This window comes from Epinephelus lanceolatus, chromosome 17 (genome assembly GCF_041903045.1).
Source record: "Epinephelus lanceolatus isolate andai-2023 chromosome 17, ASM4190304v1, whole genome shotgun sequence".
NCBI classification, from domain to species: Eukaryota; Metazoa; Chordata; class Actinopteri; order Perciformes; family Serranidae; genus Epinephelus; species Epinephelus lanceolatus.
In genome coordinates this window covers 10288660-10432838 of record NC_135750.1, presented here as the reverse complement: position 1 = coordinate 10432838, position 144179 = coordinate 10288660, and the positions used below count along the sequence as shown (strand labels likewise).

Below are 144179 nucleotides of genomic sequence, written 5' to 3'. Positions count from 1 at the left end.
ATACTATGACATTTTTTTCATATTTTTGACGACATACTGTACTATGACGTTTTTGTAACATTTTTGACGACATACTATACTATGATGTTTGTCATGATTTTCCACGACATACTATACTATGACGTTTTTATCACATTTTTGACAACATACTATACTATGTTTTTGTGACATTTTTGACGACATACTATACTATGATGTTTGTCATGATTTTCCACGACATACTATACTATGACGTTTTTATCACATTTTTGACAACATACTATACGATGATGTTTTTCATGATTTTTTAAGACATTTTCTCATAATTGTTGTCGACATACTATATTATGATGTTTTTAATCACATTTTTGATGACATACTATGCTATGATGTTTTTATCATATTTTTGACGACATACTATACTATGATGTTTTTATCACATTTTTGATCACATATTATACTATGATGTTTTTCATGATTTTTGAAGACATACTATATTATGACATCTTCTCATAATTGTTGACGACATACTATATTATGATGTTTTTATCACATTTTTGATGACATACTGTACTATGATGTTTTGATCACATTTTTGATGACATACTGTACTATGACGTTTTTGTGACATTTTTGACGACATACTATATTGTGATGTTTTTATCACATTTTTGATGACATACTATACTATGATGTTTTTATCATATTTTTGATGACATACTGTACTATGACAATTTTATCACACATTTCACGACATACTATACTGTGACTTCTTTTTAATTTTTTGACAACATGCAATACTATGACGTTTTTATCACATTTTTGACGACATACTATACTATGACATTTTTTTCATATTTTTGACGACATACTGTACTATGACGTTTTTGTAACATTTTTGACGACATACTATACTATGATGTTTGTCATGATTTTCCACGACATACTATACTATGACGTTTTTATCACATTTTTGACAACATACTATACTATGTTTTTGTGACATTTTTGACGACATACTATACTATGATGTTTGTCATGATTTTCCACGACATACTATACTATGACGTTTTTATCACATTTTTGACAACATACTATACGATGATGTTTTTCATGATTTTTTAAGACATTTTCTCATAATTGTTGTCGACATACTATATTATGATGTTTTTAATCACATTTTTGATGACATACTATGCTATGATGTTTTTATCATATTTTTGACGACATACTATACTATGATGTTTTTATCACATTTTTGATCACATATTATACTATGATGTTTTTCATGATTTTTGAAGACATACTATATTATGACATCTTCTCATAATTGTTGACGACATACTATATTATGATGTTTTTATCACATTTTTGATGACATACTGTACTATGATGTTTTGATCACATTTTTGATGACATACTGTACTATGACGTTTTTGTGACATTTTTGACGACATACTATATTGTGATGTTTTTATCACATTTTTGATGACATACTGTACTATGATGTTTTGATCACATTTTTGATGACGACATACTATACTATGACGTTTTTATCACATTTTTGATGACATACTGTACTATGATGTTTTTATCACATTTTTGATGACATACTGTACTATGATGTTTTTATTACATTTTTGATGACATACTATACTATGACGTTTTTAATCACATTTTTGACAACATACTATAATGTTTTTCATGATTTTTGACGACATACTATACTATGACGTTTTTATCACATTTTTGATGACATACTGTACTATATTTTTATCACATTTTTGATGACATACTGTACTATGACATTTTTATCATATTTTTGACGACATACTGTACTATGATGTTTTTGTGACATTTTTGAAGACATACTATACTATGATGACTATCACACATTTGACGACATACTATACTGTGACTTTTTCATCACTTTTTTGACAACATGCAATACTATGACGTTTTTACATTTTTGATAACATACTATACTATGACGATTTTATCACTCATTTGACGACATACTAGACTATGATTTTTTTCATCAAATTTTTGACGACATACTATACTATGACGTTTTTATCACAATTTTGACATCATTCTATACTATGAGGTTTTTTATCACAAATTTGAAGAAATGGTAGCAGTTACCATGATATTACAATGTATTTAACAAACTATAAATAAGAGAGGCCAAAACATGAAAAAGTAAGAAATTTATTAAAGAACAGGTTCAGATGAAAATAAATGCGGTAAACACAAGAATGAAATTGTAAAAAAAGACCCAAAAATAATAAATTGTGTTTTTGGCTTTTGATAATACTTTCTGTCTTGAAAGATTACCCTGAGTTTTGTTGCATAGTTTTTACTTAAATGATGTTTAAAACTCTATGGAGGTAGAGTCGTCAAGAGCCAAACACTTTATGTTTGTTGTGAAGTTGTCACTTGAAAATAGGAAAGCCCCTGTCACATTCCTCTGTGATACGACGAGCCAGACAATTGCACTTCTTCTGGTCTAGACCAGAGAGCAGGTTTTGAGTTGGGATGAAGAAGTTGTAGAGTACACCTTTTTCCAGATGGGCTACAAAGTCTTTCAGGAGCAGCTGAAAACAGTGGCTCAGACTTGAGGCACTCCAGCCTGTGTCTTTAGTTCTAGAGCAGCAGGCATGTAGGAGCGTGGTCTTGGCGTGGTAGGAGCAGAACTTGTCAAATGAAGAGTCCTCTTCCTTCAGGAGACTGAGAAGGTGCTTTAGGAGCTTCAGACAGTCCTTCCTGTATGTGAAGAGAAAGGTACAGACATATCGATTCTCAATACTTTAACCTCTTTTTTCTGTGTGATGGACATGGTGTGACTTGAGTAAAAGAAATGTGTAATGTTATATTTTAACTTAAGGAATATGTTTTAAAATCTTAACCTGCAGCAGCGTGCTCCGCCTTTCTCACAGCATGTCTTCTCCGATCCGTGATTCTTCAGTATGGCCTTCTCAACATGAGAGAATGAAACCCGCCAAATATCTGCAATCAGTAGAGAACAAAATCCTCAATGGGTAGAGAAACTTGAAGCTTCCCTTTTTTTCTAGTCTTTATGCATTAAACAGTTAATGTGAAAGTCCCAAAACAGCATATACATAACATGAAGAGTTAGACAGAGTTCGACTTACCCTTGGCAAGGACCCCGTCGATTTCCGCTGTGCCTCTGCCTTCATATTTTGGGACAAGATAATACGGCATTCGCTTGTATTCCTGCTTCACTTTAGTCCCCAGCCAGCCGTCTACTTTGATGCCTTCTTTGGTGAATGGTGGCCAGCTTGATTTAACCATGATACTGAGCACAACATCCAGTGAAATGGTGATTGATTGTACTGTTGTGGTCAGGGTCACTGCAGGGCAGCCTTTCTTCTTTTTTGTCACCTCCCATTCTGAAAGAATTAACAGGAAACACAATCCAAATGTTGTACGAATTTTTTTGTATTCCCAACCCAACAATTAAAACCCAAAAGTGCTACTTTTGCTGCTCACCTTCAAATTGCTTGACACATTTCTTCACTTCGTCCCTGAACTCCTTGAGCATTTCACTGGCGGATAAAGTGCCGATTTCCCCAAACTTTTTCAGAGGGCTGTTGCCACGTTTTAATTCCACACTGTAAAAGGCTCCATCCTCTCCGAATGGACGAATGTTCACCCGGTCAACAGGAATGGGCAGCATGACATCAAATTCATCTGGATTAGAAATCTGTGTGCACAAAAACATCAGTGTAATACACCACAAAGTGTATGATTACATACTGACTGTACCAAATGTGAGTACATTTCTCCTGCACATTATATATAGATCTAGCCCTTTCAACAACAGATGATGGAACTCAGTGTGTGTTTGGGGGAACTTGGACTGAAGTGACTTACCTTCAGATTTTCATAGTAACTTCCAGTACGTAGTGGTTCTTCAACCTCTTTGAAACATTGAGTTTTCTCTTTCAAATGCACAACTATAGCATTTGTTATTCTATTGATGACTTCTGCTGCACCTGATCTGTCCTTCCTTTTAATCTTTAAATCTTCCAGAGTTGTGTAGAGGATGGAGTCCACTGAAGCTTTGTCTTTACACCTGCCTGCCTTCTTGGTGTCCTCAGGTGTGCCGGGCTGCACCTTTGTTGTCTCCACTGAGATTTTTTCTGGTGATTTGGCTTTGCCAGCACAGGTTTTTGTCTTCACAGCCTTTAGTGCCTCTGGCTTCACCTCCAACTCCTCTGAGAGTTGTTCTGGTGATTTGGCCTTCACGCCACATTTTTTTACTTTTGTGGTCTTTGGAGAATCCTTTGTAGTGTCTTTTGGTGTTGGCTTCGTTTTCGTTATCCTCTCTGCAGATTGTTCTGTTGTTTTGGCCCTGCCAGCACAGGTTTTGGCTTTAATGCCTTGCGCAGGAGCCTTTGTGGTTTCTGTAGGTGTCCTTTGCTGCCTGAGCTCCTCTGTTAAATGATTTTTGGTCTTGTCTATTTGAGCCCTTTGAAGAGACGGCTTCTCCTCAGTGTGGGTTGACTTTTTCTGTGCCTTTGGTTTCTGTTCCGCTTTGGTGCCATTCTGCTTCCCTGGACATCCAGGCAGAGATTCTTGTTTCATTTCCTCTGGTTTAGTTTTACACTTGGCACCCGTAGTGTCAGGACTCGCTGCCTTGCGTGGTCTCCCTCTACCAGTCATGTTGGTGCTATGAGAGCAATGAAACTGCTCTGTCAGGGTTACACTCAGAGAGTTTCCGGCAAGTGTGGGAGAACACGCCCCTTAACACGCCTCAGTTTGTTTGGAAGTCAGAATCCTTTATCAGTGGCTCCATCTTGTGGACACAAGTGTGTATTCTACAAATGCTATGACTTTGTCAGAACTGTCTTATGGAATGGGAAAGTTCAAGGCATCTGTGATCACTTCTTTGTGGTACACTCAGAAAGAAATTACAAAAGACCACAGCTCAACATTTTGGTTGAAACATGTTTAATGTTGCAAAGAGGCTCATGCCATCTTACAGTAAGGTGCAGTAGCTTATGCCAATTTAAGCTTTTCCAGTGCAAGTGCAAAGTTAGCAAAATGCCAATCAAAGTGCTTCAAGAATCATCAGGTGGTCTACTCAGAGTCCCCTCAGGAAGGACAAATTTGGACCTTTTGTTTCAAGTGCTTTTTAAAGCTCAAACACAACAAATCACTAAGTTTAACTAATCTACTACTCGGAAGAACATAGTTTTAACATCTTGCCATAGGCTCCTACAGAGCACCATGTAGTTGCAAACAAACACTAAAAGCAAGACAACATGTACCATGTAAAGAGACCAGTGTCTGCATTCCAGAGAGCTAGAGCTTTGATACATTTTAGTACCTCTAATTGTTCAATGTCTTAATATCAATATCACAGAAAAGTATTGCCATGAACCAAATCAACAGTGCACATTTAAAACTATCTGTTTGATATTACACTGTACGTAATGGTAATCTAACCACTGAAATGGAGTCAGGAGTGCCGCCTCAAGGATTTAAAATCTAAATGTTTTTCTTTCCTTCGAATGCTTTTGCGATGCATTGTGATGATTAACCAGTCTTTGATTATTACGTTGAAGCAGCCAATTGTAGGATGGAGTTGGATGACCGATGTCCTGCCCTGGGAGACCTTAGGGTCGGCAGAGTAGCACAACATTCATTTGTTCCTCTGGGCCTTCTGGGCGGACTTGGTAACTTTACCGGTGGTGGAGACCTTCTTCTCCACGCCCTTAATCACGCCAACAGCCACAGTCTGACGCATGTCGCGCACCGCAAAACGACCTGCAAGGTGAAGAGGAGTAGAGGTAGAGTCACAAAGACTTTGATGGGTGGAAAAAAAGTGTTGGGGAATTCAAAAAGATCTACAGTTGAACTTACCAAGTGGAGGGTACTCAGAGAAGCTCTCCACGCACATTGGCTTGCCAGGAATCATATCCACAATGGCAGCGTCTCCAGACTTGAGGGATTTGGGGTTGTCCTCCAGCTTCTTGCCAGAGCGGCGATCGATCTTCTCCTTTAGCTCCGCAAACTTGCAGGCGATGTGAGCGGTGTGACAGTCAAGCACAGGGGCATAACCAGCACTGATCTGGCCTGGGTGATTCAGGATGATCACCTACAAAGCAAAGAGACTACATGAATGATCATTGCCTTCAGGTCAAATAAGTTCACTGCAAAGACTCTGGCGTTGGCTTTTTGTGCAGCGATCGTTGCTGAGTGTGTTGTGTGGCATAAATTTTAACAAACTTGTAGTGTGATGATTCAAACTCAAAATAGATTTTATAACACATATTCCTCAAGACTATAAATAGTTCTCAGTTACGAAAGAGCGGATTTAATCATGCTCTTGTTTCATTTCTAGAAATAGATCTTTTGCAATGTCTACCTGAGCAGTGAAGTTGGCAGCTTCCTGCGGTGGATCGTTCTTGCTATCTCCTGCAACGTTGCCACGACGAATGTCCTTGACAGACACATTCTTGACATTGAAGCCCACGTTGTCGCCAGGGAGGGCCTCAGTCAGCGCCTCATGGTGCATCTCCACAGACTTCACCTCAGTCGTCACATTGACGGGGGCAAAGGTCACCACCATGCCAGGCTTCAGTATGCCTGTCTCCACGCGGCCTACAGGCACTGTTCCAATACCTGAGAGGAAGTTCAGCATAGAGAATGTCAATGAAGTGAACATTAACCTACAGACCTACAGAGTCTTTCATACAGTAATACTATCAGTGTGCTACTTGCCTCCTATCTTGTAGACATCCTGCAGGGGAAGACGTAGAGGTTTGTCTGTTGGACGGGTGGGGGGCTGGATGGCATCCAGAGCCTCTAGTAGTGTGGTCCCTGATGCATTGCCGTCTTTCCTGTTGATCTTCCACCCCTTAAACCATGTCATCTAGAGACAAGAAGAAAATGTACCATCATACATGAGATTTCAAGCTAATGATCATAGCTGACCATGCTAGACTATGTGTGAAATAAAAAAGGACATAACTATATATACACTTGAGTCAGAGGTTAAACACATAAGCCAAAAATACCCAGGGGTTCTGCTGCTTCAGCCGAATAATGACCAGTAGCTTCTTGTGACTAATGCTAGCAAACCTAAGCTAGATATTTCTGTGTAACTGACATACCGAGTCAGTTTTCTGATTATATGGCTCCTCTTTAGTGATCTGATTATCTGAGTTCGACCGACAGCAACAGGTTTCCCATCCCTGGCACCAGCCAAACAAATTAGTATTCAAATTCAAGGCTGCATACGTCCATTTAAATCTAGCAGCATTTGCATCACTATTCTATGCCTTGTACTCACATTGGGGCTGGGCTCAAGCATGTTGTCTCCATTCCAGCCTGAAATGGGCACAAAGGCAACGGTGTCGGGATTGTAGCCGATCTTCTTGATGTAGGTGCTCACTTCCTTCACAATTTCCTCGTAACGCTTCTGGCTGTAGTTGGGCTCGGTGGAGTCCATCTTGTTGATGCCCACAATGAGCTGCTTTACTCCCAGAGTGTAGGCCAGGAGGGCGTGCTCACGGGTCTGTCCATTCTTGGAAATGCCTGCCTCGAACTCTCCCACACCGGCCGCCACAATCAGCACAGCACAGTCTGCCTGAGGACGCAGAGGATATAATGTCATTAGTACTGTCGGTGCAGCTTTGACTGTTGCACTTACTAATTTAGGATTTGAAGATTACTGTATAATTGTAGTAGAATAAGGCAAGATGAGTCAAGTCCTACGTGGAAGTTAGGATAAAACATTCTTTGATATCAGTTCTGAGGAGGTATATTTAGCTGTAATCAACTTGAAATGCAACAATATGAATACTGTTCAACGGGAACCTGGTGAATGAGCTAAGTGTTGCCTATTGGATGCTCTTAATTATGACTTTTGTGGCTACTTGTTCAAAGGAACCTCCAACTATGGTACACAGCATGTGATGCACACAGACTGGCTGAGCGTCTTCGTGTTACAGACCTGGGAGGTCCCTGTGATCATGTTCTTGATGAAGTCCCTATGACCTGGGGCATCGATGATGGTCACGTAGTACTTGCTGGTTTCAAACTTCCACAGCGAGATGTCGATGGTGATGCCACGCTCCCTCTCTGCCTTCAGCTTGTCCAGCACCCAGGCGTACTTGAACGACCCCTTCCCCATCTGCGAAATAAGTAACAGGTAGTGATGTGCTTATAGTCAGTATGGCTTTTATCTTGATTGATTCAAGGAGGCCTGTATCTCCTCACCTCAGCTGCTTCTTTCTCAAACTTCTCGATGGTCCTCTTGTCGATGCCCCCGCACTTGTAGATGAGGTGGCCTGTGGTGGTGGACTTGCCAGAGTCCACATGGCCGATCACGACGATGTTGATGTGGAGTTTCTCCTTTCCCATGGTGACCGGAGCTGGCTGAAGTCACGAGGCAGTCGGCTGAAACCAGTGTTGGATTACACTTAGTACGGTGTGCAGGTGGTTCACAGGGCAGGAAACAGAAACCTTTCATGCACTAGTTATCGCAACTGATGGATGTTTAAAAGGTTTTGTGTGGGAGCAGCAAAAGTATTTTAAGGATGGGAAAAACAAATGAAAGTTTGATAATGCTAAACAGACTGTAGCATTTGGTAATGGATTGAATGGGCTTTGCAAGATCACACAGCCAGAGACTGAGCAAATGCATCGCAGCGTGAGAGATAAAAACATCAGTAGAGAGCTCGAGCCTCCCCAAGTGACTGGCGCAGCAAGAATTGGAAGTGCTGCAGGCTGTCTGTTTGGTCCTGGGTATGTGAAACTGAGGTTACAGACAATGTCGGCTCTCGACTGGTGATAGATGTTTGCTTAAACAGTGTGTCTCAGAAGATTAGGGATGGTATCAATGGCAATTGAACTGCGCCAAGTCACAAACCCCCCCTCTGCTCCTACTCTCTGTTCTTCCATCCATCCACACCCCTGCTCTCCTCTTTCACATCCAGCCTGCTCTCCTGTCCCTCGCGTCCCTCGCTTCCCTGCTCTGCACTTCACATCAAAAACAACAAGGCGCTGATGTTTCGCAGCACCGTCCTCTTTTCAGACTCAGGACAGCCTCATTCCAAACCACAATCCTCCATTTTGTCAGGTCCTATCCTCTGATAGTGTAGCAGCCATTTCTCAGACACTGCAGTGCACTGCACACAGGTTAATGCAGAGGACAGTAAACATTGTTGTTAACTCTGCAGGAGTGTTGTGGTGGTAACCTTGAAAATAAGAACTGACACATGCACTATAAAGTCTCCTAACTGAGCCTTGTGGGGATTTATTTGATCTGAGTCTGGTCTGCAGCAGGTTGAACGGTCAGTAGCTTTAATCCAAGTGTAACATGAATCTCCACATGATCTTAGCCAGACAGGTGAACTCAGGGCTAGGACAGATATTTACATGCGCCTGTTTAACTCATCCCTCATGTGTAACGTCACGACAACTGCCGCAGTGCGCTTTAATGTAAAAAAAAAAAAAAAAAGATGATAAACAGCGGATAAAACTTAAAAACCAGCATAGCTACTGATACATTTAAAGTCTGAAGGATTTAAGGGAAATGTCACCCCTCCGCCATGTTCTATCATCTGCCTGCTCACTGACGTCTGGCTGCGTATTAAGCACCATTCGCCTGCCCTCGCTCCTGCATCACAACAATATTCCCAAAACGCTGCCTGGAGACGGAGCCGCTAAACAAACAGCTCATTCATCACCGATAGCATCAAAAACAAAATCCCACTCGATGTGTATACACATCACATTATAATGTCGTGTACGGTGTCGTACCTGAGAGGTGGCCGGTGTCAGTTTGGGTGCAGGACCGGAGGAGCTGAGGAGAGACGCTGATCCGGTTATAGCGCACAGGACAGGAGGGGGGGTGTTGCGTAATTGCGCGCACCCGCCGTTGCACAGCATCACAACGAGGGACCGGGGGAAGTTACCGTAGACGAGTTTATCATAGGACACTGCTGCCGGTGACGCTTCCATTATCGGACACGGCCGCGTTTAAATATTATCTGTTCAGTTTCATCACAGTATCACAAGATGGAAACCTTAAACGTGCGCAGCCAGTGCGTGGAACTGGAGCTTTAGTTTGTCATTAATTAATGTGGCTTAAAGGGAAGGGACATTAGGTGACTCGTGGTTTTTATTTTCTAAGCTGTATCTGCAGTAGTTGGCGTTGCAGAAAAATATTTGAGTGGAATAATATTACACCACACAAGTTTTGTTTTTTGTCTGTGTGTCAGGGATGGTGTTGGCTGTGACACGGTTTAAACTCAGGTGGAGAACAAATGGAGCGAGCAGCAGCGTTTGTCACGCGCAGCAGGTGAGCTCACCTTTCCAGACGCTCCCTAGTTGGATTAAAATGATCCCCGATTCCCCTGACTTCTCTCCAGTGCGTCTGTCTGCAGGTCTGGCTGCTAATTATCACCAGAGGCAGGAGACACACAAGGCGAGGCAGAGGCAGAGAGAGAACAGTCTCCAGGTAAACATTGCAGTGGTTATGACATTATGTTTTCATGTTCTCAAGGGGCCTTAGCTTTTTAGCAACATGTGTCCAAATGTTATCAAGACTTTCTAAAATAGATTGTGAGATCATGTTTGCCCAGTAGTGGCCCACATGGGAATATTTTGTAGATATGACTCAGTACAGAGCTGCATTACTGTGCTGTTGGGTTTTGGTTTATTACCAAAAGGTCATCCTCTGTGAGACTGAACAGCTATTGCAGTTATCACAATTTGTTTCTTATTATTTATGCTCTTATCTCTGTTGTGTGCCTCACTGACCTTTCCTCAGCCCTGAACCTATTTGTTAGTGTGCAGCATGTTCAGTTACTTTATTATAGTGTAGTGTGAGTTTTGTGACGTTTTGTAAAACATCCCAGAGAGTAGTGTCACTGCTAACCAACAGAGGAGTTTATGAAGTCTCTTTATTAGGGGACACTACTTCTCAAGGACATTTAAGTGGGATTATTCCACAAGTAAGGAGTTGCACAGGCTTATGTGTGTGATTTGGAGATTGTATATTTAAAGGGAAAGTTAACCCCCCCCCCCCCCAAATTCAAAAATGCATATCTTTCCTCTTACCTGAAGTGCTATTTATCAGTCTAGATCAGGGTTAGGCAACCTGTGGCTCTGGAGCCACATGTCGCTCTTTAGCCCCTCTCCAGTTGCTCCTTGTGTCTTTAACAAAAAAATTATATGGAAATGACAGTTTTAAGTTTCATTCAACAGTGTTGTAGGTGTAAAGAAATTCTTACATTCTTCAACTGTAAAAAAGTGAAGCCTATATACCGAATAAAAAAAAAGTTTTCACATTTCAACAACTAAAATGCATGCAATACATCTACTGCCTGGCACCTCTTCCTCCAAATTCTGCCGAACCTTGATAATAGTGGCTAGTCTTGAGTCTCCCGAGCTAGGCTAGCTATGGATGCCAGATCCTAAAATGTGATAGACTTGGAATAAAAAAAATAGAATTTAGGAGTGGGTGGACAGATTTGTTTGCTTTCACTGCCAGCTCTGCAAAGTCACCGTACCAAATAATCATAAATAATGCCTTGCACAGTCGCCACCTTGTGGTAAAACATATTAATGACTGCTAATTAAGACGATAGGTACAGGCTGATTTAGACTTTATAAAATCGGCCGATTATAGTCATTAGAGAATAATTGTTCCAATCCATTATTGTGTTCAAATTGTTCATATGCTGCTTGTTCCACAAAATTTCTGATAATAAAAGTGTTTGAAAATAGTAAAATGTTCTTCCTTCAATTTATATCTTTGTAACGAGTGTTTGAACTATATTTAAGCCATCAAAAGCAGGTATTTCAGGGGCATCGGCATCGGCCCCAATATAGGCTGTGTTACCGTCATTATAAGGCTCAAATATGTTTTGTGGTGCCACACGAAATTTCTTTATGGCTCTTTTGATAGTAAAGGTTGCAGACCCCTGATCTAGATTGTTTTGGTGTGAGCTGCTGAGTGTTGGAGATATCAGCAGTAGAGATGTCTGCCTTCTCTTGAACATAATGGAACTAGATGGCACTCAGCTTGTGGTGCTCAAAGTGCCAAGAAAAGGAAAAACCCAACAGCAATGTCTCTTTCCAGAAATCATGACTTGGCCACTCAAGATAATCCACAGACCTTGTTGTGAGCAGTTTCTTTTAGGAACTATTTTCTTCCTACTGAACTACACCTGCCAACCGTATCCCTGCGCAGAAGGAGGCGTGCATCTACTGCTAGCTGAAGTAGCACCACTGAGCTAGCTAATGTTACAGCTCAGCCGAGTTTAAAGTTTACATCTTAGGTAGTTAGTAGCAGTTTATTTTGAACGTGTAAGTCGCAAATAAACAAAATAATCATACAGCTGTAGACAGACATAAAAAAACAGCTTACTAAAGGCAGCATGAAAACTAAAAACATAAGGATTTGATTTACATGTCAAATCATCTACTGCTGGCTCAGTCCTGTGCTGTAACGAGTGCAAATCTCTCGTCCATGAGTAGATGCAGTCTTCCTTTTGCTTGGTAATACGGTAGAAAGAAAATAGTACCTTCATGAAACTGCTCACAACAAGGTCTGTGGATTATCTTCAGTAACTGGGTCATGATTTCTGTAAAGAGACATTGCTGTTGATTTTTTCAGAAGCCATTTTTTGGCACTTTGAGCACCACAAGCTGAGTGACATCTAGTTCTGTTATATTGGAGAGGAGGCAGTCAACTCTAAGGCCGATATCTCCAACACAATCTAGATTGATAAATAGCTCTACAGGTAAGAGGAATGATAAGTATTTTTGATTTTGGGGTATAATAGTAAGACTGAAGAGATTTAATGAAAAGCACATTATTCCTTTAGTCAGTAGACAGTGGCTACATAATGAAATAATAACCCGACACAGTATCAGATTTGCTAATAGCTGTATATGATGCAGTATTTACAATACATGACAGTGATTAAAGACATATTTCTGGAATGTTTCCAGACTGAAAGTTTACAATGATTACCCTCCCAGTATAGTGTGTGTATATACACATTCACAAATCCCTTTACTCTCTGTGTGTAGACACTAACATTAAAAAAATGAAAGAATTAAAAAAACAGTAACGACAGGAATCCCTTCTGGGAACAAAGAGTCTACAGTCCTGAATTGTCTGACCCCATTGAAGCTAATGTAATAAGGCAGTGCGTCTTAAACTGGGATGATGATGCTACTTGTTAACACATAACAAAAACAACATTTTTCCTTGTGGCTTGATTTTGATTTATCCCCTTGTGGTTGTTATGTGTAAATGGACAAGATACATACAGTTTTATGTACGTGTGACCTGGTAGAGTGTAAACTTTATAAGTTGAAAATAGGTAAAGAATTACCATGAGCCATATTCTGAATTAACTGCGCTACCTGAAATCATTTTAAAATGGGATCTCATCCAGTTGACACTTAATCAAGAACATACCTCAATGCGGTAGATCAAACAACCTGTAAAAAGTAATCAAACGTCCTTTTCAATCCTTATAAGACATACGATACCTGAGAATTGACACAGAAAGTGCAAATCCTGTGAGTAAAACAAGGCTGTGTGTCCACCAGGAACCTCTGTAAAGTTTCCTTTCCCTTCATCAGAAAGGTGCAGAGAGCTTAACGTCGTCTTAGTGTTACAGATTGAAAATATCATGACCCGTGCTTCACACATGCATTAGTTAAGTGCTGCTACCTAAACTCAAAGAGGTGCCTGGTGGATACAACCGAAAAAGACACATTATTGTGCACATAATAACGGCACTATATGACAAGTACATACAAAAAAAAGTCCATTTGCAATCCTGTGAAAGACAAAGAGCTTTAAAATCAATCTAAGGAGGCTTCACTATAAGGCATTTTCCCCAAACAAGTGTTTGTGCGTACTGTGTAGTCTCAATGGTAAGAAAGACGTTCTTATATGTGTGTGTCTAATTTGGGTTGACATGATTTTTTTTGTTAGGAGGGGGGAAAACCATGTAAAGAAATACTTCACCTCCCAAATCACAATTTGTGTATCAAGTACTCACCCTGTGCTATGTTGAATTTGTGAAGAAACTTGGTCCTTGCATGCCTCCAGTGAACAAAGGATCCAAAAATGGAGAACAGTCTTGTTGACAACAGCAAAATTAGATCAAAGCATCCGTTTACAATCTTTCACACAACTCATGCAGTATAATCCAAGTCTCATTTATCCAGTCAGATGCTCAGTGCTGCCCCGACAGCCCTTTCTGACAGGGAACTGAACTGAAAGTGAAACTTTATCTACACTCTCTTCAAAGCCAGACTCCATTGACAAAAACAGTCATTTAAGCCTGCTGAACACAGGAGCTGCTGGTCTTTCTTTGCCTCTATCAGTTAGTTAGTCTGTGTTATTGTGAGACTTTGGTGAATCTGAACTAACACTTTAAAACACCAAAGTCACACAATGACGCAAAAAAAACTAACTTATCGCAGCAGCGACAGACCAGCAACTCCTGTGTTCAGTGAGGTAAAATGACCGTTTTTCTCAATGGAGTCTGGCTTTGAAGAGAGCAGAGATAAAGTTTCACTGTTAGTTCAGTTTCTATTTGGGAAAGGGCTGTATGTTTGAGGAGTACTGAGCAAACGACTGGATAAATGAAACTTGGATTTGACTGCATGAGTTGTGTGAATGTTGTAAATGGTAAGTTTTGCTATTGTTAAACATGGTTACTAGGATTGGGTACCATTCATATGTGAACCGATACTGGTGCTGGTACCTGGACACCAGACAGTGTCTCTCCTCTGTACTTTACTCTCTGTTTAATAACAAGAACGTATTTTTTGAGCAAGCTGCAAGGTCGACACAGTCTTGCTCTCCTCTGAGCACAAGTCAAGTCTTGTGTCTTGAAATGAAAAGAAAAAGAAACACTGAAACTATCACTGCAGATCACCGCTACAGCAATAGTTTTGGCTCTTTGGGAAGCTGAGGAGCTCAGTGTCCCACTCCTGGCTCGAGGCACTTCCGTCTTCTGTTTGAACCTGACATTCTCTCCCTGATGCGTAATTCAGTATTTGAAAGTACTGACAGGTGATCAAAAGCGTTGGGTAGTCGGAAATGAGAATGATGTCAACTCCGAGTTGACAACAGTTTTTGCATTCTAGCTGACAACGGTGGACAAGTCGTTGTCAACCAATAACTAACTAATAGCACTTTGGTACTCTGTGGTTGTTTTAAAGTGCTTTACAAATAAAGCTGGATTGGATTAGAAAAAAACATGGACGTTACCGTTCTACCATTGGGCTAGCCGTAGCCACTGTTAGCAATATCAGTTGATAACAATTCTCTATGTGGCATTTTGCACGTACAGACAGCATAGCAACATGCCCACGGATATAAATTGAACAGTACTATGGGTATGGCTGACCTAATGTAAAACAAATAAGACAGAATTGCTATAAACAGTACTTTAGCAGAGTGTTTACTCACTACGTATGTGACCGGCAGCCATCATGAATTCGTAAGTCGGGGTTGATGCGGTTGAGTTTCCGAGTTGGAAATCCGACCTCAGGGTGCGTTCGAGTTTAAACTTCCGACTGGGAACTGGGAATTTCCGACCTACGAGTACAAAATGAACGCACCATTGGTACTTTAAAGGATACTGACGAAATTCTATGACTTCAACTCATCAAGAATTTTGTCTGTTATTGGATCCTCCGTTCAGTGAAGGCATGTGGGAAAAACAAAGTCCTTTTCACACATTCAACAGGACTCTGGCAGAGTAACTCATAAACAAAAGGTGATTTGGGGGTGAGGCGTTCCTTTAAACACTTTAAACTATTTGGCACTTAGTTTAAGTTTCACATGTTGTGTTAACCCAAACTTTACACACACCAGTTAAGGAAACATCCTTCTAAAGAGGACAGACTTTAACCATGGCATTAAAACTCAAGAAGGTGTACTGTGGCGTCGCAGGGTAAAAACATTTTTAAAGTGCTCTGGAGGCAGAAATAAAAATTGAGCTTATCAAGTTAACTAACTGGCAAACCTGAGGAGCTACATTGGGATATTTTGTCTTGTAGCTTATTTCCTGTGGTGTTCATAATGTCAACACCTGTAGCTTCCTTATTAACTGGCTTCATTCCTTTTTTTCAGCTAGTGTCAGGAGTGCTTGCCTTTATAAAGACAGCCTCCTCTGACACTTCCTGGAGATGCATACTGTGGTTGTTTGCTCTGCTAAATGATTATTTTTGCCTCCTAGAAATATTCACTTCAATAAAATCTCAGTCTTCTGTTGCTGTGACTGAAGGTTTACCTGACTCTGTAGTACCTGCAGTCACAGTACAGAACGTCTGCGAGGGTATTATGGCTGTTACTCACTGTTAGCTAGTCACGCTTTGAGAATTATCAGCGCAGCTGGAAAGGTATCTGTCACTGATTACCCATTAAATTAAGCCCATGATTGAGACCTGTCCATTGGAAAAATTTAAATCATCAAACAGACACGTCCGGCACTTGTCTTCAGCCTCAGTCTCCATGAGAGTAGGACGTGTGGACGGCCCAGGTCTGCACCGTTCCTCGGCCGAACACAGTGTAGAACACAGCTCCAAACAGGTTGATGGCAGCAGCAATGTAGAAAACCATCTGCCATTCTTCTATGGTTTTCTAAAGGACAAACACAACAGTTAATAATGAGTATTCAAATTAAAATAAAGACATGTGTGTCAGTGATGATTTAGCAAACTGTCTGGTTCAGTTCAATAAAATAACTGGTGCACATCATATAGCCGTGCAGGTCAACACTTTACAGTTTGTCGCTTCCTCGTTTGTCAAAAGAAAAGCTGATTTTTTTTTTTTTTTTTTTTGGTTTGTTTTAAAAATATATTACAAAACGTTCCTCTTTATGTCTTTCCCACCAAAATGATAACAATGCATCTTAAAGGGTAACTTTGGGATTTTTCAACCCTGACCCTATTTTCCCATGATTTCTGTCTAAGTGACCAATGGAGAATTTTTGATATTGGTCCATTATTGAGTGAGACTGCTGCAGCTAGCAGCGGCAAAATAGGCTGCAATGTAACAAGACGGGACAGTTGTACACCTCTAATTTACGACCACTGACAGTGCTTGTTTTTGCCACTGACAGGCCCAGGTTATTATTTGAAGTGTCTGATAACACTGTCCATCTGTTAAAACACTCTGGTCAGAAGTGATATCTCTTGTGTCTACCTACAAAGATAGGCATTTTTCCTTAACTAGAAGCACCCCCGAAATTGCTACCGCCAGTTCCACAAGACTCCCTTAAATAATTTCAGCGTGTACAGAGTCAGCATATTTTCACATCTAAATGAGTAACGTAATGATTTATATCAGGTATACCAGAGTTGGAATGATGAACCAAGACAGTTTTCCTGACGTTTATTTTGTTTGTCGACTTTGAGTGAAGTCTGTTTGACGCATTACAGTTTGTTTAAATGTATTCTGGGGGATTTGGCGATGACGTCTTTGGGGCTGTTTCGGGTTTATCTAAAAGGATCTTACTCTTAATCAAAAGTGTCTATCTCTCGGGAACCTTACCATTATAGCTTTAGACTCTAAGAATAATAATCTGAGCCGGTTGTGACAAAAACAAACACTTTTAGTGGATGCAAAATGACGGTGCTCAATTGCCCATTAACTTTACATTGCAGCCTGTTTTGCCGCTGTTGGCTGCAGCTGTCTCGCTCAATACTGGACCAGTTTAAAACGCTGCTTCTATTAGTCACTTGGACACAAACCATGGAAAAATAGGGTCCAGGTTGAAGGTCATGTTATAGGTCATGTTAGGACAGAGTAGCCACAGGTCCTTAAAAAGTCTTAAAGGGATAGTGCACCCAAAAATGAAAATTCAGCCATTATCTACTCACCCTCATGCTGAGGAATGCTCTGGTGAAGTTTTAGAGTCCTCACATCCCTTGCAGAGATCAGTGGGGGCAGCGGCTAGCACACCTAATGGGAGACGGCGCCCCAGACAAACGTCCAAGAACACAAAATTGAAGCCACAAAATATCTCCATACTGCTCATCCAAGTGTGCTGAAGCCCCAACATAAAAAGTTGTTTCGGAAAACGTCATATGAACTCTGTTTTTGGCCTCACTGTAGCCTGTAGCTCTGACTGCTTCTCTGTGCTCCGCACTCACGTGCGCAAGACCAGCAAAAGCATGACCTTTGTTTACCTGTGTTTACATCACGTGACACGTGCACCGCAGGGAGAGACAACAGTAACCACAGAGCTAAAAGATAATTTGCACTACGGTCTTTTAGCAAAGGACAGCCCAACATGTCTGAAGACTTTGAAATTGAGGAGGAACAGCATTTCTTTGTTGAGCCGTATTTGTTTGAGCCCGAGTATACGGACGGAACTCAGGCTACTGGACGAAGCAGCCGCCGCAGCTCATGAGCCTAACCCTCAGCCAGCCGCAGAATACCGGAGTCGAGCACTGGAAACCTGGTGGTGTAGTTGTTTCAAATGCAAAGCAATGCCAACGGATGAGGAAAGTCTTTGCTGCTCAGACTGGGGATTGGCGATGCCTGCACTTGAGAATCTGGACATCAGTACTGACGAGACTGCTGCTCTTCAGAGATCACCGATCACCCTGAGCGCGCACACGTGAACGTGGAGCACAGAGAAGCAGTCAGAGCTACAGGCTACAGTGAGGCTAAAAACAGAGTTCATATGATGTTTTGCGTTGTTTTTTTTTTTATGTCGCGGCTTCAGGACACTTGGATCACTACGGATGAGCATGTTGGAGATATTTTGTGGTTTCAATTTTGTGTTCTTGGACGTTAGTCTGGGGCGCCGTCTGCCATTAGGTGTGCTAGCCGCTCCCCCCGCCGATCTCTGCAAGGGATGTGAGGACTCTAAAACTTCACCTGAGCCTCCATCGGCATATGGGTGAGTAGATAATGGCTGAATTTTCATTTTTGGGTGCACTATCCCTTTAATGTCTTAAACACACATTTCCTAATAAAAGGTTTCATGAAGTATTAAACTGTCTTAAATTCAGACTGGGAAACATAATTTTAACAGGAGGGAGACACTATTTGACGGGGTACCAGACTTCAACACCTGTATGTGCGCAGTGCCCCTATTGTTGCCCCCACACACACTTAGATTACACAGTAAATCTGCATCGTTTAACTAGGACCTTGCCAGCTATGGAAAAATGGGGAAATGCAAGTGTAAGAACAAAGAGCTTAAAAGAATAACAACAATTACTCATAGTGATTAAAGCCAGAGCCTGGAAATGTTTACACCACAAACTGTACCGCATGTTGACGGTGTTTCAAACATGGTAAAAAGAGATTTAGGCGGTGGAGGACAAAATCTATAATCTGCTCTATCAGACAGCAGCCAACACACGGAGTCATGTCTCCACATTAACACTGCAGTGCGGCAATCCTCTCTACAGAGCAATGAATACTGAAACAAGTAACAATGATCATGTACTGGCTATGATCAGGCCAGATAAACACACTCTGGGTATGACTGCTGCCTTTCATAACAGACTGGTCGCCCCCTGGTGGCCAAATGTAAGCATGCTAATCCTGTACTGACTAAACCAACTAGATGGGAAATGGAGCATCAAGCCAAGTGAGGATACCATCTGCTCAGTGAGGGACACAGGAGGTCAGGACACCTGGAGTGACCTCTGTCCATATACAAGCAGCAGAAATACTACACACTAAAACAATCTATCTGCTGCCCTGCATTGCTGTGGTTCATAAGAAGTGTTTAAAAGTGTTAAAATGAGTCTTAACCCTCTGAATAAAATAATAATCCCGCTGTGCAGACTGCGTACTAAAGTGTGACTGTAGGTGAGGTTCTTACATGTTGGGTGAGTGCGCTTGCGATGACTGGTCCCACCATGCCAGGGATGGTGGCGAAGGTGTTGGTGATTCCCAGGAGGATACCAGCATACCTGCACACATAAGTACACTGATTATTAAAAGTTCAGAGTGGGTATTAACCTGCTAAACTCACTGCAGTGTTGAGTACAGCTCTACCACAGCTCACACTTGAATAATCTATTAAAACCTGGAGGAGATTACAGGTCAGCTCTGATCTGAGTATATTCACGTGAAGACGGGTGTCTATACACTCTCTTTCCTACAAATTTTAAACTTCACATTTTGTTTTCCTGCATCACGAGCAGCAGCACGCTATCACGTTTAAAGTACGAGGTTATTTTGGTGACGAACTTACGAAGGAGCGATGTCAAGGTGGTTGATGTTGAAGCCAGACGCCGACACTCCGCCCAGAGCGGAGGAGATGGTGAGGAATGTCACAGCCAGCGTGTAGTTACAGCCTGTGTATCCTGCTGCCACCAGGAACACTGCCGGCCCGATCATACCTGCAGCAACAACACAACTACAGTCCTCAGAAGAAGCAGACGTGCTGTACTTGGAAGTCAAGAGTAGTAGTAGTCAGTTTGACACAACAAAATAATCATGACTCCATTATTTTGCTGTATTCTTTACCAACAATGGAAAAGGACTTCCTGACAGTGACGGTGGGGTAGAGGAGCGTTTCCCGCAGGTAATCAGCCAGCTGGCCACTCAGCACAGCCATCACAGCGCAGCCTATGTAGGGAAGAGCTGACAGCATGCCGTTCTGTTGTGGACAGAAAGAGACAGCAACGCAGGATGTGAATACTTTTATGAAGACATATCAATGTAAATTCCAGTTTTGTTTCCTCATTTATCTCACTTGTCCATTTCTACTTCAGATATATATATTATTACTAATAAACACTTAGTGACAAATGTTTTTTTAAATTCTGGGGCCAGTTGTACACACAAAAACCATGTGATGCCTTTTCCCACACATAAACAGATGTGCGGTGAAAATGCCAGTACCTCACGCACTGTTTAGAGCAGCATGCACATAGTTTTAGCTGAGATGGTGGCAGATAATATTGTTTTCAGGTTGTTTGTCAATCTCACTGATCAGGTTATTATTTTTACGGGCTACACAGCATTCTGTAAAATATCAATCAAAGGCACATTTTTAAAGATTTTTTTTTTTTTTTTTTACATTTAAAGTTATATTTGGGGCTTTTTTGTCTTTATTTGATAGGACGGTACTCTTTTTCTCCAAGATATTTTTTGGGGGTTTTATTTGCCTTTTTTTTTTTTTTTACAGGACAGTACTTTTTTAAAATATATTTTGGGGGTTTTTTGCCTTTATTTGACAGGACAGATATCGTGTGAAATGGGGAGAGAGAATGAGGAAGACATGCAGCAGAGGGCTGTGGGTTAGAATCAAACTCGCAGCTGCTGCTGCAAGGATACAGCCTTTGTAAAGCTGGTGGGCGCCCTCACAGGACAGTACTTAAGAGTGAAGGGGGAGAGAGAGGGGATGATGCAGCAAAGGGTCACAGGCTGGAATCAAACCATCTGCCGCTGCAGTACGGACATTGCCTTTGTACATGGGATGCCCGCTCTACCCACCGAGCTACTATGCGCCCCTAAAGGCACATATTTAATCTAGTTTTAAATTATTTCTGAGTTAATAATTTTATCAATTTTTATTTAGGCCTACATTTGAGCCATATCTCCTGTGAATGATTGTTTCAGTTGCTCCTGAATTTTGAAGCAGTTTGTGCAGTTAGTTTCAACATGAGCCTTATGAACAAATTATTGATCATCCTTCTGACGTTTAATACTTGAGTTGAGTGTTGAGTACTGATGATGATGACTGATATTTTACAATAATCATGGTTTTGCAGAAATGTAATGAATTAGTGTTAAGGACGCTATAAAAATATCCACGGCTGTGTGTAATGACAGCTGCTCTGGGACCATTGGAGAACCTTGCTGATGCAACACAGTGGAAGAAACTGCACTTTATTTACTGTATTTCTCATTGACAGGTCTAATGAGTGGTGAACAGGCACAAGTATCAATATGCAAACGACTTTTTTAGGGCATCTACATGAATTTATGGCAAACTGTGGGTGTGGAAAGGAGGCTCTTGAACATGTACCCAGCACCACAATGATTAAGATTTATAAAACAGAATCAGGTGTATAAATGGCTTCATAAATCTGGAAAGAAAGAGTGCCTATGTATATTTCCGCCTTTGTGCGTACATAGAGTTTTAGCTGGGAATCTACATTAAGGTTTTTTTGCATCTGGCTTCAGGACTTAAAGGTGCACCACATCTGTTAATATTTTCTCAATAAGAATGTCCAATAAAAAAAGTTTTAAAGATGCATGACCATGAGCACCGTGTGTTTGTGTCCCCTTATTTGATTCTTCCTATCAGTGTGTGCCAGCACCTCTGAGCATGAATAATGCCTGTGCGCGATGTTGACCTCACCTGCTGTATGCTGAATCCCAGTATGTCATTCATGTAGGTTGGCAGCAGGGTGAGGAGGGTGTAGAAGGTCCAGTTGTAGGAGAAGTGAGCCACCACGATGGCCAACAGCGGTCTGGAGGTCACTATGGCTCTCCAGGGGATGTTGCCTGCTGAGGTGGACAGCTGCGACACACAGGAAAAAGAAAATAGAGATTTTATTGTATAGTTTGAACTTAATTCCCTTACATGCCATGAAGGTGTTTTATTCTTTATGTCTCCTGCCAGGTCATCCTCCACCTCTCCTCTACTGCCTACAGTGGAGGTTTTATTTCTTGTGTTAGCTTTTCCTCCCTCTGCTGGACACAAAAATGAAAACATGAAAATGATGTTGTGCTCTTGTCTTATTTAAAACTCTACAGCTGACAAAAAAAGAAGTTGTAAAGACTCCCACAGCTCTTCTTCACACTGTCTTCAGTGTCATATAGGTGTCCACAGTCATGACTGTGTGAGTGTCACTTTCAAATGCACAGTCATGGCGAGCGTTGCGGCCAAACAGCTGAGAAGACAGATAAGAGAATTTGATGCTGCAATACACTGAGATTATGTAACTGTAGTATCTGATGACTGCACTGGACCGGAAATGCCTGCAAGCGCTCTGCAGCTACCCTCTTAACTACTGTCTTGATGTAGAGAAGAACAGTGCACTAGTCAAAATGGAAATTTGGGATCATATCTACTGAACCATTGTTTTTGAACAGCGGGAAAAAGATAATAATCACAACCCAGTTTTTTCTTTTGCTTTTCTGTCCATGCTTGGAGTGTAAATTATTTATTACACACTAACAAAATGTGGGTCCAAACAATCTATTTCCTGTTTTCTTGGCTCTTTAATGACTGTTTTAAACTGTATTTAAATGCTCTTTTTTATTGTGTTTTGTTTGAACTTTGTCTTGATGTTTTATGTAGAGCACTTTGAAGTGCCTTGTCACTGAATTGTGCTATATAAATTAACTTGCCTTGTGTTGCCGTAAAGTTAGTGCACTAAAGCATCTTTTTGGAGTTTCTGATGACTTTCTGTTTAAGAATGTTCAAGGTAGCAGACAAGTATAGATCTACCCTTACACACACGAGTTATACATGTATAAGGTGAGTAACTGATGCTAATCTCCACAGCTGAGTCATTGCAGAAGTGTAGCTCAATCATCTGGTTAACACATTTAGCTCTGTCAGCATTACTGCTGTTGTTAGCAGTATTTTAATCAGTTAACATCATGAGCTGCTAGCCTCCGGCTCAGCCACCTCCATGTTGAGAGCCATGTGCTGACAATCCTACCGCAGATTCTGAATCATAGATTCGCTCTGAGTGTCGCATACAACTTCTTTAATGTTTGAATCTACTGAGATCTGCAGACGGAGTTGATAAGCACCAGTAAATGTCCCAAATAGTTTGCACATTTGCTGATGAATGCTTATTTATTTTGTCCATGTTTTAAAGCATGAGTACATGTCAGTTTGAATCCTGCAGACTGGAGAGATGAGGGTTTTCGGTTTTCCTTATTTGAAACCAACTGATTCACACTGTACTTAAAAGGAATAGTTAACCCACAATACTCATAATCTTTCCCCAAACCTATAAACCCTATTTTTATTTTGTCATTTAGGACATACAGTGAAGTCTGGCTGGTTTCTGTCGTTACCTCGTTCTTCAGTGAGTTGGTGATGTAGAGTCTCTCCCGCTCTGATATCCGTGGGTGAGTGTTTGGACTGTCAAAGACGAGGAAGGCCCACAGGACGAACCACACCAGGCCGACAGCACCTGGCCACACAAACAAGCACTCATTATACTGTAGATCAACATTTATCCAGCATAAATCCTTCACCACAATAAAAAGGGCACTGGTCAGCAGCTGCATGGATCATGATGATGTTAGTGGAAAGAGCTGTGTTTTGTTGTCTGTTTTATTGCCTCTACTTTACTGTTATCCACTGAGAATAACAGGTGTGGTTGTCACTAACATTTAACATATGTCCAGTGATTGTAGGAGAGCAAGTCAATAACGTGGCACTACTGCAGCGGTTCCATCTGTGATACGTTTTCTTCTTCAACTTGCTGAATCATCATTTCCACGAACCAAAGAGGAACAAAGGAACAGACACTGGAAACAGCTTGTCTGACGCTTAAAAGCAGCACTGTGGTGTCTAAGTGTTTCAAGGAAAACAAATATCTGTGACTAATCAATGGAGGCGCTGCCTGAGGTCAGAGAAATGTGCTTCTATCAGCATGATCATCAGCGACTTCTTGCATCATGTGCACTTACCTGATCAGATGACATGATTCAGCTGACAGCTTCAAATGAAATCTTAAGACCTGTCTTTTCAAACTCTAATTCGTACTTTGTGAGTGTGTATTTGTAACTTATTACCTCCGCCATGGAGGTTATGTTTTCGCCAGCGTTAGTCTGTTTGTCTGTGAAAACTTCTGAATGGATTTTGATGAAATTTTCAAGAAGGGTTGATAATGGGACAAGGAACAGATGATAAAATTTTGGTGGTGATCGGTTGAAGCGAAGTGGATAAAATAATAAAATGGCGGGAAATCCGAGCTGCTTGGTGGAGGTCTGCGCTCTCCGAGTGCTCTAGTTTACTTTATCTTATTGTGTTTCATCTGCGTCTTCTCATGTTATGATGTAAAGCACTTCCTGTATGAACTGTGCTATACAAATTTAAAGTTATTATTATTATTATTATTATTATTATTATTATCTGCAGTGTAAATTCAATGAAGTATTTTTTTTAAATCACAGGGTTCCAAATGTTGCTGTGATGTGAAGTTTCCATAACTTATTCAGGACAGCACTTTCACAACCTGAAATCAAGTAAGAACTTTCCACCAGGTCAATCATAAGTAAACGTCCCTCACCCTCATAAGGCATATTTGCACAGGACTAGTGTCACCAGTGGACCTCATGTGATTTAGACATTATCCTCCATGTCTGTGGTTTATGTGGTGCATTTTAGCGGTGATGGGAAAAATTGATACAGCATAGTGTTGCGATATTTTTGTGCGGCAATATCGTATCGTCACACAGTGACTGATTATTTATTATATAAATTATTAATATTACAAATACAATTTAAACTTCAAGTAGCCTACTAAAGTAACATAATCAGTTTCTTTGTTAGTCCTCTCCATACATTTCACAGCACAAAAAAAAAAGACTGAAGCGAGACGAAGCAGACTGAAAACTCTCTGATTAGATAAAACAGATGTTGATAAAGTTTTCCTTCGGGGACATTATTTGTTGTTAAAAACAGGTCATAAATAGCAATATATGTTATCGCAATACTCAGCATATCATTTGAAATCGCAATAATATTGCATTGTGACTAAAGTATCACAACAATGTCATATCTTGGAGCCTCTGGTGATTCTCTCCCCTTGACATTATCCCCTGGATATGATGTCATGGCTCTGTGTAACATCATCATTATCATCATCATCATCATAATTTCATTAATCTCACCATCCCTCCCTCGTCTGATAGATCTGAGCTTGCTCTTTCTGTGAGGCTCCTGAAACTGCACCCAAAATGCTGTCACAACTTTCATTTATAATTTCCAACACATCCTCTATAGTTCTCGACCAGGACAGAGGCAGAAATAAGGTGCAGCGATGACAAAAAACAAAACACGACCCGGCAGATTCACACGGGACCATTACAACCACATGATTTGTGTCTGGCAAATATGGTGGGTGATGTGTACTGGAATTTTAACATGACAATTTACAGATGTAACAGATTTGCATGGAATACAAATAAAAGACGACTTCTACAATTATTAAAATTTGCTAGAGGTCCCCAGGTAACACTAGTCCTGTGTGAGGAGGGATATGTTCTCTGGGACTCACTCCCTATAGACATCAGAGACTCCTCCTAACTCTCCATCTTCAAGAAAACCCCCAAACACACCTTTTCAAAACTACCTACGACTTCTAAATTCAGTGTACTTCGCCTGCCCTTCCTGAGCTATTTACCTCCCTACGGATTTTTTTTTTTTTTTTATGTTGTTGCTCTCTGAAAAGCACCTTTGAGTATCCTGAAAAGCGCTATATAAATCCAATGTATTCTTATCTATTATCATTATTGTTCTGAAATCTATGCAAAAATGGTTATACTATGAAAACTGTGCATACAACATAATACTTACAGGCTACTGTGCTGAGTGAACAGGTGAAATGTGTTAAATGACTCAAATAAAACCGAAATATCAAAATAAAATGAGATATAATCAGGTTATAATTCGGCTGAGAGAAAGTTAACACTACCCCCACAGAGTAGCTGTTGCAGAACATCTAACTCCGCCCCTTCCCTCTGCTACTGACACCCCAGGTGTATTACCAAACACGTAGAAGACGTAGGTCCAATCCAGGTAGAAGCAGATTTCACCAGACAGAGGCAGAGAGATTACTGTCCCCAGCTGGGCTCCTGGAGGGGACGAGAAAAGACAAATAACTGTATCACACAGCTGTTTAAATGAACACAGTGTACATACTGAATGATGAATATACAGACAGAGTCAACATTAACAATCATGCGACAGAAGACACTGTGCAAGAGGAGGCTGAATCTCTTTAGGTACACATGGTTAATCTGAAACTGACACATCAGAGAAAGTTTCACACAGTGCCTAAAATAAGGAACGCAATTAGTGAATACTGTCACTGTTGGTTCATCTGTTTTTTTTTAAATGATTGATTAATTGTTCAGTAAATAAAGTGTCAGAACACTGTGAAAAATATCTTCTAATTGCTTTGTGTGGCGGTTCAAAAGCTGCAACCAGCAAATATTTGGCATTTTTGTTTGATAAATCACTTTAATCAAACTATTATCAAAATTGTCGTTGCATAATTTTCAGTAACTAACAGAGTAATTGTTCAAATATCAGCCTGGTCGCTAAGAGAAAAAGCTGGCATTCAATGTTTCTTCAAACCACGAATATTTTACATTTGCACGTTTCATATGTATATCAACATTTCTAAGTGAATATACGAGCTGACTTCGTCATCAAGAGGTGGAGCAGATGGTGAATGCCGTGTCACCTGGGTGAGACATCTGCCAAGCTGCAGACCACTGATCGAGACTGACAAACAATAAATCTGGATGTGTTTTAGGACACATTCACACTGGCGCCATTTGGTCCGCTATAAAAGAACCATGGTCCGCTTCCACAGATAGTTCGGTTTATTTCGATGTAGAAGGCAGTGCATTTTGGTAGAAGAAAAAGAAAGCCAACAGCGCAAACCGTGAGAAGCAGAGGTAAAAAAAAGAAAAAGAAACTATCACACCTTAACCACAATGTTGTTAAAACGAAGTGTTTCACCCTACCTCCTACAATATCATGTCAATGTAACATATCGGTGGTTTGCAGAAACTTACAATGTGGACATTTTTTCTGGCGATCTGGTTGCAAATAGCAGTGACAAACTTAAACGATTTAATCAAAGAAATATTCTGGTTATACACAGTTTTGTGCGAATAAAAACTTTGTCTCTGTGCTGACGTTGTGCCCCTTGTGTCTTTGTATCTTACCAATGTAGGAAATAGTGAGCAGTCGGCTCCTCTCCAATGGTGGGGCCCAGGCTGCCCACATAGTGTACATAGCAGGGAATGTCACTCCCTGAAGACAAACACAGTACAAATGAAACTCAAGAATAAACAATCATTCACTTATCTATCCATGCAAACCATCTCTGCATTAATTTGTCTGGCTGTCTCGTACTACAACTCCATTACGATCTTAGTATCGACACTTAAGTTAGTTGACTGTCGGCTGTAGTCTTTGCTGTGTGTTCATGTGCAACATCTCTGCCCGAGACATGGGCAGGTTACGCAGCGGGGGGGCCTTCATCGCTGCTAGTTCTCTGAAGTCGGTTTGTTGTGTCCGGGCCTTTAAACAACCTACCTCTCCGATCCCTTCCAGCACCCTGACGGCGATAAGGTAGCTTGCACCCAGGTCAGCAGCTGCAGGGGTGAGCAGCGTAAAAATGACAGTTCCCAGGATCCCGAGGCCCATCAGCCACTTGGGTCCATAGCGGCCGGCCAGGTAGCCCCCAGGGACCTGCGTCAGGATGTAGCCGTAGAAGAAGGAGCCCAGGATCCAGCCCTGTGTCTCAGAGTCCCAGTTGTACACACTGGCCTGTGAGGGGAGGGGTTGAGAGTTATGTAAGGGACTTAGCTCGATCAATTATAAAGCATTAAACTCCTTTTCCACCAAAATTAGTGCGTGTTGGCAGGTTTTTTTTAACACAATTAAACCCTCTAGAAATAGGCTATAGACTCTTTTCCCATTGCCAGTAGACCAGCAGCAGACGAGTATGGCTCTCTATGTGAGGTTTCTTTTTTAGTGTCTCATATTTGATGTCACTGACAGGCTGGAAAACAGGTTAGCGAACAGTAGAAAACAATATAGAGGACAGTTAAAACATTACGGTGTTCACTTCTTTTTTCATATCTCTTACTTATTCTGTCTTTCTTAAATTCAGTGCAGAATAATTTTGAACGATGTGAGTGCTGCTTGGGCGTTTTGTGGTGGTGCGTCATTGCACCTCGACAGATAAGGGGCTAATATTAGCATGTTCATCGGGGTGTTGTGTTTCCATCAAAGCTTATCAGATCTCTGCAGAGTCATTTGACCTGGGTGTGAATGACGACTGTAACCTTTTCCATTCATTTCACTGAAAAGCCAGGTGTTAGCGAGTGTTAGCGGATTTTGTTGTGCAGTGGAAAATGGGCTTTACTGAATAAAGACCGAATGCAGTGTTCCTTGTTGTTTGGCTGTACCTATGCTTACGTGTACATGTGCATGTGTTTGATGCTTTCTCTTTACATACAGTACAGGCCAAAAGTTTGGACACACCTTCTCATTCAATGCGTTTTCTTTATTTTCATGACTATTTACATTGTAGATTCTCACTGAAGGCATCAAAACTATGAATGAACACATGTGGAGTTATGTACTTAACAAAAAAAGGTAAAATAACTGAAAACATGTTTTATATTCTAGTTTCTTCAAAATAGCCACCCTATGCTCTGATTACTGCTTTGCACACTCTTGGCATTATCTCCATGAGCTTCAAGAGGTAGTCACCTGAAATGGTTTCCACTTCACAGGTGTGCCTTATCAGGGTTAATTAGTGGAATTTCTTGCTTTATCAATGGGGTTAAGATTGACAAAGGGTACAAGACTTTCTACATCGAAGACAAATGTCTGAATATCAGATGTCTGCTCTGGCCTCCTGATTCACATAATCCTGACATGTTTCTGAAGACAAATATGGAAAAACATGGCTGCAATAGTAACCAGTGTTTTCCAAAGGCCTTTTCAAGCTGGTCAACAAGAGTCTGTCTGTCTGAAACAGGTGTGATCACCTGGGCTCTTAAGGCATCAAATCATTTGAATACAGTGAGTAAAATTACACACTGAAAGCCTAAATATTTGTGAAAATGATTAACTGACTGAGTGAATTTTCAGCTGTGGTAACTGGCACGTATACTCACTGCTTATAGTTCGAGCAGGTTAAATTATTTTAAGTCTTTCTAGGCAGGAAATGTAGCTAACCAGCTGTGATGCTACTTGTGAAGAGGAACTAAACCCATTGAGGAAATGTGCTTATACGGTATTGAACCACCTCAGCATGCATGGAACAGTTCAACCAGTTTTTTATCTTTCACCTTAATCAGCTGCAGTCACGTTCTCACTCACCGTACGGTTGTGTTTGGGCCGTGCAGGGTCGGTATGACCAGGACACACTGAGCTGTGGTTGGCGCTGGATTGGTGGGTGTTGTTGACCATGTCCACCATGGCCACACTGAGGTTCACCCGCAAGGAGTAGACCACGAAGAAGCCAAAAGAGGAGAGCAGTGCCAGGCCATAGCGTGATGAACAGCAAGCTGGGGCTACAGGGTGACAGGGAGACAGATGCAATGTTAATGGGACCTTGTTGTTCAGCAGCTCCGCGTGAGTGCAGTGCCTTTTTTCTGCTTTTACTTGTTCACTCACTGAATGAGTTTAATTTCTGTTGGGCTGCAGCTACAAATCCATTCATTAAGCGATTAGTTGTCAACTTTTAAATTAATTGCCAGCTAACTTAGTAAGTGATTCATCGGTGTGAGTAATTTTTTAGGAAAAGAAAGTTAAAATTCTCTGATTCCGGCTCCTTAATGGTGAATATTTTCTGGGGTTTTTTACTCCTCTGTGACATTCATTCATTCATTCATTCATTTTCAGTAACCGCTTATCCTGTCGGGGGTCACTAGAAGCCTGGAGCCTATCGAGAGGTGAAGTGAGAGGTGAGGTACACCCTGGACAGGTCACCAGACTATCACAGGGCTGATACACAACCATTCACACTCACATTCACACCTACGGACAATTTAGAGTCACCAGTTAACCTGCATGTCTTTGGACTGTGGGAGGAAGCTGGAGTACCCATGCTGACACAGGTAAAACATGCAAACTGCACACAGAAGGGCTCCTTCACCCCGGGTTTGATCCAGGAACCCTTTTGCTGTGAGGCAACAATGCTAACCACTGCGCCATCGTGCCTAATAATCGATTAATTGTCAACTCTTAACTTAAATGGGCTCAAAATGATTCATCAGTTTGAGTAATTTTTGGGATAAGAAAGTCAAAATTCTCTGATTCCAGCTCCTTAATGATGAATATTTTCTGTTTCTTTACTCCTCTATGACAGTAAACTGAAAATCTTTGGGTTGTGGACAGCACAAGACATTTGAGGATGTCTTCTTGGGCTTTAGGGAAACACTGATAAACATTTTCCACCATTGTCTGACATTTTATAGACCAAACAACTGATAGTTTAATCAAGAAAATAACTGACAGATGAATCAACAATGAAAATAATCCTAAATTGCAGCCCTCGTCTTGTCCTATTTAGTTTCATAACTAAACCTTGACATATGATAAGTGTCTAGAGTTTGCATAAGGTGCAATAACCTGGAGTTATGACTGTCATGTTAATCATTGCTACTACATTTCATGTGGAAAACTGGAAAGCACCCAACTCTCTCAATAAAAGACAATGGCACATCAAGCTTGAGTATCTTTACTTGGCAGGGTTGCCATGTTTACACAGAAAACATAATGTCTTTAAACAAGACAAAATTGCCCTGCTGTATCCTCAGTGCAGAGTAAGTTACACAATCATACACAGTTTCTCAGAGCTCCAACTTTCATATCCAGACTTATCATCACTTTAAGCTAGCACGATTTCAGGTATGAAAACATGACATGACTCATAGCGCAGGTACACAGCAGCTCTGTCTTATGATATGAGCTCATGGCAGATGTCTCTGAACTCGTGACTCAGGTTTATTAAGATGTCAGCATGAAGACAAAGGCACAGGATGGGTGTGAAGCTATTAACAGCCTTTATATTCAGATTAACACAGGATAGCAGAAGCGTGCACCCTGCAACAAAACCTTACTGCAAATTAGTTAGCTGATAGTTGTGGTAGATGCTAACAGATTTATGATGTCAGCTGATGCACAGAAACACCTGCACACTTCACAGTAACGCACCTGAGCTAATATCAGCAATGTGAGAGAAGCTACTAGCTGACTTAATGTTTAATTTTATGTTTACATTTGGTCAGAGTGATGTATATTGTCTCTGAGAAAGGTTTTATACGCTTCAGTCGTGTTGTATGGTGTTTAACTAATGTCTCTTGGCTGAGTAAACAAAGTGCAAAAAGGCAAACTAGTTAAATAAAGGAAGCTAAAAAGTTAATTTTGCTTTCCAGTTTTTATCCCGACCAAACACAGAAAACACCGCGCGACTAGGAGACATATGTTACCCGAAATGAACCTCGCTTACAGGCAGCGTTTTTGTTAGCCACCGCTAGCTTAGTTAGCCGGATAGATTATTTGTTTCACCTTTCTGGGCTTTGTCGTCGTGTCCTCGGTGAAGCAGCGGTGTATCGTCCCCCTCCGTGTCCGACCCGTACCGCTCCATGTTTCAGTCCACGTCAAACTGTCTACTGCATCACAGACTAAGCCTGAAAACAACAACAAAAGCAGCAGGAAGCTAACTCCAGTCAGCTGAGCGCTACTCTGCACCGCACAAGCTAACCCGCGTCACGTGACGACAGGCACCGGACCGGAAGCAGGAAGTAAATTGGATTTCTTTTTCCCGCGTTTTGTCTACAGGTGAAAAAAAACAACGTATCAAAAATTGTATCAAAAATAATAAATAAAAATAAATGAAAGAAAGAAATTAAAAAAAATAATAATTCGTCAACATACTAAAATATATTAATTTGTTGCCATGGAAAACATAATATTTACATTTGTATTCATAACGTTGATATTAAAATTAAATCCATGAAACATTAGCATTATAACTTAGTGATATTATTGTAGGCTTTTAACTAACTTCTGAGTTTTACAGTAGCCTATAAAGTCGTGGCGAGACAATTAACTAGTCACTTATACCGTTACGATAAACACGTAACTGCACAAAATGCATAAAATTATGTTATGTGTAAACGTACGTGTTTTTTAAGCTTTTATTTTTGTTTTAGCTCGGTCATATTTCCGGGATCGAGCGGCGATTAACCACCTTTCGGTTGTGACTTCCGGCATGGATTGGATGTATGGCGGCGCCTTGTCGGCCATCTTGACTGCAGCAAGGTACTCTTGATGGAATTAGTAGTATTACCATGGAATTAGTAGTATTACCATATACCTTGGAAACATCTTAGAAATCATACTAATTTTTTTCCCATCAAATATATAATAAAATAACATTAAATATGTGGTATTAACTACAGTGAATATTCATCATTTTTCAAATTTGATAAAAATTGTACATTTACCTTGACATTGATCTTAGCTTCACTACCATACCTTAAAAAGTCAATTCAATTGTTTGGTCGAGCATCTCTTTAAAAATATTTTACCATTGTTAGACTTTTATTTTTTGTATGAAGTTACATAAGTCCATTCAGTAAGACCTCTGAAACTATAACACGTCCAAAATAAGCCTGCCTTCGAAAATCCCACCACACAGAGTCGTCATGTCTGGAGTGACTTTGTTTTTGTTATTAACTTCCTGCTTGAGGTGAACCGAAAAGTCATTTTTAAATAATATACCTAAACCAAATGGTAGAGATAGCTCGATCAGGTTGAGTTGAGTTTAGCAAAATTTTAATTATATAGTGACTCAAAATGCACTCTATCAAGCAATCAAGCAGAATGTTAAAGGGATAAGATAAGGTGGCTCCTGAATTTAAGATGAGATGAGATGAGATAAGACATCACAAGACAAGACAATATGAGATGAGATGAGATAACATAACATAAAATGAGATTAGATGAGATTGGATGAGATAAGATAAGATAACATGAGATAAGATAGGACAAGACAAGAAAAGATGAGATGAGATTGGATGAGATAAGACAAGACATCACAAGACAAGAAAAGGAGACAAGATAAGATAAGCCTTTATTGATTCACAGAGTGAAAATTCAACTGTTGCAGTAGCACAAGCGCATCACAAGCAAAAGTACAGATGAATAGAGAAAGTTAAAAAAGTGAGTAAGACAGAAATTACGGTAAGTGAAGTGGTGTCAGCGAGTATGTAAACAGCAAATACCAGAATAATATGTAATGTGATACTTAGTGTTTGTCTGTATTTGTAGCCTATAGAAATATAGTACAAATAAAATCAAACAGTAAGCCATGTAATATATGCGGCAAATGTAGTCATATAGTTTAATATAATATATAGTTGGCCAGAGTACAGCAATATAACATAGAATATCAAATATAATATGGTTTAGTACATACATACTTACATATGCAACTCTATGATCTTGCTATTGTGTAGTGAATTGCATTATTTGGGGGATAATATTTCATCCACCTTTAGAGGAAAAAAAATGTTGCAAGACAGGAAATAGGTCTGACCTTTCTACCATCGTGATCCTCATTGTTCCTGGTTCCTAATCATATTAGACTCAGAACAAGAACTAAGACATGCGCTTGTTTATTATCACTGTGTGACAGAGGTTTTCTTTCTGTGCTGCAACCCGTGTGGTAGGAAAACAAATGTAAGTTTTTATAGCTCTTTTTCCTTTATCTGAAGCACCCTCCAGTGAGTCAGGGCTTCCTCATGCTTACTGGTCCCATACTGAGAGGTTCATGTGTACAGGGTGTTTAGTTATTTAAGAACGACTACGTGCTGCCACAGTGTTGATTGAAAATGACGTGCATAGTTACATATCCTAGTACGTAAAAGACTTGTGCAACTTTGTGGCACAGTTACATGACTTTCAAAGAAAATTGACTTCCAGGTCGTGATGAGGAGATCGTCATTTTCTCGGAAGGCCATTTCAGTGGGTGAGTAAGACAGGTTTTGTTTTTTGTCCAGGGACAAAACGGGCAGTAGCCGACATTAGCTTGCCTTGTTCACGCTCACATGTAACCACAGAGTCAGATGATGGGAATGATGTAACCCTCAAATCACAGGTTTGTTGTTGAAGTGAGGAGCAGCTCAGCTGTTTGTCTTCGGGCTCTTATCGTCCACACCACAGACAGAGGGACAGAGGAAACAAAGACAGGCACGTGCTGTAGATATGAAGACAGACAGGAGCAGACAGACAGGCTTTCAGCACAGTGAGGTACTGACCTGGACGGAGACACAGGCTTCTATTGGCCATGGGGCATTGATGATCAGGCTAACATCTGCATACCCACGTGGACGACATCTGTTTGTCCGAGTCAAACTGTTGAGGACTTTAGGGTTAAAGAATTGCATAAAACAACTCGAGTTAAATTGCCACAAACTTTATTTAAATCTTTCCGAAAGTCTCTTGACATGCTAGTTGAGTAGAAACTCTTCATAGAGTCGCCAGGTTCAAGGCCAGCAGACATCCGGAATATTTTTATATGAACACTGGGCCAGATGACTCTGTGTGATGTGAAAGGGTTCACTTGTAGTGATAAACCCACAGGGATATAATCACTCTGAAATTTCTCTCAGGTCTTCGGAACTTGACACCATCTTTCAGCTTATTGTTTTCATTTTACGAACCACAAAAGCCTTACTATTTTGGTTTGCTCCCACTGCACACGTCCATGTTGTTTCCAGCAACAGCAGCATGTAGCTGTTTCAAGCAAAAACTTTGATAGACTCACAGTATGCTACCTGCTCAGCACCAAATGATAGACACCATTAGCAACCTGATAAAGAATAGCGAATTTAGCTGCTAAAGGGATTATTTTTTTAATTTTCAATTTTATATACTTTATTAATCCCCTAGAGAGAAATTCAGTGTTTTCACTCTGTTGTCATATACACACACACACACAAGCACAAACAGGACCTTTTGCATGTCAGAGTGAGGGGGCTGCCCATGGACACCAAGTGGTTGGGGAGTTCGGTGCCTTGCTCGAGGGCACCTCGGCAGTGCCCAGGAGGTGAAATGGCATCTCTCCAGCTACCAGTCCACACTCCATATTTTGGTCCAGGCGGGGACTTGAACCTCGGACTCTGGTTTCCAAGCCAAGTCCCTATGGACTGAACTATACTGCCACCGGAGAGCAAAACAGAGCTTAAACTCAAGTAGGACTTAAAGAGTAACTAAACCCTAAAACCATTTTTTTCAGCTGATAATTATTGTTTCTGGTTGTATAGTAGTGTTATTAACTGATCCTGCTCAAAATCTTGACAGTTTAGTGCAAACTGTTGAAAATCTACATTTTATTTTAAAAATGTGCTATGGAGTGCCCTCTACAGCTTGAAACCTGGTTACTGCATTTGAATTTACATTACATTGGAGGCGAATGACTCTTTTTTGGGGCGAATGACGTCACTAACCGTCCACGCTAAAGCACGCCCTCCTCCCTTTACTCCTCCTCCCCTTACTATAAAACCATTCTGTCTGCAGTTATCAAACTGATAGCGAGTAGGTTGGATCAGAGCAGAGAGAGTAGTAGAGCAGAGAGAATAGCTAGTAATTTGTTGAATTGTATTGTTAGCATAGTGTATTTTAGTGTAGGTTTACAGTTAGTAGTGTGTTTATAGTATTTAGGTTAGTTGGTCAAGGAGAGGCGCGGAAGCTCGGGAGTATATGTGCAGGGCGGCAAGGGAGGGAGGGGTGGATGGATGCGGTGGGCTGCTGCGCAGTTGGCCCAGGCTCCCAGAGAGGGAGAAATAGAACCAAGTAGGATAAAATAAGTCAAAGTGTGGAGAAGGGGACCGGGGAAGCCCTCTCTCCTCTCCCCACTGCGAGGGACAATCTTCACTCCGCCCCCTTCCTCAGCCGCTCGTAGCATATGCTCATAGCATATGTTGATATGCTATGAATGAAATGTACAAATGTAATATATCCATGGTTTGCAGGAACGTACAAGGCCAGCGCTTTATTGTGGCGGCTGGGCTGCATGAACACCCCAGCTACCGTGACATTACCCATTGGTTTGAGGACTCCTGTTTTGAAGTCTTACGTTTGACATTTTGGCTGTCACCATCTTGGTTTTCTCGAGTCAGAGGTGACCATACTTGGATGAGGGGGTAGAGCTGTGGAGGAACGAGGGGTGGATCTCAATCATAGACTGTAGCGATGCTTCGCCGACAGCCAGTCACTTAATTATGCATAACTTTAAGCCTTAATAACATTTAAACAGGTGAGTTATATTCAACGTTACCTCCAAACAGTAGTCATGAATATTGAAATTAGCTACAGAGACAAACGCAGTTTTTGTACCAGACTGTGAACATGTTTATATCTGCTGTAAATGTGGGGCATTTAAACATGGGGGTCTATGGGGATCGACTGGCTTCTGGAGCCAGCCTCAAGTGGCCATTAGCGGAACTGCAGTTTATGGTACTTACGCACTGGGTTTATTTTTCAGCCTTTTGTGTTTCCACTTGGTCAACACAACACCACACTGATGTTGAATGTGGAAATAGGGAACTGTTTGCTAACATGTTCACCACACTAACGTCATAAAACAATAATTGTTGTGTGCACAGCTTGTTATAATGCCCCAAAGTGCCCAAGAAACACTCACTGATGATGTTTGGTAGCGGTAGCTCTCTCTGTATGTGACTTTACACGTGTACAAACATGTCACAGCTTGAACAAGTCAAATAAATTAATCTAGTTAAAGAAACATCCATGTGTCCTAGTGACACATCCACCGACACATACTGTCACATCCATTTACTTATTTGACACTGAAACTACAAACAGGCTTTGAAACTTCATTGAAACTGGCCGACTGTGAAATCACCCACTGCAGAGGAGTGCAATCAGCTAGTTCACTCGTTCATACTGCAATAACTGTATTTTCCATTTCAAGTTTACTCTGATCATTGCTGCTGTGTAAACCATACTTATGAAGAACCAGTCGTGCCTCCAGTTAGCAACAGTATGTGGCTGTTACATGTCTGTCTTTCTCCTCCTGATCGTTCCTTTCTGTCCCTCTACTCTCTGAAGACAAGGGCCTTTTTGTTCAAAAGGGAAATCATAGGACTCACATGCTTTGGAAGAGAGAAAATGAGTGATCACAGCAGAGGATAGGGTTATTCAGAGGAGAAGAGCAAGTCAGAGGAGCGGACTGAAGTCATCTTGAGCTGGATAAGGACTTCAGAACTGGACAGCTGCGAACTAGATTGGACCGGACCTGACAGGATACCTTAATATGGATAATGAAAAAGATGAAACAGAGGATCAGACAGGAGATGTGCCAGAAGGTAAAACAAATGTCAAAAAACATGAGCTGCAACTTTTAATCAGATGGAGGAACAGTTTCTGGTTTGTACTGTAACTCAGTTAATTATGTCTCTCAGTAATCAGTGAATTGATAAGTTTATAAAATGTCAGCATCACAAATTCCAAGATCCCAAAGTGACATCTTCAACTGATTGATTGCAATGATATAAAACAGAGAAAGAGCAAAAAATATTCGACTTTCACATTTGATTGTTGCATCTGCTCTGACAGATTGATACAAACCAGTCATAAAGATTTTCCTTGAAGAAAGCTCAAGCTTTTGTTTAACGTAAGGTACCAAAGAGTTGTCTTGACTGAGAACATATCTACTGTATATCTGCAGTGATCTCATGTCCAATGTTCAGTTTTTTTCTTGAATGGCTGTGAATGATTTGAAATGCAACAGGTTTCGCCCAAGAAAGCTTCATTGGTTTAATGATGCCACCAGGCTATCCGTCATGACTGAGAACTTAAAATCCTGAGGTAGCACACAAAAATGTCATAACTGAATTTCAAAATTGTATCATGCTGTTGAAGTATATAGGCTAGTTGAAAACTATAGCCCCTTCTACACTGCCCGTTCAAGGCGGGAATATCACGCCATTATGCCACCTTGTGGTGTCGTATATAAGGCGCAATCGCAAAATGCGCGGGACAGAGTGCTCCCACCTGTAAGCTGCCATGAGAGGTACCAACAGCGCTGACACTGTAGATGTGTTAACAGGACAGCCAGCAGGACGAGACCGAGGGCAGGATGGGTGTGATGTGTATTATGTGTGTGACCCATGGTGGGAGATTTAAAAGTAGCCGTTAGCAGTTAGTGGTTAACTCAAAGAAGAAGAACAGTGGCTGTAAATGTCTGCCAACTGGGAAAACAATAAAATTCAGGAGCTCATAAGGAGCTGATATTAACAACAACACATCACCCGATGTTTAGTTTTTTTCATAAACACAACATTCACCTGCATTTTTGAAAAATTAAGAATCCCTTAATTTTTCTTTTTTATGTGGGACATTTAATCTCATCAGTTTTCTTTGGTGGATAAAAAAAGTCCCAAAAATATCTCTGACATTTCTGTACTGCAATTACTTGCTACTTATCATCCAACATAGGCCTATACGCTGATACAGATATATCTGTAATGATCTAATATCCACCAATCATATTGACCCGGCTGATTTGTCTGTCTAGCTCAGGGGTCGACAACTTTAACCATTAAGAGAGCCATTACTTGCCAAAAAGAGAAATAAAAAGCCTGTTAAGTCTAAATTAACCCATCAGCATTGCAAAGAGGTCTTAATGAGCATTCATTAATATAATGTAGGACAAGGTGGCCACTCTGCAGTGGGCTATTTGTAATTATTAAGTACTTTAGCTTTGCAGTGTTGGTGGTAAAAGTAAATGGATCTGTCCACACACTATGAATCCTCTATTTTACCCCAAGACTTTACCTTTTTTGGATTTTGAATCCAAAGCTAGCCTTGCTAAAGAGACGCCCAGGCTAACCACCGCTGCTGAAGTTCATCAAAATTTAGAGGAAAAGGCAGGCCATATGGGGGCGTCGGTGACTTAATGGGTAGAGCAGGCGCCCCATGTACAAGGCTGTTGCCGCAGCGGCCCGGGTTTGACTCCAGCCTGTGGCCCTTTGCTGCATGTCATCCCCTCTCTCTCTCCCTCTGCCACACCTGCTGTCCTGTCCATTAAAGGCATAATGCTCCAAAAAATATCTTAAAAAAAAAAAAAAAAGGCAGGCTGAGACGTATGATGCACATTTTAGTTGATGAAATGTTATAAAGTGTTTTAATTTGATATATAAGCTACACATGTTTACAGTTGTAGACTAGAATGCAGTAATCACTTTAGGCCTACAACAATGACTGAATGTTAAAAAATAAGCGTTTTTCATTTCCATATAATTTTACGTCAGAGCCACAGGGATCCAACTGGGAGGGACTAAAGAGCCACATGCGGCTCCAGAGGTGCAGACTGCCAACCCTGATCTGGCTCAATAGGAAATAATTATAGTCTGTAATTAAACTTTGAACCTTATTGTTCCAGGAGAAACACCACAACCAGTATATTTAAAGGGCTAATCAGCATTTATAAATGCAAAAGAGTGCCCGAACCCTTCACACAATAGCATTTACTGGATTCCATGTAGGCTACATGTGCCTTACCATTGTATAATGACATACTATTAGTGGTGATGTTGTTGTTTAATTGATTTAAATAAATTATAAGAACTGTGAGGAGCATTGTGTGTTTTCCTGTCTGTACTCCAATCACAGAACTACATCCTCTTGGTTTACCCATGGTAATGATATAACCACTCTTGTCTTTTAGCTTGAGGTCACTCTGGGACAGTATAATTTAACGTTGACATCTTGACACCAACTTTTTCTGAATTGTCTCAACTGAGGCCGACAGCACAAAGGGAAGCTGTCAGAGGAAATGTCCATGTTGTAGGACCGTTGGATACTGTTCAGTCCTTCTTCTGATCCATCACAGTGGAGAAATATTACGCAGTACAGATGTGATGCATTGTGCCTACAGGCCTGATCAATTATGCATGATAATACATGTAAAGTACGTATTTCAGATGACCCTGAGCAATGTTGACAGCAGCGTTGATCTCTGACATTCTCACAACAAACAGGAGCTTTGTGCTTTTATACAGACAGTTAATTGTCCCAGACTGTGCTGCAGTTAAAAGAAACAAAACATCATAAATATCAGCTCCTCGTGCAGCACTTTTCTCCAGCAGCCAGAAATCAGTGATTTCATCAGGAGGCACTTCCCAGAGCTGCTCCACTTGCAATGAATAGAAGACTTGGAGACTTATGGTTGCCACAAGTCATAGGGCGATCGACATGTAAGGGGTGAAGGGACGCTGAAACGATGCCCGTTGGATGAATTTCTCTCCTCAGGACTGGCACATGTGGCACTTTCACATGACTGCTGAAGCACTCTGAAACCTTACTGTTCTGACCTCAACGTCTGTGGCATAAAATCAGTCTCGCAGACCAGACTTATTATTCTGCTTTGATAAAAACATGACATCACTTGAGGCCGTAACTGTAATCTGTTAGGTGGTAGGACAGGTGGTATATAATACTGTACGTCAATGTTTTGGATAGATTTAAATATCTTTTGTTCATGTGTTATGTTATGATTGAAAAGGCAGTTCAGTGCAGATTAAATTGTGTCTAATTTATATGACTCATACTGTTTGTGGTTGAATTTAAGGTATATACACCTACCTACACATTTATTCCTGAGAGTTAAAAAGCACATGTACTTTGCAGTTTAAAGGCCCAGTGTATAGGATTTAGGGGGATTCATTGGCAGAAAGGGAATCTAATATTTCTAATCATGTTTTCATTGGCGTATTACCACCTGAAACTAAGAATCGTTGTGTTTTCGTTGCCTTAGAATGAACTGTTTATATCTACATACAGAGCAGGTAGGATATACAGTATAGCTGGATACAGCGTTGGAACTGGGGCCCCTGTTCATTCCTATGATAGTTGCTCAGTGGGGCATGAAGCCAAGACTTATGTGGTATGAAATTATCTGGATCTTTTGCATTGTGGGGCCCCTAGAGCAAGCACACTAGAGACTTAGGGCATCCAAACGACTAACTTCTGGTGTAGTCCTTCACTAACTTGATTCATTCATTCATTTTCCATAACTGCTTATCCTGTTAGGGGTCACGGGGGGGCTGGAGCCTATCCCAGCTGACACTGGGCGAGAGGCAGGGTACACTCTGGACAGGTCACCAGACTATCACAGGGCTGACACATAGAGATAGACAACCATTCACACTCACATTCACACCTACGGCAATTTAGAGTCTTTGGACTGTGGGAGGAAGCTGGAGTACCTGGAGCCCCACCGTGGGTTCAAACCAGGAACCCTCTTGCTGTGAGGCAACAATGCCAACCACTGCACCACCATGCCGCCCTCCTTCGCCAACTTGAATGGGGATAAAAAAGGATTTAATCGGCCAGCTCTTCTAGACTTTTAATGTTACCAAATGGCTTAAATCCCTATAGCATAACTAGTCATTTTGCGGGGGCTGTGACGCACAAAAAAGTGTATCCACTAATTTATAGATGTGTCTTTCCCAGTTTAAGTCTATGGAAAGTCTTTTCATCCATGTGCTAATTAAATTTTGGGTAGCATCGATAATTCTGGAGTCAGATAAGTCCTTATAACATCTCTGTTGTGGTTTCTGTTCTGAGTTTAAGATTTTGAATTCTGTCAAGATTTTAAGAAACAGATATTAAGATTTTCTTGTGACAACAGTAAAGTTCATTGTTCACAGTGGAAGTTTCCACCTCTGATGCCAGTCAAGCCAGCGTAATGTGAAATTACATCTTCTCCATTTTTCTGTTTAATTAACACATCATTAGCCAAGCTTTGAACAAGTCAAACTGTTGCTGTGCTGGCTGCTAACTGAGTTTTTTGTTTTTTCTTTTAGATACAGAAGAAAATGTGGCAGAGGAGACTGACCTAGAGATTGTTCAGGTAATCAAGAGCTCTACGTGTAGGTTGACGTTATAAGAACAAGCACCAATAACTGTCATTATTTTATAAGCAAACTCTGATAAACCTTGTGAAGGTGACAAACTTACGACTCCCTTTGATTAGAGGCTGGAGGCTCTTCTGTTGTCATTAAAACTTTCCCTCCAACTGTCAGGAGCAGAGGTCTAAACCTTTCTACAGTGCTGGCTGCTCTAACTAAACTAAAGGAGAGAGCACATCAGGTCAGTCCTAGCTGCTCTGCACTGACTTCCTGTTACATTTACAATTGATTTCAAGCTCCTCCTCCATGGTTACAAAACCCTATATGGGCTATTTGCCTCCAAGAACACTGCCATCAGCTGCTGTTGGTTTATTGGATTTCCAGAAACAGCCAGAAGAAGATCAGAGATGCAGCCTTTGTCAATTATGCCCAAAAGCTATGGAACACATTACCCACAGATATCAGGGAAGCCGGCTAAAAACTTATCCATTCACTTTAGCCTTTAACTAGCTCTGACTTTCCTTTCCTACAGGTCTTAAACTCTTTCTATTTACGCTTCAAGCTGCTGCAACTCTTTTAAAAAACCTGATTTATGATTTATAGTTTTACCATTCTATGATTTCATTAATCAGGTCTGTTTTATGTTCATACATAAAACTATTTTCATGAGAAGCTCTCAGTGCTTATACTGCCCTTATTGTAAAGCTCTAAATATAGTTTATTAGCCAGTAGAATAACATTTACTTTGCAATTTTTTCAGTTTTGACCATATGACGTGACCTTTGTGCACTTGACCTCTTGTAAATCAGTGTAGTAAACTTGGGCCTTTAAGCCTGGAGGTTAACTTTACTAACTGCCATAAAATGCTGCTATGAAAAAGCTACCATAACTAACAAAAGCTGCAAGAAATTAAATACTACTGTTCTCAAATGGAGTCCTGAGTGAGACCACTATGATTCTCACATTATATCCTCATGAACAATGAGGTTTATGGGGAATTCATACCGTCGTGGCTCTTTAGATCTGCAACCCCCCCAAGTGTAAGGCAGCACAGTAGCCCTGTCATATGCTGATAGCATCAAAAAGGAAGGAAAGCAGGAGGCAAACAAGACAGATGCTCTATTCAGTCTGCTGCCTGATGCCTTTCACATGACTGAGAGCGAGCAACAGAGAGATGCAAAGACGGGACGAGAGAGAGCTGCTTCCACCCGTGTTATGTTCTCATTCCCAAGAGTTGATTCAGTTATCCCTGCTGAATAAATTCAATCAGCTATTAATGAAAAAATGCAGAGAAAAAGGGAGGTGGATAAAGAGTCGACTGCTAAAAGAATATCAGTGAGAAGAGATGAGAAATGGCATTTGTTAAAAAAAGCAGGACTGTGTATGATGAAGGGATGAGCTGTTTACGGAAATGGCCTCTAATCTAAAAGAAGTCTGAGAAAACCCGAGTTAAGATGCACCAAAACCAAAATAAAAAACGAAAACCCCATAAAGATCCCACAGAGGGATCCTTACAGAGGAATTTAACACATTGATAGATTAAATGTGAGGATTTATAGCCGTAAAACAACTAAACAAATGAACAAAATCATGCAGAACTTGAAAGAGGTCACGCAAATATTTCGACAACTCAAGAAACAGCAGCAAAATCACCAAAGAACTGTATTAGATCATGATCATTGGTGCAAAGTTTCGACTTTTTCAAATTTGATCCTTTTGTTAGTTATCATGAGTTATACGCTTTATAAATATTTCAACTTTATAAACATTATGAGTTTGTTGTTCGCTCACACATATTGTTTTTTGTCCTTGTCATACATATCGAGCCGAGTCTTACTCTGAAGTCGTCAAAACCCGGAGCTTGGGCAGTGATTTGCAGCGTCAGAAACCAATGAATGATACGCGGCCAGTTGCCGTTATAGTTTAATGGCAATCGGTGTTGTCAGGGGGAAACGTGGCAGGCCAAGGACAAAAGTTAAGGCAACGAAAGTCCGACTGGGGCGGGCAGGACAGGTAGTGGATGGGTCCAACAAACCCAGGACTTTCACCTGAGAGAGCAATGTGCTTTTGTTGTTGAAGGAAAAACAAAAGTCCATTTGCGTTGTTGTACAGACAGAAGTATATTTTGAAAGAAGACAATGCATGTAACAGGCAGAACCTGACACGGCGTCCAAGAACGTCAACAACCAACACCTCCAGGGTACCTTGGACGTCATATCTGGACGTGGAAAGTCCATGACCAAATGTCAACTGCACAGAGCCGTAATCCAGTGCAATACATCAAATTTGAATCCTTTAAATTATTCTTCCTCTTTTCATTTGAAGCAATCAACACCCCAAAACAGGCCACTGACAACATTACATATTCCTCTGCTTCTTGTGACGCAGCTGCAGGGCCTGGTGACAGAGCTGCGCGAGGGGCTTCATGCTGCTTTGACGGAGCTGTGCGAGCTGCGCCAGAGGGACAACAGCCTGGAGGAGAAGCTCCAGGCACATCAGACTGATGTGGATGATAGGATAATGGGCCTCAAGAACTCGCTCAACACTTTCAAGGTGCTGGAGATGCTACACAGTGAAAACACACACATACACATAGAGTCTATTTTTGGTGAGGTGCAGAGGCCACTGTAATATAATTTAGAGCATCTGACTTGAACCGTAAACTAATTTCAGTGATTAGGCAGAGGGCAGCTCCTTCAGATGACTTACTTCAGACATACTCACAGACATGTAGCTTCCTCTGTGCAGCTCATGTTGTAACATCTGTGTGAGTTTACTGTTTTGGGTTTATTACATTATCTACGCAGACACCAACACATCACATGCATTAGTTGTATTCTGGGCGTGTGGTATATCACGGTGTAAAATACAACCCAGACACTGTCAGTCTTACCAGTTCACATGCAGCGACACTAATGCAGTTCCTTGGTATAATCTGCTTTCAGGAGGAGCTGAACGTGGTGTTGTTCCACATAAAGGATGTGTCCAGCAGACAGAGGGAGGTGCAGAAGAAGATTGAACTGCTGCAGTCAGAGAACACCAAAGATCTCATATCTGTTCCACACAGGTAGGCTGCAGATACACACACAAATGTTTCATCCAAAAAAATAGTTACCTCTAGCATGCCTGTTTATGCCAATAAAGTGCCGATGAGCTTTACTGTGTTGTATAACTTGGTAAATAAAGTTTTTAACTTATGTTACTTCTCCTGCTGCTGATTTATCCCAAAGCAGAAAGGGCTCCAAGGCAGATTTGCTGTCAGCATCAGGGGATGAACACATCTGTATGCCCAGCCAGGCAGACCTCAGTGTCATTCAGCACTTCTTTTCCAGTCTGCCCAACAGCGGGTCACCACAGCGGAGCAACACATCGACACAGAGTGAGTCTATGTGCAACTGTCAGTCATGTCTAACCACTGAGCTAGAAGGAAGTGAGGAAAATGAGATGACAGACCGATAAGAGCCAATTAGTCACATCTTTGTGTGTGTGTGTGTGTGTGTGTGTTGCAGCCTCTACCTCTGAGCAGGAGGCTCAGCAGCAGCAGAGAGGGTGTCCATCCAAATCTCCAGTGTGGGGAGAGAGGAAGAGCAGCAGAGACGACACAGAGGCAGCCAACAGCTCCACTGAAAACAGTAAGAAATAAAAACACGTGTTAATGCAACCAGTGATAATACTACTACTCACAGTTTGCTCACTAATCTACACAGACAATACTCACCCATTCATTTTGGGAAAGTGTCCTTTTCACTGTCTTGCAAATAGTTCGATCGTTCGTTCCAGGAAGTCACTACACCCAGTCAAGAAATAGTGACTGTAAAAGCACATTGTGTTATTTTCATACTTTGGTTTTATACCGATTTAACACACAAGATATGATGTGTTATTTAGTGAGTTTTAAGCCCAACTCAGACCAAAGATTCGCAACAAGACAAAACCATTTTAGAACGTTGCAGTGATATGAACTGGCTGTCTGAGCTTGAGTAAAGCCGGCTGATGGTGTCACCTGCAACTCAGCTGGTCACATTGCCGTAGGCTGGTTTTAGAACATAAAGCTCGTCACCTTGAGTCAAAGTGGCCACAGACGGTGTGTTTCCTTTCTGCTGCAGGTGCTCCGTCCCCGCTGAGCCCTCTGTTGCACCCTCACGGTGTGCCAGTGTCAGACAGTACTGCTCGCTCTATGTGCTTACAGTCCATCTGAAGCTCATTTTGTTTCTGTTTTTCGCTGTTTCATCACTAGGCTACTACAAATGCAGCTGTAGCCAGTATCACACTATCACTATCCTCATTCATATTTTAAGAAGCTACAAATTATATTCAGCCACAAAGTGAACCTGAAAAGCTGCAAATCAGAACACAAGTACAGAGAGTTGTTGCATGGAGATGATACACCGTTTCATCTAGTTGCATTGGTGTGATACGGCACGTTTTCAGAATGTTTTCGAGAATCTTAGAGGTACTAATAGGTGGATTTGGTTACATTGGGATAGAGCCAGGCTAGCTGTGTCCCTCTGTTTCTAGTCTTCATGCTAAGCTAAGCAAAGCTAACTGTCTCCTGGCTCCAGTTTGACGCTGAACACACACATGAAACTTGTGTCGATCTTTTCATCTAAGGGAATACGTATATTTTCCCAAAATGTCAAACTTCTCCTTTGATTTGAACAGATGACTGCACCAGTGGCAAAAAAATCAGATGACATAATCCCAAGCCCATATCACAAAACCACTGGATGTCAGTCTGAGAAACAAGAAGAATAAATAAACTACAGATGACTTTTATGTGACCCAATATAAATTAGATTTACACTGTGTTTGTATGTGTGTGTGTGTGTGTGTGCAGATAAGAGACAGAGAGTGGCTCTGGAGCTGCTGGAGTCAGAGAGAGTTTATGTGTCACACCTGTCTCTGTTACTGAAGGCCAATATCTCCTTTAATGGATCAGAAGCTCTCACCTCTAAGGACAAACGGTAAACCTGCGGACACACAAAGACAGCTGAGTTCAGGTTGATAAAAGGGGTCAACATATGAAAGTCTTACACGCACATCAACAACACACCTTAAAAGATAATATCAACATTTCATTTCAGCATGTACATTTAATAAGATACACACACAACCTTTGGAAACGCAGAATGACACAGATATCTCCAGCCTTATCTGATGTAGAAAAGACCTCTAAACCATGAAATTCAATAAATGTCACAGTCATTTCTATCTTTGTCTCTGACAAATATCCTCATAAACACACACAGATTAACACTCAGATTTATTCCGGGAGCAGCTACTGATCTAATTTCAGAGTTTACAGTGCGGGATGACAGGAAATAAACTAACCAAATAAAAGCAGGCTACAAACTCCAGTGAGACAGTGGTTAATGTGATCACTGCGTCAGCGTCAGCACACGTGTTCCCTATAACCAAAAGCACCAATGAAAAGGTGCAAATGCTGAACTAGTTGTTGATGATTGCATTTGTTTTAATTTGATTTACCTGCTGCCAAATGTCTGACACATAAGATGGCACAATAACTGTCAGAAAGTTTAGTTCATTACATGACAGTACAACCATGAAGGAAAACACTAGTCGGTGGTGGAGGTTTCTGTGAAGTGCTGTAAAGTTTAATTGATTTAACACACCCAAAACACACGTTAAACACCCATTAAACACACATTAAACATGCCTTAATAGAGACAGTTTCAAACACAAGTACACAAATCAGCTTCACTATAACTCACAGCATTCACAGACAAACACTTGTCTTTATCTGGACACATTTTCCCCACAAATACAACCTGCTAAAATTATTAGCACAAGCCTATGGCATTTTACACTGTATAAATTAGCCTAGCAGCTAGCAGACTTTTCCTCTTCTCATATGAAGCCAGGGACAACAGCAACATTTAACAAAGGTAACATTTCAAAATTCGACTCCATTACAACTCACAAGGTTCACTGACAAAACAACTGTCAACACTAAACACGTTTTCCAAACAAATACAACATGCTAATGTTATTAGCACAAGCCTATGGCATTTTACATTGTATAAATTAGCCTAGCGGAGATTTCCCCTGCTCATATGAAGCCAGGATGAATCACACACAAGACTTATAATGCTATTTTTGTGGAGGCTTTTTTGTCTTCACAATTTATTGTTTCTTATCTGTGAAATAAAACTAAATAAAAGCACCCAGATCTTTCAGAGCATGTTTCATTCTCATTTTAAAATCTTATGCCATGTCTGGTTTTATACAACAAAGAGAATTTTCTCTCCTCTTCGTTCTTTCTCGCTGTCTTTAGTCCATTTCCGAGCACTCTGAGGTTTCTGATCCAGCAGCACCTTGAGCTCCTCCATACTCTCCAGGAACGTGTGCTCAAGTGCCAGTGGCAAGGCATCATGGGAGACGTGTTCATGAGACTCACCAGCAAAGAGGTAAACCACAAACACAGAATCTGAACACATAAAGTACTCTGTATAAACTACCACTGGCTTCCTCAAACAATATTTGGCTCTTATTTTTTGGTTGTTAAGTATCCACACTGTTCTATTGCCACATAATATTGGAGGCATTTCACCAGAAGATGTTGGTGAAGATTCTCATGACATCATAACACACTGACGCAGAAGCTTGTTCACCTTAAGGACAAAACACTCAAACAAAGCAGAGCAATGTTGTATATGTAGTTAAGTGCAGCCAGGAATGTACAGACTTATACACTGGTGAAACAAACCAGTTACTCCACAAGCACATGGAGAGCCAGCTCCTCAGGTCAAGACGCCACTTACATCTAAAGGAGAAGGCACACTCCTTCGAGGACAGCAATGTGCACATTTTGCCCAGAGAAGGAAGATGGTTTGAAGGAGGCGTGAAAGAAGCCACCTATGTCAAATTTGAACAAACATAGTTAAACAGAGGAGGTGGCCTACGACACCACTTACTGTATCACCCACCTACAGTGCAGTCTTAGGATCCCTCCCCACACGGCTTAACACCCATTCACACCTGGACCTATCAAACCCGAATGACACATAAGATGGCGGAGTGGGCCAACGCTTCACATGTGATTTCGATGACTCTAAGGTTCACACCCACACTGAGGTGAAAGCTTGTGACTCCGCACCAGTCTATTGCCCTGTTTCCACTGAGAAGTACGGTACAGTTCGGTTCAGTACGCTTTTTTTCTGTTTCCACTGTGAAGTTTCAGTTTAAGTTTATTTAATTTATTAATCCCCCTGAGGAGAAATTCAATGTTTTCACTCTTGCTTGTCAATTACACACAGGTCTGAAAGACACACACATGCCCACCCACGAAAAGTTGTGGATGGTACCAATGGGACTGTTCCGTGCCATCCCCCATACTGTAGCTATGTTTCCATCCAAAAGTGATTCGAATCATTGAGAAATACACATTAAAATAAATACAAATCCTGTATGTTTCCATTAAATGTACGGACTTTGGTGAAAACTACGAACTCACGCGAGTTTTCCACAGAACCGTAAATAAAAGAAGTCTCGCATTCTTCTTCTTCTGCGTTTTCTGGCAGTTGGCAACCAGCTTGTAAATGCATTACCGCCTTCCCGACCCAGAGTGTGGATATCACCATGGAGAGAGGTGCGCTACGTCAGACTTAATTCGAACGTAACTGTTTCCATCCCCCGTTTTGCGAATTGTCATTTTTTCCGAATCAACCAAAACCCGGCTAAAGCGAGCGTATTTTAGTTTGTGCGAATCAGGGGATTTTAATTCGAATTTTGGCGTTTCCATCATAATTTTCCGATGCGATACTTCTAGATGCATCTAAACAGGCTGATGGAAACATGGCTAGTGAGTGCTGGACGGAGCAGTGAGTGACAACAATCCCGCCCACATAAAAGAGCGGACCAAGGGTCTAGGTACCCTTTCTGAAGGGTTACTCTTGGTTCCAAAGGTACCATACCGAAAGTCTTCGGTGGACACAGGGCTTATTCAAACTGAAGAAGCCTCTTGGGTGAGAGGTGAAACGTCTTCAAGAAACTCAAGCAAGTCCAGTTGCCTACAATGTAGCACTTAAGATATCACCAGATTATTTTTCTCCTGACAATTTTGTGGATGTAGATATATCTATACACCATGTTCTGGCTTGTAAAGTAAAAACCTCAAAAGTCTTGACACCTGTCCCACCTGCAGGCAATGAACATTTACGTTTTCTATTATAGCGAGGGGTTATTCCATTTTACCTAGAAAGCTGCTTTGTCTTGAATAAGGAACTCAGCCTGATCTGTTTGTAACCACTCAGTGTCTGCATTTGTAATAGAGTATTCCACTTGTTTGCACTTCGTCGCTCCATTTTGTCATATTTTGACCGCTGTGGACAAAATGTTTCAAGGAATCTTTTGGTATAATTCAATTAAATCCAGCACCACAACTACCACCACAAACCACAGCCTTCAAAGTGACCACAGAGCTGAATGAGCTCTTTGTTGACGCTGGCACAGTTACAACCAGAACCAAAATCTGAAAATCTCCAGAATGTAGGCAAGGGCGAGGGTTTTTGTTTTTTACACTTGAGTGGACACATATGAAACAGAAGGGAAATGTCTTAATTTCTTCAAATAAAGTCCTCTGATACTTTCATGTTTTAACAAGGGGACAAATGCCATACTCTAAAAATTGCACCCCTGTGAAATCCATGCCTATGAATGTAGGATATATCTGGTATTTCTGTGGATATTTGAATAACCATATAATAGCCCTCAAAAGATTGGGAGCCCCCAGTTTACTCGCTTGTTAATCAAAAACTTGCCATTCACAGCACACAGTGCTGTTCCAGACTTTTTAATGGGGGGGGGGGTCAAAGGTTTGGTCTTGTGACTGCCCATTCATAATGAATCTGAATCACTTTGGCAGCCGTGACGGACATGAAATGAAATGTCAAATTCCAGCAGAGCCATGTTGAGAGCTGGAAAACAGATGTAGTACAAAGACAACAGTGGTTCTTGTGATCACTGTACAAAATTACTGATGGCAAAATGATACTAGTCTCAGACGCAACCCCCTGCAGGTTTGCTATTGTCACTGAATGGTGATGCCTATGTGAGGATTTTAATATTTTAAAAGGGTGAATTAGGACTTCAGTTTGCCACTATAATGTTAGTAGTGTGAAAAACAAAATGCTCATGTGCAGATTTAAAGTATTTAAACAAACTTCAATGAGAGTTAAAAACAAGAAGTGTTTTGTAATATTAGGAAGGTGCTAATGGCAACCAGAACCCAGCTGACAGCCAAAAAATTAGATCCAACACACTGAAGCTAATGAGTCTATTCTATTAACGCCAATGTGTGGCTGATTGGCTCGGAGTAAATGGGGGGAAATTAGGTAATTGGAAGGAACACCTTCCTATTTAGAAAAAGTAAAGGCAGGGTTACAATGCATTATGGGTCCTAGCTTGCAAACTCAGAGCTTGAGGAAGGAAAGAAATAAAAAGAATGAAAGAAATCCTCCAACTACAAGCAGAACGCCAACACAAGTGGACTGAGTTCACACCAGAGAGAACGATCCATGTGGTGCAAAAGTTTATTTTTATTTGACATTTTTTTCCTTCCTTAATCCTATATTTAAGTTAATATATTTGACATTCATACAATATCAGTTATATAATATGTATTACCAACCCAGTCTCACTCTGAAGCCGTCAAAATCCGGTGTAAGGCACTGAGTTGCAGCGTCAGACACAGATGAAAAAAGCCCTCCTTTAATGTCAGCATGATACATGGCCAGTTGCCGTTGGGATTTATACTTGTGCGTCAGCTCCATGTGGAACCTACGCCGTAGCTTACACACATGGCCAACGCCAATGTGAGCATTTATACTTGTGCTTTGGTTTATACTGCTTATACTGGACAGGAGTGGTGGATGGGTCCAACAAACACGGACTTTCACCTGGGAGAGCGGTGTTCGGGTTTCGTAAGATTCTAAAGCCAAACCTTGTTCTTTTTTCCTGAACCTAACCGCGTGCTTTTGTTGTTGAATGAAAAAAAAAACGTCAATTTGCAGTGTTGTACCAACGTAGTGAGTTAATTTTGAAAGAGACTGTATGTACACTATAATTTCCTGTGAAAACAGAAGTGTATTTTGAAAGAAGACAATGTGTGTAACAGGCAGAACTTGACATGGCGTCCCGGAACGTCAACAACCAACACACCCGGGGTACCTTGCATGACGTATGTTGACATGGAAAGTCCATGACCAAACGTTGATATGTAACAAGGTCGGAGTGAGAATGTGTTGGTGGTACACAGTTCATCAAATGTCTAACGAAGTGACAAGAAGCTGCTATCCTGTTTGAAATATTTAATTTTTGCCAAAATTTACCTTCTCAGCTTAAACTTTATCGACCTTTAGCTCCACCTGCAAATATTTGTGAAGGCCACAGATCTGACACTGACGATAGCTTATCAAAGTTTAGATTTTGTAAAAATATGGCATCATACTTTCATTGCACTTTTGTAAGTTTTTAAAATGTTTTTTTACTCAAAAATATTTTCATAGGCATTTTATTTGTGTAGTGTGTTGTATGCCCTGTATGTATAATGTGAATTATAGGGAGGCCTGAAAATTATAGATTGTGCTGGTGGGGTTTCTGAAAACATCTCACCTCAACAAACAAAGAGCGTCATGAAATAAATTAGTGAATTGCTTTAAGTTAGTAAAGAAAATGCTAGAAATGCTTAAAGGCAGACAATGCAGGGATCGTCAGCACACAGTATTTCCAGGGAAAGAGAGAGAAAGAGATTGTTTTGTAAGAAAGTCCTGCATAGTGTACCTTTAATCTAAGTTTATATTAACCTTCTTTATGTTCGTCAAACTCTTTCTGACAGTGAAGGGAGGACAGGAAGTGGACATGTGTGTAGATGGTGCATGAACAAACTCAGACAGCATCTCTCTCTTCCTCCCCACAGAGTGACTTCTTGAACTTCTACGTGTCGTACCTGAAGGAGCTTCCAGACTGTCTGTCAGTCGTCACCATGCTCGCCTCCAGCTCCGTGAAATCTTCTGCCTTCCTGGAGGTAACACAAACAGAGAGATCAGGACAAGAAGTGACATGACAGGGAGGACATGTTATTGTATAGCACGAGAGAGTGTGACAGGGCAGACAGGACAGGATGTGATGATGAGTGAAAGGGATGAAAAGACAGAGAAGGACATTTATTGTGACTAACACCAGAGAACACCAGCATTCCTGTGATTCTGAGACATATGTTTAAGTAGCTGGTGACTTACTGTAGTTGCCGCTTTAGCTGGTGATCCAAAAACTAAATTTTAAGCCCTGTTTGTGTACAGTAGCTACAGATACAGAAGAAAGTCACTGACTGGTCGACCTGTGCTTCCCTTTTTGCTCCGACTGGCCGCACGTTGCTTCTATCAGAGTGAAATAATGGGTGACGAATCCAGACCCTCGCTCCACACTCTGCTCCTCCAGCCGGTTCAGAGGATCCCTGAGTACCTGCTGCTGCTACAGGTTAGATTGACACACTTTACAATGCCACACACTGTCAATTCAAACTCAGTCTTCATACAGGACATTTCATTTTTCATGTCATACATACAGCAATAATGCTTAAAGTTGCACTCTCTGGTTCCTCTTGGCCGTTTCAAAGCACGGTTGCAGAATTTTGTGCACAATCTTCTATACGCCGATGTCACGTGTGTCTTAGCTGGTCTTTGTGATCACGTATAGTTGCCCTTTTTTGCGTTTTTATGGTTCACTTCTAGTTTATATAAACATACTTTTTGGCTTGTATTTGTAGTACTGTCCCTCACACAAGATTAAAGACGAAAGGTGATAGAGCCTTTAAGGCTGTTGCACTGAAATGGTGGAATGCACTACCTCATGAGCTGAGAGTGGCTTCTTCCATGGACATTTTTAAAAAGCAGTTAAAAACACATCTGTTTAGGCATGCGTTCCATTAATTGTCCATTGTATCATCTCTGTATTTTGCTGCACTTTACTTTTTATTTGTTTTTGTGTATTTTTGCATTGTTTCTGTTATTGTATTTTTTGTATTTTATCTTGTGAAGCACTTTGTGAGTCCTCTCTGCGAGAAATGCTATATAAATAAAATTTACTTACTTACTTACTTACTTACTAGTAATCTCATTTTGTGTTTTAAATTGCTTGTTTTAGAGCTTTATTTTTTTATTCTGTATTTTGTTGTTTTGTGTGTTGCTGCCTGTCTCGGCCAGGACGCTCTTGAAAAGGAGATTTCAAGAGGTTTTCCTGGTTAAATAAATAAATTTAACTAAAAAATAAAAGAAATACTAACGGGCGCGGATTCACAACAGCTGCAACCACATATACATATGCATCCATGAGTTGCCCCTTTTTTCCCCAGTTGCCATAAACAGTTAATCAGCTGTCTTTTGGCTCATGATCAATCTTTGCACAAAATCTTGGGCAAGTCTATAAATCCATTTGGAAGCTACACACCTTTTTGTGACAGGCCACTATATCACTATAGCAAATTTCAGCCTCCTCAGGCAAAAGCTGTAGCCTCCAGTGGTTGGGTAAATTCTTGTGGACTGACCAACCATCTGACAAAGTGAGCTATAAAGCTGCTGGTTGCTGATAGAATTTGAGAAGATGCATAAAGAAAGAAACAGAGTGAAGACAGAAAAATATGTTTGATATCTCAACCCAATCGCCAGCATAAAAGTTGGCATTGTACGTTTCTGCAAACCACCGATCTGTAACATTTTACATTATGTTGTAGCAGATATGTTGAAACTTTTCATTTAGTTATGTTTAGGCACAAAAACCAGTCGGTTGCGGTCAGAAAAAGATCATGTTTTGCTTAAAATACCCACACAATCACCGCTGGAAATGCTGTGATGTGTTGCTAATGAACAACTGTGTTTGTTGTTTGTTGGTCTTGAACAGTGGTCTGCAGCTTGGCAGCCATCTTGTCAAGATCTCACACTATCCCCGCCACCTCTACAGTCAGTTTATATACATGTTATCAGAACTATGGCACGTCAGAAACAACATGATACATCTACAACATACAAATGTAACATATCCATGGTACAATGCCAACATTTTCCTCTGGTGACTGTAATGAGTCTGTAGACAGCATCTGCTCAAAGACTTGTGAACTTATATAATTTTAATATCCGTGTCTGCGTAGGGGCTTCTGAGGCAGACAGACGCAGAGCACCCGGACTACTACCTGCTGCTGGTGTGCATCCAGCAGTTCAGGTCCTTCACGGCTCAGTACCACCACCTCCTCCAGCACAACCAGGAGCTTCTGATGCACAACCGCAAGGAGGTGAAGAGGTCAGGATTACCACTCTGCAAAACGTAACGTTACATGCATGCTTCAGAGGTTTAACGAGACATATTCTCACTGTGTTCTACTGTATGCTGCAGGTCGACCATGAAACAGCTGTTAAAGACAATGGAAGGTGGGATTCAAGCGAACAACATCGGCTCACCGTACCCGTGTAACAGTGCCATGTTGTGAGTATTCTACATTCGTAACCAGCATGTCTCTTATTTGTTGCTAACCAGGTAGCACACCGTGGGTTTATCAGAGCTGTTGATTTGAATTATCTTCCCCTCACAGAGAGCATGCCAACCAGGTGAAGCGGAGCAAGCAGCGTCTCCTGGAGCAAATCCAGTCGCATCGGTTCCAGGACTGGGATCGGGAAAAGGATCATGACCCTCACTGTTATGACGCAGAGTGGCCCGCCCACGTCCCGTTCTTCAACCATGAGCTGAACCACAAACCATCAGGTCTGTGCTCACAGAAGCTTCTGATTACTGTAACAGATGACCCCCTGTGGTCTCTGTTTGATTATACATTATACTCTGGGCATTGACAGGAATGGTGTGAGTTTTAATAGGCTGATCTTGGGAGGCGTCAGTATGCATAAAATGAAGTGCCTGTCAGATTGTCGAACAGTGTCTGAAAACAATATCTGAAAAATCAAGTGCAAGACTGTCTGAAAGTGTGCATTGTTTTCCCTATTTGTAAGATTCATTGTGTTTTGACCCTCTCTATGACAGCATGTTCTTTGTTCAGCATTTCCTGACTATGAATAAGTACCTCATATAATAGTTCAAAAGATCCAAACTATCCCTTTAAATGCTTTTGTGGTTGTTGCCCCATTGGTTAACCAGTCAACCAATCTTTGGCCTTCAGGTCTTGGCAGTATCCCAGAGACTGAGGGATCTGAGAGGTCCATGTCATACCAGCATCATCTGCCCTCCAGACCTGCAGACTTCCGTCAGGTTCAACCGGGGTCTGCTCTAGCAGATGCTCTCGGAGAGTTCCTTCTCCCCCCAGACCCCCCAGGGATGGAGAGCCTCTATGAAGAGGACAGAGGCTCCATTCATGATGTCTCCATGTTCGATCGCTGCTCCAGTGCTTCTTCAGATTCCTCCATCGACATCGCCTTTGTGAAGTGCCCCAAAGCGCCATCAGCGTCTCATCACGCTATGGCAGCCAATGTGCCTACAACTCGTGATGTCTTCGGCAATGGAGGCAGCCATGGGAATGGTTACAGCAAACTGCCCAACCGAGGGTGCGTATCTCCCGATGAAGCTGTGATGATGCGCCGCAATCAGCATCGCCCCCTTCAGGCCAGCCAGCGTAAGAGCAAGGTGAGCTTGTGTGTGCTTTAAGTTCAGACAAAGATTGTCAAATAATTGTGTAAAAATTAATGTATATGTCTTGTCTTCTGTCCAGTCACTGAACGGCCTGCAGATGGACAACACAGTGAGTAGTGTGGATAGTGGTCCTCTGTCAGACCACCTCCAAAGATTGGGACTGGGCAGCCATGCAAAGCTGGAGCGTCAGGGCAGTAAGGGCAGCAAAGGGTGCTCCACCCCGTCCCATAAGGTCCACAGCCCCCTGGGGAACAGAGGGGACATCGAAAAACAGGGCGATGATCTTCATGGGCTGCTCAGCATTGTGGGTTTCAGCAAATATGTCAACGAATCAATATATTTTTACCTGAAAGCTGTTTGTACCAATCAATGACTGGTCAATGCAAGGACATTTAAAATCGAGCAACACCCTCGATCCTTTTCTTAACTGTACATATGGCAGTCACTGTCTTTAGGAGACAGAAACACTATGAATGGTACCAAGTGTCATCAAACCTAATTGTGTTCAACCCCACCAGGACTCCGGGTTCCAGTCGTGGGGCGACGAGCCAAAGTGGAGGGCGGGGACAGAGGAGAATAACCACACCCCCTTCAGCGAGAGGGGCAGGAAGCAGGACAAAGGAGGCTTCAGAAGCTCGTTCAAGAAACTCTTCAAGAAGAAGTAAGTTTTGAAACTTTTTGGAAGTTATACGGACGTATGGATGAACGACTGATGATATACAGCATTGGTAAAGATTGGGAGTCATTTTCTGGGTACATGTCCAAACAATTCGGCCAATTAGCAACCAGTAGTGGCTAAAGCATAGGGTTAGTCACTACAGTAAGACTGGAAATATGAACATGAATGGCTTGATACTGTATCTGCTTTGAGAGCAAATGAATGCTGTCAAGAATTTCTTGAAGATAGAAAAAAGATGGAAGAACATGGACACTCTGACTTGGAACAGTGAACTTTACCCCGTGCTGTTTCTTTCTAACAGGAGCACTGATGAGAAGAAGGAGAGGGGAGGCGAGAAAACACCAGACAACCAAAACAACGGAGAACACGAGACACCGGGGAAAAATCCCAAACTGACACATCTGGAGTTAAACCGTGGCACAGCTGTATGAACACCACTCTGTCACACAGATTGAGGGTACATAAAAACTGAAGAAGTACAACATGAGGTTGTCTTTTTTAGAACTGCTGTACAGGTATAAGCTATTTAGCTAAGCAACTTTTCATCTCATCATTTCCAACTATGGATGTGATTTATATTTAAAAGACAAAAGTTCTGCCCCTGGCCTTCACACTGAAGGAAAGCACTTGACATGGCTGCGCTGCTGTGGACGCCATTTATAACAAAACAGCACTTATGGTTGAAATTTGGCTGAGTACTCCCACCAAAATGACACAGGAAGATAAGGCAGCAATGTGGCCTAGATTAGGCTGCATTAGTTTGGAGTCATTTTAGAATTAAATGTGACTATGCAGTCAAAGACCAGCTGAACTTTTTGTAAATGATGTGCTTACAAACGTGACTGCTAGAGAGCGTAGTTTGACACAGTCCATGCCCATGCCGTAAATAGCTCTGCTCTACCTCCAGTTTCTTCACACTTTTCTGATAACACTCTTTTCTTTTTCTTTTTTGTCAAGGTGTTTTATTTGCACCCAACTTTCAAATCAGTGCAGACCTAATTTAGAAACTCTTTTTAAGTGTTAAAAGTATATTATTTATATTATATTGACCGTAACCGCGATATTTGAAAATTACGTTTTGATATCATGTAAATAATTCTGTTCCTTTTTGCTCTCGCTTGGTTTCCCTCCCCCAATGCCATCTGGTTGCCTTTTTTTTTATCTTTGCAATATGTTCACAAATTGCTCTTTTCGTGCAGTTTTTGACGGTGAGGCCTCGTGTTCACCAAAGTGTTTTTCCCAGCTGAAAATGCCAGGTGTTCCTCCAGAGACGCCCATCTTAGTGCATCGTTTTTTCAGCTGAGATGCTTTGGTAGTGTCTGGTTGTTAGGATACAGAATACTTGCGGAAGTAAAAATGTTGGCACACAGTAGAGTAGTGGTTCCCAACCGGTGGCTCACGGTCCAACAGAGGGTTGAGTGACTCGAGCACATGTCAAGCTTGTAAAAATCACACCTTACTTTGAAGTACTGTGAATTTCTGACACAGAGCTTTTATTTTGAAGTGCCGTTTCCTGCTGTAGAGTGAGTGAATAACTGACAGCTTCTTAACAGAGACAGCAAACTAGCTCGACAACATGTATGATGCTGAATGTGTTAAACTGTGTGGACCTTGAACTGATGATTAAGGAGAGATCTGGACCCTGTGGATGGACCAGTTGGGAACCACTGCGGTGGAGTACTTGCTCTGGAGGAAGGGAAGGCTGAAGCACGTAGGGAGAGAAGATAGACACCCCCCTCAGTCAATATGGGTTCATGGGAGGAAACACATATTAATATATATACAGTATATTAACAGATTTCTCATCCACTTTTTTTGTTGTTCAGCTCTTGTACATGTAAAATGTGGCATTTGTCCCGCCCCTCCTCCACTGTGACTGGACAGCTGGGTAAAAAGTAACAGTGACGAGCGCAGAGTTTTACCCAAAATCCAACATTTTTCAACTCTCGGCGCTCAGAAAAAAAAATAGATAAAAAAAATAGGCCTGCATATAAAAAATAAGCAGGTCTCAGAAAAAATAATTCTTCAGTGGACACGCTCGTCACGGTTTCAGACTCGTAATTTGAGTGTACCAAAATTAATTTGCCAAAAAAGTGACAGAACACACAAAAAACAAAGTTGAAGATATATTTGACCAATAGCACATTTTTTAAATACATTTTTCTATAGATTTCACGATAACATCTATTGTGAAATCTGTTGGGCGCGATAATGGTGTAGTGAGAATCTGGTTCAATACTGTTCCCTCTTTGTTTTGCAACATGGGTGCTGTTCCTAATTATTCAGCAACTATTTCACCACTTCATCAGACTCTGACACTCATCTGTACAGGCTTCACTTCAGTTCATCTTTCTACCAGTCTGCTTAATGTGCTAAACCATAATCAGAAATTATCATATTGTGCATATACTCAGGAGAACAAACATTAAGATGATGTTATTTTGTGCATTTTGTTTAAAAAACAAAATATTAAATGTCTCTGTGACAGTTATGTCTATGCAGTGAAGAGTTTTCTAAGAGATGAATGTGACAATCAGGAGACATTAAGAATGTTCAATAAAGGTGCACGTTAAAGATTCATTATGTTGCTCAGCTGGTTGTTTTTCTTTGGATCACTGGGTTATTAAAACATGACATGACGTCTCTTTTCCTATGCTGGAGCCCCTCTGAGAATCACTGGTCATATAACTAGAGTTTTAAAATGGACTTGAGTTGTTATAAATAGGTTATCATTCTAGCTATCAACAGATAGATTGTTTTAAAGTTCAAGTCTTTTATCAGCAACACTAACTGTGATTCTATTGACAAGTTTATTGAAACCTTAACTCACAAAACATTTACATATTCTTTAACAATATATTGTTACTCACATTTAACAGGCTGCAGATTCCTCAGTCCTTATTAGAACGTCTGCCTCCTGCAGGCCAGAACCTGTTAGCTCAAAGAAAAGAAACATAATCGTGTCCCACAATGCCTCAGTGAATATTAAATACACAAACAGTAAAACACTTCAGCTTATTGTTGTTCAGCTTTTGAACTAGTCCCCTCTCTTAACATCTATGAAGTGGCCACAACATTAAGCTCTTTCATTGAACATCAGACAAGGGAGCTTACAGTCTGTTCAGAGGAACAGTCACTTCTTCAGGGCACTGGTTCTCAAACCGAGGGTCCAGTTTTCCAGTTTGTCCCAGATGTAAGATAAGAGATAAGACAATCCTTTATTCTTCCCACAGCGGGGACATTTGCAACATTACAGCAGAAGGACAGAGTGCAAACAGGAAGCATCAGTAGGAAAAAAAACACAAAGCAATATAGAAGTATGCATCGGTAAAAAGAAAAACACAGGTCAGTGTATTAAGTAAACTGTACAAAACATGAGCAATGATGTGATTCACTTTCTCGAGCAGCAGCGTTCTGAATCAGCTGCAGCTATCCAATTGATTTTTTAGAGACACCTGTAAAGATATTGTTACAGTAGTGAAGTCTGCTGGAGATAAGTGCATGGACAACTTTTTACAAATCCTGCTGACACATAAGTCCTTTCATCCTTGATATGTTATTAAGGTGATAGTAGGCTGACTTTGTGGCTATCAAAATCCAGGTTTGAGTCCATGACTACACCAAGACCTCGGGCTTGACATTCACCATCTTAGATTTCCTGTTAGCATGCTAACACATGATATAAATACAAAGCACAGCTCAGTATGGTTGTTGAGTTTCACCTCCTGACCAACACAACTATCTTAAAAAAAAGAAAAAAAAAAACCCTAACAACTAAGGCCACAATGGACAGCTTAACTTAGTTTTAAGGAGTCACATGTGAGAAGGTTTTGAGCTACAGTGCTGGTCAAACAATTAGAATACTAGCAGAAGAAGAAGAAGAAGAAGAAGAAGAAGAAGGAGGAAGAGAAGAAGAAGAAGAAGGAGAAGAAGAAGAAGGAGAAGAAGAAGGAGAGGAAGAAGAAGAAGAAGAAGAAGAAGAAGGAGAAGAAGAAGGAGAAGAAGTAGTAGTAGTAGTAGTAGTAGAAGAGGATGATAATGAAAACAGAAGTAGTAGTGGAAGAATAAGAAGTTGTAGAAGAAAAAGTACAGGTAGAAGAAGTAGTAGTAGAAGAATAATTAGTTGTAGAAGAAAAAGTAGAAGGAGAAGTAGTAGAAGAAGAAGAATGAATAGAAGTAGTAGAAGAAGACGAAGAAGTAGTAGTAGAAGAATAAGTAGCCTAATGGTGGTAGTAGCAGAAGAAGAAGTGGTAGAAGAAGAAGAAGTGGTAGAAGAGCGAGAAGCAGTAGAAGAAGAAGTGTTAGTAGAAAAAAATGAACTAGTAGAAGAAGAAGTAGTGGTGGTGGTCATAGACATATATACATAGACGCCGCATTGACTGCCGCTGCCTATCAGAGCCGACGTCCTCGCCGGCCGCCATCTTGGATGGGTCTCGCTTCGCCTCCACAGTGCATTCACTTCTATTGAGGAAGGAGCTGTATGCACAAGTAAAATAGAATAACTCGCTGAATTTTTAACTGATTTTCACGCGGTTTGGTTTGTTACAAACGGCACACATGTAGTTATGATACAGGATGCTTTCGTACATTAAAAATGCGGGATTTCATGCTTTAATACTTTCTGCAGATACCAACAGCATGTTATTTAGGTCACAACACAGTTATTTTTTTCACCTCAACCCCAGAGTGGGATATATATATATATATCATAGACTGTATAAAATAATATATATATATATAATATAATATATATATATATATATATATATATATATATATATATATATATATATATATATATACAGTATTTATATACTGTATAAACACAATATACACAATACAAAACATAGTATAGCATATTATGTATAGCGCACCTTTGTGCACATATTCACTTTTCCACCAGCTGTGCTACAAATATCCATCCTTCTCATCCTTCTGTATCTTTTTTCAAATTATCTTGACCACAGTCCCATTTTCATAGTTATAATACCAATACCAAAATTAATTTCAGTGTTTATGTAAATATTGAAAATGTTTTTTTTTTACTACTTTTGAGGGATCACAGCAGTCAGTGTAATAAGAATAAGAAGAACTTTATTAATCCCCAAAGGAAATTTCAAAGAAGTCTGTAAGATCATCTATTTAACAAAGAATTATTAAGTCTGATGGCTGTGGGTATAAAAGAGAGTGAGTGTGTGTGAGAAATAAACTCAATCAACAATCAAGCTTTTTCTTTATTAAAATATATTAATAAATTTATTAATATGCTATATTATTAATATGCTATACTATGTTTTGTATTGTATATATTGTGTTTATACAGTATATACAGTATAGCCTATATATATATGTGTGTGTGTGTGTGTGTGTGTATCTATATCTATCTATCTATCTATCTATATAGTATATATATAGTACGATGGATATATATATATATATATATATATATATATATATATATATATATATATATATATATGTATATATGTATATACATATATATATATACATACAGAAGAAGAAGTGGTAGAAGAGGAAGAAGTGGTAGAAGAGGAAGAAGTAGTGGTAGTAGAAGAAGAAGTGGTAGAAGAGGAAGAAGTGGTAGAAGAGGAAGAAGTAGTGGTAGTAGAAGAAGAAGTGGTAGAAGAGGAAGAAGTAGTGGTAGGAGAAGAAGTGGTAGAAGAGGAAGAAGTGGTAGAAGAGGAAGAAGTAGTAGTAGTAGAAGAAGAAGTGGTAGAAGAGGAAGAAGTAGTGGTAGTAGAAGAAGAAGTGGTAGAAGAGGAAGAAGTAGTGGTAGTAGAAGAAGAAGTAGTGGTGGTAGAAGAAGAAGTAGTGGTGGTAGTGGTAGTAGAAGAAGAAGTGGTAGAAGAGGAAGAAGTAGTGGTAGTAGAAGAAGAAGTAGTGGTGGTAGTGGTAGTAGAAGAAGAAGTGGTAGAAGAGGAAGAAGTAGGCCCAATCCCAAACCGGCCCCTATCCCCTCGCCCTATTCACTCCCCCTCCGTTTGCGTGGTCACGCGGAGCTCCGCCATATTAAGGGCCGTCCCAAACCAATTATCGCTGAGTGTGAGTGGACTGCTCAGCCCTTAGATAGCTAGTGTGCATCAGTGCAGGCTTCTGATGAGCCCAGCAGGAAGCGCAACATCACAATGGAGGAAACAACGTACAAATGTAACAGTTCCGTCTTTCTACTTTGTAAAATATTTTAGATCAAACACACACATTTGTTTTCCTCACACTGACTTTAGAGTCTCAAACAAACTCACAGAATGTTTGGTGTCAAAAGATGAAAACCTACATGTCCATATGCTTAAATGAACTATTTAAAACTGTCTAAAAAATTCCTCATCCCATTCTCATGATTTTTAAAAAATATATAATTATGTGTTCACAGGGACAGAAGAAAAAACAAAGCAGTTAATCGATCTACGGATTAAAAATGAGTCTCTTTACTAAAAAAAGGAATGCTGCAAAGCAGGGATGGAGGTGAGATTGCCCAGATTAATTAATACAGTTAATCTGTGAATGTGTAAACTGTGTCTATAAAATATGAACAAGTTAATTACTTTGATTACACTGCACTGTATCTCTTATCTGACTTGTTAAAGTTTTTTTTTTAAATTTAACTCATTTTAATTAATATTTAAATGTTTTTTTAATAGCCCGTTGCTCTATTTTGCTTTCACAAAGCATCTGTCTGTATCCATGGTTACATCTGCTTCCTTCTTCCGGTAGAGTGGCGAGGGCGTCCCATGGTTTGGCTTCTCTTTCATACACTTCCCCTTAATCAGGAGTGCCCTCCGCAGCTGCGAGTGTAACTTGATTTGGAGTGACACTCGGTAGTGAAGTGGTAGTGGGTAGGGAGTGGTTTGGGATTGGGCCGTAGTGGTAGTAGAAGAAGAAGTGGTAGAAGAGGAAGAAGTAGTGGTAGTAGAAGAAGAAGTAGTGGTGGTAGTGGTAGTAGAAGAAGAAGTGGTAGAAGAGGAAGAAGTAGTGGTAGTAGAAGAAGAAGTAGTGGTGGTAGAGGAAGAAGAAGTGGTAGAAGAGGAAGAAGAAGTGGTAGTAGAAGAAGAAGTAGTGGTGGTAGTGGTAGTAGAAGAAGAAGTGGTAGAAGAGGAAGAAGAAGTGGTAGAAGAGGAAGAAGAAGTGGTAGTAGAAGAAGTAGTGGTGGTAGTGGTAGTAGAAGAGGAAGAAGTAGTGGTAGAAGAGGAAGAAGAAGTGGTAGTAGAAGAAGAAGTAGTGGTGGTAGTGGTAGTAGTAGAAGAAGAAGTGGTAGAAGAGGAAGAAGTAGTGGTAGTAGAAGAAGAAGTAGTGGTGGTAGTGGTAGTAGAAGAAGAAGTGGTAGAAGAGGAAGAAGAAGTAGAAGAGGAAGTGGTAGTAGAACAAGAAGTAGTGGTGGTAGTGGTAGTAGAAGAAGAAGTGGTAGAAGAGGAAGAAGTAGTGGTAGTAGAAGAAGAAGTAGTGGTGGTAGAGGAAGAAGAAGTGGTAGAAGAGGAAGAAGAAGTGGTAGTAGAAGAAGAAGTAGTGGTGGTAGTGGTAGTAGAAGAAGAAGTGGTAGAAGAGGAAGAAGAAGTGGTAGAAGAGGAAGAAGAAGTGGTAGTAGAAGAAGAAGTAGTGGTGGTAGTGGTAGTAGTAGAAGAGGAAGTGGTAGAAGAGGAAGAAGTAGTGGTAGAAGAGGAAGAAGTAGTGGTGGTAGAAGAAGAAGTAGTGGTGGTAGTGGTAGTAGTAGAAGAAGAAGTGGTAGAAGAGGAAGAAGTAGTGGTAGTAGAAGAAGAAGTAGTGGTGGTAGTGGTAGTAGAAGAAGAAGTGGTAGAAGAGGAAGAAGAAGTAGAAGAGGAAGTGGTAGTAGAAGAAGAAGTAGTGGTGGTAGTGGTAGTAGAAGAAGTAGTGGTAGGAGAAGATGATGAAGAAGAATAAGTAGTAGAGCGTAGTAGTAGTAGAAGTAGTAGTAGTAGTAGAAGATAATGAAGAATAAGTAGAAGTAGTAGTAGAGGATGTAGATTAAAATTGGAAGAAAAATAGAAGAAAAAAGGACAAGATGGAGATGAATGATCAATGAAAATAAAATAGAAAAAGAAATAGAAATTCAGCTGTCCAGCTGCTCATAAAAGACAAAAAACAACCACATTTCCCCTCATCAACAACAACACAGTGGGATTAAAATAAATTAGAGTAGAAGAAGAAGAAGAAATACTTTATTAATCCCTGAGGGAAAAATTAGATTTTGTCACTCTGTTGTCATGTACACACAGGCCTGAAATACACACACCTGCACAAACAGGACCTATACATGCATTAAATACACGTCAGAGCGAGGGAGCCGTCTTGGACAGATGCCCTGAGCAACTGGGGGGTTCGTTGCCTTGCTCAAGGGCACCTCGGCAGTACCTAGGAGGCGAACTGGCACCTCTCCAGCTACTAGCCCATACTCCATACTTAGTCTGGACAGGTACTTGAAATGGCGACCCTCCGGATATCTAACATGTTATAATAATGAAGCTGTGGACTGACTGGACCGTTTTTCAGCAGGCAGATCAGTGACATTGTAGAAAAACAAGACGCTCTTTAGAAAACAAAAATGTTACTAATAATATTACGGTAAGAGCCATTCTATTCGAGTGTCCCTGTAAACCATGACAGTGAGTATAGCAGTGAGCCAGAATGTACAATAGCAGGACATAATTCAGCCATCTTTACATTCATTAACACTTGTACCTTTTCCACCATGACGCCAAAATGTTTCTGCTCCCCGTCAGAAATAACCACCATAAGACACTCAATATTTGAGTTCCTTCTTTTTAATGTGTTAACCTGTCATCTCATAAATCTGTTACACTTCTGAAACAAAATATAGGCAATTATACAGTATGTAAAACAAACCCATTTTTATTTTACACTATATACAGTTCATAACGTGTGCATTGCATTATGAAAACAAAAGACAAAAGTGATGTAATAGCGACAGAACAGAGGAGACTTAATGAGTTTCGCTGTATATTTGGAGGAGACCTGGGGATCAAACTGCTTCAGCAAATAACCCATCGGCGTTTCGTTTAATCTGCTCAGAGCACCAGATACTGCAGATGAGAGCCAGACAGAACAGGCAATCCTAACGCCAATTTACTTCTCTAGTCTGTGGCTGTCTCATTCAGAATAATCCACACATCTGGTGTCCACATCATCTTAAAACAACCCCCATGAGTTATTCTCACACATGATTTGACCCAGGAGAAACTGAGGTCATAAAAACATAAATGGACTTGTAACATTTCAGCACAATGGAGGCCGAGTTGGCACCTGCTTTAACGGATTATACTGCAGATTAAATTGTGTCTATGACAGCAGAAACATGAGTCTTGGAAGCATCATTCAAACCTACAGAAACTTGGTTATTCTGTGAACACAACAGTTTCCCCAAAATTAAAAGTCATGAGCCCCACATCAAAAAAAAGGTATGAGATTTTAAGAATTGCTTGTATCTATGTAGACTGTTCACGATTTTAGACGTGCAGCTTCATGGTTTAAGTTTTCTTAAGTTTGAGATAAAATAAAAATCAAAGCAACTGGATATTTCAGAAAATGAAGAATACTTAAAAATAAAACAAAAGCAAAACCTTAGGTTGCTTTGAGTGGAATCTCTCATTCACTTTGTTTTCATGTGTTTTAGAAACAGTGATTCTCAACTTCTGATCATTTATATACGTCAGCTGAGAGGACGAAGTGGATTTAAGAAGAGTCTCAGAGATGTCGTGTTGAACACTAACCTCATATGCTGTTGATGGCTGTCTTTCAAATCAGACTTTTTTTTTTTCCCCCACTTAGGACATCCCACGGGGTAGACTATCTAAACTTGGCCATGAAAATGTTTAACAATCTATTTTGGCATTCAATTTAAAAATGTAAAATATACCTTCTTTGACATCAACTGAACCCTACTGTAAGGAAATATCAGATACATTTTTTTGAGCCAGTGAAGAAGAAAGGAGTCAATTAAATCAGAAGAATTGAGCCTAAATATGAGAAGTTATTATTAGGATTGATGGCTGACAACGTCAATGTGAGGCTATTAAGTATACTTGGCAGAGCTGATAGATTTTTGACACTAAATGAACAACTGACACAAAAAAATTTTTGTTAAATAACCTGATTGTGTGAATAAAACTTGGCTGCAGCAATGAAACTACGACACTTGTGTATTAATGGGTGTTGTCTAGGGCTGCCCCCTGGCAGTCGACCAAACGTTAGTCGACCAGAAAGGTCTTTAGTCGGCAAGATTTCATTGGTTGCTTAGTCGCAGAAAGAAAAAAACTCTATTAGGAGCTGCACCTTGTCACAATAACTCAAAACCTATATGACTGGACCATGTGGGAATTCATTTGAAAGGACAGACACAGGACGTGAAAAGGCACAACCTTTCGCGTTTTCCAGGCATGTATGCGGCCCCTAATTTCCAGGGCTGGTACCTGCGGTTATTCCACAGGCTAGTTAATAACATGTCGGGCAGGAAATCCAAAGTGTGGGATCATTTTGAGAAGGTGAAGGACGAACCCAAGGTGATATGTAAACTCATCTTCATTGGTCGACTACAAACATGACATATCATCTGAAACATGGAAGTAGCTACATGCCCATTAGCCACTTAGCACAATCATTACTGCTTTGCTGACAGCAAAATATATAATTTAATGATTAATTAATTAATATCAAAAACATGTGGGCGACTAGTCGACTAATGGCCCTAAATGACGACTACTGGTCGACAAGGAAAATTCTTATTCGGAGGCAGCCCTAATTTTGGCTCGACACATACGTATTAGCATGATTTGGGCTCAATTGCTAACTTGGGGATGTTGTTCACTTTGACGGTATTTCAAAACAAAAGTCCAAACTAACTGTACTACGCTCTGAATAACAGTTTAAATCCTGGTTTAAGCAAATGTCCTGCCCTAGAAATGAGTTAACCCCCTCTCTTCTATGGCTTCTATGGCATTTTCCACTCCAAACTGACAATTAAATGTGTTGTCTTCATGTCTCGTATGATTCATATTTCTAACGTGTTTTCCAGCGTAACACTCCGTGGGCATTTTATAGAAGAAAATTGAGCTCAAGTGTTTTAAAAAAGCACACAAATAATTTAAATCCTCACAGTGGATTCAAGCTCTCTACACTGAACTAGAATATGCGTGTTTTAGCTACTTCACCACAACAGAGCAATACAGCATCAGGAGCTGGAATCCAGTGAGCGGATCAGTTTAAAACCCCATGAAAACATAGTGAAGTGTGCGTAGGGATGTTGGTGTGATTCCTGTCACTGACGGACATGCTGCCATGTTGGATAAGTGACCAAAAAAGGTTGAGATTTCCACTTTTTGACACATCATTTTCTTAAACTGTCAGTCCTTCAACATGGTTACATGTCCCTTTAAAACCACCTTAGTAACATTCAGTGACACATCCATACAGAGCTGAAATGTTCTCATCCATTAGTAAATCTTCCATTTACTCCACAGCCAGCCTTAATTCTTAAAAGATTGACATTGTTGGGTTTCAGTTATGTTTGTAGCGACTGATGACGTGTTAAATCTTTAGTCATGTTTTATAACATACCACATTTTGGGGGTGTAACAATCCATCGATTTGGATCGATATATCAATTCGATGATCAATGGTCCTGTATCATCGATACAAAGTGAAAACACCGATCTATATCATCATCTTTAGGGTGCGCTTTTATTCTGAAAGTCTGCGTCACTGTTAAACAGTGGCAGGCAGATGGCGAGCAGCCAAGAGAAAAGAGATTTATTCGGGAATACATCAGCAGTGTCAACAGACAAAGCACATGCCGTACGTGAACAATGGTGTTAGGAGATAAAACACGACATAACGTTACCTGCCCGGACGGCCATCTCACTTCACTAACTTCCCGGTGACTTAAACCAATGGTGATTGAGAAAAATAATGTTACATGTAATCTGTTTGGCTATAAGTAGAGGAAAAAGTCCGCTAGCCACTAGGCTAACTTATGCAATGTTAACATGCTAAAGCTAATAATGGGTGATTAGCAACAACAATTGTTTTGTCCATGAACCTTGACAGCTATTACTGAGCTGAGATACTTATGTTAAACACTGCTGTCGTTAATCCATGTTTTATAGCTGCTGGGAGAAGTTTGAGAAGTTTTCGGAAAACGATTGAAAGCCCTGAAGGTTAACTTCAGTCAGTTTAACGTTAGCTTCACTGCACTTAAGAGGCTACAGTTATTTATATATGCGTTGTTTTTATCTTTTATGGCCAAAAGCAAAAGAGAATGGATGGCAGCTTCCTTTGTGACTGATTGTGTTAGATGGGCATTTAATATCATCTCATATCAATCACGAATCGAAATCGTATCGTGACAGACTTTGTAATATCGGCAATTATCGTATCGTTGTCCAAAGAATCGATATAATACTGCATCGTGATGACACTGGTAATTTACACCCCGACCACACTGCCCATTAAATTCAGAGGTATGTGGCCATAGTGGTAATAAATTCTTTATCATCATATTAATGGTATTTAATTTTTCATTGATGTGATGACATCACTTAATGCTGCGTGTGAGGAGCAGCTTTTAACCTTTCCAACTTGTTAATTTTGTGGCTGGTTTAGATATCAGCTGTACTCTTTAGTGAGAGAGAACAAAGAACTGAATGGAAAACTTGACACATGAACCGAAACGTTTCAGCTCTGTAAGATCTCAGGTTCAGTGATGGTGCCTCGGTTAAATCCAGATAAACTAGTGTTCATGTCCTCTGAAGCAACCTCTAGTGTCACAGCTTGTAAAGACTGGTAGTGTACTGCCACATGTAGACGCTCCTATACACCACACGGTGCACATCTACATGCATGTAGTGATCTCTTATACAGATGTCAGCCTTTAAAGAAGTCACAGCGATGAAGGCCGAAGTTAAAACACTTCTCCGAATATGACTAAAAGGATTAAATGATTGGATGTACACAGAAGCTTTCAGTGAGAGAAGCCATTTTGTTTTAGTGACTAGCAGAACAGAAGCCAGCTAAGAATGGGAAGCACTGGCTCTTTATTTGCATTTAATTTGGCCCAAATGTGATTCTGTCTTCTCTTGATAGATATTCTTCAAGCAGTATTTTAAAACAAGTTGTAGTGTTTGTTTTGTCCTCTTCGGAGTACCACAAGGAGTGGTTTCCGGACACTAATTATTTAGATAGTTCCTGGTTATTCATGGTGAAATATGTCAAACCACATTCCACAGAAGCTAATTTTAATGCTAACATTTAATACAAACCAGCTCTACTGAATAAATATAAATAATTTTTCCTTCTGTGTAAATCCAGCTTTTTTAAAATTGGTTTTTAATATCTGTTGTTGCTCTTGTCAGGCGGCCTTCTCTTGATAAACACCACTGTCACTTGTTATAGCCAAAATCTGTACATGACGCACTTGTATGTGCATATTCTATGCCTACGCACACACACATACACACATACACACACTGTGCATACACACAAGGTCATATATTATAATGACATCACATTTGTTTATCAAATACCTTTGTCTCTGTGCAAATTTTTAACACCAGTGGTTCCATAAAAATAAAAAAATAGCAAAGTAAAAAAAGCTTTCTGATTAAAACAGCGTTAACATAAAATGACGGCTGGAAAAACTTAAAATGAGCAGAATTTGTAACCTCTGTTGCCCTGACGACTGTTGCTATGGTGCGAACGAGCAGGAAGTTTTGATGGTGGCGCATGCAAAATTAAAATGACCAATCGGTGCTGCTTCCTGTGTTTCGCTCGGTTCGATCCTGAGCTCCGGATTATTCGTGTAATATCGGATTGCTAAAGCTGTTCACCTGAGGAGACCGCAGGGCTCTCTGCTTCCTCGCCCTCGTCACGTGATCAGGGAACCAGGAAGTGAATTAACCGCCCCGTCACTCCTCCGTGCCTGTCTCTCTCTCTGTTCTTCTCAGAGCAACTATACACACGCCTATCTACATGACCAGTCTTTTTAGTATTCGTCTCTGTCAAAAAAATACTACATTTATATTTACAACAATTAAATAGAGGTCAATTAAGCACTTGTGTGGTGTGGTGACGGGTACTGGAGTTCGATGCTAGCAGAAGTGGCGAAGCTTTTTAGTCGGTTTTCTTTTTTTTTTTCTTTTCTTTTTTAAAAAACAAATAAAACAGGAAAGCCATCCTGGTTGTTAAAGTTACATCATGCCACAATAAATAAAGGTGTAGTTTAAAAAAAAAAGGGAGACAGAGGGAAGGACGATGAAAGGTTTTCTGTGCAAGATGGCTCTTCTGTGAAGCTTTAGCGCGAGTAGCAGTAGTAGTAGTAGTATGTGTAGAACTAGTAGTAGAAGTAGTGTTGGCGTCAGACTTCTGTGCTGGATGCGGTTTTCCCAGTGTGCAGTATGCAGGGAAAGGTGGGATGGTGTCAGGAAGGATTCTGGGTTGAAGTCGCTCGACTAAGGTGCAGATTCCCGCGGCTATCTCAACCCAAACTGGCCTGGGACCAGCGGTTTTAACAGCGGGAACGGCTCCACAACCTGCCGCCCTACTACAACACGCTTAACTAATACACATATAACACTGCGGTGCATTTATAAACAACTGGGAATCCACATCTGCACCCATGAACGGCTCGTCTCCCAGTTACACAGGAGGTCTGGTGGGTGGGTTAGCGGTAAGGTTGGGGCTGAGTGTGTCTCCCGGTCGCTCACTCCCTTGTTTGCATTAGTGGTAGGCTGTTTAGAGAGTGTGTTTATGTGCATGTGTGTGTGTCTGTGTGTCTCAGTAGCTGTTTTCGTGGCCTGCCAGGATGTAGAGGTTGCTGTGGGCTGTGGGGTTGTCTGTAGGCCTGCTCTCCAGCACCACCACCCTGCAAGACAAACAGAGCCAAAAACACAAGCACACACACACACAGAAGGTCCAGTTTAGATTCAAGCAGGTAACAAAACATGAATCAGTCTTTATGTCACCGTTAAATCCCAGAGCCAGCCTGCTTCTGGCACAAATAAACACAACGCTGAGTAAAATAAAGTATGACGACATAGTAAAGGCCCAGGATTTATTGTAGCAATATGTTAGAGCCAGCCAGCAGCCCACACAGGATATGGTCCAAGCCTGTAAAAGCCCTGTTATTTGGAAAAAGGCAGCAGAGGGAGATGACTTGCTCCAACAGTAAACCCTTCACACAGTACACTGTATACCCTGAAGAAAACTGAGAGAAAGCTGTTAATACTGTTTTAAAGGGACCCAAAGGCTCACACATTCACACATCATAACTCAGAGGGACTCAGCTGCTCGGTAACAACACAATAAACACCAAAACCATCCAAGAATCATTCTCTGCAGGTCAAAACTATTATATTCGTGCAGGTTTTATCAGTCCATGACACACTTAAAGGTGTTCTTCACCCAAAAAAGACTGTTTGTATATCAATTACTCACCATGTGTTACGGTGAATTTGTGAGCGCATGCCTCAATGGTGAACCAAGAATCCAAAAACTGAGTTGTCGGTAACCATGTCTGACAAAACTATTAAAAGATCCTTTTACAAACTCTCACACAACTTCTGCAATAGAATCAAAGTCTCATTTATCCAGTCATATGCTCAGTACTTCCCAAACACATGCATTTTCGCAATAACCTCAAAATTTGTTTATACAGAAGTGTTTTAAATGTAAGGTTCTGGCAAAAATGCATGTGTTTGGGAAGTACTGAGCACACACGCGGGTGGCTGTGGCTCGGCAGTTACATCCCCAGTCCGAGTGTTGAAGTATCCTTGGGCAAGATACTGAACCCCAAATTGCTCCCGATGGCTGTTCCATCAGTGTGTGAGTGTGTGCAAATGGTTACGGAGTAGCAGGTGCCACCTTATATTGTAGCCTTGGCCACCAGTGTGGGAATGGGTGAATGTGACATGTGGTGTAAAGAAAAAAGCGCTAGATGAGACTTGCGTTACACTGCAGGAGTTGGTAAATGCGCCCCCGCCCCCTCTAGAATGCTCTCAGTTCTTTCTTTCAGATTCTCTGTTCATCTTGGAGGCAGGAAAGACACATTTTCTTCTCGAGTTCAACGTGACACGGGGTGAGTAATTAATATACAAATGCTCATCTTGTGGGTCAAGTATTCCTTTAAGAGCTGCTGCAACTGCTTTGTTTTAATTTTGTGATATTGCTGCTGTCCTCCTGTCAGTTAAAACCAGTGTTAGCGTGCAGCATCAGCCCAGACAAGCATGATTTTGGTGTCTATGCTGTCGTGACTCCACAGGTTATATCCCCATTAAAGTGAATTTCCTCAGACACACTCTCTCCTCCTCTCACACGGTGTTAATGCTCCTGATCAGTGACATCTGTCAACAAGCAGACCTCGAGAGTCCCGACAGAAAGAGACAGTGATTTGAGCTGGCAGTGGCCAGCGAGCAGTGGGTGTACCTGGGCCGAGTGCGACCTCTTTCCTCTGGATCTCTTCGGTCAGAACGTCTTCAGTGATGAGACATCAGAGAGGGTGTTAACAGAGACCTAAACGTGTGTGTGTGTGATGTATATAAGTGAGAAGGTGTGTGTGTGTGTTCTCACCTGTCTGATCCCAGTAGTCTGAAGATGCGTGTGCTATCAGAGATCTCCTGGGTGATCTGATGAGTGTATGAGAAAGAGAGAAAAACAGACAGAGGTCAGAGCTTGACGGGAGACACCAGTTAAAATTCAAGTATCTTTCAAATTAAATAGGGACATTATTTAAGTCATGATAAAAAATAGCTAATTTAGGCTTAAAGGGTAACCTTCAGTATTTTTCAACCTGGACCCTGTTTTCCCATGTTTTTGTTTCTAAGTGACTAATGGGAACAACTGGTCCAGTATTGAGTGAGAGCATTGCAGATGGCAGCAACCAAACAGTTTGCAATGTAATCTTTCGGGGCAATAGCGCAGTGTTAATTTATATCCAATAAAAATTGCTTGTTTGCCCCTGACAGACTCAGTTTGTCATTATAGAGGTCAAAAACACCGATGGCAAACGCTGTGTGCCCTATTTATGTCGATGTACAACCCAACATCGGCGGTGGCAATACGTGTTGGCACACCTGTTTGTTAAAGAGTAAGATCCTTTTTGTTTAACCAGAAACAGCCCCGAAATCACCATCGCCACACCCACCAGACTCCTCTAAAACAAACAGTAATTTTATCATCATAAAACACACTTCAATCAAAGTAAAAAAAACTACAACATAAAACTCACAAACACTGTTGGTTTGTCTTTTCATTGTTCCAACATTAACCAACTCTGGTGTGGTTAAAATAAACCCATAGTTCCCCTATTTAGACATGAAAACATGCTGGCTCTATACACTCTTAAATTAGTGTTTGTTTAAAAAAGTGAGTTTGGCAATAGTGATTTTGGGGCTATTTCTGGTTAAACAAAAATGATCTTAGTCTTAAACAAAAAGGTCTATCTCTGTAAGGATCCTTTCCATAACGTTTTCAGACACTAATAATAACAGTCTGAACCTGTCAGTGGCAAAAACAAGCTCTTTAGGTGGAGAGATGGACGGTGCACGAATGTTGTCAGTGGTTATGTTGCAGCCTGTTTCACTGCTGTCAGCTGCAGCGCTCTCGCTCGTTACTGGACCAGTTTCAAATATTGTTCTCCATTAGTCACTAAAGCCCTATTGGGACGGGATTAGTTTTACATAGGGACGAGGGGTAAAGTAATAATTACCAGAGATTTTAGTCCCGTCCAAATGTGCCATGTCAGTAATCATTACCGCACGATGTCAGTAAAGATTACCGCGACTTTAACCTTCTGTAAAAGGGTCCAGGACAATTACCTCAGGTAATACTAATCCCGTGCGAATAGACCAGCAGTAAATATGTGTGTTAGGGCTGTCAAAAAACAAAAATCGAAGTTATAAATATATTCAAATATATTTATTTTTTTAAAAGTTAGAACCTAAATTTGATCATTCGAATATCATTAATAATTAATTAATACTATTAATAATGCTGTATATCACGGCAAATCCCGTTCGGGCGGAGATGGCTCGCGCACGAGCCGGGCCAGAGAGGGACGCAGAGGGAAGGAGAGGCGCCGACGGAGGAGCCCGCTGCGCCAAAACCACCCACTGCGCTGTCCGCAATGTGTGACCTGTTCGGGGAGACATACAGGGAGAGTGTTGCACCTGCTGCCTCCCTGCCTACCCTTTTTGAAGAAGAGATGAAACGTTACCAGAATGAGACACCACTACGAGCCGAACAGGATCCACTCTTGTGGTGGAAAACTACGCACTGAAGTATCCAAACATTGCTCAGATAGCGAGGCAAAAGTTGGTCATACCTGGCACTTCAGTGAGGTCAGAACAGGTGTTTTCATCCGAGTGTCATGTTCATATTGCGTCAGCAATAAGCATCTTATTTTTTGTGTGTTTTTTTTTTGTAAAAATAAATAAATAATAATAATAATAATAAATTCTAATATTATTCGAACTCTACTAAATTAATTCGAAAATATTCGAACTCAATTTCATGGTGCTTTTGACAGTCCTATCATACGCTCATGATGGCAGGAGAGCACGGCGGTGCGTGAATGGATTTACCCCTCCCAATTGTGGTAGTTTTACTGATATTTCTTATCCTGTGCGAATCGGCCATTAATATTACTGACGTCCTGCGGTAAAGTGACATTACCCCACGTGCCCATGTAAAACTAATCCCGTCCGAATAGTGCTTTAGATACATTAACATCGGAAAATAGGGTCCATGTTGAAAAATGTCAAAGGTCCCCTTTAATTTCACGACTTCGCAGGTCTGACATATCTACCTATACTGTTAATCTAATATCGTGCATCACTCACCTTCTAGTAATTCAGCTGCGACAACAATGGTAATCAAAATCCTGTTATATTGTGAGATTAAATAACATCCTGCCATGATGCCTGAGAGTGAACCTCATTGTACGGTTTGGAGGTTCCATCTACTGTGCATGTTCCTCTAACACAGGCAGACACACACAGAAACACTCCACATCGATCTCACCTCATTGGTCTTGAAACTGCGTCCCTGCATGCCGTGCTTCCAGAAGGCCAGTACACTGTCTTGGAGACAAACTGCAGAGAAACAGAAACAATAAGAAGGACTGTCTCCACTAGAAGGTAAGCATGTAAAGTCAAGTATGAAATATCACTCATTCTTTCAGTGAATGAAAGATATTTTGGTCTCTACATCTATGTCGTGAGTTGTATTTTTGTGTGGCTCTTTTTTTTCTTCACCTGTGGATTCGATCTGGAAGTTGAAGGTGAGCTCAGCTGACAACTTCCTGCTGGATTTCAACCTGCCCTGGAGGTTCACGATCTTTATACACCCTGTAATGAGAGAGAAGGAGAGACGGAGTAAAAAACTGCACAGTGCAAATACACAGACGTGTAAAAACATGACTGTGTTACTTACTGTCGAGGCAGACTAAGATAGTGTCTCTCTCTAGCTGTGTGACGTGGATCACACACGTCTGTGGTGTGTCTGCAGGGAGAAATACACGGGCAGAGTTGTTTCAGCTCTCAGAGCAAATCAAGCGCTGTTAGTTAACAAACTGGAACAGAACTGGTCACACTGCACTCACCTGCTTCTGTGAACCAGGAGGAGGTAGAGTTGGGGTTGACGGTGCCGAACCGGACCACCTGGTTGAGTTCGGTGCCTTTACTGACGGCCACACAGATCAGAGGGTACGTCTGCTCCGGGACCACCAACATCTCAAAGACCTCCAACGGACACGGTAACGGGAAGTCGATGTTCTGTTGAGCAGAGGAAGAGACAGTAGGTGAGCGAGGGAAGTTGCCTTAGTATCTCTGAAGACACAGGACGACGTTATCTCCCACAGAAGGAAGTCAGCAGTATGTTCTGCTAGAGAAATAAACTGTACTGATTTAGACAGCAACATTATAAGAGTGCAACATGTATGAACGATCCAAGTTTATCTGTATCTAGTGCTATTTTTAAATACATTTAAATAAAAAAAACAGTTTATATCTAAACATCCTTCAATGTTTTAACCTCAGAAGACATTAAACCAACCTTTAAAAATGTGCTGCATGTGTATACTCTTAGTTTTGTAATAAAATGAGCTACAACAGGAGGTCAGGAAACACAAATGGGAGGTCTACAAGAGTGAAAACTGACCTTGATGAGCATGAACTTCTGCATGGACTCCACCCACTCCAACAGCATGACACTAGACTGAAAGGCTCCACACAGGTACTTGTGGCCTGTGTACGGGTTACGAACTGCACAGAAACAACAACAGCGATAAGTAACTTTAAATTTCCTATCTTGGTCCACTTTGAATCTTAAACTCATAACTACCCCTGACATCTTTGTGTCTTGTGAAAAGAAGTCCAGTTAAACAGAGTCAGCCTGGTGCTTGCGTTATTGCACAGTCATGAAAGAAGCACTACTTTGAGTCACAAAAAATAAAAATCACCCTTCACTAAAACTCACCTACGCAGCACTTTTGGCACCCTTTAGTGTCTGGAATTTTAGTGGACACCGCAAACTTCCTGTAAACAGACAGAGGAAGGAATCAGAGCCACTCAAAGCAGGCTTTTTGTGTTGAGGTTCACATCATGTGGCACAGACGATTCAAAGCCCTGTTTCCACCAAGCAGTTCAGTTCAGTATGCTTTCATTCTGTTTCCACTGTGAAATGTTGTGGATGGTACCAATGGAACCATTCTGTACCGTCCCCATGTTAGGTTCCCCTCTGTTGGGGTACCTAGCACACAGATCTGGTACTAAAAGGTGGAGCTGTGAACACTGCAGTCTGATTGGTCAGTAGAGGCTCATGTAACCACTGTTCATACCGTGGGGAGTTTTTTTAGTAACCTGTAATGTAAAGTGTTTGGTGGAAACGGGGCTAAACTGACATGTTCTGTTTTCATTACAAGATAGTCCAATTTTCTATGACTTAACACAGATCTGTAAAAAGGATTTCTTATTCCTTCTGATACACTTTTATTATTTACATGACTGATACGTTTGACTTCCTGCTCGGAGAGTTACCTGGGAATCATCTTATCAGGCAGCTTGTGTGTGGGAATGGCTACTGGTAACTTCTGTAACTGTCTGGCCTGTTCGAACAGGCCGCTCAGAGTGTGGGAGTACAGCTGAGAGGCTTTTCCTGGAGTGGAATAAAACAGACGACAATAGAATAATAAAAAAAGAACAGATGGGATGAAACCAAAAGTAAAGAATGAAAAACATACACGACCTAAACCTGCTGCAAACAACAGAAAACTATTTGTATAACTTAAAAACAATTCAGTCACGCAGACATGTCATCGCTCACCAGATATGGAAAGAAGACAATTGTTCATGACATATAGCCAGGTACACCGCCGGGGAAAGAGCTGCAGACAGATACAAGATAGAGAGAGAAGAAAGATGCAGCAAATGAGCATCATAACAAAACAAGCTTCAATAAATTGTCACAATTTTTTTGATGTAAGACATAAAAAAAAGAAGGTGAAACCATCATTAAGTATGTTAATATTATCTTAAAATGTGTGATCTCCAGTCCCACCTGTTCCATCGAGGTCTCGTGCAGCTCATTAAGGTTTAACGTGTAGATTCCCTCTTCAGCTCCGAATATCAAATACTGGTCTGAAACACAAAAACAGGCGACAGCTCACATTAGACAACACTGAAGAATCACTGACAGGTGGTTTGATTCAGAATGTAAGTGCGTCTGGTTTCCTGTTGGGTACCTCTGGTGTCGGGGTTGATCCAGGAGGTGGCACAGTGGATCTTCAGAGGACAGCCGTTGAACACCTTGGAGAAACACGCACCCATCTGCGAACGGGAGAAGATGATGTGATGCAAATGACGAACTCAGATGATAAGCTGACATTTCTGCAGTGAACACCTCATTGAGCGAAATATAGATATTCCTTCCAGGGTTGTTGAGCTTTCAGGAGGTGTGAATAGTTCTGTTTAAACACCTGACTGGTTTGCTACAGAGTAAACCAACTGGAAAATACTGTGTAATGCAACAAAGATGTGAAACAGATGATTAAATATGATGGTATGTCCTCGTGAAGTTGACTTTCCATATCAAAATGTCTGTTCCCCTGCACAGTACCACTCAAAATGTTTTCTAAAAGTGCCAAGTCAACTTCACTTATACAGCACATTTCATACGACAAGCGTAAACTCAATGTGCTTAAAATACATCATTTTTGTTTTTGTTCAAAGTCTGGCTGCTGCATTCTGAATAAACTGGAGTTAATTTGATGTATGCTTTGTCAGTCCAGCAAAAAGTGCGATACAGTTTCCAGCCTACTGGAAATAAAAGCATGAACCAGGTTTTCAGAGTCTGACTGAGACAAGAAGCATCTGACTTTGGTTATATTTCTGAGGTGATAAAAGACAGAGCTTCTGGAAGTTAAAATCAGTGTCTAAAATCAACACACCCAAGTTATGACATGCTTACATCATTTTACAGACAGGGCAGTTAACAAAGACTGAAAATCATTCCTTGAAGCCTTTGGTGCTACTGACAGAATCTCCAAAAAGAGCAAAAAGAGACAGTTACTTACATGGACTTTGGGTGTCGGGGGGAGGCCGTTACTGATTGGCTTCTGTGACAGACAGATACACAACAAAGTCAGTCAACACTGGATTATAAATGATCCTAATACCCTTTGAGTGAATCTTATATATCGGAAATAATGAAGCTATAGATACACATTAAGATACACTCCCTAGTTTTCTAACAGCACCAATGATTCCTACAGATGGTAAACATTTCTTGCAGATTTGGGGTTTGTAAACAACTTTGTCTTATGCCTAATTTATAATTCTGCAGAAAAGCTTCCGCAGAGCTACAGAGATGCATCACAGATGCCCTGGAAAATGTGTATATGTGCCAGGGGTTTGATCAGATTTGAGCCAGGAGGTGGGATTTCCAGACAGTTCTGTCCCAACACACGTGTGAAATTACATGCTACGTGCTTGTTGCTATAGTGCTATGTACGCCAGGTGTGCGTAAGGAGAACCTGCACCAGACAGCACAGAATAAATAGGTGCACAGCCACAGAACGTATCAATAAGCATTAGGAGGTGATTAAGTCCCGCCCATTGTTTCCAAAGGCACCCTGACTGACCAGGAGCTGCTAGTGCAACGAAAAGGATGTGACAAAACACAGCCAATCACATTCGGTAAAGTGCCAGAACATCATGTCTGTTATTTACAATCATTATTGAGAGCAAATCTGGTGAAACATCCAACATCTGGACACACATGAACTTCATCAAGCCACTGCTGCAGAGCCTGCTCAGCTTACCGGGACATCCTTCTTGTCTTTCCGTATGGGGACACTAGGGGGCATGGTGGACTGTCTGTCTGCTGGACTTTCCCTCTCCCCACCACCGTGTGGCGCTGTGTTCAACCCATTCCCTGCAACAATGTAAACACACCTTAATGTGTGACGGACACACTAGGAGAGAGTAAATGTGTGTGTGTGAGGCACAGAGAGAGCATGTGATTATGCAGCTGTGTGTTTAAGGCAAAAAGTGAATGGAAAAAAAAAACTGCAATCACACTGACACTTTCTCATACATGTTTTTTTTTTTTTCCCCAATGAATGCGATCTAACCTGCAGGACTGGAGACAGAGTTAAACTGAAACAGTAACAAACAGACTACTGGGAGCAGAGAGGGAGGGAAGGAGGGAGCAGACTAGCAGGAAGAATACAGAGGATCAAATATAGTCATGAGCGAAGGGAAGGTGTTAATGCACCACATACAACCTGCGAGATAATCAGCAATACTGGTCACTAATGATTCACAGGTTTGTTTCCTCTACCACTCCAATACTCTGGCAAATAAGCTACAAATCTGCAAATCCTACTCTGTTAAAAACAGTACGAGTTGGCTGATAAAATAGAAACATAATCAGACCTTTATGCAGCAGCTATTAAAAAAAACATGTCCATTCATGAGAGAACAGCACTCACACATATGCACACATAAAGGAATGTGTGCCAGCTGAAGCCTTAAAGGAGCAATCCAGCATAACTGTGTTTCTCATCTTTGTTTAATGTTAATTTTGTTTAATTTATCCAGGTTTTCTAATCTGTTTCCTAATCAAACATAACCTAACACCACAGTTAACATCTCTGGAGAGAAAGTTGGTTCTAAAATACTTTGTAAAACATCCAGAGCACAAATAAGAAGAGCTTGGACTCAAATACAGCTCTGTCAACCTCAGCCAACTTGTTATAATATGACCCACCTTCTTTTGATTAATCTAGGGAGAAAACAGGTGAACAAAACTAACAAACTTGTGTTAACTTTAGTACCAAGATTATTATGGGAATTAAAGACAGATTTTACCGAATTGTGGCTATCATGAACTGGCTTTCTCCTTCAGTGTAATGAAAATATAAACTAAAATATCTTGATGTACCTTGATCTGACGCACAGTCTGGGAATGCTGGGAATATTCCAAATACACCAATCATACTGGATATTTTTAGTAAGTACATTCCTTCAGAAGTGTCCTTACTAAGTTAAAACTAGTTTGTTTCTGCTTTGGTGTTTCAGTTCCTGTTCAGCTTCCATTTCTCATGTTCTGGTCTGTTGTTGTCAGGGACAAAAAACCTGCCTCAAAGTGAATGTAATTGTTTTAGGGCTGCCCCTGATGAAGAATTTTCCTAGTTGACCAATAGTCGTCATTCAGGGTCATTAGTCAACTAGTCAGCCACATGTTTACGATATTAATTTAATTATAAATGATATATTTTGGTGGTTTGAGTTGAAGGTGTGAGAAAGAATAGTATCAGTAACATTGTTAACACTGTGCTACATTACAGAGAAATACAAAACCGTACTAATGAACCTTCATTAATATAGGCCTATATTTTATCTACAAGTGCACGTCACACACTGAGCGAGCCGCCTGTTAATGACGCTGTGGGCTAATGGGCATGTAGCTACTTCCATGTTTCAGATGATATGTCATGTTTGTAGTCGACCAATGAAGATGAGTTTACATATCACCTTGGGTTCGTCCTTCACCTTCTCAAAATGATCCCACACTTTGGATTTCCTGCCCAACATGTTATTAACTAGCCTGTGGAATAACCGCAGGTACCAGCCCTGGAAATTAACCTGACTCCTGTCTGACTGCTGAGCGTGGACACTTCCTGTGTCTGTCCTTTCAAAGTAAATTCACACATGGTCCAGACATAAAGGTTTTGATTAATTTTGAGAAGGTGCAGCTCCTAATGGAGTTATTTTTTTCTGTGACTAAGTGACCAATCTTGCCAACTAATGACCTTTCTGGTTAACTATAGGGGGGGCAGCCCTAAATTGTTAAACTAGTGCTCTGATGTAAGTGTTTCCTTAAGTTTGATTAAGTTAGCTTAGATTTTAGACTTCACATTTATAAAGCTGCCAACAGGAACAAGAAAGACCAAATTTAATCTAATGAGTGAAATTAAAAAACAGAGAAACAAACACCAAACATCACTATCATGCTTCGTTGCCAGGACAATGTTTTCTCCTCTTCGTTCTTCCTCCTAGGAAGCGAGGGGTAGTGGTAGCAGACTAGTAGCTTTTGATTGATTGCGTTAAACAACCAATCAGGCTTCACAAAACAAAACAAAACAAAAAAAAAAAGACAAACACTTAAACTGAGCAGGAGCTGATGGACGGAAGGAGCTACAAACAAAAGATTTCAAAGCACTGTTATTAATGGACTCATGGAACAAAGAAATCAGACTACGAGGACTGACTAATGGGAGACCACACAACCAGCTGAAGGGGACAACAGGGTCTGCGGACACTACCAATCTACCAAGTGGCTGCTCTTACTCTTATCCTTTATCTCCTCTTTTTCCTGCTCCTCTTTCACCTCCTTCAGCACCTCCCAAGCCTCCTCCAGCTCCTCCTCTGTGTGAGGCGTGTGGAGCCACTCCCAGAAATGCCTAAAGCTCCCATCATCCTCTGGGGCAGAGTTTTCGACGTCCGTGCGCTTCGGGCTCTCGTTACCTAGGCTGCTGCGGCGGTGGGGTGGCAGCTTCGGAGGCGGGGGCCGCGGGGGGACGTTGGAGGCGGGCTTGGCGGGGCTCGGCGTCTCTGGGACTGGGCAGCGCTTGATGGTCCCTCCGCCTCCGCCGTCGTCCTCGCTGTGTGAATGGCTGTCGTCGTGTTTTAGTTGTTGCTGCTGCTGCGGGGGATGGGACGAGCAGATCGACTTCGGCTGAAGGGAAAAACAGAAACGGAAAAAGGGCCAACTTTTAATTTAAAACCAGGCACCTCGTGATTTCATTGACATTAAACAGACTTCACTAAAACAAATCCTCAAATGACTGTGGCTGATGGATGCATTCAGGTGTTCATACCTTGGGAGGAAGTGGAGGCGGGACCTTTGGCCTCATGATAGTGCTTGATTTACTGAAGAATAAGAGGAGAAACTTTGACATTCTGCTTCACACAACACATAAAATACACTCAAACCTGCTGTTTATTACAAACAAAGTTGCACTGAAAACAATATCGAGTCACTGGCTATGGTTAAACTTGCCATTTTAATCCATTTTTCGCTTTGACCATCAAGCACAGATTTCATAAAATCACATATTTTAGTATCTAAACTCATTCTTAAATCTTAGTTTTAGTTTCTTTACACAGTTCTTGGTCAACAGACTGGATCACACATAGACAAATAAGTACAGACAAGCTGTTAAAATCTAGTTTTAAAATTTGAAATGAAGACATGACATTTTCTGTGCACCCAGACCAGACTAGATTATTTAATGGAGTGATTAGATGTTAAAAGAAACCCTGAAATGACAAGTACAACCACAGCCCGACACCATTTGACAGACAGACACAAGGGAGCTGCTTTAACAGCCTGACCACTACATACCAACTGAGACTGAATCACTAGAGATAATTAAGAACAACTACAGATGCAGCATGTGTAAAGTCTCTGAGAACAACAGTGCTGACTTTGAAACACTAAAGGTTTACAGCCAGTGGTGCTGAAAGTGCTACATAACTCTCTGTTGGAAATACTTCAAATTTAGTTTCTATAAATTATGCTTTGTTAAAGAGAATGATAATTTTGACTACAGAGCAGCACTGTATCTGCAGAGACTTTATCCATTTTGCCTTTAAGATATATAAAGATAAATTGAGCTACGTGTTAATGACTGACAGATAAAGAACCAATCAGAGCACACAAATCAAAACAGAGAAGGCTGAGGGCCAATCACAGTGAGCACAAATACAGGAACACCAATGACAGTGAATTGCAGTGACTTAAGTGTTTACATGCACACTTTTTAGTCTCAATCAGAAAATGCTAAAGGGATCATTCAAATTATTATTATTATTATTATTATTATATTCAACATTCTCAAAAGAGTGTGCATGTAAACAAAGTCAGTGAATCAGTTGAACGGTAGTCAACAGAAATATGACTTATATTATATAATGTAAACTGTATGAGTAAAGCCTGATCAGTAGCTGACACAGTTTACACATCCATGTCTGTGACTGAGCATGTTCAGGGTAGAATGCAAACACTGTGTTGGCATGTTGGAAAATATGGCATGGTGGTGATTGGTGGGTGGTGGGTGGCAAATGGCAAAGAGCCTCCTTCAGGAGAGCGTGTAAGGGAGCTGAAGAAAACACCCATGGGTGCAGAAACTGGGGAAGATGGCAAAGACGCATCTCAAAACAAAGCAGGTGAGTTGTAACACGGTTGACTGATCCTAGAAACTCGTTCCACGACTGTTTTCCTGGAGACAGACTAAAGCCCTGATCACACAGGACGTGTTTTAGCAGCGTTTTGCTCGTGTTTTTTTGAGCTGCGACACATTTGGAGTTTTTGCCGGAGTGCTCTGAACGCCTCGAGTTGAAAAAACTTCATCTTTGCAACCTGCAAAACGCTTTCTGCGTGATCAGGGCCTGATACTGGAAATTTCAAAGTGTAGGTTTAAACCTCCAGTGGTTCATTTAGTGATGTCAGAAGTGATTTGAGCCTTAAAACATGAGCTTATTCAAGATGCTTCCAGCCAGGAAATGCTGCTCTGATTCCACTTTACACTGCTATTGATCGCAGCCCATTTAGGAATTCGGGTCCTTTCTATTTTTGTATTCATTGTACTCTGTGTGTGTGTTTGTGCTAAGTACTGAGGCCTTTCTGACTGCAGTGGAAAATATATGTCTTGAAGGAACGCTCTAGTCCGCTGCAGACATTTGGCTCTTACACAATGAGGGATGAGGCCGGACGCCAGATATACAGTTTTATAGAGGCAGGAGAGAACAGCGTGAATGCACACGCACACGTTTGCGTACACACACACAGCAAGGAGGCACACAGATGGCGATGCAAGTGGAGAACAAAACAAGATAACAGACAGAAAGACAAGGCCACGAGGACCAGTCATCTGAGCACTGAAACTAAACCAAGACCTCATATTTGAAGCATCGAATAACAGCTAAGGTTTCGGTGCAAATTTGAGATACGATGTTCCAGAATTTCACATATAGCTCAGTTAACATGTAGCTACAATATCCTTTTTGATGCTGTGGTGTTTAGCCCTACACAAAGCAGAAGTTTTCCGCTGTCCCTGCATATCTACGAAGGTAAAACGTTGAAATAACGGAAAGATGAACACCAAACTTTCTCTGTTATCTGCCGTCAGGTGAGTTTGGGGGTTAGGGTTACTGTTAGTAGCTAGTACACTTCACAAAGACAGCAACAATGGCAAAGAAAACAGGCTGTAAACACACACAAACACAGGTGGCATATGTGGCGTGATGGCGGGGTGTGCTGCATAGAAATACGTTGATGAAACTGTGGCAAAGACAGGAAGCCTTCTGCCTTGTCTTACTCCTCTTCCTCATCCTTTCCTCTAGGAAAAGACAGAGGAATGGGGAAAGACCAAGACAGGGAGGGAGAGGCTTCCGGGCTTCTAAGACTGGGAGAGAACTTACTGAGTGTGAGTTTCATCATCATCTGCACCATCATCATCCTCATCATCATCATCCCCTAAGTGTGCCACATGGCCCCTGGGAGAGGAGGTGAAGATAAGGAGGGGAGGAGGTAAGAAAGGAGAAGGGACGGGTGGGAGAAGGGGAGGAAGAGAGTAGAAATAGAAAGTTGAGGCAGGGAGGGTAAAGGAGGGAGGGAGATTAAGGGAGCAAGCAAAGGAGGTAGGAGATGACAACAGGAGGAGGAAGAGGCAAGACAGGATAGAGGAAGGAGGGAGAGGGGAGGGAGATCTGAGTGAAGCTTGGTCCACAAACTACCTCTAACCCTTGAACCCTGGGCAGATCTGAAAGGACTGAACAGATCCAAACACAAAAGAAGACTCCCAATCTGCTGACAAATCATTAGATCACTACATGTCCAATCATTCCTACCTGAACAACATGGCAACAACATGCTGCTGACACTCACCTGTACTGTTCAAATCTATACAGTCCTTACAGATCTACACAACGTCCTACACAGTAGACTTTAACTCTAGGGGTTCTCTCAGTTAATTCACAGGAACCTAAACACAATTTATATCCTGTAAATTCTCAAATATTTATTTAGCTCATTATTTCAAACTGGTTCACATCAGAGACATGAGCCCTGTTTCCACCGAGCAGAACAGTACAATAGAGTTCAGTTCAGTACACTTTTTTTTCCGTTTCCACAGTTAAAAGTTGTGGATGGTACCAATGGAACTGTTCCGTACCGTCCCCATGTTTGGTCCCACCTCTGTTGGGGTACCTAGCACACAGATCTGGTACTAAAAGGTGGAGCTGTGAACACTGCAGTCTGATTGGTCAGTAGAGGACGGTCACTCTGCTCTGGGCTGAGTTGTGGCTGGTTTTGAGGCTCATGTAACCACTGTTCCAATCCTCATTCAGACAAAAAAAAAAACGTTGTGGAGCGTCGTTCCTGTGGGCTCCAGCAACACTAAACCCCTGAGCTTGCCTGAGAAGGACTAAATGTACAAAGCTGCTATTTTTAATATCCCATGGAGAGAGACTCTCACTGCAGCCCGTTTTATTTTGTTCTGAAAACGTCTGCATGCAGCCTCGTTCTGTGGACGATAAACAAGCTGCAGACTGATAAAGGAGGAAATACAGTGAGTGCTGGACGGAGCAGTGGGTGACAACAACCCCGCCCACATTTAAGGGTACTGTTTGTGGTGGAAACTCTAGGGTACCATGTCTGAAGGGTTACTGTTGGTTCCAAAGGTATCATACTGAAAGTGTTTGGTGGAAACAGGGATATACTGATTTTCTGTTTGAGAATATTTTAACATGGGTTAGTGAGACATCTCCCTGTTTTAGATTTGAGTTTGAAATTAAACCAAATCGAAATACTGATAGTGCCACTGCGTCTACTTTGCCATTTATTTCAACACTTCCTGTCGATGTTTAAAATTAAAAGTCTTGGCCTTCTGAGCCACTGGAAGGTTTTTAATTTGAAACATCTGCACAGGAAGTGTTGTGTTTCACAGAAAGTAGCTTTAACTTGATCTAAAGAATGGCAAAGTAGAAGTCAATGAAGGAAAAAAGTAATGCCTGCACACTTACTCCACGCCACAAAAGTGTAATGGAGACATTTTGATCCTACTCGGATCTTTGTAAGGTCCAAACTTTTTGACCTCTGACCATTTTTTCTGTTGTCTTGATTAAAACCTTTGTGGCATAGAGTGTGTAGGCGCTATCTGTGGATAGCCTCGCACCTACAAGATGTGTATATGATTATTCTCCCTCAACAAAGTGGAAGTAATTGAAATCAATTAGCAAATAAAAACAGCATTACTGTAAAAAGAGAATCTTGACAATGAGATCCATGACACAACAGGTCATTTTGCTCCTTCTGGAAGATTTTTACCTGGGGACTTAATTAAAGACTAGCCTTTTATTTGTTTGTGCTATTTTTGGAGACCATGCCAGTATTAGAATACTGGTTTTATTTGAGAATTTACAGTAATAACAAGGGCTGTTTATGTTGGAATACATTTATGCCATCCAGCTAGAACCAACTCCAAGCCACATACATAACACTAACCCTTTTCATGTATTTAGATACAGGAAGTAGATTTAAAAATCTGCTGTGATAAAACCAGAAACTAGAGAAATCCTTGGTCAAACTGACTCTTCTATTCACTAAAATAAACCATAAACTGCATTTTACCCAGGTCTGTTAACTAGTGACAGGAGCTGTAATGAAGCTATAACCTCAAAGACTGAAACAAGATCACTGTTGTCAACTCTACGACTACCTCTGTCCACTAAAGGAGACAAAACTGTGAGCAACTCAAACTAAAGATACTACATTTTAAGTGTGTGGCCAAACAGTCTTTCAGAACTCTGTTAATTCAACATATCTAGGTTATATATAAAACATTAATTCAGCAGACCTTTTCACAACATGAGGATTTGCAGCGCATTGGTCGCATCAGATTGTCTCATAGAAAATAGCAAAGCACTGTGATTATAATTATCTTTAGGGCAAGAGAAAACAGACTGGACTCCAGAGACTGGCCATTAACATTGCTAGACACCCACTGCAGCTTTGACTGCACTGTATATACTGTACGTGCGCATGTGTGTGTGTGTGTGAGCGCACACATGAGAGTGTGAGTGCGTGTGTGTGTGTGTGTGTGTGTGTGAGTGAGCCATGCTCTGCAGGAAGCCCCTATGAAGCACAGCCGTCTCCTGATGACATCAAAGCGTGAAGCAAGCCGCAGAGGGAAAATAAAACCCAGAGGAATCCAAAATGCTCAGAGCAGTGACAGCCTGGAGTCATTAACAACAGCGTTAGTTGCGTGTGATTGGCCCGATTAGTCCTGCCATTAACAATGATTGGCTGATGGGTGGGCGTGGTTAGAAAAACGGCAAATCAAGAGGTCCTGAGTGGATCAGGATATGAGAGGGGTCTGACTTACCTCTGCTGTAGTTCCTCCTCCACAGATTTGAGAAGACTCCTGTTTGTCAGACGAGCGAAGAGAAAAGTACAAATGAGAGAATATGATGGAGATAAATGAGAGAACGAAATCTACATGCTTGAGGAACACTTTACCCTGATCTGAACCTGAGCTTTCTGCTTACAAAGCACACTTGAAAGCACACAAACACACACAGCTTACAGAACATCCTCCAGCTGCAATTATGAATAAATCATCAAACCTACAGCCGACAGAAAACCTGCCCTATCTCACATCCTGGCTCTCCCTGTTAGTCAACCTCCCCTAAAGGCTGTGGACTAACTGCAACTGCAGATGAAAGAAGAAGAGGTAGCAGAGATAAAGAGACGGAGGTGCAAGAACAGAAAGAGATAAACATCACCAAAAAAAAGGAAAGCAAATGACTCACTTGTTTCCTCCCAGCAGACTTGGTGAATCGTGTCCATACTCCAGCTGCAAGTCCTACAAGACAAACAACTGACATTAATACTGTGACATAACACTTCAGAACTGCTTCATTTAAAATGTGCTACTGTATTTGATTTCTCAAGTGCCACAATAAACCACACTGACTGAAATAGTGACTACAACTGAAGCCCTGTTCAGGAGTTAAAGTATTGCAGGGCTACTAGACTGCTAGATATAATAATTTAAGTTTAATAGATACACAGATGTACACAGTGAGCATATGGCTAACTAAGTGCATAGATTTGACTCTTGCTGAGTTCACATTGTGGCCTAAAAAAATCTATATATTATTAACAAGATGTGAGCCACGGCAGCAATTCTCATTTGTCTTCATTGTTCTGATAAAGAAGATGTTTGACGGATTTGCAGATACAATTAAAAAAAAACCTGAAATGGAATTTCAGTTGCAAGGTGGGTAACAGATTAATTTAGCCAAAACAAAATTAGAGGGAAGCAACCAATGAACTCTTTCTTTGTCGTTATTAGAAAGAGCAACAAGGATAGCAGGTTGACACACATAGAGACCTGCAGTCACCCTGCTGTTTTTGTTTTTTAATTTTTACATATCTGCTCAGTTTGTATGACACAAAAATTGGTTCTTAACCCGCTTTTCCTCGACCTTTTTGTCCTGTGGTAAAAGGAGGAAACGTCTCATGACCTGTCATCACAAGTCATGGCATCTACAGTATGTGGACTCATTTTTGGGCACCAAAAGTATCCAGTATGTCACAAGAAAAAAAAAAAAAATCAAAAATTCAGAAAAAGCTTGAGAAAGAAAACATTACAAAATTCCAGCTGGAATTTCAGCTATAGCTAGCACATTTTATAGCTAGCTAATAAAGATAGCCTAAAATCTAATTGGGAAATGACAAGGGCTTTTTTAATGTAACCTGTAACTCCACAAATTAATGTAACCTAGTTTGTTGATGTGCTCATTATTTCTTGAAAGAAGCACTCCATTAAATAATTCGCCAGCCATGCTAACGGTCACATCTTGGAGGTGTGTTAGAGCAGATGAACACTCATGTGTTTTGGTTTTGGAGAGCCACTTAAAAAAAAGACATTACCTTACAAACTCTTAATAAATAAATAAATACTGACAGGTAAATTCACAATGGATTGCAGCCGCTGAGAGCACCATGAATTGCACATCACCTGGAAACCACTATCTGCCCCATCTCAAAATCTGATTCACAAAAAAATACTGCACTAATGATATTACAGCACAAACATGCCCACAGAGTGCAATTTGCCCTTCCTGCACCTGTGGCGGAACATGCATGTTGCCTTTGCGCCAAGAACTCAGGAGGTCAAATAATCGCAGAGAGAAAGACAACTGAAATTTTCAGACTGCAAGCTACAAGTGCTGAACGCTGGCTGCCATGATCACTGGAAAGTCTGGGTGTGACACCCCTTATAAATGCGCTCCAGTTATCACCAACTCTCTGAAGATACAAATAATTCCACTGTCACTGCCTGTGGCTATTAGCGCTGACCTTTGTGAAGTGGAACTGCAATGAAGCTAATTTGCATAGAAAGGTGCCAATTTTGCGCCAAATATATGTATGTACCTGATTTAAATATGTGCAAATAGCAAAGGAGCACTCTGTTTTTGCTTGGCAGCGCAGTTAGGAGTGCATTTCACCCTTTGCACGTGCTTTGTCTTATTTGTGAAGGTTTAGCGAATGCAAAAGCCGCACAATCCTTTTGTCAATTCGCCCGTGAGTATCTGTCTTTGGCAAATGGAGATATCCAGAGCCTGACAGCCCTGCAATACTGAGTTACTGTCGCTACCATGCTTGGATAATTGCCGTTCACTGGACCCCTAATAGATTTCGGGACCCCATAGGGAGGATTCCGACCACTGGAGTCATTGGAAACCACTGTTAAAGTGGCTCCCAGTTTATTGCTTGAAGATTCTATGCAATGAATCTTCACTGTGAAGTCAGGTATGTCGATGTGTCTTCTACACGCATTGAAGATTCACTCTTCATATAGTTTTATGTTCCTGCACCTTTTAAACCAGGTACACTGGCTGAGTTTCGCGCCATTCTCCGACTGAAACGACTGAAACCTTGGATTCACATCTCTTCTATGAAGCCACAATGTGAATGCAGCATTGTGTCACAACATTTCTAAAGATAATGACATAATACAACAAGCATGCAGAGGGAAACACACATACTGCAGACTAACAGACAGACATCATACAGACGCACACACACATGAAAGAGGCCTCACTGCTCTGGTCAACTACAGGACGCAAGAGGTTAGAGAACACTTAAGCAGTAGTACAGAAGAGAGACACACATTCTGCAGAGAGAAACGAATATTAGGTACAATACAGCATTAAACATTAAAGGTCATGTGTGTATGTTTATGGATTTTAGTGTAAAAGGGATTATCTTTTGTGAGCAGGAATGCCTGTGTCCAAACCCAAGTGGCCTTGAGCAGGGCGCTGCATCACTACCACCCTTCAGAGGTGCAGCACTGTAACATAGTCTGACCTTCGTCTGTTTGTGTGTGCGTTCTATCGGACACAAATTTTGATTTGACTGACTGCAATGTTTGAGTGTGTGTGTGTGTGTGTATTGTACACATGTCTGAAAACAACGAAAAGAACAACAACATCACAGAGGACCCTTATCACCATGACAACCACAACACCAGTTAGTGAGGCAAAAGCCAAGGCTGGAACAAGAAGAACAAAATGAGCAGTAACAGATGGACGGACCAGAATAGATGGAACAAAACTGTGAAAGTGAACAAAAATACATGTTGGACATGGAGCAGCCAAAACAGCCAGCACTCTGGAAAATAAATAAATAAATAAATAAATAAATAAATAAAAGAGACAGCGAGGGCCCAGAAAGCAAGAAAGCCAAAAGGAAGGACAAGGACTTGTCCTTCAGGAACGGATTAAAAATCAAAGCGAAATATGGAGAGAGTTAAGAGGGTGGTATAAAAAAAATAAGGCAAAAGGTTAAAGAAATGAAGACAGATTAGATATATAAAAAAGGCCAATGTGCTGTAGGTTGACAGAGGGAGAGGCCGAAAGAGAGAGAGAGACAGATAGAAGGAGTACTACCAGATTAGATCTCGCGGTATAGTAGAGCTCCTCAACACAGTCCAGATAGGGCTCAGATTCACACTGGTCAGCAAGACAGAGCGAGAGAGACCTCAGTTAATACATTAACCTGGACTGATGGAGGGAACGGGGAGGGGCGGAGACACGGATGCAAGAGAGAGGATGATGGATGAAAAATGGATTAAGGCCAAAATGGGCTCTGAAGTCCGTGGGTCAGCAAGACAGAGAAGGAGGGAGATAATGTAATATTAATCTGAGGAGAAGAAGGGGATGAATCGGGGTATAACTTGAGGGAGGGAGGGAGGGAGTAAACTGGTGGAGATGGGTGTTAATAATCAGCAAAACTGAGGAGGAGAGACATTAATGGAGGTTGGTGCTAGAGTGGATGGTCCGGAGGGATGGGGGACAGATGCTCATCTGTTTGCCCTGCTGTGATTGGTTGTTACGTCATCAATTGTCCATGATAGGGCAAGGCAGCGCAGAAGTTGCTGCCATCATCGTGGATAGTTTAATTTGTCAAAAAACATATTTTAGCGGGCTGAAAAGCAGTCACAGTGGCTGAGAGGAGATCCAGGGCCTGCAGAGCATGCTGGAGGCTCCACATCCAGGGGTGTGTGGACACTGGAGGACAGCCGACAGCAGGCATTGGGCCACAGGCACGAACCCCACAGACCTCTCGCCCTCCCTCTGGTTCTCCAATATGCTCTCCGGGCTCTGGCGCTCCTCTCATCTGCCATGACTGCCTCTCCAGCCTCGGTAAAGCCTCCAGCATGTTCCACGAGCCCTGGTTTGACTCTCAGCCGCCTGAATTTATCGTACCGCCCCTCAGCAGCCTCCAGCCAGCCCCACTGACCCAGGCTGTGCTCTGCTCCTCCGCCAGAGAACCAGAAGGCGGGATGGAGGTCAGCAGGGTTTGTGCACATGGCTATCAGCCCTCTGTCGGCCTCCCTCCAGCGTCCACATGCCCCTGGATGTGGAGCTGTGGTCATTTTTTTCCGGGCATTTCATGCAGCTGCTACTCGTAACACACCCCTCCCCCATTCCTCAGGACCATCCACTGTAGCATCAACCATAAATTAAGACATTAATATATCATACAAACATGCTACATGAAGCTTAAAAAATACAAAATAAATACTGATAGCTTTTTGTTGCCTCCTTCAGTGAACAAATGAAACAATTAGTAGCCTCCGTCTTATTCCAGTGGTTTTCTTGTTGGTATTTCTTTGAATTAAGACCATATGTTACCTTAATCCAGGTTCCAGAGTGTTGCTATGGGTGTGTTTGTTTTTTTGTTTAGTATGACACAGAGGTTAAACATGCTGAAATCTACTCCAGCCATGGAGTCCTTGCCCCATCTGCGTTTGCCAGAGTCTCCTTTGAGCGACGATGCCACAAAATGCTGCTGCTAATCAGTAATCATGTTATTAATATTATATTAAAATGTGGTAATGATTTATTGATTTTACAATGCTACACATAGCACCATATTCCTGAATGAATGGATGTTGGAGAGCTAAAAATCACAGTGGTCAGCACGACAGAGAGAGATCCCACGTTATTATATTGCTTTCAATGAGAGGGGAGGAACTGAAGGACGAAGATGTGAACGTATATGAATGTTGTAAAGACCTACACTGGTGACTATGTTTCCTGACATGAGTCCAAGCTAATGGACAAATAGACGGAGAGAGAGAGGAAAGAATGATTATTTTATGATCGATTTTCTCACTTTAAAGGGAGGCGGAATATAAAAGGGAGTTCGTGGAAAAAGTGCAAGTTGCAAAGGAAGGACAGGAAAAGTGGGAGGGAGTGAGGGAGCAAAAGACTTCAACAAGACACTGTGACTGTGTGTGAACCCTGCACCATCCCATTGGTCCACAAGCAAACACTTCATTCAGCAGTTCTACGGCTTCATCCCAATACAGCCCTTACCCCTACCACCTAGCCCGTGCCCCTTCGTGCCCCAAGCCATAGTCTGTATATAAAGATGGTGAGGCGTCTCTACTTAATCGCACTGTACAAAATAAAACCAAAACATCCCGGTTACAGCTGCTGCCATTTTGCACTAGAGAGTCTGCTCAGTAGCAATCTCAGTGGTATTGAGTTCCCACCTATGCAACCATCCGACCAATCATGAGCAGCCCCACTGATCACGAACGCACCGATTGGCACACACAGCTGTCAATCACGATTTCAAACCCTCTTTTTATAGCATCAAATAAATTATTGAACCAAACTTTAAAGAAAGCCGAACACTTGAACATAACGTGATAAGAGCTGCCTAAAATGACAGACACCATTTTTGGGGAAGAAAGTAATTTGATATGTACTTTGATCTTTAAGTTCGGCACATGATCTATCCGCTAACCTGGAGGGGACAGGGTTTATGACCTGCAATTGAGATGTTCTGGCTTCACTTTTGAGGAGCTGTCATGTCATCCATCTTTAATACACAATCTATGTCTCACACTTAGGTGTAGGGTGTCCTAATTCTTTTTGGGACAGAGGGGCTCGGCAAAGTGTAACAGCTACATGGTCCTACGAACAGAGATTTTTCAGAGGCAAACCCCAAACCGAGTGTTACGAGAAATTCCTGGCAAGATGGCTGCACAAGCAATAAAAGAAATTCAAAAATGTATTTTCTTCGATTGGATATCGATTTGAAGATTTAAAAATTTCCATCGAATTTTAGTTTATCATTTCAATTTCCTATGGTCCTTTTATTTCTAACAAGCTTAACAACAACAAAAATGGTAGTAGTATGCTGATGTCTCTGAAACTAATGAGGTACCTGACCTTAAATTTGTTGCTGCTGATTCATATATGACAGTCCCACAATTTGACACATTTCCATGTTGCATTCCTCTGCCTTGACGCCCAAATAAAGTCAGGCCCACCAGCGAAGTTGCTGAACTTGTTACCACTCCTCTGCTAAGTGATATTAGGTAAGTACAGACTGGCAGGGTACGTAGGAGCATGGGTTGCTAATGTACGCCTACAGAGCACTGCTAATGGTTTGGCAATAAAGCGGTAATCTCATTTATTTGAAGACTTGTTTGACTGATAGTGTAAAACTCAAGTTGTGAACAAATAGCAAGTATCCATGCTTTTCTATCCCAATCAGATAAATGGTAAATGTCATTGTGATCATATCATCATTGCCTTGGTCGCATCTCTTTACCTAAACACCATCGATGACGATGACATATCAGGGTCTTGAAGGATTGTCCCATTTCATAGGGTAAGATTTCAACCACTACCCCCTGTCACTCTGTTCTGAGGGACAAAGGGAAACTCAAAAACACAAAATGGGATTGGGCCTTAAAGTGATGGGCAATAGCAGGGCCAGTTTCTAGAAAAATCAACTTAGCACACAGCAGCCACAGCTCAAACAATACACATGTTATCAAGGTCAGCGCTAACAATAATGCCAAAATCCAGCCTATTTAAATTAACCATTTTCACGCTAACAGTATGCACAGACACACCAGCCCCTACAGTTCTGTCTAAGCTGGTAGATATGTGTCCATCCATCCATGAAAATCAGGAAGCACTATTGTAAGAAAGCTAATCTCTGCAGTGCTTCACAGTTCTAGTGTCTGTGTCGAAGGCTGCTGCCTGGCTGTCAGTCAGTGTCACCACCGTGCCAAAGACAAAAGGGAGACAGATACTCCTTGATGCAAATACATCCATACGTCCACTGTGTGCTGCGTATCCAGGTCTGAGTCATGGTGGCAGGCAGCAGATGTTCTCTCTCTGCAGCCATGTTGTCCAGCATTCACAGAGGGATCACGAGGCAATCCAGGCCAGGTGGGACACATTATCCCTCCAGTATACTCTGGTTCCATCCAGGGGTCTCTTCCAATTTCAACATGCCCAGAATTTCCCCAAAGAAAGGCATCCTGATCAGACGCCTGTAGCACTCAGCTTGAGTACTGCAGCGCCAAGGAGCAGTGCTTCCTTCTACTCTGACCTCCATCTGGGCATCTAAGGTCCTAACCCTGACCCGAAAAGTGAGGCCAGACACTCAGTGGCTGGCATAGATCGGGACAACCCTATTTAAAATGCCTCAGCTTTCAAGCTACCATGTGAACTATGTGGATGGGCTTCATTCGTTTTGGTTCCACACAGACTGACAACAACATGGATTGGTCGGGGTGCTTCCTGTGAGCTGGTGAGGATCAGCCATGCTGATACTGGTGAAGTGACACAAACATACTCTCACTCCCTCACACACACTCATTCAAACATATGCCACGGCTAACAACTCACCGGCTCATGATGAGGCTCCGTCTCCTTTCTCAAGGGAGGATCAAACTTCACCTGACCAACTGAGAAAGAAAACGTCAGAGAGAGAAAGGAGGAGGTCAAAGAGAGAAAACACAGAGGCAAAGGCATGAGATTGTAGAATACTGTGCACACAAACAGTTAGGGAGTGCTGGTGGCTTCTGTTTTGTTCACTTCGACCTTGTGTATGAACTCACAGTTAATCTCCGACAGCGTCTTTCCCTCCCTGGCGCTCCTGCTGGTGGAACGAATACGATGAGGAACAGAGACCGGAGACTATCAGGAAAGAGAGGGCACACACACACACACAGAGTCAAAACGCTGCTCAAAGAACATACACAGTGTAGTAGTTTACACAGTCCTTGAGAAGATTACAATAGGTCTTAAAAAAAAAATCCTTCTGCTATTTCCTGTGGGTGGGATTTGATGACACAGCAAAACAGCCAGCCGCACTCTGCAACCAGACAACCAAATCATAGCAACACAGTCGACGGGAAACACAAACCTTCCCTGACAACGACATCAATGTTTCCCCTTAAATCTGTCCTCACGAGTCCCTGTAAGGTCACATAGCCTCTTTATATAAATGCTAGAGGATGTCAGAGGATGTCCATACTTACTTTGATGACATACGTTTTAATGTAGGTGACCCATGTGGCAAACAGCTGACCCCGACAGTCTTGGCACTGCACACTAGCTAATAATCTGCACTGTAACCAATGTCGTGTCCATTAAAATGTATTGAGTCAACTACTGTATGTGATGCTAGTAGCTGGTGTCCTCTCTGGTATTTCATGGCTACTGTGTGCGTACAAACTGGTCATTCACGAATGAATCCATAGCAGCCTGCACAATGATACAGTATTCCCAAATTCTCCTTGACTTCATGTCTCTCGTATTTAATCTTACGATGTAAACTTATCTTTGTAGGCAAGCTAAGAACCACAGCAACCTCAAACCATGCTTGTAACGCACTGGCAAAAAACAAACCAAGACAAAAACGCATCAATCAAAACCACATCCAAAACAGACCAGTCACTTTAAAACCACCGTTTATTGGTGTAATCATCACCATAACACAGAACTCATGGTTAGTAACTGTAATGGCAAAGGAAGATGAAGATGGCTGCCATAAGTAACATATGTGAGAACTCCCCACCCTTTGCAAAATGCATCCTGTATCCTGTGTTTCCAAACTGCCAAATCTAGAGATGAGTTTTGATCTTTTAATCAGAGCTGGGTAAAACAATGCTTACTGTCTATTTTAAGATGCTCAGAGCAACAGACAGGAAAATTTACTTTCACTTTCACAGATGTTCAAATATTTTCCCTAAAGTAAAAGTTCCTTCAGCTACTAGGTAACTATCAAACCACAATGTCAACACTGTTTGTTTGAAGAAAAGCTAATGCCTACACACTTACACCATCCAAGTGTTATTGAAATATTGTCTTTCTCCAACTTCTGTGGCATGGAGTTAGCGTGCAGGTGTTTTTTCTTCATTTACACTGTTTTCTACTTCCTACAGCTACTTGATGTGTGTGTAATTTCTCTCCTTCAACACTATTTGTTGAAATACAACTATTTGTAGCAAATACAACCTAATCTGGATGTGGTCTGGATGCATTATGCTAAGGAGCGTGATGATGTCATGTTTTGGTAGCCATCTTCATGAACCGAGCCATTGCTTTATCAGCCGGCCGCGGCCACAGAACTACAATGAAAAGAGCTGATGTTCAGTGATCTCCTATGGTTCAGCCAAGATGGCAATAATGTTGTCATGGAAGTGGGCATGGGTTATTTTTTAGTGTGGTCAGTGTGCGTCACTACAAAACTATCATATTTCTTACAGCCATATAGGTGAAATAAAGGAATAATTTGAAATATTGGGAAATATTGTTTATTCACTGTCTTGCGAGAGTTAGACGGGAAGATTGAGACCACTCTCGTATGTATGGTAAATATGAAGCTATAGACCAAATTACTGAACGTCCCACTAACAATAAAAATCACTTCCAGGTGGGCAACTGGCAACTGACTTGAATTGCAGAGGTACGTGTTTGTAATTTTTGTTGTCATTTTCAGCTGTAACATTAACATTTAAAGATACAGTGTTAAAACATGATGGTCAGACATACCTGGTGTTCTTTCATGTACTGTGTTGCTTTGCTACGATCTTTGATAAACTAAGGGCACATTCACACCAGGATAGTCTGGGGGAATCATTTTTGATTGGGCAGGGAATGCCGAAAAATTTCATACCTTCATTTGTTTCGGTTCACTTTCACACTGCACTTACAATCGAACCAAACCGCCTGGACAACACCACGCAGTTACAACAGCTGCTCATTTGGGGGCGGTATTGCTCTAAACGACCACTGACCAGGAAGAAAAAAAGCATGAGGAAGAAGAAAACGCGGCTCATCGACTGGCCAGGACCGAAAACGGAAATCCATTATGGGTAGCCACAAGAAACTGCGATATATAGTCCTTTAACCATATATCAATAAGCGCCTGCACCTCCTCACTAATCCACGTCTGCCCACGAGACATTTTCCAACTTTTTCTTTTTTAACCTCTGCTTCCCCCGGTTTGCACTGTTGGCTTTGTTTTTTTCTACCCAAAATGCACTGCGTTCTATGTCACTTCCTCTCTTTGGTTTGCTGGATAGTCTGTTTGCATTTCCCACTGTAGGCAAACTGCACCAGGGCTCACTGGCAAGTGAACCGAGACCCCCAGTTTTCAAGCGGACCAGGGTTCGCTCGTTTGGTCCACACCAGAGTTCGAATGAGCATTCACACCACTCCAAACGAACTGAACTATCCGTGGAAGCGGACCAGGGTTTGTTTAAAGTGGACTACATAGTGGCAGTGTAAATGCGTCCTAAGTCTACCAGCCCGGAAGCTAAGCAATGTACTGCTGTGGACATGGGGCTGCACAAAAACATATTTCAGCCACCTAAAAATGCTCACAAGGAAAAAGAAATCTATATTAGTTTAAATGTGCGCTATATTTAGAATATTTTCTCCACATTACCTTACAGCTTAAACCAATCAAGGCAGGAGTAGATCAGCAACTCTCATATTCTGCTTAGTAAAATGACTGTTTTCGTCAATGTGTCTTTGAGATAACAGCTTCAGTTCCCTTTTAGAAAGAGCTGATCGATGGCAAGATAAAGCGGTGAAAATATTCTAAATATAGCGTACATTTAAAGTGATACTGATTGTTTTAAGTGGGCCTTTTTTAGGTGCCTAAAAACAAACTCACTGAGGCAGCATTTGCTCAGCACCATTTCATTTTATGTACGTGATGTGATCTGGAAGTTTCTGTCAACAAACATGATTCGGTCTATAGCCAGCAGGTGGTTGGCTTAGCATTGGATAGAGGCCGGAAACAGCTAGCCTCGCTCTGTCCAAAGAGAACAAAATTGGTTGTTTTGACACATTTGGTTTTATACAGATGAAAAATGTTGCGTTAGTTAGTGAGCTTTAGAGGCGCTATAAGGCAGATCTTGTTCCCTTTGGACAGAGTCTGACTGTTTCCCCCATATACATGAGAGTGGTATCAATCATCTCGTCTGGCTCTTGACGAGAAAGTGAATAAGTGTATTTCCCAAAGTGAAAACTAGCAACAACAAAAAAAACACTACAACAGCCATAAAACAATGGCAGCGTTCTTCAACAGGCCAAAAATGCATCCACGTATAAGTAAATTAAATGTTTTAAAACTATGAAAACTGTGATTATAAAACTATATAGTTTTAACTGTATAATTATATTTAAAAAATGCATGTAAACAGAAAATCAGTGACATTAAACACAAGTGCTCACTGACATGGTGAACTAATTATACAACTGCCACAGTAATCCATCAAGGGTCTGATAAGTCGCATGCCGACGCCAGTTTCCATGACAGCAGCAGGAGACACTGAAGAGAATGGAAATCTGTTCGTTCAGTTCTGTGGTCGTCCTCCAAGTGAAAAAACAAATGACAGTATCGTTTGTGTTAGAATGACATCACTGCAGACACCGCAGCCCAAACTGGTACCTTCCTACGGGCCGCAAAACGGGGTGCACGTCGAGCACCGGGGCTTATGGGTAGGAAATGACCCCTGTACTTAAACTGAGGAGGAGGTAGAGGGTGGGGGATGGAGACAGAAAGATAGCAGAGAAAAGGGAAAGGGGAAAGAAGAAGAGAAAGGTAGAGAGAAAGGAGAAGTGCTACAAGGAGGAAGAGAAGAGGAAAGAGGAAGAAGAGCAGACGAAAAGAGAAGATAAAAGCCAAGGAGAGCAAACAGAGCACAGAGGAGGCGAGGAAGGGAAAGAGGGAGAAGGACAAAGAGCAGAAAGATGAGTCACATGTGCCGGGGAAAAGAGGGACTGAGGTTGTGGAGGGTGAATTGCGGTTGATGGGGGAGGAATTTAAGGAACAAATGAGGAGAGAGAAGGGCACCATTTGAAGGGAAGGAAAAGGAGCGAGATCCAGCAAAAACATAATCACTACTCTGCTAACCCGTCTGCAAGCTTCATGACACGTCTGAAAAGCAAAACCTGAGAAGGTCAAAGGTTACCTCTGGCTCAGGGTCATCATCGTCAAAGTCATTGAAGGTGCTGTGGTCGGGGTTGTTGGCTTTGTCCAGCAGTTCTATCGCCAGCGTCCTGCTGAGAGGCTGCGACACAAAAGGGTGCTGGAAGAAAGCCAAGAGGGAGACTTCATTATTCATGTGTTCACACTCAGTCTGACCGATATTTAAACACAAAGGTATGAACGTGTTCTAGTCTGACAGACTGTGACAGATGTTTGGTGTTTTGCTGACTGGCTGCTTATCAGAGCTTTCATTCAGTAAATTACCATCTATTGACCGGCCTATTAATCGATGACTAATCACTGTGGCTTTAGTGAGAATGTATTTAACAGCCAACACCCTGTAATTAAATATTATCACAGGTGGATTTTATTACTGGCTTCTGTTGTTTACATCTTTATGTTTATGTAATAAACAATAAAGTTTTTATCAGTAGAAGCACACACCTGGTGTGTATGACCCATATTTTATATCTAATAAGCCACTGTAGTAATTCATGCTTTGTATAGTTTATTGTGGAAATGGTTTAATCTGTAGTGTGCATCCATAAATACCAGTACAGCTGGGATGGGTAACTTTACAGGGACTAGTGTTTCATTGCTCACCTGCAGCAGTTTCTCAGCTGTGGGCCTCTTCTTTGGGTTCTTGGTGAGGGCGAGTTTGACAAAATGGTGGAAGTTATTTGTCCTGTCGTTCAGAAGAAAGAGGGAAAGACAGAGAGAAAAAGAAAACAGGTTTATCTTTTGGTTGGTAACAAGCGAGTATGGTGTTGCATCTGTAGTAAATGTATCTTGATGTATAGTGAGGACAAAACGATATCATGGACAGGGTGGTCTCTTACCACTTGACTTTATCTTTCAACTTGGGAGGCTGGAAATTACTCTTGGTCATTAAGAAGAGAGCCCTGAAGAAAAGGAGAGAGACAAAGATTAAGTCTTTACAGCAGAGAAGTGACACATAATGGTGTAAGAGCCTCAAACTACGCTGGTTTATGACAAGATTATAAGATAAAAGCTACCACTGATGCATATACATCTGCCTATTCCATGTTACTTTATACGACATGTTAAAATACTATAGAGGGAAACGCCTTGTTGTTTACAAATACTTCTGGGAAGAAAATCAGCAGAGTTTAGCTATATCATATATCTCACATTTTTCACGTCACTGTATCACCGTTTAGACTAATCTGATGTTTGTAAAGTCTATAAACACAATGATTGAACAAACATTACTATTTCTGTGTGCATGTTTTGTAATTAATAACATGGTTATCGTAGATTAGCTGGGCTAACCGTTAGCTGTTAGCGGTGTCTGTAATAACTCAGTAACTCAATAAACGGTCTGTGAAAAAAAAAAAAATTCCCAGCGGATGTCTTAGTTACAACATGATTGAGCTAACTGGAGTAGTTTCATGTCGTATCCGACAACGGGAGGCTTTTAACAAATGACGTCCTGATGTTAGCTTTGCTGCTGCTGTTAGCTGTCCCTGTCAGCTGCAGCCACTGATGCTTTCTAGACATCGTGATTTCCCCAAAACTGAATAAATACCACACATAGCAACACAAAACTGCTTTGCTAGCTCAATGTTGTAACTAAGATATCCGCTGGAAAAAGTATTTTTTTCATGGACCATTTATTGAGTTACTGAGTTATTACAGACACCGCTAACAGCTAACAGCTAGCGGTTAGCCCAGCTAATCTACGATAACCATGTTATTAATGACAAAACGTGCACACAAAAATACATCAGCTGCAGTTCCACTCTGCTAGTATCACACTATCACAACCCAATTGTGTATTACACACACATACACATACACACATACACACACAGACTCCTCTACCTCATGGGGTGCAGGTCAAACATGGGCGGCTGTAGCTCAGCCAGCTCTATTGCAGTAATGCCCACAGCCCAGATATCACACAGCTGGTTGTAACCTCCTTTCCTCTCCACTGCTGCTACCTCTGGAGCCATCCTGTGGAGAGACAGAGAGAAGGAGGGCATGAGAAATACTAAGAATAAAACAAGAAAAATTGAAAGAATGGGAGTAAAAAGTCTTGTATTGTTTTTTACAAAGTACCAAATCAGGTTTAACAGCTACACACATGACCAAATGTGAATTTTCTGCAGTATGAGACACAAAAATGCTTTTCATTCCTGGTTTGTTAGGGTTTTGTAAAGGAGTCTGATTCTTCTACAGCTGCCCTAGAAATCGTCAGCTAACGCAATAAATACATGAAACATGTAGGAAACACACTGGTACATCCCTGTTGTATGACCAATTATACCTGGTTCACACTGTATCATTTTAGCCCTGTTTTCCCGCTCACTGACAGTTTTCGGAGCTCTCAGACAAAAGCCCCAATTAGACAGAATTTGGCGTCGCAATTCGGTGCTCTGGCGCTATGTGAACTGTTCAAAGATACAAGCTGAGGGGCTCACTGATGCATCGCAGACGCTCTCCAGATATCTACAATGCTAAACATGTGGACCTGTTGGGGACTTTGTCAGCAAGCTACAGCTAATGAGAGCACAAGACATGGGTTAAGAACACAGACAAGTGGTGCAGCAGTGCTTCGAAAAGTGTGTGAGCCTGTATATTTGACACTGTATGCAATGTTTCTGTAAGTTACTAGCATAATTACTTACTTGGAACTGTGCTTTATCAATTTTTGACTTTGAGCTTTTCTAGTAAGAAACTCCCCCACCAGCCCAAAGTGGTGGTCCGACCCTTGCACCACTTGACATTGAGGATTCCTACTGGTGAAAGGCCTTGCAGTGCTTGTACTGTGTGACCCTGTGTCGCTGGTTAGTCATGTTGCGTGAAAACCACAATGACTTCAAGACTCACGATTACAACACATCGAGTTGTGCAGTGTGAACAGTAGAGCAATCTGATGATTTAAAAGTTGTGTAATGTGAAGTAGCTTTAGGCAAACTCCCTCATATTACCTGACGTCAGATGATTTATTGAATTCTCACATTCTCCCCAACTGATCAAAGGGCTCTAACATCCAGCAGGAAGCTGGATTTTTATACAGTTGTTCTGCCTGCATGGATATCCATACGCAATATCAAGGGAGCTGATGGAGGAAAAACAAGCAACTAACCAGTACGGAGTTCCGATGAATGACTTCCTCTTGGCTAGAGTTGCTGTGATCTGGGCCGATACACCAAAGTCAGCTATGGAGAGAGAAAAGGGGGGGGATAAGAAAAAAAATGAGAATAACATGAAAAGGGAGGATGAAGAAAGGGAGAATGTGATCAGGAAGAAATAAATAAAAAGTGGGAGAGTGGGAACAGAAATGATTGTACGAAGGGGAGGACGGAGAAGAGAGAGAGAAGGAAACCAAGTCAGCAAATGAGGCCATTCAGACTCAGTCTCCTGAAGCAGAAGGTGATTGCAGGAGCTCTGCGTGTTCCACTCACCTAGTTTAACATAGCCATTGTCTGTCAGGAGGATGTTGGCTCCCTGTCAGAGACAAACACGCAGCGCATCAGCATCCAACACAAGTTTCACACTTCAGGTCATTTCAAATTAACTTGAGAGGCACACAGCAGCGCTGTTTGCTGCAAAGTGGTTTGTCATTGATCAACACAGCCTGTAGCTATGAATCAATAATCATTCCCCCGACACAAACACCACAAGCTGTGTCGCAGCAATAATTTAAAGATCAATTATCATTTCAACATCACTGTGTGCTCTTCTCCTCATTAACAACATGTTAAATTAATGTTGAGGTGATTTTTGAGGCGTCTGTGTTGCCATTGTGCTGAACTACGCTAGCAATATTCAAACAGGAAGTGACTCGGAAAGGCCTTAATAATTTAAAGTTTTGCTGACATGCATATTTCATACAGTGTTCTCCAAACTCACCTTGATGTCTCTGTGCATTTTGCATTTATTGTGTAGGTAGTACAAACCCTGTAAATAGAATCACAGCAGTTGGTGTTACAGGCGTTTGCAGGAAAAACATAAGCAGTCATGAGATCAAAATGACAACAGGGCACTGAAAAACAGAACACAGCTCAATTTTGAAATATTTGTCAGAGAAGATATTTAGATATGCAATTGCTGGTTAAATGAAAATCAGATGTTTGGGAGACTGGCTCAACTTACAGTTGGCACATCGTGTGTGTCTCTGATAGATGACTGGCTCCAGTGTACAATGTTAAACTCTGCAGTGTTTCCTCTCTAATTTTATGCAGCTGTGGTGCTTTGGGGAGTAGTTCCAGTTTGGTTTCAATATTTGTTTATGTCTAATTTATGTTTCAGTTTGAAGGGATGATATCTAAATTTTAAAATGCACATGTAGAGCACACTTTGGTCTTTGGACTGTAACATACAAATCTAATTTCTTTAATCGCTCATGGTAGTTTTCTGACTTTTAGGGCTGCCCCCGACTAAGACTACTCCTAGTCGTTTAGGCTCATTAGTCGACTAATCACCTGCACGTTTACGATATCAACTTAATTATTAAATGATATATTTTGGTGGTTTGAGTTGAAGGTGTGAGAAAGAATAGTATCAGTAACATTGTTAACACTGTGCTACATTACAGAGAAATACAAAACCGTACTAATGAACCTTCATTAATATAGGCCTATATTTTATCTACAAGTGCACGTCACACACTGAGCGAGCCGCCTGTTAATGACGCTGTGGGCTAATGGGCATGTAGCTACTTCCATGTTTCAGATGATACGTCATGTTTGTAGTCGACCAATGAAGATGAGTTTACATATCACCTTGGGTTCGTCCTTCACCTTCTCAAAATGATCCCACACTTTGGATTTCCTGCCCGACATGTTATTAACTAGCCTGTGGAATAACTGCAGGTACCAGCCCTGGAAATTAACCTGACTCCTGTCTGACTGCTGAGCGTGGACACTTCCTGTGTCTGTCCTTTCAAATTAAATTCCCACATGGTCCAGTCATATAGGTTTTGATTTATTTTGAGAAGGTGCAGCTCCTAACAGAGTTTCACTTTTTGTTTTTCCTGCATTTTGCCAACTAATAACCTTTCGGGTCGACTAACGTTTGGTCGACTGTTTGCGGGCAGCCCTACTGACTTTAACTATGTACAGCAAGTAGCTAAGTCTCACTCAGTGGAATCAATGCTAATTTGTTAGCATGAAGCTCTAGAGCCAGTGAACAGCTGAGCTTGTTAATGATTTTGGTGTCCATGTTTTTATCATTTTACAGGAAAAGAAAGTGAAGAAATTCAAGCTGAGCAGATGTTTAATCTCCCAAGACATGGCTGTTAATTTCATCAAAAATATAATTACACTGACAATTAATATACTGCAAACGTTACCTGCAGGGTCTCCCGTGACATGTAGGCTATCTGTGACTCTGACAAAGGCCCGGTTACTGGAGGAGTGAAACAAGACGCAGACAAAGGAAAGGAAAACAGAGAGATGGATATCACAGAGTGACAAAAGGTAAAACACCACAGTTAACATCAAGTGTGTGTGTGTGTGTGTGTGTGTGTGTGTGTGTTTGGGTGCAGGTTGTTCTCACCGTGATAGATATCCTGCAGTGAACCTCCTCCACAGTACTCCATACTGATCCATAACTTATCTCTCCTACACGCACACACAGAGAACAGTCAGTACATCTTCACTCATACAAGCCAGGACTGTGCCCTCACCCATCTGGCTCTGACTGTCTCACACACACACACTAGCTCATCTCTCGTTTCTCTCTGACAAACAAAGAGGCGTGCATGCTATAGTACAAAGCTTTAATATCATCATACATTTGACACACACATATCATACACACACACTTACCGGAGATAACTGCCAAAATAGGCTACAATGTTGGAGTGTTTACAGTCCTTCATCATTATAATCTCCTGCTGGACAACAGCAAAGTCCTCACCTAGAGACAACGTGTACACACACACAAATTACTTTCATAGTGATAATCTGGTAACATAAAGATCCAGTGTGTACGAGATAGGTAGGTAGATATATTGATAGAAATGGAATTTAATATAATAAGTATGTTTTCTTTAGTGTATAATCACCTGACAATAAGAATCGTCCTGTTTTCGATACCTTCAAATTTACATAGGTAGTGGGTCCTGGTGCACAAAGTTTGCCATATCACACCACCATGTTTCTACAGTAGCCCAGAATGGACAAACCAAACACTGGCTCTAGATAGGGCCTTTTGTGTTCTCGCTTTTCCCCCATCGGCCACTGTGTTTAGCAGCTCCTCCACAACGTGCAGCGTCAAAACAACACTGATTTGTAAGCTGAAATTGCTTTATCCAGTGGTTTTACTGGTTTAAATTATTGCGTCTGATTATTTTGGAGAGGAAGAGAACTAGTTTGGCTCCCTGTAAAAACCTCCTGAACACCTGGATCTTTAAGTTATCACTGAAAAAAGGTGAGCAAACGCTGACGGGCAAGTGGCCCATTTGGAGAAGAAGAAACCTTGGCAGATAATAAAGAGTGGGAAAACCTCCTGAACAATAAACACTGAAGGAATCCTAAGCGAGAGTTGGCGCTTGGCACATAAGAAAAGTTCAGCTGGCTGCAATCTGCAATCCTCACCGCTAGATGCCACAAAATCCCACACACTGCTCCTTTCATGCTTGACATGGTTGTCATTATTTATATAGCAACAGAGAAGAGGAGAGGTGGGTTTGTTCTTGGATTTGTGTTTGTGTCAGTGTGTGTGTGGCTAAAATATGGTGGCAGACTCATGGAGCCAGTGCAAAAAGATGAGAGCAGCAGAGCAGATTTCAACCTATTTTCCTTTTTTAATTTCCACACTTGAAGACCTCAAATATTTAGCAACAGCACAATGATACATTCCCCCACTTCCTGTGACTCGTTAAGCTTTTTTTTCTTATGTTTTCCTTTCTTTACTGGAAGAGCGGAAGAAGGAAACCCTGCAGCACTTGAGTGTAGGAAAGAGGTTTATGAAAAGGAGCCTGACAAAGAAAAGAAAAGCTAAATTAAAAAAAAAAGGTAGGGGGGGGACAGGAGAAAGGAAAAAGAAGAGAATAGAAGGTGATTGAGATAAAGGTTGATGTTGGGAAGATAGATAAGCAAAAGGGGAGATAAAGGTGGGTAAAGAAAGATGAGATAACTCACCCGGTTCCAGTTTGATGACTTTGATAGCAGCCAGCTCTCCTGTGTTGACATTACGAGCCTATAGGAGGGGAAGAGAGGACATGAGTTATTAAGTTACAGACACCAGGTTTATGTGATGTTTAGGAAATCTGAAGATCCAGCGAAAAACCTGAACCTGGCTCAACTTTTGCCACAACGCAATGTGACGTCATCAAGCAATGTGTGTTGATAATCAGATAACATGAATGCCGCATTTCTCTTCACGCCTGACATGAAGGATAAACTGATTGCAGCTGTGATAACTTGTAAAATCCCGTCCACCTGGCGGTGTAAACTAGTTTTAACTAGTATTTAACCGTCAAACTCATGGATCTGTTGCTCAAAGTGGCCTCCCTGGATCATATTCCATCCTCTCATTAACGCAGCCCCCTGTGGAAAAGGTCATACAGCTATGATGGAGACGTGCACAGGAGAAACAGCAGGTATAATGGAAAAGTCTAACGGATACTTTAATTCAGAGAGGCTGAATCCCCTTTACAAAAACCTATAATCCATTTGTCAGACACACAATCCCTCATCCTTTATCTTATCGACACATCTGATGCTTTTAAATGCAGAATCAGCATCAGAATCACACTCACTGTATTTGTCCTGAATTACGAATGCTATGTTTCTAATGCAACTAGCAAGAATGCTAATTATTCAATGTGTTATCCCCAACCAGTTCAAAGCAAATTCCAAATACCACAATTCATGCATAGCTCATTCACAGCTCATTCACAACCCACGGTCAGATAAGGCGGGGTGACGGAGGAATGTGTCGACTTCAACAGGAAATCAAGACGGTTTTTCCTGTATTCCTGAAAAGCTGACATTTGTCGTAAAGCGGGATTTCTGCAGGATACTGGGGCTGATTGTCTATAAATAGCTGAGCTGTGTTTACATTTAGCAGCAGCGCTGGCGAGGCGGGAGGGGAATTCTATATGAAATACACATGAATAAAAGATGGCCTTTCAGAGGGGACATGAATTGCTTCTCTCAGGCCAAGAATGTGCGAGTGTGTGACATTGCAGAAGTATGTGTGTGAGAATGAGAGCGCGTGTGTGTGTGAGAGAGAAAGACACTTAAAGTGAACTGATAGAACCAAGACTTTCAGCTTTTGAGACAAAATAAGAGCTTCAACACCACGAACATCTTGAAGTTATGTGTCATGCCTCAAACACTTCTGGTGTCAGAGCAGAGACCAACAGATACAGAGACGCCCCCATCCACCCCGATGCTGGCTGCTGCCTCACCTGCATATTTATCCAACACTAGAGGGGAAAACATGACATTTCACATTCTGGCTTGTTCACTTTATTGGACAGGTGGAGGATAAACTCTTTTATAAGAATATAAAAAAGCCTCTGGTATTTGAATCAATTCCATTTTGATATTATCACACGAGGACAGAGATTTTCTGCAAATAAAAAAATATAAGGAGCATTTCAATTTCCGTTCTTAGATGTTTGTACTAAGTGACTTCATCTCGATAAAGACAAGACTAAAACTACTTAGAATATATGTAGGGCTGCACCTGACTGAGAGTTTAAACAGGGTTCGCCGAGACGTTTAGGGTGACAGCTACCCTCACATAATACAGTCAGTAGCCAAGAGAGCTCTACTAAGTTCTAACTATGCTAACGAGGGATTGAAATGTGCTGACGCTACGCATCAAACAAAAGCCAGAGACTTTCACACGAAGTTGCTGTGAGCTGTAAATTCACCACCTCTAAGTAGAAGGCAGAAGATGACATTATCTCGGAGCCTGACAGGGCAATGCATCTGTTCCTCCAGGCAGCTGCCTTCGTCTCACTCTGACTCACTGTAGGTCTGGGTCCGCAGCTGCCTGTACTGAAGAGCAGCATGAGAGCGAGGAGTGCTCACTCTGTAGCAGAAATACATTGCATAGTGACTGACAAAAACAAAAAAAAAAACAAAAAGGAATCGGCTGCTCGACTTGAAGAATCTCAAGTCAATCGAGGGGTCTCCGTTACTGAAGCCACAGAGAAAGCCATTCGGTGGCTTTAGATAAAGAGGGTGAGCTGTGGATTGCTGTTGCTGGGACTTGATCAACCCCAGATGGGTCACCTGGGTGAGGGGGTCTGAAGTTGAAAGACTTGAAACCCCCTATGACCCTGGGAACATCACTGGTGATGCATCTCAGCACATCCTAGAGATGTATCTTGAAACCAACTGATGATTAAAAAGTGCTGGGGGCGCTTATCCCTCTGGCCCAGGGCAGTGATTCTCAAAATGGGGTCTGGGGACACCCAGGGATCTGTGGCACTATACCAAAACGTCCATGAAACATTCTCTAATTCAATTACTGAAATTATCATGACATGAAATCATTCAACACATTGTATTCTATTTGAAAACAATCAGAATCTGCCTTTCATTTAGCCTATATGAGGTCTTAGAGTAAAACACTTGACTTCACACCTCTTTTGAAATGTGTGTGTTCTGAAATGCACTTCAAATTGGCCCTTATCTCTTGATTTGCATTTTATATTTTGTTTAGGTACAGTGTTACCTGCAGCTAACTGAACTGAAGTCAGCTGCATTGTTGTTTGGGTATTCTGTGCTAAGATACTGCAGATACTTTTAATACATGTCTAATATCTCTTACACATTTCTCTTGTGTTTTGCTTTTTCAAATAATTAAGACTACAGAAGCGTAAAAAAAAAAGAAAGGCTAAGTCAAATCATTCCAAAGGACGTACAAGAGGGGGTCCACTTCCCGCTATATTTTCTACAACAGTGTATGGGTCACAGTCCGGCACAGAGCTTTTATTCCGAGATGTTTCCTGCTGTAGAGTGAGGAGTAATGGACAGCTACTTGAGATAGACAGCAAACCAGCTCGACGACGTGGCCAAACCCAAGTATGACACTGAATATGAACCTTGAACTAAATCTGGACCCTGTGGCTGGACCAGTTGGGAACCACTGCTCTACAGTATCTTGTAAGGGGTCTTTGGCTGAAAAACAACTGAGAACCTCTGACCTAGAGGTCTGAGACGCTCACTATGTACACCCAATGTCTCTTGTTTGAGTCCAGCCACAGACCTTTGTTGCATGTCATCCACCATCTCTCTCTTCCTCATTTCCTGTAAGCTCTCTACTGCCTTCTAAAAAAAGAAATACAACAAAAATACCAGATAAATGCTTAAAAATCAAACGTGTTGTACATTAGAAGGACAAACTTTAGCTTTAATTAAAAGAAGGCTTGCAGCACTGGCTTCATCACTGCCCCTAACCTACTGCAGTATCATCATGAGAAGTTTTGACAAATGTCAAACTCCATTTAAGTTCTCAGTTATAGGATGATGCATTATGTGCAGACTGTACCGCTTAGTCAGCACGAGCAGTGATAGCCACCATGGCTTGAGGGAAAAAGAAAAAAATGGCACCGACAGAACCTCAGATTTCACTAACAAGGCAGTACTGCCCACCCAAGAGCACTGCAGAAACACAACAGCCAAGAGAAGACACAATAAAACAAAGAACTCAAGGACAACCACAAGAAAAACAACTGCACTATCAAAATGAATCAGTGATATTAAAGGCAAGAGCAGATTTTTTTTGTTTTGTCTAACAGGAAGGCAAAAGACTGTCTCAAGAGGAAGATCAAGTGAAGAACAAGAACAGAGGCAAAGGGGAATGACAAGAGGCCGACCCACGCCAACACAAAGCTGCAGCGGGAGGGAGGAGATACAAAGAGACGCAAAGACAGAAGCCGAGTGGAGAGCAGAGACAGTGTGTCTTCAGTCAGCAGACAGAGCAGAGATGACTCATAGCGCTCTGTGCCACAGTTAGTGGCAACAACACACAGCCTGACTCGACTCGACTGAAACATGCCGTCTGGTGTGACCCAAGGGTTGCAAGTTTGATCAACGACTACCTAGCAAAGAAACAAATCACATTACCTGCACTCGTGTGCTAATAATGGTGGCTGAGATTTTCACAGTACAATATCTCAGAAAATATCAGGGTTTCACAGTATACAGTGAAAACACTATTATAATCATCAGTTACAACAAAAGGGTTTTTTTTGGTTGAATGAACCCTGCCCTGTTTGGTTTGGTTCAATTGAACTCAAGTTCATTTGCCCCCTAAGTGCGGTTGGTTTGGGCAGGTGTCAACACAGCAATCACACTCAGGTGTGCAGCAAAACAACCAGACAGAGACCTTCTTGAAGAGGTGGTCTCAGTCCGGTTACAAACGAACTCTGGTGCGGTTCATTTGTGTTGAAAACGTGTTCCGATGTGGATCTGAACCAACTGCAGTCACATGACACATTGTTTGGGTTAAACATGAGCATGTTACAATCCTGGAGGATTATTAATGTGCACCTCCTCCTGTACTGCCTTAATATGCACATTCAGCACATCCAATGCATCAAAACATTGTTTTCTAGTTGGAGCCGCGCCTTGTTTTCAAACTGTATGGTTTGACTAAAATGAACAATGACAGCAATATAGTCCACGATGAGCAGCGCTAAAATCAACCTGCGTAGTTGTCCCTCCATTGTGACATTAGAAAGTGTCACATTCATCTTGCAAGTGTACTCTTCTTCAATGTTTTGTTTACTTCCTGGATTTTTCCCACATGGAAATTCTGACCAATCAAGAGCAGCTTTCTTACACAAGGCATTTGATCTGGTCCATTTGTAATGCTGCCGTGAGAACACAAACCAACTCTAGGCAATTATACAACTTTGTAACAAAATTAGTCCCTGATTCAGACCAAAGCAAGACAACTCTAGGTCTGAAAGCACCCTACAAACCCTCTATTTTTAAATGAAAGTAGTCTGACAGGCAACCGAGCAGATTCTTCATGCACGTGGTATAATAACAATAAATTTTCATACCATGATATATGGTCTCACAGTCACCCTAGTGCTAATGAATACGATCACAAATTTTTATCCTTATCCCATTCTCAGAACCCATCGGCTGTGTTCGGCGTCTGACTTCCGGCAGACGGCGATACAGCCTCTGGGGGCAGACCCCCGGTTTTTTGGCATTCCGGTTTGATTTGGGCAGAGGAGGTGAATTTCCGTTTCCGACTTCCGTTTATATATAAGTAAATATGCTGAACCATTGCGATGGATTCAGAGTTTGCAGAGACGCCAATTATGTTCTGCCTTGTTAGTTCACCGCACGGACCGTTTAACCTGGCAACAACTGCAGCCGGCTCAAACGTGATTGGTCAATATCACGCGGACTACAAACAGCCTACAACCGGAAACCAGAGCTCTTCCACTCTTCTTCCGGAGGCAAGATCTCCGGGGTTTGCCTACAGACTCTACATTCACTGAATGTAGAGTCTGTATAGAGACTAAACTTATCCAAACTCAACTTCTGCGTCAATCAGTGCAATTCCTAAAATGCTCCAGTCCATTAAATCCAATCAGTTTTCTTGTACAAATAAATAAATGACGACCTCTTTGGGCTTCTCAGTGCAATATTAAAAATGCCACAACACGGCAGACAATCTATCATTCTCAACATTTCAGAAACATTCATTAAGTGATAAAGCGGTGACTGAATAAACACTGATCTACCAAATCATCAAACAAACAAACCACTGAATCTAAAGAACTAATCTTATTAGTTACATTTAATGGTTGTAAAAACAAAAGTTATTCTGCTCATTTTGATTTACTCTGGGTGACAACTCCAAATCTAACAGCTGAAATGCCATGTGAATGTATGACTGATGATAATACCAGTACACTGACAAAGCCTGGGAGGGTGACTGTTACATGTTGAGGCACAGATGACTGGGCGTGACCGTGACACAGGGCAACAGGAAAGTGATTAAGGATGCCATGTTGGGAACAGAGCTCACTACTCTTAAAAAAATATATTTATTTATTGATACTTCTGACAATTCAACTACAGAGTATTTGAATTGATACCAAAACAATACACTGAGGGAAGTATTTTTCCTTTTACAAAGAGGCCTACAGTTGTTTAGGAACTTGTAATACATTTTAAAAATGAAAATTATCTTAAAAAGCGACCAACCAATTTAGAAGGTAGGAGCAGGGAGTTGTTTCCATGCATCGTATTGCCAGATGAGCACAAGCTTGGTGTGGGCTTCTACTACTGTAACACAGTAACGGAGAGACTTAGCTCATATCCATCATTAACACCTCTATTAGGCTGCATGAGTGTGTGTGTGTGTGTGTGTGTGTGTGTGTGTGTGTGTCATATACTCAGCATATGGCCCGCTCAGTGGAGGATCAGTGTGGCATTTCACTCTCTCCTCTCTCTGACCATGAAAAACAAACAAGACCAGCCTAAGCACAAAGCACCTCAACATGCTAATCATCCCACTCAGCGGGAGCTGTAATCCATCACCTACTGTAAGAACACACACACAGGGGCATCGTTTGGTTTCGTTCTTAGGTCGCTGGCTTATTGCACTTTGCACGAGTGTTCCTTCACGACAGCTCTGACAGACTCTCGTATCATTTACAGTTAATCTGGTCTTTGGAGGATGACTCCTGGCGGGCGACTCGTCTGATAAGGTCAGGGGTCACCTCAGGTTAGTGGTCCTTGTAGCAGAGATGAGTCACCTCAGGTCACAGGTTCATGTCTGAGGATTCACCCACTTACTCTCTGATGACCTGCAGGTAATGGGAGTCAGTGGGGACTTTCACTTGTTTTTTTTGTTTGTTTGTTTTTTTGGAATTATGCAGAATAAACTGACCGATATCCTCAGTCATACTCTGGATGGTTTGTTGTGATACTGCAACATGCAACTTTTCACTATTTCATAAACTTTGTTAGATACAATTAAGGCTGTCAAGCGATTAAAAAAAAAGAATCTAATTAATGACATGCTCTCTGATTAATTAATCTAAATTAATCACATGCACGATTTTTTTGACTTATGGGCATAAAGGGTACATCAGGTACATATTGAGTCCATGCCAGACATATTTTGACAGATTAAACAATAAAAACATTAGAAATTGGTTTAAGTTCATTACGGACACTTCAAATTAGAGATTAGACTTTCAATTTAACCAAAATGTTTTCACTTTCATTGGGGAAGGATGTAATAAAATGTCTGAAAAGCAGATTTGGTGGGTTTAATAGGGTCGTTTACCCTGGTTCCGAGAAATCTTTAAGAACACCCTATGATAAACCCTATGAATGAAATTTTAGCAAGCTCATTAATGTCTCTCTCATCCTGGTCACCTTCTCTCCTGTGACAGTGTCACACATTATGTGGGACGACTTGGAAAACTTCCCTGCTCAACTTTCCGTTGTGATTCTGATCTCACGCTCACTTAGCGTCTCATCATCAGCCTGTCTCTTGACATTTTCGAGCCCTTATTTAAACAGACAAGTTCACTAACGGTTTTTACTTCTAACAACTGCCGGGGGGTTATTCACACTCACTTACATGTGTAGAAGCAGCTAGAGCCTTCTGCTGAGAGCCATGGAGCAGCTCCACCACAGTGGGTCGGGGTGTTAAGGCCTGAGGCAGTAACTACTGCAGGAGTTGTTTATTCACTTCCTCCAACAAGATTTTTCAGAGAGATTTGAGGCTTTAAACCAGTGACCTTCCAATCACAACCATGCCTCTCTGACCTTTAAAATAACCATGCAACTTTGGTGTTTTGTTAGCTTTCTACTCACTTACTGACATTACATCGTAACACATGCTGACATGCATTTTCCAATTTTTATATTTTGTACTTTCCAGTGAGCACACCGCCCAGGTCTCGTATTCAAAATAAATCTTATCATTCCCTCCAAGGAACTGAAATGTCAACAATTTATGGCTATCACCCATTTGCAAAAGCATCTTTTAATTAGTATAAATTGAGTGTAAAACGTAATCCATTTGTCATTTTTCGTCACAATGCTGAAGGCACAACTCTGCCGCTTGTTTTTCCAACAGAGCTCAGCCTTAACAGCCACACAGCTCAACCATTAGTGACACATGGCCCCAGGAGGGGAACAGGTGAGGCGAAAATGCTGTGAAGCATTTTTAATTAGCACACCTGTCTTCCAACAAAATAACCACTCGCTCAAGCAAAACACTCACAAAACACAGTCATCCAAAACCTCTCAGGGACACTTTAATTCAGCAAAGCAACTTTACCTTTAAGCTCTCAACGCCTTCTTCCATACACTGCGAAATCATCCATCCAGAGGAGTCATTGCACCCAGCATTCACTACTGAGATCCTTCTTTCTTAAAGCAAGTTTTGCCAGTTGCAGCATTATGGCATTTGTTTCCAATACAGCTCAACTGGGCTGACAGGAAAAAACTGATATGGAACGAGTGAAATCAATGCCAGAGGCAAGAAAGAAAGAAAAAAAATCACAGCGCTACTGCTGTTTAGTTTGAAACTGAATCCTGAAACAACTTGAACTCATCACCCGGCTCTTTTAAATTATGCCACATAATTTGAGAACATACTTGAAACAAGGTTGAGGTTAGTGATTCAACAACCAAGTAATCTTACGCTCTACCAAAGTTGCATTTGATGAATGTGACTAATTCTCCCTCTGTGCCAGTGGCATCCACATTTGGTGTTGGCCTGTTAAGTCACATACCACACACTTCACACACTGCTGCTACTCTGACCCACCCAAACAGCTTGTGTGTACAAATGCACGTACAGTGCGTAGTTGCTGTTACAGAGGAGTCAGAGTAAAACACATTTTTTTCCCACATCACGAGCAGCGACAGGCCAAACAACACACATAAATATCCCTGCCACCCTTCAGTGTTCATGTAAATGTTTCCTCAAAAGCATTCAGCTGGTTATACACAATTATTTAGTCCAAGTCAGGTTTGAGCACTCACAACTCCATCACATGAGGGCACAATCTCAAAATAGGAATTGGCACTTGTGCCCCACTTATACCCCGGCAGAGGTATGAACACCAAGGTGCTCAAAAAAAGCCACAAAGACTTAATCACTGCATGGTTACCAGTGATGAGGCAGATTCTCTAATTCATTTGGGTGTCAGCCAACATGGACATGTCCTCATCCATAAAGATTTCGACGCATTATTGCACTTACAATGCAGGCTGGTTACAGAGGGATTCAGACCCTGGTGACTGACAGAAGCAGCTTCTCTAATTCAGAGGAGTAAAACCTGCTGAGTGAAGCGTTTCCAGTTTAAAAGCAGCAACACAGAGCTGTAAATGTGTGTTTGCAGGGGAAGGCCCACAGACTTCTTCACCTGTCACACCATTATTCCTTTTGTGTGGACCCACCCTGCAGAGAAGTGTCACACAATTCACCATCTGCACTGGAGACATTTTGCAAACCAGCAGCTTATCCTCAAAGACATTTTGTTAATCACTTCGTACAGTAAAAAAACAAAGGAGCAAATACATACTTCTGGGTCTTGTATTTAACAATATTAACATGGATAAACTGTACTTTAAATAGCTGGTTAAGCCCTGGCTGAAGATAATGTTGGCTTGGCCATAGCTAAAATACATTAAGGGCTTTGAGCAGGAGATTGTCATGTCACTTCTGACAGGCTATGAAGAGGACTGACTATGGAATATTTAACTATTGGCTGTGAATGCATCTGTGCGACCTTGAATTCAGTCTACACTTAACATCTGTATTTGATTGGGGGCTATTTGAGTTCCCTGTTTCTGGGCCTTTAAAGGTACAGCCAACTGTGCAGAACTTTCAAACCCGGCACTACAAAGCTGGTTATCAATTTGTTCAGTCAACTGTGGGTTTTTCTGTCCAGCCATGAGCGCATTCATGTGAAAGAGGTGGAGCTGTTCATTATGAGCAACATCATCAGAACCATGAATGAAGCAGACTGCTGTAAATCATATGAGATAAAATGGTACCGAAGCTTCTGCAAAGCTTCTGGAGACAGTAAAATGTCATAAAACGTACTCTGTAATCTTATCACGGAAATGTAGAAATACTGAAAATACTATCCATGTGTAGGTACCATTAGGCTTTAGGTGGCATTAGTATAGAGTATTCTTTGTTTTTGACATGGATGATGATGAATATGTCACATAAAACACCAGACTGTTTCTGCTACTGAAGTACAGGGTGTAAAAGTATCCTAGTTAAGGACTGTTGAGGTCAAACTGACTGAATTTATAATAAATGGAGCCTAGTAACAGTGTGTGGATTATTTGTTTTCATAAAATATATTTTTTCCCAGCTCTCATCACACAGGTGTCTCGTGTTATTTTGAGTGTAAAACAGCAGCACTGTCAATACAGCCTAAAATAAATTTTGCAAAAGTCAAATCCTGCTAAAATCATGTGTTTAGTGTGTAAACGATCTCTCCATTTCTTAGAAGCTCTGTTTTACGACCCGTGGAAATAGAGCTCTGGAACAATGAAACGACCTACTATTACTACTGACCTCTAACAATATATAGGTTACTCTTTTTTTACCTGTCACTCCGGACTTTTGTCCATGGATACTTTCTTAGTCAGTGATCTGATTGGTCAGAGGTCTGGATGTTGACAGGCTGTGATCTGATACTCTGAACATAACCTGCTCTGTAGGAGGTTAGCTGTTCAGCATAAGTTACCACTGTGATTTATCCCGGTAAAAAGAGAACCAGCTTCATAGTACTGAAAACCCAGAGTTATCCCTTAAGTTACCTTGCTAACTTCAAATTCTGCTTCATAGTACAGGCCTCAGGCGCCACACCATAAGCAGCAGGCGTCCAAGGAGACACACCCCAAAACGCAAATATAAACCCCTTTTACACTGCCAGATTTTCTGCGAATGTTGGGCCGTTTTTCCGGCAAGCTGCGAGCGTTCAGACACACAGAGCTGGATTGGTGAGTTGATCCGAGGTGCCCAGTTTTCTGCCTCGTAGGGTAGACATACTGGCGGAACCCTTTGAGTTTAAACAGACCGAGGCGGCTTTCCGCAATGGGAGGGGCTGTTGATGACGCTGCACGTGCGAGCCACTGGCGGTGGATAAACAGGAAACAGCTGATAGCAGGAATTAGCAAGCAGCTAGTAGCAAGAGGGAAACGCAAACCTGACAGACACTGTAAAGATGAGCAATTGGGGAGACAAAGAATTGAGATGACGGGGACGGTGAATGACGCGCCAACTTACAAGAGAATCGCTTAAGGACTGACCAGCCGCGGCTTCCCTCCCACGTCACTGTATACATCACAAGCTGAGCTACACGTTTTGTTACTTGCTCACGCCCCCATTGCCCCGAAAAAGGCACATTCTGTATAAACAAATGTAGGCAGGCGGCATTTAGCTGCACTCCCTGATTTTGTTTTTATACTGCCAATGCTGAAAAAAGACTGATTGGGCTTTCCTGCAAATTTGCACAATTCCTGTTTAAAAAGGGCTATAGTGAGGTGAAACACCAAAATGAGGGGGGTCTGGGGTTGGCATTCACTTTTGCTGGTGAGCACATTAACAATCAGTAACCAACAATCCTGCATGCCTTTTCAACTCTTTTAGATCACATCCCCAGCCATATTGTGCACCTATTTGTCAAAAAATACAAAAAATATACACAGAAAAACAGTTTCTTCGTACGTAAGCTAGTACCGACAAGTTTCAACCAATAATATCATGACATCCACCCATCAATTAATCTGCAACTTTTAGCCTCACAGACCTAAGGTTATGTATGCTCGTTAGCAACAGCATGCTACGTCAGTGTGTCTTTGCGTTCCCAAACTGTCATGGTCACAGGCCTGCTGGCTAGAATTAATTTACTTTGAGGAAATTGGCGCCTGTGATGCTCTAGATTATGTGCAAGGCATTTTACAGTGGACTGTTCCAGAAGCTAATGTTACATGGAGCATATGATGGACTTCATCTCTCTCTAACCATCAGGGCCTCGCTGTTATGACACGCCCACTTTTCAGTGATCAAATCTAATTCCTCCCAACGTTATATCCTACCTGCCTATCCTCTTTCACTGGGAAATAAGGCATGATACCGTGGCTAGATACTCTCTGAATGTTGTTTCATTTTGTAACATTAACACAGAGACTGAACGTAATACCCTGCTGCCTCAAAGTACAGTGGCTGAATATTAAATGACTTCAGAGGGCTATTTTTACCAGTACATCTGGTTTTGTCTCTCGCCACTACACCGTGTCATTAACTACTGTGTAACTATGCAACTTATCAATATGTCACAGCACCAGCGGCACAGAGACAAATTCCTGCACAGTACATTAATTATACTGGGCAAACAGAAACCAGACTGCCAGGATGGGGACTAAATTTCCGATCTGAGACCAAAGAGGATTTCAGGAACCTCGCTTTGCTTCGGAGCTATTGTGAACGCAGGCCGAGGTCTGTATATCCAGACAACTGGAGGAACCTTGACAAAAACAGGATGGTTCTGGGCCAGCGGCTTTTAATTGTGACTCTGCGGCCATCTGTGCATGTGTGTCTATGCATGTGATGATACAATCATCTGGTTTTGTGTGTGTTGTGCTGAAGGCTGCTAGACCAGTGTGAAACAATAGGACACGGACACACACACATACGGAGGAAGTGAAGATTCCTGCATTCCTGGGCCACGGCTGCCCAGCTGTGCCACACACACACACTGAGGCTGGCCAGAGGAAATCGCTAGTCACCACATCTATCACTGTTAGGTTCATCAGTTTCGTATTAAATACATTAGAAGCGTGAATGTGTACACAGAAAGACACTTTATAGCTTCAATCATGGACTAGTGATGACGGCCTTTTATCCTTGGCTTGAATCAGTAAGATTTCAATGCATTTAAGGGGATCTGAAAAGGAAATTCTTCTAAATATGGCTAAATATACTGTTTTATCATGTTATTTTATTTTTACTGATCACATGCCTCAAATAGCCATGTCAGCTTTGGGACATGTGCTGATAAACTCACTCAAAACAGTTAAAAAAAAAAAAAAAAAACAGTGAGCAGGCACAAACTGGTAGCATTGCTTTCCCCTTACGTGTGAGTCCAAAAATACCAGATGGCTGGCATGTTTTTAGAGCCCACACTGCTACCGAAATTGATTTGTCATTAACTGATCTCTATCCCGACTGAAGGCTGTTGCCTGCCTCCACTTCCTCAATCCTCTGCCACCGCCACCTTGAGAAAACGAGCCACTCTTCCTATTTAAACAACATAAGTTGCAACAGATCCTGTGTACTGGTAAATACTGTGTCACATCTTCTGAAGCGCAGAGAGCGAGGGGAAGCTATTACAGCAGCAGCACCCCTGACGCAGGTTTTCATGTCCACAGAGGAGCGTATTGAGCCAATACTGGCGTTTATCAGAGCGCTTTTGAAGCAGTGTAAATGACAAGTGGGACTGCAAAAGAAGAGCGTTGTCTCGTCTCCACTTTCCCCACATAAATCGACAAATCAATACAAATCTTAAACATCACTGAGCGAGCGGGCCGTACACAGAAAGCTCATTAACGCCAGATATTTCTCTTCCCTACTGTTCTCTGTTGTTTTCTGGGTTTCAAGCGTCACACACTGGTCAGATTGGTAAACATACGCATGCTGTTTGCAGTTTACTGGTTTCATGTTACAGGAATTTTCAGTGTGGACTTTTAAATGACTCAAACCGCTGGCATTACAAGCCCCAAACAAACATGAGAAGCAGCCTAATACAGGTTGAAAAATTGGAAATCGCTCAGCGCCGTCACCTCCAATACGACTGGAGTGGGGTGGCTTTCCTCCAATATTGACACATAGCTAATGATTTGTGTGCAGGAATGGTAACTCACATGTGAACGCGTCTAGTTGGTGTTATTCAAACAGGACTGTATGACGAGAAGTCAAACTGGTATTGTGAAGAATTTTAGGAATCATTCTGGGAATGTGAGCGCAATAATAATCATTACAGTGTGAAACATACACAGTACACACAACCCTAAATGTTCTACTACAGCTTCAAGGGTGTCTGCAGACATCAGCCTCACCCTGCCTCAAGGAGCACATGAAGAATTTCATTAGTCTGAGTTCAAATGGAGAGTTTTGTTGCTACTGAATGATCAAAGCTGTTGAGATATTTTACTTCCTGGTAAGAATACAGTCCAGAACGAAACAACTGAATCTGCGTCATGAATTTTCTTCAACCAACCATGTGATCCTGTGGTCAGACGGCCAGCCTCACTATCAGCCAACTCTCCCTCTTCACTTTCCAACTAATACACACAACGAGGCCACAAACACAGGAGAAAACAACCTAGCTCGACTTCACACTTTGTTTCCTCCTCAAACATTCCTATCCAAGCCACAGATTTTCACAGAGCACTAGAACCAAATATAGGCATCAATGAGGTTTACCAAGTGCCCTGGTGCTTAGCAGAACATCCTTTAATCCAGAGGTTTCAGGTTTGAGCCCCTGACTGTCCTTCAATAAAACCCCAAAACAGCTTCAAAATAACTGTATTCTCTACTGTGTATCAGCTTTATGAATGGATGCATCAGCTGTGTGCAAAGTTGAGGATCCCTTACTTATAATTCTGTCATGTAATGTAAAATAGATAAAAGGTTTTTGTTAATCAGCAGCACACTGTTTGTGACTTAGGCCAGTTTCTACTGAGCTGCTGAAGAGATCCTGTCAGACATATGTGTCTGCAACAAGGCAAGATACTGAACCAAAATTAGAAACAAACAAGATTAGCTTTTCTGTTGGAAAAAAGGGTAAAAAAATACGAAAGACAGCAGTGTTTTTGGATATACTTTGTGGCAAGGTATACCTTTAAAACAGACTGGATACATTTCACGTCTCCAGTCTTTAGCATACATCTATATTCCTGTAATTACCACAAAGAGCCTAGAGGTTAACCAAACATTATCTCATCCTATTACAGTGTTTAATGAATCTCCAGTCTGCCAAAAGCCTCTCCCACACACAGCGGTGAAATTAAATACCTCTACAGAGTGGCTGCAACACAAACAACGACAGAGCTACGACTGTATATGTTTAACTTGCATTACCTGCCTGAAATAGAGAGCTGATGTGCAAATCAACTGGGTGAGGGTGATACAAGATAAGGTCTCAAAACCCATCAAGGATGAGGTATCAATGTGAACTCATGGTGTGCTTCTCTTGAACTTATTACACTGTATGGCAGGGTTGGAAATTAGCACCAGCCAACAGCCAGATGCAGGTGAAATAAGCGAGTAGCTGCTAGATTTGCTTCACTCACCAGACAAAAAAACAACAATTATCTACTGAAAGGCTGGTAAATTTTGGAAACCACCCAAAAAAGTTCAATTCCAACCCTGCTTTATGGTATTTTTTATCTGATATGGTGTGAAATAGGACTAGGCTATATGGAGAAAATCAAATATCACTATATTTATGACCAAATACCTGATATTTCGACGATGCTGTAGAGTTGACTTTTGGTGCTTTCCCAAGAAATTTACATGGTGTGATTTCTGATAATCATCAGCAGTATGGACATAATGACTAAGTAGGCAAAGGCAAAAAATAGGGCAGTCTGGAAAGTCCAGGAAATTACATAATTTTACTGTAACTCAGTCTTCAAAACCAGAAAAGGACAACACGATATTACAAATCTAAGGTGGTATGTAGTCTAATATCATGATATTGATATAGTATCTATATCCTCCTGAGGCCCAAACTTGTTTGGTATGCATTTTTAATTTCTCCAAGCTATTTGGGATCAGTAGGATCTGATAAGTATAAAAAACAACAAGTAAACATTGTCACTGATAATCAAGTCCCACTGTCTTTCAACAAGCTGATGATAAATTCCCAATGTTTCTCAAACAACTACTTCCTAATTAACAATGTCTTAGCTTGTAACTGTTGCTAAAATTGGTCAAATTAGTTGCCATATCAAACCACAAACATTATTAATCATAAATAAACAAGTGTCAGGATCAGCTGCAGACTGACAGATATGGCTGCCATCTTGTTTTTACATGGATTAGTGTATTTTGCTCTTATTACCACAAGATTGGACAGAAAAGTGTCCACAAATGAGGACAACAGGTCTGAGTTAAGCAGAATTAAGTATAAAGTGCAGGACACCAAAAATGTGATGTCCTCATTGGAGGATGCGGGGTCTCAGGAGGTTAAATATTGCCCAGCCCTGGTGTCAATTAAGTTCTTCCAACCCTCATGGGTTTACAAGACACCATTACACCGACGCTGCAGTAACAATCAAAAAATAGATGCTACTTAACTACTCAGTCCAGAAACAGAACACTCTGCCTTCTATCCCAGGCCTGGCGAAGAAATTCAGCCACAAAAAGGCTCCCTTTCTGGAACAAAACTCAAATTTTTCATGATCATCCAGCCAAAAGGAATAAAGATAGGTAGAGGTCATCTTACTGAAAAGTACATTCCTTATGTTGTCATCTACAGGACAGTAAAACAAAAAGTGAACCTCATTCTCAACTTCACCTAAATTACACAACAAACAAATTCTGTCCTCTGGGGTGGCATTAAACCATCCAGTCTCTAAGGCTGATGGTAACGTTCCTGAGCGCAACTGTGCACATAAAGATCTTTGTCTTTTGTTTAGATTATACTTCACGTATGAGACAATAAGTTCATATTTAAGGTCAAATAAAATAATGATTGTAGCTCATTAGCCCAGGGATGACAGTGGGAGTTGTCCCAATAGTGCAGGCGTTGCAGCAGTGGATTTACAGTAACCCCATCCTGCATGGGGGAATTTATTTTTATGTCCTGCAGCATTACTTCACTGTTTTCTGTGATCATATAAATTTTGCATGAGCTGTGGAAGCCTTGCTGTATGTTGTATTGTACTAAATTGTGTTATGTGATTAAGACTGCAATTATTCTATGCAGCATATCATAAACATGGTGATACCCAGTGACTGTGGTGGAGCTGGGTTGTACTTCAGGAACTGCCTCCTGTTTAGGATGCAGGCTCCCTGCTCCCAGATCAGGGCCTTGGAAGTGTAGGACCACAGATAACAGCTATACCGGTGACATAAATCATACAGTCATACAGAAATGAACACCCCAGTTCTTTAATAGTTGATGGTCAGCTTTTACTGGTGTTAAAACGTGAATAATAGCAATAAATAGTGGTGAAATGATGGTTGTTGTTGTAGCTTGCTCTGCCCTGAGCCCTTTAGCCAAACTGGATTTCCAGGCAGGCAGCTGTCAATCTATCAGGACAAAACCGGGACAGTTTGGGGAAATTCAGCAAAAGCTATGCAGCATTACGATTAATAGTGACTTAACTAAGTTGCCTCTGCTTTAGACTGTGTTCCCGCACAGGCAGCAAATCACTGCTTGTTGTTATTTTGTCACAAATCAGCGAAAAGCCTAGTTAGCTTCTTGATGCTATCAAGCTAGCTGCGTCCGTTCTCGGACAGCTTGCTAAACGTCTTTTACTGGACATGTCTCAGTCAGACGTTGATTAATTTTAACGGTAAATATTTAGCTTAATATTTAGATAATGGCCACAGTCTAAAACGTGTGAATGTGTAGCTGTAGCATACGTTAATTCTTTACAACGACCCACACTTGTAGAGCAGCTACAAACTGATTTCTGCTCGACAAACATCAGATTTACCGTAACGTAAAGCTAAGCGCTCGAGTTCCGACTAAAGGTTAAAGTTAACGTTAGCTTAGCTTATTGATAATTTATCGGCAACCAATTAGTTTAACCAGTGATTGGCATTCTTTGTGGATAACTTGGGTGCCTATAATGTCAGCAGACAGCCGAGGAGAAAGGCCAAAACAATAACAGTCATCAAACATCATCTTGGCTAGGTGTCCGATAATGGAATTTGGTGCATGGGCAGCAGATTAACTGCTGCATTAGCAAACATCGACACAAACAGGCACGTATTTCCCAAAGGTGCTCATAACGGCCACATAATTTGTTTTCTACTGTTATGACAACACTGAAGAGCTGCAAAGGCAAGCTATACACGTCTAACCAGTGTGTGTCCGATAATGGAAGTGTGTGGCTGCTTCCCCTCACTGCAGTTTTACCTTGTACACATCGCCGTATGTGCCGCTTCCTATCCGCTGGATCAGCTCGAAATCCTCCTGCGGATTCCGCCGGGACAGGTCGACACTGGAGTTCATCATTTCCACTGCCGATTACGGCGCCGATAGCGCACGGTTGACGAACTCCAACAATGTATGGGAACAAATATTTTAGGAAAAACATACGGCGTCAGAAAATCCCAGTCCGAGTCCACTGTAGCTCCAACATGGCTTCCACTGCGCATTGAGCATGCGCAATGGACATCATGGCGTACCCTCTCCATGGAGTGTGGTCAGAGATACTGGATGGTCTGACTGGGGAGATGGAGCTGCAATTTAACATTGCGACTAATTTCAAGACAAAACTGTGGTAATAAAACTATTATAAACAAAAAAAATACCACAAAGAAAATACGTGTTAATTTGTTTGTGCGGGTTAAATTAAAAAGTCAGGCAATAAAACACCACACACCTGATTCTAACCCACACCTATATTGACTGTATTACATCCCAGCACCATTGGATCCACACAGCAAAGGTGGAGCCACGTTTTCTAATCTGCACAGGCAGCAAAACACAGGAAGTTTACACCTAAGAGGGAAATGAATGAAAACACTAAGCCCCGTGTGGCCTTGTCTGGCCCTTCTGTGTAAACTGGGCTAAGCAGGGCTAAACAGCAGCAGATGGCAACATTGTGATTCAGCTAATGGGGTCTGTGTTACAGGCAAAACAAAACTCCTGTTACAGAAAACTTTACTGTTGTCGCTTCAGTCTCCTTACAGGCTAAGGCTGCTAATATTCTATAGTTTTGGTCAACAAAAGACACAAACTGACAATGAATTGATCATACTAATAAATGTATGTTGCAAAAGCCTAATATAGCTTATTCTCCTGCCTGATAGACGTCCAAAAATATTGAAAATTCATCACACTGTTGCACTGACATGTTGCATCTTGAGCATGAACATGGGCACACACCGTCTCAGTGTCGTTAATTCTCTCAAGAGCACCAAATATGTATTGATTAGAAGACCAGCTATTAACTCCTGTTTGACTGACGTTTCCTAAAGACCACAGTGCCAAACTCCTCAGGAAATTACTGAGGCCTTTTTGTAAGTGTAATTATATATTTGCATCTTAAGTAGGGACGAGTGGGCTTGGGGCTGAGTGCTACTGACAGGATAGGGAGCACAGTTTTGAGACAAGCTGGAACATTTCTGGTTTGGTCTATTTGTTGAATTTGATGACACTCTGAAGAACATAACTACTCCAAGACCTACAGAGCAATCAAGCTCCCTCAAATGCAGCTAAGATGATTCAAATGTAAACTGTATGTCCCAGGTAGCCATAGGACTCGGCCCAATTATGGCTGAGTGCCGGCTGACTCAGCTGTGTTCGGGCTCCATGCTGCCAAGTGTGAGCCAGCTTTGGGCCTGTTCATTTTTACCAAATCTGGCCCAGATGTAGGTATCATAGATATGATCCTATTCGACGAGTTGATGATTGATTGTTGCCAAATCTGGGCCTGATTAAGCATCGTAAACACGGGCCTATTCCAGATGAAACAGCAGATGACACCAAACAGGCTCTGGCCCGTTGGTGGTAGCAAAATCTGGGTCGACCGAATGTGGCCCACCTTCCTTTTTCCAGCATGCTGAGTTTGGCCTGAAGCAGGGCCATGTCATTTTTGATAACAGCCCAGTGATGGCTGTGTCGGAAGCCGGAGACAGGCCAGCTGATTTGGCCCAATTCTGGGGCATCATTCATGCCGAGTCTTAGCCAAGTCAGGCAACTAGAGGCATCCCAATTAATTTTATCTGGCATGCCGAGTTTGGCCCAATGCTGGGCCACGTCATTTTCGATAACGGCCAGTGATGACAGCGTCGGCAGCCGGAGACAGGCCAGTTGATTTGGCCTGATTCTGGGGCGTCATTCATGCCGAGTCAGGCAACCAGACGCAGCCTGCCTAATTTCATCCAGCATGCCGAGTTCAGGCCGATTCTGGGCCAGGTCATTTTGGCTACCTGGGGTAGGATAGGGAGGTGGATAAAGGGTTTACTTCTCGAATGGTAAAACTTCTAATCCACAGCTCACACAAATTTTAAAGCTCACAAAACTCAAAATTCACCATTGTTTCAAAAAATATATTCCTTCATATTATTTACAATTGAAAAACAGTGAGGTAACAAACAGACTGACAAAGTAGTTCCAGTAACGTATAGCGTTTCATTGTAATGACTTAATTTTCATGACAACTAATTACTTAGAATTGTAACATCCACCATCACTGATCAAGAGTCCATCTTGACATATTTATGGATGAGTCCATCTATCACACCTAAGCTGACTCTAAAAGTTGCCTGGTGCTTCAGGGAGGAGAGAGAAGGAGGCAGATTGTGCTGCAGCCCAGACTGAGGGTCCGTTTCCTGGGTAGGTGGGGATTTGACCTCCCGGTGGATTTGGGATGTCGGCTGCTTTGTTGGAGAAGGAGATGGGCAGCCCTGTATCCCGGTTTGAGGCTTTGTTTCCTGGTGAGACACTGGTCCGGTGTCTCTCTGTGCCAGGAGTTTTTTCAGGAGACAGGATAACTGGGGGCTCAGTAGGAGAACCAGGCAACCGCCAATACAGAGGACTCTAAACACACAAACAACAATTATAGTTGGTACCATTTTCTTTTGGATAGACAATGTTTTTGTCTACAAACAAATTAAAAGGTGTTCATTTTACTTTAAATGTAACAGGACAGAATGTAGTATTTACATTGTACACAGTTAAGGATCTACTCTGATGTGCAACTGGACTCACAGGGTAAGAATTCTGCACGGTACATGAACACACACACAGAAAAACTGGTACCATTTTCTGATTCACTGAACAGTTCTAAAAGAAACGATAGAAACAGGCACACAGTGGGACAAACCTCTCCATCTCAGTGAGGATGAGTGGCAGGTTGGCAGCCATGTTTGTTTTGGTGCCAAACTTCTTGCCAAATGGCAGGTCACAGACTACAGCATCGACACTGGCACTGGGCAGAGGCAGCACTGTGCGCGTGCGCACACACACACACACACACACACACACACACACACACACACACACACACACAGGAGGACAGGCAAGCCAAGAGGTAATTTAATACATGACATATATTACATATATTTAACATTATTCCAGTGATCATTCAGTGCAGGTTTCTTACTCATAGACGAAGCTTTCAGCAGGTGTATCCTGTTTCCCAGCTCTGCAAACGCTACGTTCTCATTGGCCTTCTGCAGCTGTCCATCATCAATGTCTGTACCCAGGAAACAGGCAGCCTGAAGAACCATTGAGAGTGACACATCAGATTATAGTAAAGGTGTTCACACTGCATGCTATTAATTAGAGGTCGACAGATAATCGGCCTGGCCGATTCCTAAATAAATTTTTAGGGTTATTGGTATCTGTGATTTTTTCCACCGATATGCTGATATACCGTTTTATTTTCCTTAGCTGAGCTGTTTTGCCCTGGCGTGCTTCTCACTGCCTGCACCTACTGTACCACTCTAGGCTCTTAAGAGCAAACTCAAGACCTACCTTTTTAGCCTGGCTTTTAATTGAGCTCTCCTTTATTTTATTTTATTATTATTTTATTGTGTTTCATTTTATTTTTTAAATTTTGTATTTATGATTATTGTGTATTTATTTATTTATCTATTTTTATTAATCTGTTTTTTTCAGCCGGCATATTCTTCAACTTTGTTACTTATTTCGTTCTTTATTCTGAGTTTTTATCCTGCCTCTGGTGTTTCCTTACTCATAATAGCGTTTCCTCACTTACTGTTTTTATGAGTGCTGTTATAATAACCTGTACTGTTTCAATGGAAAAGTTCTCAGAATAAATATATGCTTAATTGCATATGAATGTAGTGCTTTGTCAGTGTTTATTTTTTCAATTCTGTGTCATCAATGATTTTTACAGCAGACATATATCGGTTGTAAATATCGGCTATCAGTATCTCTGTTTCATAATAATCTGTATAGGTACTGGCTCTGAAAAAAACATATCGGTCGATCCCTACTATTACTAAATAGTACACGCAATGTATAAATCTTGATATTTATTTTTTAAAACAAAAACCTAGATATTTTAATTGAACAGGGATGAGTTGTCAAATGAAAAGTGATCAGTAAACAAAATGTAAATCATGGAAAACAATTGAAAATGTGCACCAATTGCGACTAGAAAATATTACAGATAGACTGTATTAGTTCACATCTAAACAACAGAAAACAGGTCAATAACTGTATAACATATGCAGCCATGTGCACCAGGAATTAACCATATTGTTTGCCCAATTCAAAAACCTCAAAACTTCACATCTACACTTGAGAGACATACAGGACTCCTGAGGAGCTCTGTGTAGATCTCTGTCCTGACCTTGTGTTCCTGTGCTGCTTCTATTAAGATGGTTCCCACCCCACACATCGGGTCGACCACACAGAAGCCTGGCTGGGAAACAGGAGATAATGTACAGTACATACAATTGGTTAACCGCATACTGTGACTGAGGGGCAGCATTACATCACAGTCTGACTACTGTACACTAAAATGCTTTAGCACACAGACAGCAAACATATTTACAATGAGGACAGCTTTACTGAGGCAGCTTCACAGCTCAATGGTCATATTTAACGAGTCTTTTAGGGGATTGGTCAAACAAACAAAAGCTGTAAATCACAAAATCTTTCTCGACAACAAAGACCAAAGGAAAGCCCATGCTTACACTGTTTAATAATACCCTTTGAGTTGCATACAGCACATAAACAAAAGCCAGAGGTCACAAATGTAGAAACCATAAATAAAGAATACAGCAGCAGGCTACCTGTATCTGAGCCAGTGAGGTCATAGCCCAGGCTACAGTCGACCTCAGTCCTGTGGTTTTAATGTAGCTCCGGTTAGCAAGAGGTAACCTGCAGGAAAGAGACAGGAGGTCCATGATTTATGACTGCTTATCACATTAATTAAAGCTGCGATAAGAAACCCATGTATACCCCACAACAGCGTCTACATCCAGTGCTTCTGAGATTTGTATTAAAAATCATGTCTGGCATTGTTATTCAAAGTCTGCATCTTTAAGGGGAATGATGGCCCCTCCCAGAAAACTGCATGGGTGTTAAATATAGAGAGAGTGTGTCTGTCAATAACCTGGTTAGTGGGATCCCCAGCAGGCAGTGGTCATCACTCAGATACACATGCACCTGCAGACAAGAGCAAACAACCAATGATGTTACATTTGAAAGGAAAGGCAGGAGAGCACAGGGAGCAGTTACTGTAATTAAATATGATATATAACTTTGATATCACCACTTATGCTCATAAAGACATAAAGAACATAATAAAAATCGTTCACCTCCAGCTGTGGATTCTTCAGGTCAACCCTCCAGCCCAGCAGTCTGCTCAGACCTACTCCAATCACTCTGCTCACCTCCTGTATTAGCCACAGCATGCAAACACACAATATTCCTCTGAAGACTATACACAATTATTTTCGTTCCATGTCTTTTATTTATTATTCTTAATCTATACACACACCTGTCAGAGATAACATTCTGACTGTCCTCTGCTTTGTTATGTGCAGTTTAACTTCCACTACATACCTGTGTGCTGAAGAATCTGGACAAAGATCCAGTACACTTGCAGCTGATCCTAAAAGAGACCAACACAGGAGACAAAGGCTCTGGGTTGATCCTCCTGGGCTGCAGTAGTGTGTTATCTCCTCCCTCAGTAGTCTCGTCTTTATTACAAGGAGGAAGACACAACAAAGTAAATGGAAAGCAACAGGAAAATAAAATCAGCAAACAGCAATGAAAAGCTTTAAAAGTAAGTGTTATTAATACATGTTGAATTGAAGCTGAAAAAGAAAAAATGTTATTATCACGTTCCACAGTTGAGTCCTCAGCCGTGCCATCCATCCTCCTGCAGCTTCTGTCCACACTGTGGTCTGGTCCTGGTGTTGCTTGGGCACACACTGATCCTCTGTCACAAAAACCTGTTTCTGATGTGATTCCATCTTTTCCATTTTGTCCACAGCTACTAAACTCCATAACCATCCTCCTCCCCTCTTCATCATCCCGTCTCTTTCTTTCTCTCCCAGATGTTCCCTCTTTCTTTGCATTTTTGTCTTCATCATCCCTCTTCCTCTTTTTCTCCAGTGTCTGGGCTTCACCTCCACAGGTTTCTCCGCTCGACGTTCCCCCTCTCCTTACTGTCTCACTCTGAGGCTCTTCACTCCCTCTGTCCCCCTCCCTCTTCCTTGTCACTCCCAGAGTAGTGCTCTGTGGTTTGGCAGTAGTCCTTCTGGCTGCCAGCTCCCCCTGCAGGCGGCTCCATGTCATTACAGCACTGGTCCACTGATTGCTGTCACCCAAAAGTCGGGACTGCAGCACAGAGGCTGCTTTTGCTATGAGTGTTATGGAGGACACAACATAAAAGTCAGTATCAGTTAATCATTATTATGATGCCATTACTTTTACTTCTACATTATTCATCTGTTAAAAAAATCACTTTTCAATTATATTAAGTAAAACAAGACATCCTAGATGATTTGAGCATCTCATTAATATCTAGCATGATATTCCTCATGTTTTATACTACGTGTATCTGTGTATTTAATGAGTGAGGCTGGTACCTGGGCTGATGTGGGCAGACAGCCGCACAGGTGAGTCTTGCTTCAACAGGAGGAAGAGTCTCTCTGCAGCCTTCAGCTCACTGACCCTGTTGATCCCTGCTGAGGAGCTGAACAACACCTTACCTGGCATCTGACACACCTGGACACACACAACAACAAGAAGGGCAGGTCAGTGTGTAAAGACTTCACTCTGGAGCCAAGAGGCCAATTACATATTTATGCCTCTTTGGTAACGGTCTTGTCTCAAAATATCTTAAATTAAACACTGAAATCTGATATTGAACCAGTACTAGATTGTTGAGGTGGACACTGATATCCTTATTTACAGTAAAAAAAATAAATAAATCAGGCATTGATACTTCTCAGTTTCCCTCAGTGTTTTATAATAGACAGGGTCCACTTCACCTGAAACAAAATCACCTCCACTAACATCATGAAAAATAATGCACTTTTCTGAAATTCAACATGAATCTTTAGAGAAAAGAGCAGAGGTGCTATTCCACATAACAAATCCCAAATATTTACCAAGTGTGGCAACTGGTGAGGCAAAAAAAAAACAAATAATAAAATTGATTATGAGATGAGATGTATCAGGATCACTCTATCTTAGTGAGGAGGTGTAGTTGACCCTGTTGCTAGGTGTGATGCATTATTTTAACAGATGTGATTGGTTGTCACAGACACACCTTTTTGTGAGCCTGCAAGGTGTGGACACCCAGTTGGAAATGAAGTGAACTGCTGACTGTGAAAGTGTTGTCATTGTCACTCTGCTGATGGAAGGTTGAGACAGACTCAAGTCATCACTGCTGCACTGTTGCAGTTTTCCTGTTTTCCAAATATCTCAGTGTTGTGATCATATTGTTTCTGATGTGATGGCGTTAGGTGGGAAATGTGTGTGTATCCCTAATGACATCAGCCACAAATATTATTCCTGCATGATCTTATCTATAGCATTTCATTTACTCACTGTCATCCAGTGTTTGGAGAATATTTCTCCGACCTCTTTGTGTTTCCACCATTTTCTCCTCTGATGAAGAACCTCTTAAAAGTCCTCCTCACCTTAGGAGGTCTAAGACACTTTGTGAATAACTTTTATCTTGTCTCAACCATAAGAGGAAATTTTAAGAAAACATTTCAAAGACTCTTCCTAGAAGTTTGTCACTAGGCGCAACTCTTAGCACTAGGAAGCTTTGTGAATATGGCCCCAGCAGAGTGATCACACTAACATTTATTTATTAGTAGTATTTACTGCATGCCTTTTTTAAAGTGTTATTTTTCCTGATCTTTTATCTTAAAAGATCTGTGGTCAATCTGTGGATACTGCTGGAAGATGTGAATTTCCCTCAGGATGAATAAAGTATCTATCTATCTATCTATCTATCTATCTATGCCAACATTTTCACAGTCTGCAGTTCATTTTATTTCCACTGGGTGTGGAAACACCTTGCAGGCTCACTAAGGGACAACCAATCACATCAAAAGCAAGCACAACACATAACATTGGGGTCAATCACACCTTCTCATTAAGATAAAAGTTTCTGTCCCTTCCTTGCTCAGAGAACTTTCCTAAATCACTCCTAAGCTAAGACTCCTTACTAAAACTGTTTAGACTAAGTTAGGAGCTCTCTGAGAGTGTTCTCAGCACGTCTGTGAATAGGACCCCAGAAAAACCTACAAGGCCAGGCTACAAAAGAAAGGCCTTAAGATTAAGTTAAGAGGCCCCCCAGCTGCCTCTTAACTTTCTCCCCTCTCACAAAAGACTGAGAAGCATTAAGACCAGAACAACCAGATGCCAGAACAGCACACAAACCAGAGCTCCTTAACACTATGGATCCAGCCCTTTAGGCCATGAGGCTGCAAACTGTATTTTTATTATGCACTTTATCTGTGGGCTGATGTTGCTGCTAATCCCCCCACAGGTGTTGCTGTGTTTATTGTTTTATTCTTTATGATGGTTCGGATTTCACTTATTTTATCTATTCATTTCTCACTGAAACAAATTCCAATCGACTACAATGACACGGCAATGAAGTACTGAATCTTGAATACATGCACTGAGTTGCTTACCACCACTGCTAACAAGTTAGTTAAGTCTAGGTTTTTGTCTGGTTCAAAGCACAGGCACAACACAAAGGGCGTCTTCACATCTGTCTATTAAACCAGTCAAACTAAACTATGGTGAATAAAGTGTTGCACACCCGGTGTGACTGTGGATTTGTCTCTTCACTCACATCTTCAGCTGCCAGCTTCCGCTTCACCTCGTCCATTAAAAACGTCTCCATCCCGTTTCCGGCGGTGCAGTAGTAGCGAACGAAACTCCCATCACTCCTCGGTTCAGCCATTGTGTTTTATAACATGTCCAGTGTCAACTAACACTCATATCTAACAGTAGAAATTTGCCATGCCTCCTATTTCACTGTGAAAGTCGCCATATTGGCTCGTTTGTTTACACCGGAAACGGAAGTACGTCGTCAGAATGCAGTGACCCGTCTTGGCCGGCAGGGGTCTCTCTTATACAATGGGAAAACTCACTGATGGACCAAACTGGAAACTGTTTTATACACATAATTAACCCGCATTAATGCTAACATTTATCACAGTATGAATGTAATAAAGTGTCGGACTTGTTCATATTAATATTCCTTATAATAATGGCCTATTAAAGTAATAAAGCAATGCATACACCACAATAATAAGCCTTCACCAACCTCTCTGCCTCCACTTTGTGATGAATTTTAATACACGAATGGAAGTGAAATGGTGGTTTGGCACGGCGTCTGCAGTGATGTGGGCACTGCGCCGGACTGTCGTGGTGAAGAGGTAAAGCTTTCGATTTAGTGGTCAATCTACGTCCCAACCCTCACCTATGGTCATGAGCACTGGGTAGTGACCGAACCAATGAGATTGCAGATACAAGCGGTCGAAATGAGTCTCCTCCGTGGGGTGGCTGGGCACAGCCTTAGAGACAGGCCGAGGAGCTTGGACATCCGGAGGGAGTTGGGAGTAGAGCTGCTGCACCTTTTTGGTTCAGGCACCTGATTAGGAAGCCTCCTAGGCGCCTTGCATTAGAGGTGTTTTGGGTACCTTCCACTGGTAGGAGGCCCTGGGGCAGACCCAGGACATGCTTGAGGGATTACATATCTTATCTGGCCTGGGAACACCTTGGGGTCCCTCAGAAGGAAAGCGTTGCTGGGGAGAGGGATGTCTGGGGTGCTTTGCTTGGCCTGCTCCCCCTACAACCTGGCCTTGGATAAGCGGATGAAAATGGATAGATGGATGGATGGATGGATGGAAGATGGAATGGAGTGAGAGCTCTTATCAGCACACACATATGTACTTAATACCCAAATGCCTCGGTGCACACATTAGGTATTCAGACACACTTGCAACAAGATAACTAGCTGCAAATATGCAAGTGCATGTACATATACCCTCATTTAATACACACCAGTTTTTGACAAATGCTATACATACACCTCTGCTGCAGTGTTTTACCTGGAGGCAGCTCTGAACAGGTGTTCCTCTAAAGCTTTGTGGGAACCTCTCATAAACCCTGAAGCAGAAAAAGTGCTTTCACACAACTCTCACTTTTTCTCTCTATCTTCCAGGGAGATCCTCCTTCTATCTGCGTCCCAGCACTTCACTCTCTAAATCTCTGTCTCTTCTCCTGCCCCGCCACACTCTCTCTAACACTTTTTAATCTCCCTCTTTTCACTCTCTGACATTTTAATGACCCCCAAACATATTTAATCCCTTTACTTTATTTGATGAACAGTGTTCTGCCTGTTGCCTTGTGTCATAAAACCCTCAAACGCTGACAGACTGGTGCGGCCTGCCACAGTGTCGTGAATGCTCAAGACAATGTGAAGAATTATGATATGTTTATATAACAGCCAGTGAACAAGGGTATTACTTTAGATTGATGTCATATGCCTCAATTTGATTTGAGGGGGATTTAATTCTCACAAGATTCATTAGCCCATTTTTTTATTGCCATGTATTGATATCCAAACACACCCAATCAAGTTCATGAAAAGGCTCGGGGAGCGAATGTTTAATTTCCAAATGAGTAATTGACATTTGATGTCTGATTACCAGTCGCCCCTTAAAATCGAATCCAAACTCAAACCCACCATAAATCAGGATTTTTTAAAAAGACTTGCATGACTGTAACATTTATTTATGAGTTCCAGTGCATAAAAAAAGTTGAACTATAACACAAGCCACAACATTAAGCCATTACTGGCCTGATCCAACAAACCTGGGACATCAGAAGCCGAAATGTGTGTTCTCAAAGAGCGCAACACTTTGTCATTTTACCCCATATAGTGTGTCCCATTGAATGAAAAGTCTCATGAGGCCCTTAGACAAAGACTAACATGCAGCATTTTTCTTTGCCATTGCATTTGACAATGTCTATGACGTGCTTCATAAGCACTCCTCTCCGATCACCTTTGCACGGTTATGTAGTTCATAAGGGGCTGCAGGTAGACTTCTATGTCTCTTGGCCAAGTCACTACAGGAAGTTATGGTGCCATGACACAATGATCATCACAAAAGTTTTATCTGGTTCCTAGGATGAGTGAAACTTCTGTTGAGTAGAGCATAATAACTTACAAGAATTAAGAGTTTGCCGATGGATTCATTCATTCAATCAAGAGAGACTCATCCTTAGTGAAAAGAATATTCAACACTTGTGCACATAAGTAGGAAATGTGACGTCTTTGGCAATTAGACCCCATCAAGGTGTATTTGAGGAGGGTGATGAAGACATAGTAGAATAGGGAACCTCCCTTAGATGCTGGTGGTGGTAGAGGTGGTGGGATGAAGATAAGAAGAAGATGAAGAAGTGCTGCTGATAGGGATGAGAAGGGGAATAGGCTTTCGGTGAGCTCGTCCTGGACTCTGGATACAATGGCTGGAGATGAACAGGGTGGAGGAGGGCACGATGGTTCTACCTAAAATGACAGCTAACAGCAGCAGAGGGGGGAACAGATTTCAAATTTGACAGTAGCACCTTGATTGGCTGATAGAGATCGTGGCAAGGTTTAATTGGATAACTAGAAGAGAGAACACCAGGATGGAGAGAATTGTGAATGGATGAAGCATAAAGAAAGTCTTCCTGATGGACTCATGCTGAGCTTCATCTGTAATTTTATTACTGGTCCAGCAATGATGACCAAATAGCTGTGGAGTCATTTAACTTAGAAACCCAAACGTCAACCTCATGGTGGCACAAGATGAAAAGTCACAGTCTGATCACCAAAGTCAGCACAATTAATGTCTATCCAATCCAGCCAATGGTAGCTGAGATATTTCAGTCTGGACCAAAGTGGACCAGGAGACAGACTGACATTGCCCCCCATGGAGTCACCGCTGTATTGCGAGAGATGAAGCCTTCAAGAATTATCTTTAGTTGTGATTTTTTTCCTTGTTCCTGACCTAGTGTGGGCAATATTTCATGAGTAGTGCTCAGACTGTGTCATTAGAATCCCCACACAGCGAAAACATAATCTGTCATGCAAGTTTACTTTTTTGCTCCATTACATTTATATGAAAAATGCCTTCCATTATCCATTTAGCCCATAATGTCTTTATCTAGAAAAACAAGAAAAGACATGAAGTGAGATTTCTCTTCTCTGGAATATCAAATAGATCTCATAACAACAGTAGAGAACACGCCTCTGGACACACTGTGGGTCACATAATTACAATCTCTCACAGTCAGAGAGCTGTTACATCAAAATGCTCCACATATAAATATTATTGGGCTTCAGGACGGATGATGATTGGAGTTCCTTTAGTCGGTGACAGCTTTAATTAAAATTAATACAGTTAGATTTATGGGGCTTTTACCCAACAACACACAATCCAGTTTACCCCGTTTCTTTGTCACTCTCATTCTCTTTAAACCATGACTACTCTCATCAGCCCATAATATTGGACGTATCCATGTAGAAAGGACACATTAATACTCCTTTCAACAGCTGCCATTTGCAATAATTAGCCTCACTGCTGCTAAGTGAGCACAACAGCTTCACAAAATGGATGCCGCTTGGCACACCAGCCATGGCATGATGTATTACTGTACATTAAACTTGTTTTTATTCTCCTCCACACCCCATAAATGATCACATGGAGGGAGGGGGGTAAAGAAGATGGAGGATGGAAGAGGAGAAATGATGATGAGGGGAAAGAGGCACAGAGGAGAGGGAAAAAGAACCGGAGGGGAGAGGATAAATACATGAATAGTGGGCATTACGGAGAGGCGCAGAAAACATAAGCTTTGTTTTACAACTTCTTCAAGTTTGAACCAATTACTGCAGCACTGGCTGCAAAGCATTAATGTAGATTTTAGGCAGAGTTTCAAAAGGGACAATAATGCAAACAGTGAAGGTAAAATTGCAAACCATGCCAGATGAAAGTGCATATTTCTTAAAGTTCTGTGTGTGATGATTCACAGAAGCAGACTCACAAACACACATTTCACCTTAACGTGACAAAACTCTGCTTGAACAAAAGAACAAACTGTTCCTGTTTTGAGGAAAAAGAGGTGAAAACTAAGTGGTGCTTAAGTTATTACAAACATCTGTGGGAGTCAGAGCAGCTCAGTAGCCAGAAATGTATTTTGCAGTTACAACACAAGAGAGAGAGCATCCCAGTAGCCTCGAGTGTCCGTATACTTTTATTCAATAGCCTAAATGTCGCCTGAAAAATGTTAAATAGACAAGGGTGGGGTGAGGGGAGACCAGTAGTCAGCATTTTCTGTGCACAAGTTATCATGTGGCTGAAATTCATTACTTAAAAGGACAGCTCACCCCATAAACAAATATTTTACTTTTTTACATTTAACGCTATTTATCAGTAAAAATTGTCTTGATGTGAGTTTAGGAGTGTTGGAGATATCGGCCGTGGAGATGTCTGCCTTCTCTCCAACAGAGCCAGGAATGAAACCTGGAAATAAGTTAGCATTTTAGCACTTCTGGTTCCCTTGTCTCAGAGTCAATGGGTTTTGATTCAATGCCTGATAATAAGGTCTGTGGTTAACTCAAGCTTAAGAGACTTTCATGTTTTGTTCTACAACTTAAAATATGTCAGTAAATATTCCACTCATGAACTTTGAAGCCTTCATGTGTCTTAAAACGGGAAGCAAGGGAAGCTTGCCTAGGGCACCAAATGTGTTAGGCCCAGCACTGCAACCCATGAGTTTTGTAGTAATTATGTTCTGTCATCAATGCTAGTACTGTTAGCCACAGTTAGCGATTTCAGAGGACAACTTGCAGCTGCATTTTTCCTGTGCGGCTCTTTATCATGCGCTGACTCCCTAAACTGTTGCTCATGTCATGAGATCATCTTGCTGAAGAAAATATCATAAACATGTGTTTGCCATAGAATTTATTTCGTCAATAATCTAAAATCCAATGGAAAATCCCATAGGCTTTGTGATGAGGAAACCAGGGCAACACTAACTTCTGCGTCATCCTACAGAAAAACGTCACCCCAGGCGGACACTATATAATGGATTTAGTTGGCACTTGGCTTGTAGTGCTCAAAGTGCCAAAAATAACCCCAAACAAACAAAAAAAACATTTTAAAAACTCAACAGCACTGTAACTTTTCAGAAATCATGTTAGCTAGGTGAGCTAGCAGTAGATGCTCACTTGGTTCTGCACGGTGGGTGAAAGAAAATAGTCCCAACATGAAACTACTCACAAGTACCCAGTCATGATCTCTGGAAAGAGACATTGCTGTCGAGCTCTTCAAATGTATTTTTTGGCACTTTGAGCACCACAAGCTGAGCGCCATCTAGATCCATTATATTGGAGAGAAAGCAGACATTTCTATGGCCGATATCTCCAACACTGTGCAACTAAAACCAAAACAATCTAGACTGACAAATAGCACTGCAGGTAAGAGGAAAAATATGTATTTTTGATTTGGGGGTGAACTGTCCCTTTGAGACCACATGCGGAGGGCTAAGAGATGTGGCTGAAAGCAAGACCAAACTAACTTGTGAATGGCAAAGAATTGAGTTTGATCACACAATTAAAAATATATCACAAAGACCACATAATTTACACACAAGGTTTGGTGCCATTTCCAGCTAAGTGCTAAAAACTTTGGTCCAAACAGCAAAACTTTAGGTTACTTGCATAACCCTGGTTCTCAGAGTAGCATGAGTGAGATATGGGTTATGGATATGAGACATTGAAACAAATGCTATGAATGAGAGCAGGGTCTTTAGTCAGTGGATTTCTGACATGGACATAGACGCCCACACATACAGGAACTTTCCTTTGTCTTTGACTGTACTCAGAAGCTGATCTACACACACACATGCACACACAGTGTATACAGGCACTTGAACCCACACTCACACAGATGTAAATGTCACAGGGTCCACTCCCTGAATCATCTCTTTTCTAATTGAAAATTAGAGCTGAGTTTCAAGTGGCATTATCTCTTAAATTACACATTCTGTGTGTGATGATTAATATTCAGCGAGGTTTCAAGAGGGCTGTCATTTAAAAGGCCAGACTATGTGTGCGTGTGTGTGTAAGGTACGTTGAGTCAATCTGCCATTTTCCTCCAAGTCCTCTCGTCTATCACCATCACCTTCACTTTATCTTTTATTCCTTTTCTTTTTTCTTTTCCTTTCTCTCACTACTGTCATCATCTCTTTGCCGCCCTCCCCTCTGCTTTCTTCTCTTTCATCTTCATTTCACTCTCAGATGGTAATGAGACCTTTACAAAGAGACAGAGCGAAAAAATCAGAGTGAAAGCGAAAGAGGGAGGGAGCGACAAATTTTCACCACTTAACCGCGTATATGTGTGCATCCGTGCCCACTTCAGAGTGCTGGTGTGTGTGTATATGCGTGTGACGTGATTACATTTAAATATTTACTGCTCTCAGAGGAGTGTGAAGTGTGTCAACAAGGCCAAGCATCCATGGAGAGAGTGAGGTTGAGAGTAAGAGTGAGACAGACAGAGAAAGAGAGAGAGAGACACACACACACACTCCAGCAGCAGAGCTCAACCAGTAAACATGGCATCAAACTGACAGAAGCTATCAAAATCAGCAATACCAGGATAGACAGGGAAGAGCAGGAAGATGGAGAGCAGACTGGAGGGAGAGAAAGATGTATGGGGAGAAGGAGGAAACGCGTGTGTGCTGGTGCATGTGTGGTTTCTTTCGAGCCTGCTGTGTAAAGCTTCACCTCCTTGAATTTTTTAAACATCAACATATTATTGTCAAATTCACTGTGACACCTTGGTATACCTCCTATAAAAAAGTGAGCCCACCAAGTTCCCTCCATCTCAAAATATAGTCTCTTTTAATTAATTACAATAATTCCAGTGTTTACTGTTAATTCTCAGGGTATCCACCTTATTCCTTGCCTCTATTATATCTTGTGTGAATATGGGCTTGACTTCTGTGACTCGGAGTCAGCATTTCCCAATGCACAGGTAGCCAAAATGACCTGGCCACAAATCTGCCTGAACTCGGCATGCCGGATGAAATTAGCCGGGCTGGGTCCGGTTTGCCGACTGAGACTCAGCATGAATGATGCTCAAGACTCGGGCCAAATCAGCTGGCTCGATTCCGGCTGCTGACAATGCCATCGCTGAGCCGTAATCAAAAATGACCTGGCCCAGCATCAGCCCAAACTCGGCATGCTGGATGAAATTAGCAGGGCCGCATCCATTCACTTGACTCAGCTGAGACTTGGTACGAACGACAACTCAGAATCGGGATGAATCAGCTGGCTCGATTCCGGCTGCCGACACTGCCATCACTGGGTGGTATAAATATGCTAATGGTATGCTAATCCTCTTTCGCAGAACGAGCGGGTAAGGTAAGGTAAGGTAAGGTAAGGTATGGTATGGTATGGTATGGTATGGTGTGGTAGGATAAAGTAAGGTAAGGTAAGGTAAGGTAAGGTTAGGTAAACTTTAATGTCCCTGAGGGACACCAGTGATCTTACAGCACAA

The 144179-nt window shown here is 41.4% G+C and overlaps 6 protein-coding genes across 18 annotated transcripts; 1 reads left to right on the top strand and 5 right to left on the bottom strand.

Annotated features, from left to right (window-relative positions):
* Window positions 1–2174: 2174 nt before the first annotated feature.
* Window positions 2175–4807, bottom strand: cgasa (cyclic GMP-AMP synthase a). The gene is made up of 5 exons (XM_033613490.2): window positions 3877–4807; window positions 3493–3706; window positions 3135–3392; window positions 2889–2988; window positions 2175–2745 (listed from the first exon to the last, which is right to left on the bottom strand). Exons 1-5 carry the CDS (start codon window positions 4666–4668, stop codon window positions 2415–2417), a joined length of 1695 nt encoding a protein of 564 aa, XP_033469381.1. The 5' UTR covers window positions 4669–4807; the 3' UTR covers window positions 2175–2414.
* A 132-nt stretch (window positions 4808–4939) lies between these two features.
* eef1a1a (eukaryotic translation elongation factor 1 alpha 1a) lies at window positions 4940–9935 on the bottom strand. Its single transcript, XM_033613492.2, has 8 exons — window positions 9778–9935; window positions 8233–8412; window positions 7967–8146; window positions 7304–7600; window positions 6733–6883; window positions 6377–6633; window positions 5872–6106; window positions 4940–5775 (listed from the first exon to the last, which is right to left on the bottom strand). The coding sequence occupies exons 2-8, from the start codon at window positions 8374–8376 to the stop codon at window positions 5651–5653; spliced, it is 1389 nt and encodes a 462-aa protein (XP_033469383.1). The 5' UTR covers window positions 8377–8412; window positions 9778–9935; the 3' UTR covers window positions 4940–5650.
* Window positions 9936–14602: 4667 nt separating this feature from the next.
* On the bottom strand, window positions 14603–32476 carry slc17a5 (solute carrier family 17 member 5). Its single transcript, XM_033613905.2, has 11 exons — window positions 32277–32476; window positions 30084–30277; window positions 28284–28517; window positions 27911–27998; window positions 26720–26806; window positions 24017–24135; window positions 22341–22502; window positions 20498–20630; window positions 20223–20370; window positions 19848–19938; window positions 14603–16642 (listed from the first exon to the last, which is right to left on the bottom strand). Exons 1-11 carry the CDS (start codon window positions 32353–32355, stop codon window positions 16505–16507), a joined length of 1473 nt encoding a protein of 490 aa, XP_033469796.1. The 5' UTR covers window positions 32356–32476; the 3' UTR covers window positions 14603–16504.
* Window positions 32477–37954: 5478 nt separating this feature from the next.
* arhgef33 (Rho guanine nucleotide exchange factor (GEF) 33) lies at window positions 37955–60557 on the top strand. 3 transcript variants are annotated; one of them, XM_033612788.2, is made up of 17 exons: window positions 37955–38104; window positions 42608–42654; window positions 45041–45205; window positions 45598–45719; window positions 45886–46031; window positions 46162–46284; window positions 47490–47616; window positions 48948–49080; window positions 53589–53696; window positions 54056–54148; window positions 55815–55963; window positions 56057–56146; window positions 56253–56422; window positions 56832–57292; window positions 57378–57602; window positions 57817–57959; window positions 58279–60557. In XM_033612788.2, exons 1-17 carry the CDS (start codon window positions 38053–38055, stop codon window positions 58406–58408), a joined length of 2484 nt encoding a protein of 827 aa, XP_033468679.1. In that variant the 5' UTR covers window positions 37955–38052; the 3' UTR covers window positions 58409–60557. The 3 variants fall into 3 exon arrangements, with proteins under 3 accessions (XP_033468679.1, XP_033468678.1, XP_078016961.1); XM_033612787.2 differs by having other exon boundaries at window positions 45883–46031; XM_078160835.1 differs by lacking the exon at window positions 54056–54148 and having other exon boundaries at window positions 45883–46031.
* An 11571-nt stretch (window positions 60558–72128) lies between these two features.
* On the bottom strand, window positions 72129–127762 carry LOC117248190 (mitogen-activated protein kinase kinase kinase kinase 3-like). Of its 11 annotated transcripts, none has more exons than XM_033612993.2 (35): window positions 127522–127762; window positions 109529–109586; window positions 108212–108302; window positions 107940–108004; window positions 107734–107789; window positions 106293–106340; window positions 105845–105887; window positions 105526–105598; window positions 104259–104390; window positions 103253–103315; window positions 103017–103098; window positions 102397–102513; window positions 98026–98104; window positions 97814–97872; window positions 93539–93601; window positions 90392–90444; window positions 89965–90003; window positions 87002–87076; window positions 84397–84448; window positions 83867–84254; window positions 81334–81446; window positions 80587–80628; window positions 79756–79840; window positions 79572–79651; window positions 79338–79398; window positions 79052–79169; window positions 78492–78550; window positions 78174–78277; window positions 77617–77788; window positions 77448–77516; window positions 77270–77362; window positions 77037–77107; window positions 74586–74641; window positions 74442–74489; window positions 72140–72882 (listed from the first exon to the last, which is right to left on the bottom strand). In XM_033612993.2, the coding sequence occupies exons 1-35, from the start codon at window positions 127618–127620 to the stop codon at window positions 72795–72797; spliced, it is 2994 nt and encodes a 997-aa protein (XP_033468884.1). In that variant the 5' UTR covers window positions 127621–127762; the 3' UTR covers window positions 72140–72794. The 11 variants fall into 11 exon arrangements, with proteins under 11 accessions (XP_033468885.1, XP_033468889.1, XP_078016845.1 ...); XM_033612997.2 differs by having other exon boundaries at window positions 84044–84254; XM_033612994.2 differs by lacking the exon at window positions 74442–74489 and having other exon boundaries at window positions 72129–72882; window positions 127522–127761.
* Window positions 127763–129641: 1879 nt separating this feature from the next.
* thumpd2 (THUMP domain containing 2) lies at window positions 129642–136639 on the bottom strand. Its single transcript, XM_033612783.2, has 11 exons — window positions 136418–136639; window positions 134187–134325; window positions 133437–133958; window positions 133156–133292; window positions 132909–132986; window positions 132704–132756; window positions 132381–132468; window positions 131936–132007; window positions 130718–130832; window positions 130439–130559; window positions 129642–130152 (listed from the first exon to the last, which is right to left on the bottom strand). The coding sequence occupies exons 1-11, from the start codon at window positions 136526–136528 to the stop codon at window positions 129810–129812; spliced, it is 1779 nt and encodes a 592-aa protein (XP_033468674.2). The 5' UTR covers window positions 136529–136639; the 3' UTR covers window positions 129642–129809.
* Between the last annotated feature and the right edge of the window lie 7540 nt (window positions 136640–144179).

Excerpts from the sequence above, each read along its gene's own strand:
- cgasa (XM_033613490.2), bottom strand. The coding sequence starts at position 4,668 with ATGACTGGTAGAGGGAGACCACGCAAGGCAGCGAGTCCTGACACTACG. Across the intron at positions 3,707-3,876 it reads GTTACTATGAAAATCTGAAG|ATTTCTAATCCAGATGAATT; the intron begins GTAAGTCACTTC and ends TTGTGCACACAG. Across the intron at positions 3,393-3,492 it reads ATGTGTCAAGCAATTTGAAG|AATGGGAGGTGACAAAAAAG; the intron begins GTGAGCAGCAAA and ends TAATTCTTTCAG.
- eef1a1a (XM_033613492.2), bottom strand. The coding sequence starts at position 8,376 with ATGGGAAAGGAGAAACTCCACATCAACATCGTCGTGATCGGCCATGTG. Across the intron at positions 6,634-6,732 it reads GGATGTCTACAAGATAGGAG|GTATTGGAACAGTGCCTGTA; the intron begins GCAAGTAGCACA and ends ACTTCCTCTCAG. Across the intron at positions 5,776-5,871 it reads CTCTGAGTACCCTCCACTTG|GTCGTTTTGCGGTGCGCGAC; the intron begins GTAAGTTCAACT and ends TTCACCTTGCAG.
- slc17a5 (XM_033613905.2), bottom strand. The coding sequence starts at position 32,355 with ATGGAGCGGTACGGGTCGGACACGGAGGGGGACGATACACCGCTGCTT. Across the intron at positions 24,136-26,719 it reads CTACGTCTTCTACGTGTTTG|GTGCTGTCGGCCTGGTGTGG; the intron begins GTAATACACCTG and ends TTGTGTGGCCAG. Across the intron at positions 16,643-19,847 it reads CAAGCGCACTCACCCAACAT|AAAACCATAGAAGAATGGCA; the intron begins GTAAGAACCTCA and ends TTTGTCCTTTAG.
- arhgef33 (XM_033612787.2), top strand. The coding sequence starts at position 38,053 with ATGGATAATGAAAAAGATGAAACAGAGGATCAGACAGGAGATGTGCCA. Across the intron at positions 42,655-45,040 it reads CTGACCTAGAGATTGTTCAG|CTGCAGGGCCTGGTGACAGA; the intron begins GTAATCAAGAGC and ends CTTGTGACGCAG. Across the intron at positions 46,032-46,161 it reads GAGCAACACATCGACACAGA|CCTCTACCTCTGAGCAGGAG; the intron begins GTGAGTCTATGT and ends TGTGTGTTGCAG.
- LOC117248190 (XM_033612993.2), bottom strand. The coding sequence starts at position 127,620 with ATGATGAACTCCAGTGTCGACCTGTCCCGGCGGAATCCGCAGGAGGAT. Across the intron at positions 104,391-105,525 it reads TTCATCGGAACTCCGTACTG|GATGGCTCCAGAGGTAGCAG; the intron begins GTTAGTTGCTTG and ends GTCTCTCCACAG. Across the intron at positions 74,642-77,036 it reads GCAGTTTCAAGACCAATGAG|ATCACCCAGGAGATCTCTGA; the intron begins GTGAGATCGATG and ends TACACTCATCAG.
- thumpd2 (XM_033612783.2), bottom strand. The coding sequence starts at position 136,528 with ATGGCTGAACCGAGGAGTGATGGGAGTTTCGTTCGCTACTACTGCACC. Across the intron at positions 132,757-132,908 it reads TGAAGAATCCACAGCTGGAG|GTGCATGTGTATCTGAGTGA; the intron begins GTGAACGATTTT and ends TCTTGTCTGCAG. Across the intron at positions 132,469-132,703 it reads CTGGGGATCCCACTAACCAG|GTTACCTCTTGCTAACCGGA; the intron begins GTTATTGACAGA and ends TCTTTCCTGCAG.